Below are 112,393 nucleotides of genomic sequence, written 5' to 3'. Positions count from 1 at the left end.
CTTGAACTCAAGATTTCTTGAAGGTGATCGGTTAACCAAATAGGCAGCGTGGTTAACCGTTTCTGCCCAAAAAGATTCGGGCAACCCTGCATGAATTCTCATACATCTCTCACGCTCCATGAGAGTTCGGTTCATCCTTTCCGCAGCTCCATTTTGTTGGGGTGTCTTCTTCACGGTAAAGTGCCTCTTAATGCCTTCACTTTTGCAAAACTCAAGGAACTTGCTGTCCTTATATTCACCATCATTGTCACTCTTTAGGATCTTGATCTTTCTTCCGGTTAGGTTCTCTACTTCCGCCTTCCACTCTTTGAATTTGGTGAAGACCTCAGATTTCTCCTTCATGAAGTAGACCCAAACCTTCCTGGAAAAATCATCCAAGAAAGTCACAAAATAGCGAGCTCCACCCTTCGATTTAACCAGTGATGGCCCCCATACATCCGTGTGAATATAATCTAGCACACCCGTGCTTTCTTCCTCTTTGTTTCGCTGCTTGAAAGCTATTTTTGATTGCTTTCCCATGGTACAAAATCTGCAGAACTCAAGCTTGCAACTTTGAACACCTTTCAACAATTTTCTGTTGTGTAGTTCCTGCATGCCCCTCTCACTCATGTGCCCTAGCCTCAAATGCCAAAGCTGAGTTTCATCTTCCGAGTCCTTGCTTGTAGATACAGCTGCTCCACCTATGATTGTTGTACCACACAACCTATATAGACAATTAGGTTGAATCTCTCCCTTCATAATCACAAGTGAACCTTTTGAGACTATGAGTTTCCCTCCATTTGCTTTGAATGAATAACCATTCTTATCAAGAGTTCCAAGGGAAATGAGATTCTTACGCAACTTTGGAATGTGCCTTACCATTCCAAGCGTCCTAACAACCCCATCATGCATCTTTACCTTGATTGTACCGGTTCCTTTGACTCTACACATTGAGCCATCCCCCATCATCACTTCACTGCTATCTTCTTTCTCATACGTGTCAAACCACTCCTTGTTTGAGCACATATGATATGAGCATCCGGAATCCAAAATCCAATCGGAAGAGGAACACCTTGAAGAATTAGCCAATGCATTTGTTTTAACATTGCTATTAACACACAAAAGCTCACCATCACTTTCCGTGACATCCTCCGCTGTGTTTGCTGCATTCTTCCCTTTGTTCTTCTTCTCCTTCCATATGGGGCAATTCTTTTTCCAATGCTCCTTTGACCCACACTCGAAACAACCATCTTTCGCCTTGGATTTGGACCTTCCTCTATTGCCTTTCTTGCCTTCACGCCTCTTTGAACGACCTCTCTCTCCGGTCTTTGCAACTAGACCTTCGCCTTGAGAGTTTTCTCCCGAACGTTGAGTCATCCTATGGTGTGTCATGATGTCTTGCACCACAGGCTCAAAATCAAGAGTAACCTTTCCGAACATAAGAGTGGTTCGAAAGTGTTTATAGGACGAAGGTAAGGATGTCAACAACATGAGAGCCTTATCCTCCGGACTATAATTCACATCCATTCTCTGCAAGTCAGCAACACATCTATTGAAACTACTTAGATGTTCCATTAGATTTCCTCCCTCCTCCATCCGAAGATTTAGGAGTTCTTCCTTGAGGAAGAGTTTGTTGGACAACGATTTCCCTGCAAACATCTCTTCGAGCTTCTCCCATGTTTGCTTCGCTGTATCCTTTATCACGTTGATGAGCACCTCATCGGAGAGATAGTTTTCGATAGCTCCTCTGGCTAACTCGTCAAGAACTCCCCACTCATCATCCGTCATGCTTGCTGGCTTCTTCTCCTTGCCAACCAACACAACATGGAGCTGTTGTTGTGTAAGAGCTGACTTCATCCTTCGTTGCCAAAGAGTGAAGTTCTCCTTCCCTGTGAAAGGCTTTAACTCCACCTTCATGCTTGCTGCCTGTGGTGGCTTCAGATGCTGTGAACTGCTACCACTCTCAGCTTCCATGTCACTTGCCATCTTCAACACACTAGCACTCCAAGAGAAGAACTAGCTCCAGCTGCCAAACACAGCTCTGATACCACTTGTTGTGAATTAGAATGACTAACTCACTGCCCTTTTAAGATCTTGTTGTTGATGAACTTTGGACAAAGAACTCAATGATGGATGAGTCTTACACACACACACATAAATTAACCAAGCACAAATGACACAAGTGTTTATAGAGGTTCAGCAAATTGCCTACATCCTCTTTGGTGATCACCTTGAGAAATTTCACTAATGAAGATAGGTTACAACTTTGGTTTACAAAGGAAACCCCCTTAGAACACTACCCTCACAATCTGTTTCTCTCTCACCCTTGCTCAACACCTTGATACACTTAGAGAACTCTCTTGCTCTCCCCTTGGTTTTTCTGAACAAAGCTCTCCCTAGAAACTCTAACTTGTTTCCAGCTTTTGCCACTACATATGTTCAACATGCTTTCTCCCTTGTGTTATCTTACTTCATCCCATTACCTACACAGGCCAATGGACAAGAGATAGGATATCTGATTGTCCTCCACGTTTTTTCCTTTTAGTCACCACTTAGACTAAGGGTCAGATCAGGTAGGTAATACAATCCCACTTAGCCACCTCCATTAAACCAGAAAATGGAGAGGAGATTAATCAAAATAGGATAACCAATTAGCTATGAGTGCTCTCCCAACTATCCAGCAGGTAGTCAACCCTCTTTTACCTCAGAAGTGATCCATTAAGCACCTGCAAACTTGTGGAAAGCGATAGCCATTGAAAAGACAGTTGAAAATACGTAAGCAAAACATCACAGCACGACTGGAGCGACCGGTCGTCAGGAATGGGCGACCGGTCGCCAGAAGTTTTCCCTCCAGACTTTGAATCTGCTTCTAAGCGACCGGTCGCAAATGTCAGGCGACCGGTCGCTCGTGCTTCATGCGACCGGTCGCAAAGAACTGGCGACCGGTCGCTCCTTGTTTTAGCTCCAGACCTCGAATCTGCTTCAAAACGACCGGTCGCAAATGCCCAGCGACCGGTCGCTTTTATGCAGTTTCAAATTCTACCTTTGAGCGCCAAAACCTTTGTATCCTTTAGGTGAGCCATTTTTTCCAACAATTATATGTTGTTTTAGATTATGATGTTCTGTAAGGTAATGTATGCTACGTACTATCAGTAATAATCTGAGAAGTAAAGATTCAGTGAATGAGCATTCTAAGAGTTTATAATGACTCAAGACCCTATTGCTTTATGTCTAATGACATACAATAATCCTTCAACGGTCAATTGTTATTGTCCATTCGGCTTTGAAGGAAGTCCCTATATCTTCTCCAAGCTTGTCAATTGTTATTGTCCATTCGACTTTTTCTTAATTAATATTAAATGGAAGAGAATGAAGCCGTCAAACATTGCTTGTCCTTTCCTCAGTTTCTTGAGGCATTTCATCGAACAACTTGTCCTCGTTATTAAGAAAAATATCAGATCCACAATTGAGCTACTATGTACACAAAATGCTTGATCTGAACTAATTTTATTTTTCGTTTGATAATTGCACTTTATTTATAAATAGTAATGAATACATAAAGGAAAATACTTATCTCTTACTTTGAAAGTAGAAACTCCTACATTTTTGTCAATGGCGGTATGACATGTGTGTAGAAGTTTTTCTTTTTGTATTTTTGATGAATTATTTTTGCAAATGCGTCAAACTAAGATATGCACCAAGTAGGAGAATCTCCTTCCAGGAAAGGAGGCAAGTAATATCCATATAGAAATATAATTCTTATGTTTTTCGTTTTCCTTTGGCGTTGGCTAATATATTCCATTTCAGATATTGATGAATGCAATTCCTTAAGGACCTTGCAAGGTCCTTAAGGAGTGTTATAATGCTGACTTTCCAAAATACGGTTTTTTTTTCTGGCCATGGTGTTGTGAATTAATGACTAACTCACTGCCCTTTTAAGATCTTGTTGTTGATGGACTTTAGACAAAGAACTCAATGATGGATGAGTCTTACACACACACACACATAAATTAACCAAGCACAAATGACACAAGTGTTTATAGAGGTTCAGCAAATTGCCTACATCCTCTTTGGTGATCACCTTGAGAAATTTCACTAATGAAGATAGGTTACAACTTTGGTTTACAAAGGAAACCCCCTTAGAACACTACCCTCACAATCTGTTTCTCTCACACCCTTGATCAACACCTTGATACACTTAGAGAACTCTCTTGCTCTCTCCCTTGGCTTTTCTGAAACTCTCACAAGAAACTTCTTTTGTTTCCAGCTTTTGCCACTACATATGTTCAACATGCTTTCTCCCTTGTGTTATCTTACTTCATCCCATTACCTACACAAGCCAATGGACAAGAGATAGGATATCTGATTGTCCTCCACGTTCTTTCCTTTTAGTCACCACTTAGACTAAGGGTCAGATCAGGTAGGTAATACAATCTCACTCAGCCATCTCCATTAAACCAGAAAATGGAGAGGAGATTATTCAAAATAAGATAACCAATTAGCCATGAGTGCTCTCCCAACTATCCAGCAAGTAGTCAACCCTCATTTACCTCAGAAGTGACCCATTAAGCACCTGCAAACTTGTGGAAAGCGATAGCCCTTGAAAAGACAGTTGAAAATACGTAAGCAAAACATCACAGCACGACTGGAGCGACCGGTCGTCAGGAATGGGCGACCGGTCGCCAGAAGTTTTCCCTCCAGACTTTGAATCTGCTTCTAAGCGACCGGTCGCAAATGTCAGGCGACCGGTCGCTCGTGCTTCATGCGACCGGTCGCAAAAAACTGGCGACCGGTCGCTCCTTGGTTTAGCTCCAGACCTCGAATCTGCCATAAACGACCGGTCGCAACTTCCCAGCGACCGGTCGCTTTTAGGCAGTTTCAAATTCTCTCTTTGAGCGCCAAAACCTTTGTATCCTTTAGGTGAGCCATTTTTTCCAACACATGGAACATTAGTAACGCTTTATGTGAGAATATTGTTGGGGGTAACAAATGCTCCACTCAAATATAACTGGCGCTACCAGTGAGTTTTATGCTAGGGGTGAGTATTCATGCTACTTCAGAAACAGGCCTCCAACCTCTCGATCAATCAAACTTAGGCCTATTCTTTTAGGTAAATATATGCTTTCCTATATATACTTACTCTCCTTCATTTGGTTGATTATGGAATTCATTTCACAGGTATACAAATGTGTTTGCATAATTATGTAGGTCTTGGGACTAGCATTGGACTATTGTTATTACTACTTATTTGTGCATGGTGGGGCATACAAAGTCATAAGGAAACAGAGAGACATCAGGCGCAAGAAAATGTTTTTCAAACGAAATGGTGGCTTGTTGTTAGAAAAACAATTATCATCGGGTGAAGTTAATGAGAAGTCCACCGACGATTTTAGCATGAATAGGATTCTTGGCCTGAGAGGTCAAGGTACTGTTCACAAAGGTATGCTGGCTGATGGAAGAATTGTTGCTGTGAAAAAGTCTAAAATAGTGGACAAAGGCAAACTTTCAGATGTCATCAATAAGGTTGTAATTCTTTCACGAATCAACACAGAAATGTGGTTCAACTGTTGGGTTGTTGTTTGGAGACTGAAGTTCCACTTTTGGTTTACGAATTCATATCAAACGGAACCCTTTCCCATTATATCCACCAGCAGTTTCGTACTTGCACTCTGCAGCTTCCGTTCCAATTTATCACCGCGACATCAAGTCGACCAACATACTCTTAGATGAAAAATAAGTTGGAAGTTTGAATGAAATTCAAGGACTCTTGTCCCGCATTGGTAGAAAGAAGAAAAAGTGAAGTCTTCATAACTGTGGTAGTCCCACACTTAAGTAATTGAAACTTGGGCCAAATAGAAGCCAATTGGGCTTCAAATTCAATTTGGGCATTGAATATTATAGATAATATTTAATTATAAAAAAGATGGACCTTGGACCCTGGGGCACTTCAGATTTAAATTAATTTTTTAGTTTCGAATTAATAATTTTTAATTAATTCAAAATAGTTTAATTAACTGTTTTTTAACAGTCGTTACTCTTCTGATAAGGTTTCAGAAGTCTATTGTCTGAGAGAAAAATGATCAAAGTTCGCCAGATTCTAAGTCCTAGTGCTAGGGCTTAGAATATAAATAGTTGAATATTGGGAGGCAGTCACCTGTAGAACTTCAAGCACCAAGAAGTGGTTTAGTTTCGAATTAATAATTTTTAATTAATTCAAATTAGTTTAATTAACTGTTTTTTAACAGTTGTTACTCTTCTGATAAGGTTTCAGAAGTCTATTGTCTGAGAGAAAAATAATCAAAGTTCGCCAGATTCTAAGTCCTAGTGCTAGGGCCTAGAATATAAATAGTTGAATCTTGGGAGGCAGTCACCTGTAGAACTTCAAGCACCGAGAAGTGGTGAAATTACTGTCGTTAGGACATTGCATCAAATCTTCAAGCCTCTATCTCAAATCCAAGTCAGTTTCATTTATTTATTGTTTACTGTATTTCAAATTACAATTTGTTATAAATATTCAATTTCGTTGGTATTTATATACTGTTAATATATAATCATTTTTATTAGTCACTAATTATTGTTTTTCCAACAAAATATAGAGCAAAAGTTGCTGATTTTGGAACTTCAAGATCAGTTGCGATTGACCAAACTCACCTCAACACACATGTGCATGGGACATTTGTTTACTTGGACCCTGAATATTTCCAATCTAGCCAATGCACGGAAAAAAGTGATGTCTATAGCTTTGGTGTTGTCCTTGTTGAGCTTTTGACGGGACAAAAACCAATTTATGCAATAACAAGGTCGACAGAAGTAGAAGATCAAGAATATAGAAGTCTTGCCACATATTTTAATATTTCAATGCAGGAAGATCATCTATTTGACATACTTGATGCTCGAGTTTTGATGGAGGGTTCTGAAATAGAGATCAAGTTAATTGCTAACCTTGCCAGAAGATGCTTGACTTCGAATGGAAGGAACCACCCTACAATGAGAGAAGTCACAGCGGAGTTGGAGGCCCTTGAAATTTCAGAAAAGACTGAATATTCTCCACAAAAGTATGAGCGGAGTGAATTTTCGAAAAAAGATTCCATCGAGCATTGGATGTTATCATAGGTCCCACAAGAACATGGTCAGCTTCGAATGATGGTCCAATATATATATATAGTGAGCTTCAGGTGAGGATCCCTCAAATAAGTTATTTGAGGGACACTCTTCTAGAGCCCACTCCGTATTGTATTTCATTAACAGTCGTAGAATGTATATTAACACTCATGAGAAGTGCATTAACAGTCATGTTGGGTTGTGTGATTTGTATGTGTATTAACAGTCATGACGACTCCTTGGGTTGCGTGACTCGTCTTTTTCCCCATTATTAATTTTTTTTGTTTTTGTTTTGATTTTTTTATAAAAATGTGGGCTAGGCTTATTTTGAATGTTTGAGATTTTTTTGTGAAGTTTTGGGATTGGGTTTGTTTTAAGAAAATTGATGGCAATTTTGTAATTTATAGGAAGTTCAAAGCCTCTTTGTTATGTTGTAAATGAGTTTTTGGTGTGTTTCTAAAGTCCATTTCATGTATGTTTTTTTATTTTATAATTTAGGCCTCTATATTGTGTATAATAGTGAAACTTGAATTAATGAGTTCAAATTTAATGGGCTGCAATCCCCTGTTCTAGCCCTGGATTTTCTCGGTGATCACCAGCCATATACCTCAAAAACTGCAACTCAATCATTAATGTCAATATCCAATATTTTTATAACATCTGTATTGATTTATTTATTTATTATATGAAACCAATTGTGCAGAGTTGTGAAATTAATTAATTATAATCGGCAATTTTCATCAGTCTTAACTACACACTGGGACCTCTTTCCATCGAGAAAAGACACAAATACGGCTCAGGGTTCGGAAAGAGGAGATATCCCCCAACAAAAGACAAATGAACAAGAAGGATCTTAAAAACAAACACATACAAAACAACCCAATGACCAGAACAACAAGAAGCTGAAGAACAAACACACACATCAGGAGGTAATTAGGAACCTCAACATCAGAGGTTAAAGACAACTTTATTTGTCAGAAAAGAGATCCATATATACTTTTCATACTTAGTAAATAACTAAGTGAAAGAGGAAGGAAGAAGGTAGAAGACCAATTCATTAGTGCAGTATGCAATTGCTCCTTCATATGACCATCTTGTTGTTATGGCGCATAAGCACACCAGCAGCAGAACCAGATCAATTAGGGCCAATAGCAAAGCCTAGTTGCGAAACGCATTGCGGAGATGTTAGCATCCCGTACCCTTTCGGGATTGGAACCTAGCAGCAGCTGTTACTTGTACGATTGGTTTGAAATACACTGCGACAACTCTACCAGCCCTCACAAGCCTTTCTTGAGGGTTGCCAAGCTTGAGGTGCTGAACATCTCTATCCAAGGCACGCTTCTGGTTAAAAACCCTGTTACTTTCTTTTCCAACAGAAGGATGACCCCCCAAGCACCGAATTTGACGGGAAGTCCTTTCGTATACTCTCAGAAATACAACCGGTTCACAGCAGTGAGTTGTGGCTTCTTTGCCTTGGTAAGGTCATACCGTGACGAGCGTGTTGTTGGCGGCTGCATGTCAACTTGTGATAAGAGTGCTGAAACTGGACACAACCATGGATGCAATGGCATTAACTGTTGCCAGACTACTCTTCCCCAATATCTCAGTGTGATTGAGACTCAGATAAAATCTGAATCTGAAGAAAGTTCTACTAGTGGAAATGACCGAATGTTTGCTGCTTACAACTATGCATTCCTTGTGGAGCAAGATTGGTTTCGGAAAAATTTATCGAATTTTAGAGACGTCAAGGACATGGAAAGCGTTCCGGTTGTGCTTGAATGGAGTTTGAGCTTGGAGAACTTGAATAGTTCGTTAATCGAATTATTTAAAAGGTTCATTAAAAACATATCAGAGCCATCCAATATCAGTCGTCTCATGGTATTTTCCCCAAAGGTTGACTCTGTTGTAAAATGGCTCACATTTAGGATGCAAGTGTCGCAGGAAGCGACCGGTCGCAAGGGAATAGCGACCGGTCGTTTAGAAGCAGATTCGAAGTCTGGAGAAAAATCGACGAGCGACCGGTCGCAAGGATTTGGCGACCGATCGCAGGAGACAAAACTCGTACGCTGAAGACTCTGTGTAAAAGCGACCGGTCGCCCAGTGCTTGCGACCGGTCGCCCAGAGATGCTGTTTCAGTTTTCCTCGAGTTTCCAACTCTATTTTCAATGGCTATCGCCTCCCACCGATTTCCAAGGACCCTAGGGGTCACTTCTGAGTTAAATGAAGGTTGGCAATCAGTTGGGAGGTTTGAGGGAGCATTGAAGGATGTTTGTTGACTTGCTTCAAGGAGTACCTATCCTATAGCTCTAGATAGGGTGGCTGAAGTTGCAGCTATCAATGCCTAGCCTTTGGTCTGCCCAAGTTATGGTCCATGTTAGGTAACCAAGGGCAGAACGTGGGAGGAAAGAAGGAGTCTCTTCTGAAGTCCAAAGGCTTGTGTATTAAAGGGAAGAGGAAGCAAGACAACAAGTGTGGTTAATCTCAAAGTTGTCAAGTAGCTGGGAGCTATTGTGTGCAAAGGGAGGTTATCTCACCAAGGGAGGAAGAAAGAGAGGGCAATCAGTTCAAGTTAGAGCTGAGTTGTAGTCTTGAGAGTCTAGACACCAAAAGGGGGAAACACCAAGGGTTGTGAGAGTGTTCACAAGTGTATCAAAGTGTTGAGCAAAGGGGTGTGAGAGAAAAGAGAGCTTGGGGAGAGAATAGAGTTCTAAGGGGGTTTTTCTGTGTAAAACCAAATTTGTAACTTATTCTTTCATGAAGTAAATTTCTCAAGGGGATCACCAAGAGGATGTAGGCATTTGCTGAACCTCTAAATACTTGTGTCATTTTGTGCTTGGTTGGTTTCTCAAGTGTGTGTGTGTGATTCATCCAACTTGTGTGTGTCACAAAGTCCATCAACAACAAGATCATTCTGTTGGAAAATGGCTCACATTTAGTATGCAAGTGAAGGAGTGAGCGACCGGTCGCAAGGTTTGGGCGACCGGTCGTTTTTACACAGATTCGAAGTCTGGAGCAAATGCATGGGGCGACCGGTCGCTAGTTCTTTGCGACCGGTCGCAGGAAACATGAGCGACCGGTCGCGTGCCATTTGCGACCGGTCGTAAAGAAGCAGAATCGAAACTGAAGCCTCAGACCAAAAGCGACCGGTCGCCAGGAACTGGCGACCGGTCGTCCGAGTTGTGCTGTGACGATTTCTTACGTGTTTTCAACTGTGTTTTCGATGGCTATCACTTTCCACAAGATTTCAGAGGCTTAGTGGGTCACTTCTGAGGTAAAGGAAGGTGGACTACCTGCTGGATAGTTGGGAGAGCACTCATTGCCAATTGGTTGTCTTGGTTTGGAGAATCCATTCTCCATTTTTCTGGTTTTGTGGAAGGTGGCTGAAGTGGGATTTGTTTACTTGCATGATCTGATCTTTAGTCTAAGTGGGAGACTAAAGGAAGGAACGTGGAAGACAAGATGGTGCCTTATCTTGTGTCCATTGGTTTGTGTAGGTAATGGAGATAAAGCAAGACATTATAAGATAAGAAAGCAAGTTGAAGTTAGGTGTGGTTAATCTCAAGGTGGTCAAGTAGCTGGGTGCTATTGTGTTCAAAGGAGGTTAACTCACCAAGGGAGAACGTGAGGGAGAGCAATCAGTTCAAGTTAGGAGCTGAGTTGGGGTCTTGAGAGTCTAGACACCAAGGAGGGAAACACCAAGGGTTGTGAGAGTGTTCACAAGTGCATCAAAGTGTTGAGCAAGGGGTGTGAGAGAAAAGAGAGCTTGGGGAGAGAATAGAGTTCTAAGGGGGTTTTTTTCTGTGTAAAACCAAAGTTGTAACTTATTCTTTCATGAAGTGAATTTCTCAAGGGGATCACCAAGAGGATGTAGGCAATTGCTGAACCTCTATAAATTCTTGTGTCACTTTGTGCTTGGTTGTTGTCTCAAGTGTGTGTGTGTGATTCATCCATCATTGTGTGTGTCACAAAAGTCCATCAACAACAAGATCATTAGGGGAGTGAGTGAAAGTGTTTGTCCATTTTCACAACACATTCGGGAGGGTGAGTTGAGTTTTGTTTCTCAATTTGCACAACAAGTGGTATCAGAGCTGTGTTGGAGCAGCAAGTTGCTAGTGTGTTGAAGATGGCAAGTGACAAGGAAGGTGAAGATGGAGGTAGGTCTGTGCAGCAGAGGCAACCACAATCTGTCACCATGAAGATGGAGTTGAAGCCTTTCACAGGGAAGGAGAACTTCACTCTATGGCAAAGGAGGATGAAGTCAGCCCTTACACAACAAAATCTCAGCATTGTCTTGGGAGGCAAGGAGAAGAAGCCAGCAACCATGATAGACTCGGAGTGGGGTGTTCTAGACGAGTTGGCTAGAGGAGACATCGAGAACTACGTCACTGATGAGGTGCTCATCAACGTGATGCAAGACACAGCGAAGCAAACATGGGAGAAGCTCGAAGAGATGTTTGCAGGGAGGTCGCTGTCCAACTAGAGGTGTCAAACGGGACGGGCCGGCCCAGTACGTTACGAGCCCAGCTTGTTTAAATGAGGCACGGCACGGCACGAGCACGAATATTAATGGGCCGTGCTCGGCACGGCACGAAAACTTGGGCCGGGCCGGGATCAAGAAATAGGTCCAATGGAGCGGGCCGGGCCATGGCCCGACATGGGCCGGGCTTGGCCCGAGCCAGCTTCAAGCACGGCATGAGCCCAGGCACGAGCCCAAGCACGGCCCATTTAGCATTTTTTCTTCTTCTCAAAAAGTCAAAATGCAATAATTTGACATCTAATGTCATTATTTATATGTTAAATATATATATATATATATATATATATATATATATATATATATATATATATATATATATATCAATACATATCAACTACAAATTACAACTACAAATTACATCTAATTAAACATATCAACTACAAATTAATTAAACAACATTGGACTTGATATCTAATAAATACATATGACATATACGCTTATCCTATAATCAAAGCAAAATATTTCTTCACATATAAAATAATAAGTTGTTTACAGATGAAAAGTTCAAGTGGACTTTGTGGAGTTGGACACTTTTTGCCCTCCGCCCCTTCATATTGTTTGGATGTTTGATTGATTAATGTTTTCAAATAGTTCATAATTTCTTACCTCTAATTATATTTTTAATGTTTATAATTTGAATTATCTAGTGGAAAAAAAAATTCAAGTGAAAAAAATTCAAATTAAATGGGTTGGTTCTTGGGCCCAAGTATGGCACGAGCACGAGCACGGGCACGGCACGAGCCCGGCCCGGCCCTTTTGAATATGGACATGGGCTTTGGGCCGGGCCGGGATCAATGATTTCATTAAATGGGCCGGCACGGCACGGCCCGATAAATTAAATGGGCCGGCCCGGCACGGCACGAAAATATTAAAAGCACGAGTTTAAATGGGACGGGCCAGCCCGGCACGGCCCGTTTGACACCTCTATGTCCAACAAGCTCTTCCTCAAGGAAGAACTCCTAAATCTTCGGATGGAGGAGGAAGGTAATCTAATGGAGCATTTGAGCAGCTTCAATAGATGTGTTGCTGACTTGCAAAGAATGAATGTGAAGTATGATACGGAGGATAAGGCACTTATGTTTCTAACATCCTTGCCTCCGTCTTATAAGCACTTCCGAACGACGCTTATGTTCGGGAAGAGTACCTTGAACTTTGAGGAGGTGGTGCAAGATGTGATGACGCATCACCGGATGTCCCAACGTTCGGAGGAGAACTCTCAAGATACGGGTCTATTCGTAGGGAACCGTTCAAGCAAGCGTGATGGCAAGAGAAGCAACGGGAGGAATGCTAAGTTCAAGGACAATGAAGGATGCTTCGAGTGTGGGTCTAAGGATCATTGGAAGCGGAATTGTCCAATCTGGAAGGAGAAGATGAAGAAAGCTGGAAGTTCAGCCAACGTGTGTGATGAACACATGTGGCCCACTAATTGAGAATTTGTGTTTGAGAGATTTGAATTTAATCTCATTGAAATTTGCATGGGTAGATGACCCATGGGAAAAATTGGAAATGAATGGGTAAGTGTGGCCCATTAACTTATTGTCAATATCCAAGAAAAATAATGAGTAATTTTAATTATCCCATTGATTTTTCATGAAACTGACATTTGCACTTGGAAAAGTGTTTCGGCGAACTTGGTTAAGATGAACCAAGGATTCGAATTTGGTTGCGGTTGCGTCTAGTGGGATGCTAGACTGCCTACGTACCCTTGATGGGATCAAACCGGCGTAGTTCCAAGATGATTTCAATTATCGTATTTCCAGCAGGCAACTCAAAATATGTTTCCAAATGCAGGGGATGTCTCAAATCGTGGAGAGTTGAGGAAATCATGGAGGTAGAGATGAACCCACCATGGAATCAAAATCAAAGAACGAAAGCTTGTAATCACAAGTCTCTGCGTAAAACTGGTTTGAAGCATCTAAAACCAAAAGGGCTGCATGGCAATTGAATTGCCTCCTCATGAGTGTTTGCTGCCAGCAAGTCAACAAAGAGAAAATAAAAAGAAGAAGAAGAAGATAGCCAGCAGAGGAAGAATGGAGCAAAAAAAAAGTAGTGGTTCTGTTTGTTGTGTTTGTTTGCAAAAGACAAAACAAGGGACAGCAAAAAAAAAGTAATGAAAAAAAAAAAAAACAGAGGGCCTCCCTCTCTTGAATGGTTCTTTGGTTTTATTCTGACTGAAAATTGAGTAAAAGAAAAGGAAACGAGCAATGGTAAAAGTACAGCAATAGCAAACAAAAAAAGGAGTTGGCAAAGCAAGTACCACAAGTTTTCTCTTTGGTTTCTAAAGCAAAAGGACAGATGGTTTTCTCCACCAAATAAAGAAATCTCCAAAGCCTTCAATCTAGCAGCACAGTCTCTACATACAAAAGAGAAGAAAGAAGTCAGCCACATGGAAACAAACAAAAGAAAAAAAGAGAAAGGGAAGTTTGTGGGCATAGGTTACCACGTGAAATCCCAGAGCTTGTCTTTTCTTTTGATGATGCAACAGGTGGCTGTACGAGCTGGTCTGGAAAGGAAAACAAAGGAAGAATATCAAGTGTTCGTTTGCTGATGATTTAAAGTTATGGTGCACATGTTTTCTTTTATAAATAAAAGAAATACATATAGCCCAATCCTATATGGACAAGGGGTTAACTTTCCTGGATGATCCAGGGGTTCCAAATCAACAAGGAGGTTAATTCTGACTCTATTTGGACAAGGAATTTTATCCTTGGGTGTCTTGATAAAATTAAAAGACATTTGTTAAAGGCACCAAGCTGTGGGGGACTAGCTGGAACAAAGCAAGGCCATAACTTTTCCTTCACGGTTTCATCATCCAAAGTCTTTTAGAGCATCCACAGTGGGGGGGTGTATGTTAAATATACACCCCGAGTCACCGGAATTGTCTCCAATGGTGAGATGTAAATGGATGTAAATATACATCACCACCATGGGGATGTAAAATAAAATGTATATTTATAACCATTTTTACATCCCTTGCAGGCGGGACCCACCCGAGAAAAGAGAAGAAAAATGAAGAAAAGTCAACATAAAAGGCTGGGACCCACGGCTACACCCCCGAATTTACACCCCCCCACTGGAGCAAAAAACATATTTACACCCCCCGGATGTGTAAAGGGGATGTAAAAGTGGCTTTACACCCCCGAATTTACACCCCCCACTGTGGATGCTCTTAGGTCTCTTCACTGTGCCCTCAAGAATCCCAAACAGCAAGCAAGGCAGCTGGGTTTCAAGGTCTCTCTAATGTAGGCACTTGCTCATGATCCAACTGATGAAAAATGTCAAGGCCTAGAAACAGATTACTGGGTTATCAAAATTGCCCATTAATTCTCAAAAGCCCAAAGTATTTAATGAGTGGTCAAATAAACACTCATTAAGTATACAGAGGCCCAAATGGCCTATTATGTGGTTAATGGATCAATTTTAAAATCCTCAGAGCCATGTTCAGGCCCAAATGCAAATGTCAATTTCATGAAAAATTAGTGGGTTAATCAAAACGGCTCATTATTTTTCTTGGACATTGACAAAAAGAAAGATGGTACAAAACCATCCAATTTTCCTCATGGGTCATCTACCCATGAAAATTCCAATGAGATTAAATTCAAATCTCTCAAACAGAAGTTCTAAATTATTGGGCCACACTTACCCATTAATTTCCAATTTTTCCCATAGGTCATCTACCTATGAAAATCTCCAAATTGTCCCAAAGACACAAATTCTCAATTAGTGAGCCACACTTACCCATTAATTTCCAAATCATTTTCCGAACTACGTTGGTTTGATCCCTTCGAAAGGGTACGTAGGCAATCTAGAGACTCAATCTGGATGCAATCGCCCAAATCTCAAAGCCAAACAGAATCCGTGGTTATTCTTAACCAAATTCGCCCCAAAACACACATCAAAATCAAATCTCTGGTTTATTCAGCTAAATTCACTCAAACCCTTTCTTAATCAAATTCACACAAATCTTTCCTTTTGCAATGAGTCATTCATTCATTTCAATTCCTTGAACTACGAGTGGCTTGATTCTTGCAAGGGATACGTAGGCACCCTGATGTTCGACTTAGGGGCAACCGCAAAACCAAACACACACGTTCTGTTTCTTTATGATGGAATCAAAGGGTTTTCCCTTGAAGCAAGGGATTGTAATTAAGAGACTTGCGTCTCGAATGGGTCGAACCTAAAATAATAAAACCCCATTATTTAATTAGTGGTGGTGAAATTGTGTTGGGAGGTTCACATTTATCTTCAACATAATTTTTGTGCCACTTATCCACAGGGGAAAGGAGATGGCTGCCAGTGACCTCTCGAATCAAAACCATCCTTCTAGGTATGGTCATATATTTCCCTTCATTTCTCAGCAATTTTTAAAATAGATGTCAAAACATTGTATCTGTTTCAAGGGCTCGTTCAAGAGGTGGAAACCATTTGTTTTTCAACTCTGTTATATGTTGAATAGTTTTATCCATTTATAATTTCAAGTATATTTGTATATGCAAGTCTTGGCATGGGTCTTGGATTGTTGTTACTATTTCTTGGTGCATGGTATGGTGCATGGCATCACTACAAGAAAAACAGGTATTAGTGGCCACCCACTTGGTCACAGAAACTACCCTTTTTGGTCACTGAATGCAATCAGTGTCCAAGTAGTGGTGGTCACTGGGTGGTCACTAGGAGCTCGTCACAAATTCTACTTAGTGGCCAATGTCAACTATTGGTCACTACAACACAAAGAATCAGTGGCTATCCCTGTCTGGTCACACGCTATTAGGGACCACAACTTTGGTCACTAAAGGGCTTATAATTTGGTCACCAAAACATGCCTTTTGGTCACTGAAACTTGGTCACGTGCCCACATTAGTGACCTACTTTGCTTGGTCACTAATGTATTTCAAAAAATTGGTAACTAATTAGGTTTACCTCTCCATGTTCTTTATTTATTGTATTACAATATGAAATCACAATTAATTTCTTTTAAACAGTGCTGTAGATAAAATTTATGGCATCAAATAATTCACAAAAAAAAAAGAAGCAATCCATACATCTAACATTCTTCCAACAAATTCACAAAATGTTTCAAAAACAAAATGCTACATATTTAAGTTCAACCTAAAGGTCAAGCGATTCCCAAAAACAAATAACATAAGATTCATCACTAGTAAATTGTCTTCTGCCCTTTATCCATCAGACCTGCATCAAACAAAGAATAATGTCAGTTCTTACTTGGGATGCACTAAACCGGGAATTAACTAAATGCAAGAATAATTAAACTCAAGAGCTAGCTAGCGCATCTCTAATTAATTAGTAGCTTAAAGTTTATTTGTCACTTGTCTGAAGTAACTGGAAATTAGGAACTCATTGATGATGAAGTCGAGGATAACTGGAAATTAGGAAATTTCTCTATTTCATGTAGTCATAGACCACCATCATGTTATTTACACATTTCATAAATTATAACTTCAAAAATTTCAATGTAAGTAGATTGCAAGGGTCAAATGAAGCTTACATTTTCATATCTAATACGACTAAAGGCCTTTGTCCCAGCACAATGTGTGATCTTCAATTTCTTTCTATTTTCCTTATTTTTTGCACTACTTTTCTGCAAAAATAAGTATTAAAAGTAATGAGCATTAGATGTATAACTGAACTGAAGTACTAAAAGTAATGAACACCATTAGGAATGTATAACTAAGCTGAAGTATAACCAAGCTGAGGTGAGGATTAGTATATTTTAAGTAGCCTATCTAAATATGCTCAGTCAGGTTTATATAATGCCTTGGACAAAACTGTCTAACCAGGGAAGAGAGCACTGAGACATAAAAATATCAATTACCAGAACTTTTCTCAAAATGGAATCACTAAATGAATGAAGGCATGAGCATAATGTCAAGAAGAGGAACTAGATAGTGTCTCACCTTCCACTCATCGTTTTGCCATAATTGAACCAGATAGTTCCAATCATCCTCTCCCACTGTTTGAGGTCGATGCTCAAGTGCCTCCTCCTCGGACCCGTATGCTAGAAATTTCTGATGCAAATTGTAATGCAGTTTCTTCTCTTCATGTGATCCTCAATAGACATATTCACATGAGGAATCAAACAGAGTCCCCAATAGCATATGTTAATCAGTAACCACTAATAGAGTCCCCAATAGCATTTCAGATTACAATCAAGTAGAACACAACGCAATAGGAATAAGAGTAAAGAAAAAGCAAGAATGAAGATGAAAACCAATTAGGAATCAAACAGCCAGAGATCGAAGATTTCTTATACCAGATAAGCAGAGCGTGTTTTGAATGCTTTGTATCTCTGGTTTTGTATTTTGGATCATTGATTGTTATATTTTGTGTTATGAAAACAGTCAAGTTGTGGGATGGCCACCTATTAGTGCTGCAAGGTTGAATAGCTTGGTTAACCAAGCTATTCAAAACCAAAAATATTTGTATATACATTGTTATTGTTGTGACTTTTTCTCAAAGTGTTGTGACTTTTTCTCAAAGCCTATTTGGTAAAGAGTGCCCCACAAACGTGCAGCTTGGGCCCACATTGAAGTGGGCCATACAATTAGATGGGGACAGACCAACATAGAAGTCAGGGCTTCCCAAAGTAAGTGAGGAAAATTCCCAAATGCCCATGATTTTGCCAAATTTAATCATCTAGATGAGTTCTCTAATGGTGATTCACCAAAAATTATTAATTTAAGGATTAGGTGGTGCATACAGCAGCAGCTGTGGACCAAAGACAATCAATGCAGATAGACAGACAGATATTTGTTGAGACACTTCTATGCTTCCGGATGGATCCTCTAAGTTTGTACTCACTTATGAAGATAAAGAAGGAGACTGGATGCTTGTAGGAGATGTTCCTTGGGTGTATGCTTCTACCTCTAATTATGAGTTTTGTTAAAAAGAAAATGGGATGGTGAACCTAAAAAAATAAAGAGAGCAATGTGCTTAGTAACATCTAATTTGACATTCCCGGAGTTTCCTTTTTCTGTTACTTTCTAGTAAATAATGCTGACAGTATGTTTACTATTTCTATGGTATATAGGATGTTCATCAGCTCAGTGAAAAGGCTTCGTATCAGGAGGACCTCTGAGGCTAATGGACTTGGTATGCATTTAAAATCTACAAACCCCAATAGCATTTCAGATTACAATCAAGTAGAACACAACGCAATAGGAATAAGAGTAAAGAAAAAGCAAGAATGAAGATGAAAACCAATTAGGAATCAAACAGCCAGAGATCGAAGATTTCTTACCAGAGAAGCTAATGGTCTCAAAAGTTGATTTCAAAATAGGATCTTACTAGCCTCAAGGTTGTTTCTCAAAATTGAAACTTCTGCAACACAAATTAGGAAGTTAGGGCATCAAGCTTTTTGGAATCACACCTCAGAATCGAAATTCAAAGAGAAATCAAAACTAAAATCGGTGAAAAATATCAGAACTATATAGTAGCCCTTGAAATTGGTTTAGACATACACTGAAAGTCCATAGCACATTGTTCATCAAAGTTAAGGCTAATAAAAGCCAACTACAGGCTACCAAATGCATCTTTTTTTTTCCCCTCTAAGACAAGGCCCTACTAACGGTAATGTATAATATTCCAAGACCCAAAATCCTTCTTTGATACTTAATCTCAGAATCCTCAGAAACAAACATGAACACACCAAGAAGAAACTAACAGAACCCACTTTGACTTATATCTCCATTTTGATTGATGCCAAAAGAATGTTTCAATGAACTAGATCTAATTCCCTACATAAACAATGAAAACAAAATCCCGAGCCATATAGTCGTCAAAGCAACTAGAACCCTTTTTTTTTATCTTCTATTCAAATCTAAAAACAGCCTATAATAAGCATAAAGTTTTCTTACCCGACAAAAACATTACTGAATTTCTGAAAGCATACAAGAGTAATGCAATAATATTTTCATCAAGTAAACCCAAAACACAAAATATACCCAAAACAAAATCATAGTTAGGAAAATTGATATCACAGTGGAACTCAAAATCACAGTGAATAGAGAATTAGGGAATTAGGGAATAGAGAATAGAGAATCAGAATCAGAGTCACAATCGTACTCAAATCAAACTCAAATGAAATCAAAACTTACATTGAAACCAAAGAGAAATAGAAAGCTCACATGATATTGGGAGAAAACCTAGAAATCGAAACCACAGAGACAACAAGGACGACAAAGAGGATGCTCGCTCGATGAAGAAGATGGTCTCGCTCGCTCTGGTCTCTCGCTCTTGTCTTGCTGGCTCTGAGCTCGCGCTGGTCTCGTTCGGATATCGCTCGTCTCGCTCTGAGCCAGTGCGTTCTGAAAAATATAAATAAAGAAGTTTAAAAAAGGTTAATTGGTCACTGATGTATTAAATGAGAGAAGTAAGGCTACTTGGCATATGTGTTCGTCACTAACTATATAATTTAAGTTATTTTCAATGACTAATTTAAATAATGATCAGAAAATTTGGTCATTAAAAATTAAAAAATAGGGGTAAATTATTTTAGTGACCACGTAGTATTATTAGTCATTAAATTCCCTGTATTTGTGACCATTATTCATGTGGTCACAAGGAAATTGGTCACTACTGATCTTTTTTCTTGTAGTGGATGTATATAAAATCATAAAGAAAAGGAAAGACATCAAACGCAAGGAAATATTTTTCAAACGAAATGGTGGTTTGCTGCTAGAAAAACAATTATCGTCAGGTGAACACAACGTTGAGAAAGTCAAGTTGTTCAAATCGAAGGAGATGGAGAAGTCCACTGACAATTTTAACATTAATAGAATTCTTGGCCAGGGAGCCCAAGGAACTGTTTTCAAAGGCATGTTGACAGATGGAAGAATTGTTGCTGTGAAAAAGTCTAAAATAGTGGATGAAGGCAAACTTTCGAAATTTATCAATGAGGTTGTGATTCTTTCACAAATTTACCAAATTATAAATACGTCAAGTAGCTAGTAAACTGCATTATCTTTTCATGAAATTATATTTTGCGGTACCTAGAAAAGTGTAGGAAACACTTGAATTCTCTATTACCAGAGACAGACAATCATAACAGCTCTACACATACAATTCCACACACGTTACCAAAAGAAAAGTACCCTTCAATTTGTTTCCATTGTGAAGACTAAGTTGCAAAGAAATTTTTTGTTTGAGAATCTTTTACTTTTCAATTTCATCATTTTCTTTCATCACATATGTTGAGTTGGACATCTTGGCAAACAACAACTTGGAAACAGAGCAGAAAAAGAGGAATGCATAATAATATGATTCTGCAAAAGCATTTTTAATCCACACAAGATAACAGAATCCCCATGCCCTACACAAACGATTAGTAGAATTGATTACGGTCAAGTTTGGCTGCTTAGGTTTACTTTTTCCACACAGCTCAATCATAACATAAGTCCTAGCCAACAATTGATACCCTTCACTTCATGGCCTATCGATAGGGCCTTGTAATTTGGACAGTTGGAAGAGCTTATGCATCTTTAGCTTTTAACACTATCACTACTACAAAAAGTGAAAAAGACGACTAGAAAACAACGACGGTGGAACCAAAAACCGTCGTTGTGTTTAGAAAGACCACGCTACAAAATGTGAGTGCAGTTTCAACTTCCAATCCAAAAGGTCATAGGTGAGGTCTGGCTTTAGGGTTTAGGGTAGACTTGAATTTTATTTTATTTTTGGACAGTGTATGTTTTGTAATTCATAATATTTACGTCCACAATAATTAACTGAGCATATATGAGGACATTACTATGAACTCAACTGCATTTCCTTTTGTGATCTCTTAAGTCGAGTAGCTAGTAAACTGCATTATCTTTTCATGAATTTATATTTTGTGGTACCTAGAAAAGAGTAGGAAACACTCGAATTCTCTATTACCAGACATATCAGACAGAAAATCATGACAGCTCTACACATACAATTTCCACACACGTTACCAGAAGAAAAGTACCCTTCAATTTGTTTCCATCGTGAAGACTAAGTTGCAAAGAAATTTTTTGTTTGAGAATCTTTTACTTTTCAATTTCATCATTTTCTTTTCATCACATATGTTGAGTTGGACATCTTGGCAAACAACAACTTGGAAACAGAGAAGAAAGAGAGGAGTGCATGATAATGTGATTCTGCAAAAGCATTTTTAATCCACACAAGATAACATAAATCACCATGCCCTACACAACAACTACGTCGTAAAATTTATATATAACTTCGTTCTTCATATATTTACTACGTTAATTTTTTGTTTACCATGTCATGTTTTATAAAACAATGGAAGTTGAAAGAGTAATAATAACGACGATTCTGTATACACATGTGTCGTAGTATATATTAATAACGTTGTTTTGACTAGTAAACGGAGCCGTCTAGGGTAATTGAAACGTCTCTTATTTGTTCATATGTCATGGAACAATCTTTAAAAACGTCGATTTATTTTAAATTACTGTCGTAGTATATATATATTTTTTTTTACATCAATAGTTTATCAAACTACGTCATATTTGGGGCTTTTAAACGGCGTTGATCCTTGAAAAGGATCGTGTATTCTTAATTCAGTCGATTCTTTTGGCTCATTTCTTTAGTTAGACGTCGGTTTTTGTTTTTGCATGACGTTGATCTTCATATTTACCTCGTTAATAATGGTTTACCACGTCATGTTTTATTAAACAAAGGAAGTGGGAAGATGACTAATAACGACGGTTCTGTAAGCAAATGTGTCGTAGTATATATTTATAACGTCATCCGTTGTTTGGTAGTCGACGTGAAAAGAAAACTGAGCCGTTCTAGGGTCATTGAAAACGTCGAGTTCTTTTAAATTACTGTCGTGGTATGTCATTTTTACAGCAGTATTTTATCAAACTACGTCATATTTGTACTTTTTAAACGGCGTTGATCTTTGAAAAGGGTCGTGTATTCTTATTCCAGTCGATTTTTTCCGCTCATTTTCCTTATTAAGACGTCGGTTGTTTTTTGTGCATGACGTTGTATAATTTCACAACGTCGGGGATTTATCGTCATGGTTTTGTTTTTGAAAAGATGTCAGTTGATTTCTCGACGCTTTGAAAACCAGCTACTCGACGGTAAATTCCCGTCGTCTATTGCCTTTTTTGTAGTAGTGTTGTGTTATTGATCGGAAATAGCAAAAAGTGTTATCCCTGTTATATGAAAGTTTCTCCCTATTAATAGATTCTAGTAACTAGGATTTGGGGTTGACCCACATTTAAACGAATTAACGTGACTTTCTGATTGATTTGAAAGACATGTAACATCATAATTCGCATTGGGACTAATTGCAAGGTAATATCAAGTTGATATGTTGTTCCTAGTCCATATATGGAAAATTCTACGGTGCGCCCTGCGCATGAATGCGCCACTATTATAGACCATTGGATAAGCTATTGTGGGATGTGGGGTAATCTACACCGTTGATAGTAAGTGACTGGTTAAATGGGTTGCTCCAGGTAAAAGAAAACCAAAACAAAAACAATAGAAAATAAAGAAATCTGAAACAATAACAAAACGAAAGCAAGAATGCTCAGAGACTCCTGCGACTCCCCTCTCTCTTCTTCTTCTTGGCGTTGTCAGTCTTTGTTCCATTGTTGCTCTCTCTTCTTCAGTTGGGCTTCTTGGTTCGAACAACGGCAACTATTGGATATCAATTTGTCGATCTTGAAGTCACTCTCTCGCTCTCGCTCTCACTCTCCGTCTCTATCTATTCGCTTCATCATTCTCTGTGCTCTGGAAATCGATCTGTCATCAGGTGAGTCTTTTCCTTCCTCTTTCTCTCTAGTTATGCTTCTATGGGTCAATTTAGGGATCTTCAGTTTTGGAGCTAACTTTTAATCAATTGATTTGGGGTTAGGGTTAGTGAGCTTATGATCAACCTCACTTTAAAATCCTCAAATTAGGATTGAGTACTTGAATGAAAGCAAGAGAACCCCATATGAGTTTAGCAAGACAACCCCATTTCAGTGAAGAATGTATTAACTGTGTTGAGCAAGACAGCCCAGAGCTCATCACACTCATTCCATTCGTAAATTTTTGCCTTGGTAAACAATGGATTGGCAGAAATTAAGTCCTAGATAGGGAAATCCCTCCTTGGCATCAGAAAATCTCCTTCGTCAAGCTTCAAACCTGCACAAAAATCATGAGCTCCATCCCCAACATAAATTAACTGTTTATGTTTCTTCCCATCTGTTGCAACAGAAGCTTGAATCTTTTCCATTATTAGACCCTGTAACAAAAGAAACCCCACAAACATACTAAACCAGTGTAATTAAATTTGTGATTTTGATTTTGGGGTACTTAAATATATGCAATTAGTTTAGTTTAATCAACTTGCACATGCTGGGAGGGCAAATGGTACAGCCATGAGAAGATGAGTGGAAATCATGGTAGGGTAAGATTCTAAGCCTGCCTTGTTCATCAATAATGCATGGGTTGGTGTTGATTTATGAGAAACAATCCATTAGCCCATGATGCTTCAATATTGTGTTGAAAAATTCATTTGCAGCACTTAACACCCTCAGATCACACCTGCATGTGTTACAATTAGAATTTTTCATAACAATTATAGCATAATTTGCTATGTTTTGTCAATTCCTGGTATGTTTATAAGGAAAGGAAATTACCCAAAAGCATGGGCTGATTTGATTGCAAAGGCAAAGTTGAGCTGAGCTGCGCATAATAGTGTCATCTGACCCTTTCTCATTATTCTAATCATGGATTATTGTTGGAAAAGGTAGGTTGTGAGTATTTTCACTACTACAAAAATTGAAATAGACGACGGTAATCCACCGTCGTGTATTTGGTTTTTCAACCGTCGTGAAATCGACCGACATCTTTTGATGTATAAAACCACGATGGTAAATCCCCGTCGTCTATTATATGTAAAGACGACGCTTTTACTCAAAATCGTCGTCTATTCTATGCAAATAGACGACGCTTTTACTCAAAACCGTCGTCTATTATATGTAAAGACGACGGTTCTTTAATAAAAACCGTCGTCTATTATATCCAAAGACATCGGTTTGTTTAAAAACCGACGTCTATTAAATCTAAAGATGACGCTTTGTTCCAAAAACCGTCATTTATTAATTGTAAAAATGACGTCGTGATTTTACATTTTAGGTTTTTTATTTATTTTTTATTTTTTATAATTTAAGTTTTCAATAGCTCTACAACGATTTTAACTAGAAAAACAACCATAATGCATTATGAACAATAAATTCAGGTCCAAATCTTCTATTTAGTATTTAAAAAAAATTATTTCATAAAACTTGAAGATCCAAAAGTAATTACATTGTTAACCAATCTTGATTCCTACTATATTCATACAAAATACCATCTCCATAGCATTAACCTATAATTACAAAATACCATATCCAAATCATTAACCTATAGTTGTTGTATCTTCCACAATTTGTACTTGGTCTGCACATTCAGCTGTCATCTTGGTGTTCACTGGTGATGGAACAGTTCCTTAATATCCTATAGAAACCATGAGAAGAGGTGAGTGAGTGGATAAATCATGAACATGAGATGTTTACATCTAGTGATGCTGACTGCATAAGAAATTATGCAACTTAAAGAAATGTTGGGGTTTGTCCCAGCACAAAGACTCTTGCAGAGCATAATAAAACTTGTTAAAAGTTTAACTCTGGCCAGTGAACATGAATTAATTCAACTGTTTGCTCTGTACATGTTTTTGTATTAAATCTCTTAAAAAATGAATAGATGTGTGCGACATGCAATAAAAACATTTACAGAGTGTATATATTGCTCAGGTTTGCAAATCGTGGGAATTGGAAACTAGAGTTTGCTACGTCACTGATCATTCTGCAAAATAGACACAAAAAATTCATCACAAAAACAGAGCTGCTGATTTTTCTTTTTTCTTTTTCCTTTTTTTCTGAAAAAGTGGGTTAATGAAACAGAAGGGGACGGTGTACTTACAAATACTCAAGACGGGAGTAATTAAAAAGTTCTGCAGGTAGACTCCCTTCAAAATTGTTTCCCAAAATTGACCTGTGAGCAGTGCAGAGTAATATTAAATTCAGATGTACATATCAACTTTGACAATTCATTTTGTTTTAACCTTATCACAAAAAAAGTTTAACTGTCAATGTCTCTATGAGATAACAATCTACAGACATTAGCTAACAGCAACCTGCTGTAGTATGTCTGAACCAAACATTAGCTTACAGCAAGATCTAATTTAGCAAAATATACATGAACCTGGGCAAAATATTCAATGCATCTCATAATGCAAAATATACAGAAATTGCTTCCAACATGCATATCCAATTTAATTGCCATTAGCTGTAATATTCACTGGCACACAAGAATGCATACCCTCTGCGTTCCCCAGTAGATAAGTCAACATTATTCATGACATCCCAAAGAATTTTCAGGGACACCCAATGAGGAGGATACTTAAAACGTGCAACATCCAAAAATAAGCGCCATGTCATTTCCAGAATGATAGCCACCAATAGGTGAAAAATGACCAGTACCCATCTGCAATAAAAATTTGATTCTTACTAGTCAATACCTGATCAATTTTCAAAGAATTAGAGAGTGTGATAGAGGGAAATTTAAGCAAAATCCTTAAATGAGATAAACATCAGTATAGCAGTATAGTAATTCATAAGGCTGAGAATACCAAGCATATCTACAGCTAACTTAAAATAATGGTTCCACCGAAGAAAATGTAGAGTAGTATGGCAATTAATAATACCTGTTTGAGAGCTGCTCTATCATATGATGAGATCACATGACAATCATCAGAAGTAGAACATCTCGAGACACCTACTATGATGGAAAATCATGGATTAGAAAAGTTTACTACATTCAAGACATTTGCAAACCATTATGGAGTCAATAATGAGAGACAACACCTACTATAATGTGACAATGTGTTTATACTCTGTAAAGAATACCAATATTGTATCAGAATTTCAGGAGCAACAAAAGCTCAAATGCTGATGATTAGTAGCATATCGATTGAATATTAAGCATAAAACCCTCAACTAATTAGGTAATGACTAGTTAACACAGTTTGAGTATCAACAGTTCAAATCATATCAACATGGACAATTTCAAAATCCATGTAAGCCTATCAACAGTTCAAATCAGAGAAACACAGATGTACCAGTCACATATGGGTACCTTGAAAAAATTATGAAAAAAAAAATTGAAATGTCATACAGAAAGCTAAATCCCCAAATTAAAATAAGAAAATCGAAAGTGTGAGAACAGAATACAGGGTTCTCCAAGAGGCTTCACGAGTAGCCTAGGTTTAGCCTTCGATTCCATCAACTGCTCAAAAAATCACACATTCAAAATCAAAGTAACCAAAAAATAATATAGATGGTGGAAATCAGATAGAAAATTGAAACTTACACTCGTTCTTGTCTTCTAAGATTTGTCAATTTCCTTTGCCTCAAAATAAAAAATTAAATTAGAAGAAGGAGGAGGAGGAACTTACAGAGGCTGGAGAGTGGAGCAGCAGATCTGCGAGATAGAGAGAGAGAGAGTCATGACAGAGAACACAGACCAAGCCAAGAGAGATCGATTAGCACAGCCTCTTCAGATTCCTTAACAGATCTCTCCAAATCCGTGTCTTCAATTCTCAAAACGAATTTCCCTCCATTGGACCTGAGCCAACACAGATAATCATACTCATATTCCTTTGAAAACACAAATACCTTGTTGGATTCGTCACTCGCTGCTCGTCAAATCTCTGTACGAAGTAGTCGCCAAATTTACCTATGACAGAACGGTTGTTGTAGTATTTGAGCCAAGAGAGGCGGATCGTGAGTGGGAAGGTGGCGAAGCCAATATTGAAGGAGAGGTTCAACGAGATCCACAAGACGAAGAGCACGAAGGGCCGCGAATTTCAAAAGGAAGGAGGCTAGGGTTGGAGCTTCACAATTATCAGGAGCTTTATGACAGACTGAAAAGACGCGAACTCGAGAGGTTCGCGAATGGCCGCGAATTCACTTACGCGAAATTTTTATTAGCGCGTCTTGGAAAGACGACGGTGACTTCTTTCCGAATTTGAAAGACGACGGTACCCTTATTTCAACCGTCGTGTTATTAAAATCAACTAAGGTTTTAGGACTGCACAACGACGGTTGTTATAACACCAGTCGTTGTTTGTAATATTTTTTAAACCACGACAGTTTTTTCATTTTGCGTCGTGTATTTAATGTCGTTGTTTTACATTATTGTAGTAGTGTTTCTTTTCCCCTTTTTTTGTGTTTTAAGCTCTTCTAAACTATATTTGACCGCACATTCAGCCACAATTCCTCATGCCACATCATAAGCGTGTATCTCTCTCCCTCACCATTGCAACCCCAAAGAGTTTGTTCCATTGGACCATTTGGGAGGTCAATTTTATGTCTTTCTCTTCCATCAAGATTACTTTCTTTAATTAGCCCTTAATATGAATTAGTATAATTGATTTTGTATTTAACAAGTTGGTGGGTGCTGGTGTTGCAGAGCCTCTATTGGTGCTTGAACCCAAAGGACTACGAGAATAATTAACAACTTAGTAAAATTGCTTATGTAATGACAAAAAAGTAAGATTTCTTATGTATTTTTCAATTATGAAATATTTGGTTTACACCAAAAGAAGAAAAGAAAATTATTTCTTAATGTTTTGCTAAGGTTTTTTTAGCTTGTTGTTTGTATACATGGTTTTGAAAAGAAAAAAAGGTGTTGACTTTCTACTAGTCTGATATTTTTGTTATCGAAAAAGAAAAATCTTTGTTATTGGGTGAGAATTTTGTAGGATTTGCTTCATATATGCCCAGAGAAATTAGATTTCATATATTCAATTACCTGCTTTCTGTCTGCCAATTGGATTTTGTAAATTCAATTGCATTTCAATTACCGCATGTTCATCAATGTTTGTTATTTACTTGTGACTAAGATATTAACACTTGCAATGAAAGTAAAAGTTAATTGATATGTTAATATTTATATATATTTTTAATAATATTTTCCTTAGGTTTTGTGTGATTAGAATGGTTAAAAGCACTACATTTTATTGTTTTAACATATTTGTTTCTTTATAAATAAATAAATAAAAAAGGATTAACAATTACATAGTGCATGTTTGTCAATTGGCAACATAAGGCGGCTATGTTGTCGCAAAATAAAGGAAGTATGAGCTTGACTTAAGGCATGGGGCAGAATTGAAGACAAGAGTGACGAGGGAAAGTCCTAGTCTTTTTCTTTCTGTAGTGAATTGCAGTTCAATTTTCTTTTCTTTCTATTTCTATTGTTGTTATTCTTCAGCCATGTCAAGTTGCGAAAACAGACTGCCTGAGTGGCAATTGTACATGGCCTTGGAGATAATGGTTGAAGCTGGTCTCAACTTTTGGTTGCTTTCTTTGCACTTTTTGTTGGATATTCAAAGCCTATAAGATTGATGATCGTTATACAATCCAAAAAAGAAAAAAAAGAAAAAAGAAAATAACAAATCTCTACCCCAAATTGGCATATTACTTTATGTTATTCAAGTTAATTATGTTGCAGGTTTGTTCTTTTTTTGTTTACAATGATGACTTTGTAATTGTTTTCATATTAACACATTGCTTTATGTTTCCCATTCATTTTATTTATAGCTTTGTGATTGTTTTTCAAGTTGGGGTAAAGAATTAGGCCAAGTACAAGACTAATATATACTATTTTGGAGTCTATTTATTTGGCTACTTGAATTTGTAATATTTTCATTGTATCTGGAGATTGTATTTTTTTTATTATATACATAATGACTTGAGATTTTAGATTTATAATTATTGGTTATGTAAAGTGAATGTATTGAACAATACTTTCAATTACATGAATGAAGTTTATGTTGGCTTTGATGAGGATATAGTACCATTGAGAATAAGCTTTTAAAGTAAATTTGACTGTTATATCATAGTTTATGTGCCAATTGAAACAATCGTCCCATTAACATTGTGTATGCATAGAAAAATATAATTTTGACACTTCAAAAAAAAAAAATCAAACAAAAGCTCTTGTTTGTTTCTAAACAAACCAAAGCATTAGTTAGTGTTCTATGAACTAACACTTTTGTTTCTTTGAGGTAAGGATGGATATTGGAGAAGTAAATGTGGTCCTTATTCTTGTAAACACAACGGTTTACAATATCAAAGACCCTTTTTACAATTACTTGGACGTCAAAGTTCCATAAACTTATAAAGTGCATTCATAAACTACAAATTTTTGGATATAAGCGTTCCATAAACATGTAAAATGGATCATTAATCTCGTGGATTACAAGATTTGAGTTCCAATTTACGCATTTTTGCACCAAGATTACAACCCTAAATGACCCATTTTATACAACCAAGTACAAAGGCTTTGGAGAAATTTGAACATATTTCACATACTGTATATACAATTGTCAAATAGGCAATGGTAATTGCATACCGTAATGTAATTGCCAAACAGGCGACGGTAATTGCATACCGTAATGCAATTGCCAAACAGGCTAAGGTAATTGCATACCATAAAGCAGTTGTCAAAAAAGTAATGGTAAGTGCATACTGAATAAATAAATAAATTACAACTTTGAGGTTCATTATAATCCATAATCTTGAAATACTATAATTTACATTAGAAATGATCTCTCTTATAATGTTAATGTAAGGGGGGACCTTAGAGAAGTAAATGTTTTGGACCTCCATGTTCCATAAACTTGTAAAGTGTATCCATAAACTTGTAATGTCATAAATTACAATAGAATGGATCTCTATTACATGGTTAAGGTAATTGTGGACCTTGGAGATGTAAAATTGGTACTTATTCTTGTAAATACAATGGTTTATAACATTAAGGACTCGTATTACAGTGCTTTGGACGTAAGTTTTCCAAAAACTCGTAACGGAGATCCTTAATCTCGTACATTACAAGATTTGGGTTCTCATTTATGATTTTTTGCACCATGATTATAGGTTTGAGGTTCTTCCTTATCCATAGCGTTATAATATCCTAATTTATAATTGAAATGATCCCTCTTACAATGATAAGGTAAAGGTAGACTTTGGAGAAGGACCCCAATTTTACTAGAATAAGGACCCCAATTTACATCCTCATGGTCCGGACTTACTTATTCTTTGTAATTTGGATCTATATCCTTGTAAAATAAGGATTTACAACGCTAAGGATTATGAGAACCCTAACATTGTAATCGTGGTACAAAAACTTGTAAATCACTACCTAAATCGTGTAACTTACATGTTTATGGATCCATTTTACAACGTTAACAACCAATCTTTGTGGGCAAGATCCTTTACTTGCACCCTTTACTATTTTTCAATATGTGCGCTATTGTTTACAATGTGCACTTGCGAGGATGGTGTTGCATTCCTAAAAGGACACAAATTAATGTGCAAACAACCAATTAAAAATACCCGCAAGTGCACGAATCTATCGAAGTATAGATTATGTAAGTACGGGGTCGATCCCACGAAGAACTTGTTGGCTTCCTATAAGTTCTAATTTGAGTACGTAAAGAACACTTATCTAACACACCACAAATGCACAAATGAAAAAGGGAAACTAGAAATGAGTAAAGAAGTGTAAAAGAAATGAAACAACACAAGAAAACTAAAGAAAAACACAACCGGTCGTTTTTGGGCAAATTCATGTGCGACCGGTCGCCTGAACAGTAACAACCGGTCGTTTTTGGGCAGATTCGTTTCTCTGTTTTTCCAGTTTCGACCTCTGTCTAGTGTTTTGCCTATAACTTTCCAACCTTTTATCCAAATTTCACGTTCTTTATACGGTTGGATTCAGCACACAAAAACAAAGACCACAACGCGGACCAAAAGTCCAAAACAGTTACGAAAATAAACAGAATATAGTAAACAAGACACACAACGTATCAAACACACAACTCACACACACATTTGGGGGGGGGGGGGGGGGGGTTTGGTTTGGTTCAAGTGACCTATTTCTATTGCATGAAAGTAAATGGACTTTGAATTTAAATGAGAATAGCAGAGATGAATTATCACAATGTGAAATAAAAATGTAACAAACACTAGGGTTTCGGAATCCACCCTAAACAATTCTACCCAAGTTCATGAATACTCAAGTGATGAACTCTAAACGTGTTGTTGAAGATGTTTGCAATCAAGACCAGTACGAGTGGCTCAAGACGCATTGATAAGGAAAGTGCAGTACAAGTGCTACAATACTTGTGCCTTCCCTATAATCGAATCTAGGTGTGCTTAGTACTTTGATTCAATTACAAGGAAAACCCATTAAGTTCAAAGAGAATATGAACATCACAAGAATCCTAATAGCATGGTGTTTACATTAGGTATTCAAGAAACCAATTCACATGGATGGTTCTTACTCCATCCATTTATTGCTTAGGAAAACATGAAGATACACATAATCCCAACAACCTCAAGAAGCATGCTTTCAAAGGTAATCAATCAAGGAAAACACACATCAAGGATAGATTAATTTAGTGAATTGGAATTCATCAATTGTTGTCAAGAAACCAATTCACATGATGCTCACTTAAACAAGTTCAATCATTTGTTGCTAATTAGAAATTATGTTCTTGGTTATCTTACACAACTTCTCAACTTTAGCTACATGCATACAACCTAAGGTGATTAAGCAAAGGAAGCAAACACATATCATAAGATTCAATTAGTGAATGGGGTTCATCAACAACATCTAGAAATTCATACACTCAAAGCATCAAAACAATAAGGTATTCATGTTTAGGGCTTCAACCTAAGCCCTAGCTATGGAGTTTAGTTCCTCATACTTATTTCAAATACAAACTCAAAACAAAACTAGAAAGAAGTTACAGATTTTGTGAACATGGGAGCTCAAGGTCTTCAATGGTGGAAATCTCTTCCACTTCTTGCTTTGTTGCCCTTGTCTTCCTCCTTGAGCTCCCTAGCTCCAAGCTTCATCTCCAGCTCCAAAAATCTCTGCAAATTGTGGAATTCATTCTGATTGCAATGGCTGATGCTCTTTGCACTCCTCTCTCCTCCTTTCCAGCTTTTCCAAAATATCTTTTAATATAAAACAATTACTTTTGTTAAAGCCTTAAGCCTTGTCCCCTTTGTCATGATGAAGCCTTGACTTCACAAAGATGCCAAATGCTTCAGAAAATATCTCTTTTACAAAGGTAATTCCTTGTTACCAAGAGTTATGGTAACAAGAAATTAAGATGACACAAAGGAGGTGAAAGCTGGCCAAAATCGGAATTCCAGAGCTGCTGTAACATATAGGATCAGTTGGATAGGAAATACTTGTCCAATGGAGCTCAAATTTGGATATGTTGTAGTTAACATCCATTGGAACATGTTTCATGAAGATCTTCACCCCATCCGAGCACCAGAGCATGCTGATCCAAGGCCAAGAAGTTGACCTACGAAAATGAACAAAATCAGAATTTATAACCAATAATGCACTTTTAGCTCATTTTCATTCTAACCAAGGTAAAATCTAAGAAAACACAAAAAGGAAGTAAAAAGCTATAAAATGTCAAGAACTAACTCAAAATAGTGGGTGAATAACATGAAAAATCATGTGTAAAAATGAACCGAACAGATGGTGAGGAGGATGAGGAGGATGAGGAGGTCGAGGAAAATGGGGACGAGGACGAAAATGACCCGGAAAATGACCAGGAGGACGAGGAAGATGAGGTATTAGTGGAGGAGACCACAACCAAGTCACCACCCCCTAACACAAAGGGAAAAGGAGCTGTGGTGAAAACAAAATTTAAAGGAGGGGCGGTGCATTCCAAAGAAAAAGCAGCTGCAATTAAAGGGAACACTACTACAAAAAGGGCAAAAGACGACCAGAAAAAGACGACGGTAGAACAAAAAACCGTCGTTGTTTTTAAAAAGACGACGGTAACAAAAAACCGTCGTGGATAAGTGACTTAAACAACTAAAAAATGGAGATACTGTTGAGAATTGTTTTATAACGACGCACACAAATAAAAAAGCGTCGTCTTATTAAAAAGCTTTTCTTTAGAGTTAAAATCTGACCAAAAAACAACGACAGCAGGTATGACAAGCGTCGTCTTTTAAAAATCAAGTGTCCTTTTTTTGGTAAAGACATGGTTGTTTTGAAAGAACTGTCGTCTATTATATGTAAAGATGACGGTTTTTTTATAAAAAGGGTCGTCTATTATTAAGTAAAGACGACGGTTTTTTATAAAAAGGGTCGTCTTTTATGAAGTAAAGACGACCCTTTTTATATGAAAATGGTCGTCTATTATGAAGTAAAGACGACGGTTTTCATATAAAAAGGGTCGTCTATTATATGTAAAGACGACGGTTTTCATATAAAAAGGGTCGTCTATTATGAAGTAAAGACGACGGTTTTTTTTATAAAAAGGGTCGTCTATTATATGTAAAGACGACGGTTTTTTATAAAAAGGGTCGTCTATTATAAGTAAAGACGACGGTTTTTTAATAAAAAGGGTCGTCTATTATATGTAAAGACGACGGTTTTTTTATAAAAAAGGGTCATCTATTATATGTAAAGACGACGGTGTTTTATAAAAAGGGTCGTCTATTATGAAGTAAAGACGACGGTTTTTTATAAAAAGGGTCGTCTATTATGAAGTAAAGACGACGACGGTTTTTATATAAAAAGGGTCGTCTATTATAAGTAAAGATGACGGTTTGAAAAATAGCGTCGTTTGAAAAACTTTTTACGTCGCTTTTTAAAAAACTATGACGTTGTTATGTGTGTACAACGTCATTTTAAAGAAATCATGGTTTAGAAATGCGCTCTTCGATAATCATCGACGGAAAACAAAAAAACCGTCGTTAACAATATAAATAAACATGACGCTTATTACATCTATACCCTAAACCCTAAACCCTAAACCCTAAACCCTAAACCATAAAACATAAACCCTAAATTATATATATATGTTTAAATAATTTTAGAAAAGGGATTATGGTTTTACGGCCTAATATATATTAACCATAAACCCTAAACCCCAAAAATAAACCTTTATCCCCCTAAACCCTAAACCCTAAACCATTAAAGTATAAGTGATGTTGTGACTCATGAAAACATTTTTCTTTTTGGTGGTAATTTTAAATTTGTATAACTCAAACTTAATTTTTTAAAGCTTAAGGGGGAAGAAAATATCTCAATGACTTCATAGGAGTTGACGTTGCATTTTTTGGATTTATTTTAAATTTATTATGAATATTTCGAATTAAATAGAATAAAATATTATTAATAAAACCCACAAACCACGTCGGCATTAAGAAATTAAAGACGTTGTAAATCATAATTAACGACTTAATTTTAAAACAAACGAATGACGGATTATGTAAAGACGACGGTTTTTTATGAAAAGGGTCGTCTATTATATGTAAAGATGACGGTTTTTTTTAAAAAAGGGTCGTCTATTATATGTAAAGATGACGATTTTTTTATAAAAAGCGTCGTCTTTTAAAACACGCTAAAAAAAGGCCGCTTAAGTGAATTCGCGCTCGACAAATTTTCAAAATTTCCCCCGTCTTTGAAAACCTTATCTCTCATTAACAAGCATCGTCTTTTAAAACACGCTAAAAAAAGGCCACTTAAGTGAATTCGCGCTCGACAAATTTTCAGATTTTCCCCCGTCTCTGAAAACTTTATCTCTCCCTCCTTGAAACCTCCTGAGCTCCTCTCTTCTTGAAACCCTCCTAAGCTATCTAAAACACTCCATCTCTCACCTTTCTACTCCTCATACGTACCTACCAGCCATCGACGCCATCGAAGCAACGACGCCGTCAACGCCATCGACGCAGCGACGCCATCAACGCCATCGTTCTTCGCATCAGTCATCACTAGCCGCCATCGACGCCATATTCACAGTCAACGACGACAATGTCCTTGAAAACATATCTAGAGACCTTGCGAGATGGGAAAATCCTAGAACATCAGATCTGGTCTTCGATGTCGCCTGAGGTTCGATGACAGATCTCCATCACGCCTTCTTGGTGAGCTCTCGCCATCCACGTCACAGAAGCAACTCTAAGTTAGTCAAAATGTTCTTCTGTATTGTGTTACAAATGAACTTTTCCTGCATAAGCTTATGCTTGTATAGATTATGCATATTTTTTGTTAGTTAAGATGACCTTGAAAACAGATCTAGAGACCTTGCGAGATGGGAAAATCCTAGAACATCAGATTTGGTCTTCGATGTCGCTTGAGGTTCGATGACAGATCTCCATCGCGCCTTCTTGGTGAGCTCGCCATCCACGTCACAAAAGAAACTCTAAGTTAGTCAAAATGTTCTTCTATATTGTGTTACAAATGAACTTTTCCTGCATAAGCTTATGCATATTTTTTGTTAGTTAAAATGACAGCAAGATAATGTAATCTTATTGTGGTTTTTGATTGCTCAGGTAAGATGACATGGCAAATAGGTGCTGCAGCTTATATCAAGTGCAGCTCAAAGGCCAAGATGACAACTTAGAAGAATATAAGATCCATTTGACCAAGATGACTTAGAACACTACTCCAAGATGACAGCTGAATGTGGAGAACAAGTACAAATTGTGGAAGATACAACAACCATAGGTTAATGCTTTGGATATGGTATTTTGTAATTATAGGTTATAATGTTATAAATATGGTATTTTGTATGGATATAGTAGGAATCAAGATTGGTAAACAATGTAATTACAATTGAATCTTCAAGTTTTATGAAAGAAATAATTTTTTAGGATATCTAAAATGAAATTAGTACATCATTTTTACAGATAATAAACGGCGATTTTTTGGAACAAAACCGTCTTTTTTAGATTTAATAGACGTCTTTGGATATAATAAACGACGATTTTTTCAGAAAAGTGTCATCTTTACATTTAAATAGACGACGGTTTTTTCAGAAAAAGTGTCGTCTTTACATTTAAATAGACGACGTTTTTTCAGAAAAAGTGTCGTCTTTACATTAAATAGACGACGGTTTTTTCAGAAAAAGTGTCGTCTTTATATTTAATAGACGACGGTTCTATAAAAAAAAGTGTCGTCTTTACATTCAATAACGACGATTTTTTCAGAAAAAGTGTCGTCTTTACATGTAATAGACGACGGTTCTTTTAAAAACCGTCGTTTTTACATATAATAGACGACGGTGAATTACCGTCGTAGTTTGACTTTCAAAAAGACGACTGTCGATTTAACGACGGTTTGAAAAAGTAAAAGACGACGGCGTTTCCCCGTCGTCTATTTCAATTTTTGTAGTAGTGGAAAGGCAAAGCATCACCACAAAAACGCAAGACCTCTTTGCCGGAACCAGAACCACGCCCTATTAGTAAGAGGCTAAGGCTAAGGAAGAAAACATAAATTGTATTATGAGTATTTTGTCTTTGTGGTATACGTTCATAAGTGAGATTATATATTTTGTGGTAGATTTGAACTTATGTAACTTGTTTGATGCTACAAACTTATTCTATAATGATGTCAAATATGATAGTCTATTGTTGTATGTGAATGGATTGAATGAGTTAATTTGAAAGGAAGTGACCATAAGATGGAAAGGGCACTGATAGATTGGCTCACCTAGGAGGAAAAGGAAATAACTCAATTGACAAACAGTGAGTTGGAAATTGAACAAGCATAATGCATTTGACAAACAATGTATAGGAAATTGGACAAGTATAATGCAATTGACAAACCGTATGTTTAAAATTGCAAACATGCATGCATGCCTATTTTCTTAATGTTTGGCTTCGTTTTCCATAGGATTTCACTTCCCATTCGAAATAGTTTTGTAACCCCAAATTTAATAATTTTTTTTTGGTGAAAAACATGCAATTTTTGTCATGTGTTAATAGTTTGTAAACATCTATTTAATTTATAATTAAATAACACAATAAACGTATAAAGAGAAGGATGTCTAGTACAACTCATCTTTAATCTTATAATATCGTAATTTACAAAGAGAAGGACGTCTAGTACAATATTAAGGTAACTAGGGACATTAGGAAAGTAAATTGAGTCCTTATACGTGTAAACACAAACGTTTACTATATTAAGGTCTTGTTTTACTTGGTTTTGGACAGTTATGTTCCATATGATTGTAAAATGCATCCTTAATCTTGTAATACCGTAATTTACAAAGATAAAGACATGTAGTACAATATTAGGGTAAATGGGAACATTCGAAAGGTAAATTGGGTCCTTAGTATTGTAAACATGAATTTTTATAATATTAAGGTCTCGTATTACTCTATTTTGGAAAGTTATGTTCCAGGAGATTGTAAAACTCATCTTTAATCTTGTAATTTCGTAATTTACAAAGAGAAGGACGTCTAGTACAATATTAAAGTAACTAGGGACATTAGGAAAGTAAATTGAGTCCTTATACGTGTAAACACAAACGTTTACTATATTAAGGTCTTGTTTTACTTGGTTTTGGACAGTTATGTTCCATATGATTGTAAAATGCATCCTTAATATTGTAATATCGTAATTTACAAAGATAAAGACATGTAGTACAATATTAGGGTAAATGGGAACATTCGGAAGGTAAATTGGGTCCTTAGTATTGTAAACATGGATGTTTACAATATTAAGGTCTCGTATTACTCTATTTTGGATAGTTATGTTCCATGAGATTTTAAAACTCATCCTTAATCTTGTAATATCGTAATTTACAAAGAGAAGGATGTCTAGTACAATATTAAGGTTACTAGGGACATTAGGAAAGTAAATTGAGTCCTTATACGTGTAAACACAAACGTTTACTATATTAAGGTCTTGTTTTACTTGGTTTTGGACAGTTATGTTCCATATGATTGTAAAATGCATCCTTAATATTGTAATATCGTAATTTACAAAGATAAAGACATGTAATACAATATTAGGGTCAAGGGGAACATTCGGAAGGTAAATTGGGTCCTTAGTATTGTAAACATGGATGTTTACAATATTAAGGTCTCGTATTACTCTATTTTGGATAGTTATGTTCCAGGAGATTGTAAAACCCATCCTTAATCTTGTAACATCGTAATTTACAAAGAGAAGGACGTCTAATACAATATTAAGGTAACTATGGACATTAGGAAAGTAAATTGAGTCCTTATATGTGTAAACACAAACGTTTACTATATTAAGGTCTTGTTTTACTTGGTTTTGGACAGTTATGTTCCATATGATTGTAAAATGCATCCTTAATATTGTAATATCGTAATTTACAAAGATAAAGACATGTAGTACAATATTAGGGTAAATGGGAACATTCGGAAGGTAAATTGGGTCCTTATACTTGTAAACTCGGATGTTTACAATACTAAGGTCTTGTATTACTCTTTTATGGATAGTTATGTTCCTGAAGATTGTAAAATCCATCCTTAACCATTGTTTACTAGAATAAGGACCCAATTTACATCCCTAATGTCCACTATTACCAATCATTTGTAATATGGATCTATATTTTTGTAAATATATGATTTACAACATTATGAATTTGGTGAACCCTAACGTTGTAATCCATGAGCAAAACCTTGTAAATTGTTACCAAAAACTTATAAGTTACAAGTTTAGGGATTCTTTTTACAATGTTTTGGTACCCTCGTATCCCAAAATTGTAAAATCAGCCCTTAATCTTGTAAACCCTTATTTTACTAGAATAAGGACCCAATTTACATCCTCATGGTTCGGAGTTACCAATTCCTTGTAATGTGGATCCATATCCTTGTAAATGAGTATTTACAACATTATGGATTAGGTGAACCCTAATGTTGTAATCATGGTTCAAAAATTTGTAAACCGCTACCCAAATCTTATAACTTATATAAGTTTTAGGATCCTCTTACAATGTTATGGTATTCTCATATCCAAACTACTGTAAATCACTATCCAATCATATGTCAATTGCCAAACAGGAAGAGCATAATTGCATGACCCTTATGCAATTGCATTTTCAAAAAGTGGAAACTTGATAACTTGTATAACCGGTAACCAATTTTTTTTAAAATCTGGGAGCATCATAAAGGACAAATGGTGCATGGGTTCACCTGGTGCACTGTAGAAGGTGCCGTCCATATATATGTTATCAGTCAAATATGGCAGCTACAATATTAATTAATATTGTGACTATTTAGGGTGACGATGGTGACGCTGCGGACCTAGTCCTAGGAGCGGCAGTGACGTCCCTGTCATATTTCAACATTGAAAACAAAAACAAAATTATAAAATCTATTTGAAATTGTTTTCACTTTGTTTTCACTTCCTAAATCTATTTGAGAGAGAATGAGAGATTGAAATGGTGTTATCTTCATTCTCTCTCTCAATCTCATCCCAACTCCCATTCTCACTCTTATTTTCCTCTATACTCTAGCACAAAAAATGAAAACAAAAAATTAAAATTGAAATAGTTATCAAATGGGCTCTCAGTAAAATAATTAGGAAGTCCAAGCTAGAGGGTTACTAAATTATTTTGAGGAATGAAGGAGCAATTTCAAGCAATAAGGATATTGGCAACGTCCCGGTCAAACTAATCAAAAAGTCTAAGCTAGGAGATTACTAAATGAATTCTGAGAAATGAACGAGAAATTTCAAAGCAATGTCCTGTCAGTCCCCCATTTATTCAAAATTTGATTTGTAACCCTTTTACTTTTGCGCTATTAAATTTCTACCATAAGTTGTTATTGCCTAATTATTTTTTTCTTCGGAAACTCCCGACCCCTATATAAAAGGTACCTTCTCTACAGAAACGCTCCATGCAACCAACTAAGGTCAGATATCATATATAGAGAGAAAGAGGACGTAGAGGAATTAATAATGTCAATGCAATTGCTAGTTCATCATCATGTGATCATGTTCGTTTTGTTGTTTTGGTGCAGCGTAGTTACCGAAACCAAACCAGCGTCATCATCAGAATTAGCTCCGCCTATAGCAAAGCTTAATTGCACGACGCACTGCGGAATTAATGTCAGCATCCCTTACCCTTTCGGCGTTGGACCAAACAAAGATTGTTACTTTAATGAATGGTTTCAGATAGACTGCAACGAGTCTACCGGGCACAAGCCTTTCTTGAGGCGCGCTCAAATGGAGGTGCTCAACATTTCTATTGATGGCACCCTTCAGGTTAAAAGTGTTATGTTTTCCTAATTAGATCGGTGCACTAGATACTAAGTCACATCAGGTTTGATAAGGGTTTAAATTAAGTTATACCTTGAGGCCCAAAACCTTGTGAAATAAGGAAAGGTTTTAGGGCCTATTAAGGAGTCCTATTTTTGTTTCCTTTTTGCGTGAACCGATTAAGTGGGCTTGGAAGATTAGTCAAGTCGGCCCTCGGTGATGAGTAGAGACGACTTGACCTAGCCCTATATAAGCTTAAGGCCCTGCTCTCATCAGACACATTCTCAAAACCTATTCTCATCATAAAGAGAGAGCTGAAACAGATTCTGAGAGAGAGCAGAAGTTCTGGAGCCGTCCCTGATAAATTGCTAGGATTGCTGCGCAACAGATAGGATGAGTTCAAAAGCTGTGTACTTAAGGAAGATGGCTCCAGGTATGTCTTCCGTGTCTTTATACGTATTACATGTTTGTGTGAAAGATCTAGATTATTTACTAAAGAAATCTTACAGTTGGTATCAGAGCTTTAGGTTGTTCACACATATCTGTAATCGTTGTTTAAGCATGCCTAATCTGTTTACATATCTGTTTACATATTTGGTTATGCTATATTATTTTTGGTTATGTTTAATTTTTGAAAATTGATTGAACATGTTTTCTGAAATATTGAGAATATTAAAGAATCTGGAAAAAGCATGTTTTGATTCGGTTTTCATATTTTCAAAACTTTAAACACGTTTCTGACCTAGCAGATCACCTTAAAACCCTAAAAATGCCCATATATCACAGCTTAGCTGTGGGTTGTGTTAATTATGTTATTCCCTATTCAGAAAGGTGTTTTGGGTCAAAAACGGACACTAAGAACCCCTAAAGTACTGTTCACGGCAGAAACACTATTCACTGCAATTTTAGGGTTTTTCCTTGTTGAACTATGTTTTGTTTGGTTATTTTTCTGAGCCAGATATATGTTTGCTTTTGTTCTGAGAATCAACAAACTTTTCATAACAAAACCAAACCTAAAAACTCAAACCCTAAAGAAAATAACCAAAAATTGCATCATACCTAAATTGCTTGATAAGTTTCTTTAACAAATAGAATCTATCATGTAATTTATTTGTGATGGCACAAGATAACATGTAATTTGTGTAAGCTATAAGTAATCTCTTGCCACAAAGGTGTGATACTTAACTAAAGACGCTTGCATGTATTATTTGTTAGTTTTGTGAATGAAGTTAAACTGTTTTCTCTTAACAAATTGAGAATCGGTTTCTAGGAAAGTAATATGTAATATGCTTTCGTTTGCAAATCCTTACAGTTATGAACACTCCCTCGATCAATTTCTCGCGAAATTGAAACACTCACTAGTCAAACCTTCAAAAGATGGAAGTTTGATTTTAAGGATATTCTCGGAATGAATGAGATCAATTATGATTTCACTCATGTTTTGTTCGTTTATATATCTTGTAGAACAACTCCAAAAGTTTGGGAAAAAGGAGAAACATTTGGCTTTTGATAGGTGTCACTCGTGTCAACTTGTCACGAATGGTATTCTAGTAAAGAATATAGTATAGCTAATTAAGAAGCAGCACGAAGATGAGCTGGAGCGGAAAAGGGTTAAGGCGCAGTGAAATCGTCGACCATATGGAGGACCCATAAGGATATACATGGCTACAAAGGACAGTCTCAGAAGTCTTAGGATCGCTATGAAGCTTGGTGTATTGTTGTTAATATTATGTTAACTCGCAATTGTACGGGGCAATTAGTAGTATAGCAAGACAAGTACGAGGTCGTACCCACGAAGACTGAGAAGTTAAAACTAGTTATGTACTTAGATTACCAAATTCAAGAAAGTAGGAGGTTATGTCTAAAACAGAATTTAAAACAAGAGTGGTTGTGATTGTTGAACAAAAGAAGCAAAATGAAATTGCAAACAAAAACAAGTAAACAAATGTAACAAAGAGTGGTTTTAAGAGTTGGAAAACAGATTTTGAGACTAGGGCATTCGAATCACCATAACAATTCAATTCTGGGTTATAAAGATTCAAGTAACAAGTCTAATTCAGATTCAAAGATTGATTCTAGCTAAAGTATGATTAGGCCATGGTGTTTGGTCCTAACCTTGTGTTCCTAATTCCCTAATTTGATCATTTGTTGTCTAACCTAAAATTAAGCATTAGGAACCCATTAAGCATAGAAGAACATTTTAAACAACCAAGTATGTATCTAATCCCTGTTGTCGAATGTCCATACATACTCTTCCTATTCATAGTTCAATTCGAATTAAAGCATGGTGTATACTCTTAATTCAAACCAAGATAGTTAACAAACAAGTTCTAATGGTGATCAATCATTCAAACAAGCATGTTAACTTATAAGCATAATGAATAAGAACATGAATCATGAATCAAACTTGAAACTCCAAACTTATAAACCCAGAATATTCATGTTAGGTTACATCGAAGCCCTAGTTATGGATTTAGCTACTCATAATGGAAAAGAGACTTGAACAGAAATGAGAAAACATAATGAATGCAATAAGAGTAGAAGAACCCTTTTTCTGAAGTTCCTGTGGTGTCCAAGGCTTCTCCAAGTGCTTCTCCACTTCTAATGTTTCTCCAAGAGCTTCCCCACTTCTAGAAAGATGTATGAAGGATATGGAGGTGATTTGGGATGAGTTTGAGTGAGTGGTGATGGCTAAGGAAGATGAAATTCGTAGGGAAATGGAAGAGAAGAAAGCTGGAGTTGTTTTGGTGATTGTTGGAGTGTTTGGGATTGTGAGAGTGTTTGAGGATGGTTGGAGTGAATTGTGGGGTTGTGAATCCCAGGATTTGTTGTGTCTTGAATGTGGAATGGATGTGGTATTTATAGGGAGAGGGGAGTGATAAATCTGAATTCAATATGGCTAATGCATACAACACTTGCATTATAAAAGATGAATTGGTTGATGCACTTCACTAATGCATACAACACTTGCATTATAAAATCTGAATTGGTTGATGCACTTCACCAATAAATCCCACCAGCAGCCCTAGCTCATCTTCATGTCACAATGACCAAGCTTCCAACTAGCTACAATAGCTCATGCCTAGCTCACCATGACCAAGCTTCCAACCAGCTCATCCTCATGTCAGCATGACCAGCAACTTCAAGGGCTTACAACTTGGGCTTCTCTTAAGCAAATGATGACTTTAAGATGTCCATTGTGAAGTTCAGAATGTGTATGATCCAACCACACAAGTATTGGCCCAATCCAAGCTCGGAGGAGGAAGTTAAGGCCGAAACAAATTGCTAACTCGTTTTGCTCGCTGACAAAAATCCATCCTGAGCATGGTTCAGTGTTTGCTAGGTTACGGCCTCCAGAGTTATTCAATGGGGCTGAAATTTGGATATGTTATAGTACACACCCATTGGAACAACTTTCATGAAGAATGCGGCCTCATCCGAGCTGTGTAGATTGCTGAAACAGATCTTGCAATGTGACCCACGAAACTGGACTGTAGGAAAAATGAGTTTGTCTTTAAGCTCTTCTTCCATTCATCCAAATTAGGCCTTAACATGCTTGAATTGCATGAATTATGCTCTCTTGCTCTATTGGCCTACAAAACACACAAATAGAGGCAAATAACTCAGAATTATATGAAACTAAGCAAAAGAAGTAAGTAAATTGGGCATGTATATGTATGAAATTATGAGCTTAACATGTATGCGCTTATGGGAGAGGAAGAAATATCAATAAGCTACTTCGATACAAGAATCTTCTAGTGCATTCAGTGAAACCTACGCCCAACCTGAATCATATGTTGAGTTTTTTGATGCCACCACTAATAGGGAGATAGCGATACTTGACCCATTCCCTGCTAAGGAGAACAACACTTTCATGGCGGCGGCGGCACGTTGTGACAAGGAGGATTAGACAGCTGCCTGTTGTTTTAATTGAATAGTTGATTAGGTGTAGTAGATTTATTTTAGAGTTGAATGATGCAGTTTATATACCCTAAATAAAGAGAAATTTATTTTCTATTTCAAGATTATTAAGACTTGGTTTTATTTTGGATTCAATTAAAAATGGTTTCATCTCAGAATTCAAGGACAATAAAGGAGGATTATATTGTCGTAATTACAATAAAGAGGTTGAAGTTTTAATAGCTAAATCGAGTGAGAAAAGAATAGAAGTGAAGGAATATCCACTAAGTTATGGCATAGACGTTTAGGGCACATTTCAAAAGAAAGAATGAAAATTCTAGTTAAGGAACAAATCTTGCCATCACTGACTTTTGGTGATGACGAAATTTGTATTGAATGTGTTAAAGGAAAGCTCACTAAGACTAAGAAGAAATGTGCAACTCGTAGTAATGATCTCTTAGAAATCATTCACACAGATTTTTTGTGGACCGTTCCTTCATCAAACAATTGATGGAAATCGTTTTTTTCATCACCTTTATAGATGATCACTCTCGTTTTGGTTATCTGTATCTCATAGCAGAAAAGTCTCAAGCTTTTGAAATGTTTAAGGTTTTCCAAACTGAAGTAGAAAGGCAGCTTGAGAAAAAGATTAAGATTGTGAGGTCGGACAGAGGGGGTGAATATTATGGACGTTTTGATGAAGGAGGACGACGTGCTGGACTTTTTGCAAGGTATTTACAAGAAAAATGGAATAGTTGCTCAGTACACAACGCCAAGGATTCCGCAACAGAATGGCGTGGCTAAGAGAAGAAATCGAACTTTGAAGGACATGGTTCTTAGCGAGATTTCTAAATCTGAGTTGCCAACGTTTTTTGAGAGAGGCGATCAAAACAACAAACTATAGAGTGCATAGTAACTCCGTACCTAAGACACTTTTTCGAAATTTGGACTACCAGAAAGCCTAGCCTAAGACATCTTCATGTATAGGGTTGCAAGACTGAAACTAGAATCTATATCCCTCAGGAGAAGAAGCTTGATCCTAAAACGATTAGCTGTCTTTTTATAGGTTATCCCGCAAGGTCAAAGGGTTTTAGATTTTATTATCCAAATTATGGTACCCGAATTGTTGAGACTGATTGTACAAGTTTTAAAAGGCAATAGAGAGTCAGAATGCAGACAAATGGAGGGAAGCGATGTTGAATGAAGTTGAAAGCATGAAGAATAATCAAGTATGGGAATTAGTTGAACCTCATAAGAGCCAGAAATTGGTAGGCTCGAAATGGGTATTAAGATAAAGAAGGATAAAGATGGAAGAATCGAAAGATTTAAGGCTAGATTGGTAGCCAAAGGATTTACCCAAAGGGAGGGAATTGACTACACTGAGACGTTTTCTACAGTTTCCACCAAAGATTCTTCCCGCATCATTATGGTTTTGGTGGCGCATTATGACCTACTTTTGCATCAAATGGATGTCAAAACTGCCTTCCTGAATGGTGAACTCGAAGAAGAAAATTATATGAGGCAACCTGAAGGGTTTGCAAAGGAGGGAAAAGAGCATATGGTTTGCAAACTTGGTAAGGCAATTTATGGACTGAAGCAAGCAAGCAGGAGGTGGTATTTCAAATTTCACCAAACTATTTCATCTTATGGTTTTGAAGAGAACATAGCTGACCAGTGCATTTATTTGAAGAAGTGTGGGAGTCGATTTATTTTTCTAGTGCTGTATGTCGACGACATACTCTTGGCTACAAATGATCATAATTTACTAAAGGATACTAAGGAACTACTTTCAAATAATTTTGAGATGAAGGATTTGGGAGAAGCTGTTTTTGTTTTGGGCATTGAGATTCAGAGAGACCGAGCTCGAGGCCTTCTGGGACTATCACAGAAAACATACATTGAAAGGGTACTCAAGCTTTTTGACATGAGTATGTGTTCTGGACAGAAAGTTCCATTGGCTAAAGGAGATTTAAAGAAAGAGCATTGCCCTAAGAATAAAGAAGAAGAAAATGAGATGAGGAACAAGCCATACGCTTCTCTAGTTGGAAGCATTATGTATGCACAAGTGTGTACAAGGCCAGACCTAGCCTTGTGCATTAGCAAGATGGGGAGATTTCAGTCAAATCCGGGAATGCAACATTGGATAGCTGGAAAGAAGGTTCTAAGGTACCTACAGAGAACAAAGGCTTATATGTTGATTTACAGACGCATAGAAAATTTAGAGCTTGTTGGTTATGCTGATACAAATCTTGGAAAAGAGAGGATGATTACATCTCTACTTCAGGTTTTCTTTTCAAGATGGCAGGAGCAGCTGTTGCTTGGAAGAGTGCTAAACAAGTTGGTGTTTCGAGTTTAACCATGTTTTCAGAATACATAGCTTGCTATGAAGCCACTTCTCATGCAGTATGGCTAAGGAATTTTATTAAAGACATTAAGGTGGTGGACTTGATCTCTAGACCAATATAGATATTTAATGACAACACAGCGGCTGTTTTCCACTGCATGAAAACAACAAGATGTCGTCTGGACTTCAGCATATTGACAAGAAATATTTAATAGTGAGGGAGAAGGTAGCGGACAAACTAGTCAGGTTTGATCATATCAGAACTCAAGACATGATTGCAGATCCGTTCACAAAGTTTTTGCCTTCAGAAGCTTTTCTGAGACATGTTGAGAGTATGGGAATTTTTCCTAGCTTTGATGCTGCAATCTAGTGGGAGTCTTGTTCCCATTATGATATTTTACTAGTTTGTTTGTTGTTGTTCATTTTGCTGTTTTCTGGATTGAGGGATTTGCATTTATGGTTGTTAATTTGGTTGACAGTTTTATTAAATTCTACCATTTTGACTATTTAGCTGTTTAAACTTATTATGCAATTTTGTTTATGCATGTGAGTTTAAGGTCTCTTTTGAGATACTGTTGTTTTAATTAACATTGCGGATTGACTCTTGCTAAGTCGTAAAGTGGTACTTGTACTGAAATTGCATAAAGATTCACATTAAAGATCAGTACATATTAAGGTTCACGTTGTAGGTGCTTCATGTGTTTTGAGATTGCATTATGTGATTATAGATGGGCTGTTTTTAATAAAGAGAGCAGTGTTTGTCTATAGTTCGTTTTGTCTAATCACTCTTCACGGTAGCTTGAGGGGAACTTAACTGTTTTAAACTCATGGCCAATAAAGATTATCAAACCTTTCGGAATACAGAAGCTTAGTATTCTAGTGCTTGATCTAGTGGGAGAATGTTATGTTTTCCTAATTAGATCGGTGCACTAGATACTAAGTCACATCAGGTTTGATAAGGGTTTAAATTAAGTTATACCTTGAGGCCCAAAACCTTGTGAAATAAGGAAAGGTTTTAGGGCCTATTAAGGAGTCCTATTTTTGTTTCCTTTTTGCGTGAACCGATTAAGTGGGCTTGGAAGATTAGTCAAGTCGGCCCTCGGTGATGAGTAGAGACGACTTGACCTAGCCCTATATAAGCTTAAGGCCCTGCTCTCATCAGACACATTCTCAAAACCTATTCTCATCATAAAGAGAGAGCTGAAACAGATTCTGAGAGAGAGCAGAAGTTCTGGAGCCGTCCCTGATAAATTGCTAGGATTGCTGCGCAACGGATAGGATGAGTTCAAAAGCTGTGTACTCAAGGAAGATGGCTCCAGGTATGTCTTCCATGTCTTTATACGTATTACATGTTTGTGTGAAAGATCTAGATTATTTACTAAAGAAATCTTACAAAAAGCCCTGTTACTTTCTTCGGCGCTTGCAAGGGAAAGGAAACTCGCCAAGCCCCAAATTTGACGGGAAGCCCTTTTGTGTACTTGGACAGAAAAAACATGTTCACTGCAGTCAGCTGCGGCCGGCTTGCTAACATAACATCAGATGAGAATGTTGTTCGTGGATGCAGTTCAACTTGTGACGATCAGAGTACAGATAGTGCTACTTATCGCTGCGGTACCTTTGGAACTAACTGTTGCCAAAGTACCATTCCTCCAAATATGAACGTTTTCACTACTGAGATACAGCAAAGAGATCAAATTGATGGTTGCAACTATGCATTTCTTGTTGACCAAGATTGGTTTTTGAACAATTTATCAAGCTACAGAGCTATCCAAGGAATGGACAGAGTTCCCGTGGTGCTGGAATGGAACATCAGCTTAGACAACACTTCACACAAAGCATTTGAAGGATTTATTGGAAGACAAGTAGATCAGTTTCAGTATGATGGAAATTTCTTTAATAACGACTCAACACCCTATTGCGAAATATATAATGCCACCACTTCTTCAACATACAATCAGTCAAGCGTTCATTGCTTCTGTCCTGGGGGCTTTGAAGGAAATCCTTATCTTCTCCATCCTTGTCAAGGTACGTATGTAATTAATTAAAACCCTTCCATTCCGTGAGCCAACTTCACCATTCATCATCATGTTCATTTGTCCTTCTGTTATTATATTTCAGATATTGATGAATGCAAGCTTATGTGCTAGAGTCATTGAATTTCAGTGGCAGTCCTATATGTAAGAATGTCGCCGGTGGTTATACATGCTACTCAAATGTAACCAGAGCTACATGTGACCATGATGGTGGTGGTGGTTCGAGTTGCTACTACAAGCCAAATCCGCCTCTGCCCTCTCGGGCCTACCGAATCAGAACTGTTCTTTTAGGTATGCTCTTATACTGTTTAGAGTTCATTGTTATTAATATAGACCAATTCCATGCTAAAAATGTTGGGAAAAACCCTTGTAGTATATATTGAATCTAGGCTCAATTATTATTTATGCTCTATGCCTATTTTGGCCTTGAAGATAAATAATGAAAACAAATTAAAAGTACGTACTTTTAAACACTTATGGCTAGAATAAAACAAATTATAGTTGAGATTATTGACCTTTTTTTCAATTTATATTTATATTTCAGATTAGAGTTCATTATTATTAATAAAGACCCTTGTAGTATATATTTATCGAATCTAGGCTCAATTTGCATTTATTATTTCTATTCTATGGCTATTTTGGCCTTGAAGATAAATAATGAAAACAAATTAAAAGTACGTACTTTTAATCACTTAAGGCTAGAATAAAAAATCATTAATATTGTTACTCTTAAATTTTGAATTTGACTTTTAAACACTTATGGCTAGAATAAAAAATCATACGAACCTCATACACATCAAATATATATATATATATATATTTGTTTTTTGGGAACAAAAAGGGGGATATAATTGGGGGTAAAATAGGCATTCAGAAAAGTCAACCTATCTAGCTCAAAAAATCATCTAACACATTCATCATGGCCATTAATTCAAAATAGATATAAAACCAAAAAAGGGTTAATATCTAATTGAGTTTTTCATGGCCATTATACTTAAATTATTAAGCTCTTAAGTTTTTTATAATTGTGTAAAAAGACAAAAAAGGTCATCCAACTTAATGCTTAACCTAGTACATCTATACACACACCCCACCACTCTTCATGTTTGATGATGGTAACTTACATATCAATTTAGCTTTGTCAACATTTCTCTCTCAAAACCAACTAGTTTATTCTCAATTTTAAATAATAATTATAATAATAAAATAATACGGCTACACATTTGACAACACTGTTTTTATCTCTTTTAAGTAATGTGAAATTGAGATGAACTTTAAGTGAGAGTGGTGAGCAGTAAGACAGTGGGGTGTGGGGTGTGAGGTTGATGAGTTTTATTTATTTTTATTTTTTTGCTGAGTGTGTATTTAGGGGTAGTTTGAGAAGATAGTGGGGTTTTCTTAGAAATTGTGAAAATTTGAATTAGAAGTTGGGGTGAACTTAGAATATGGGGTGAACAAAGAGAAGTGGCGGTTTAAACAGAAAATCTCTATCTAATTTTCTATTTCTTTTAATTATGAAAGCAAGCTTTCCTCAAAATAATGACATTCGGATTTCACTTTGTTGGAGAATGCTGTAACTTTTTTTTTAATTTTTTAATTTTTTATCCCACATCTTAAATAAAAAAGTAATTCGGAAGAAAAAGTAATTCCAAGTATATTTATATATGCAGGTGTTTTCATGGGTCCCGGACTATTGTTGCTACTCGTGGGTGCATGGTATGCATACAAAGTCATAAAAAAAAGGCTTATTATCACAAAAGGTCCCTAAGGTTTACGAAACTATCAGATTTCATCCTTAATGTTTTTTTGTGTCATTAGTGGTCCTCAAGGTTAGTATGTATGATCACAAATGGTCCCTGCCGTTAGATTCCGTCAAAAACTCCGTTAGTTTGCTGATGTGGCATATATATATATCACAAAACATCCTTGAGGTTTACACACCTATCACAAATGGTCCCTGCAAATTTTTTAAATTTCAAATTCATAAAATTTTGGTTTTATTTTTTAAATTTTATGAATTTTAAATTATTTTAAAATATATATTGTATTTTAAATACACATGACACTATATTATTTTAGATGTGGGCTCCACATAGATGCCACATCAACAAACTAATGGAGTTTTTAAAAAATAATTTAAAATTTATAAAATTTAAAAATGAAAAAAACCAAGGGTTTAGGGATTATAAATGGTCCTTAAGGTTAAAATCCTTATATAAATGGTTTTTTCATTTTTAAATTTTATGAATTTTAAATTATTTTTAAAAAACTTCATTAGTTTGTTGGTGTGGCATATATGTGGAGCCCACATCTTCAAAAATATAGTGTCATATGTATTTAAAATACAATATATATTTTTAAATAATATAAAAAAGAAAACCAAAATTTTATGAATTTTAAATTAAAAAATTAAAAAATTTCGCAAGGACCATTTGTGATAGATGTGTAAACCTTAGGGATGTTTTGTGATATGTATATATGCCACGTCAGCAAACTAACGGAGTTTTTAACGGAACCTAACGGCAAGGACCATTTGTGATTATACATACTAACCTTGAGGACCACGAGTGACACAAAAAAACATTAAGGATGCAATCTGATAGTTTCGTAAACCTTAGGGACCTTTTGTGATAATAAGCCTAAAAAAAAGGAAAAACATTAAACGCAAGGAAAAGTTTTTCAAACGAAACGGTGGTTTATTGTTACAACAACAATTATCATCAGGTGAAATCAATGTTGAGAAAATCAAGTTGTTCAAATCAGAGGAGTTGGAGAAGTCCACTGACAAATTCAACATTGATAGAATTCTTGGCCAAGGAGGCCAAGGTACCGTATACAAAGGAATGTTTGCAGATGGAAGAATCATTGCGGTAAAGAAGTCTAAGATAATAGATGAATGTCAACTTTCAGAATTCATCAATGAGGTTGTGATTCTTTCACAAATAAATCACAGAAATGTGGTTCAACTTTTGGGTTGTTGTTTAGAGACGGAAGTTCCACTCTTAGTTTACGAATTCATACCGAATGGAACCCTTTCCCACTATATTCATGAGCAGAATGAAGACTTTCCACTTACATGGAAAATGCGGTTACGAATTGCAACAGAAATTGCTGGAGCTCTGTCGTACTTACATGGTGCAGCTTCGTTTCCTATATATCACAGAGACATCAAATCTACCAACATACTCTTAGATGAGAAATACACAGGAAAAGTTGCTGACTTTGGAACTTCAAGATCAATTGTGATTGGCCAGACACACTTGACCACCGTTGTACACGGCACATTTGGTTACCTGGACCCTGAATACTTCCAATCAAGCCAATTTACGGAGAAAAGTGATGTCTATAGTTTCGGAGTTGTTCTAGTTGAGCTCTTGACCGGACTACAACCAGTTTTTGCAGTAACCGGGTCACAAGAAAAAGAACACAGAAGTCTTGCCACTTGTTTCATTATTTCGATGGAGGAAGACCGACTATTTGACATTCTTGATGCTAGGGTTGTGATGGAGGGCTCCAAAACAGATATCACAACTGTTGCTAACCTTGCAAAGAGGTGCTTGGATTTGAATGGAAGGAACCGCCCCACTATGAGAGAGGTCACGGCGGAGTTGGAGGCCATTCAAATGTTGGTTGAAAAATCTTCTAATGCTCAACATAATTACAATGGGGTTCAATCTGCTGGAGGCCATTCAAATGTTGGTTGAAAAATCTTCTAATGCTCAACATAATTACAATGGGGTTCAATCTGCTATAAACGACACAAATGAGTATTTGGATGTTGTTTCATGTTCAACAGAGTCAGCCACGGATGCGGGCCCAAATTCAACATCTGATGAATTTTGGCGATCATCTTCTATATGTTGTTATTGCCTAATTTTTTTTTCTTTTGGAAACTCCCGAGCCCTATATAAAAGGTACCTTCTCTATAGAAACGCTCCATGTAACCAACTAAGGTCAGATATCATATATAGAGAGAAAGAGGAGGCAAAGGAATTAATAATGTCAATGCAATTGCTAGTTCATCATCATGTGATCATGTTCGTTTTGTTGTTTTGGTGCAGCATAGTTACCGAAACCAAACCAGCGTCATCATCAGAATTAGTTCCGCCTATAGCAAAGCTTAATTGCACGACGCACTGCGGAATTAATGTCAGCATCCCTTACCCTTTCGGCATTGGACCAAACAAAGATTGTTACTTTAATGAATGGTTTCAGATAGACTGCAACGAGTCTACTGGGCACAAGCCTTTCTTGAGGCGCGCCCAAATGGAGGTGCTCAACATTTCTATTGACGGCACCCTTCAGGTTAAAAGCCCTGTTACTTTCTTCGGCGCTTGCAAGGGAAAGGAAACTCGCCAAGCCCCAAATTTGACGGGAAGCCCTTTTGTGTACTTGGACAGAAAAAACATGTTCACTGCAGTCAGCTGCAGCCGTCTTGCTACCATGAGATCAGATGTGAATGTTGTTCGTGGATGCAATTCAACTTGTGACGATCAGAATACAGATAGTGCTACTTTTCGCTACGGTACCTTTGGAACTAACTGTTGCCAGACTACCATTCCTCCAAATATCAGCGTTTTCACTACTGAGATACAGCAAAGAGATCAAATTGATGGCTGCAACTATGCATTTCTTGTTGACCAAGATTGGTTTTTGAACAATTTATCAAGCTACAGAGCTATCCAAGGAATGGACAGAGTTCCCGTGGTGCTGGAATGGAACATCAGCTTAGATAACACTTCACACAAAGAATTTGAAGGATTTATCGGAAGAAAAGTACGTCCGTATTATGGAAATAACTTTAAAAACGACTCAACACCCTATTGCAAAATATATAATGCCACTACTTCTTCGACATACAATCGGTCAAGCGTTCATTGCTTCTGTCCGAGGGGCTTTGAAGGAAATCCTTATCTTCTCCAACCTTGTCAAGGTACGTACGTAATTAATTAAAACCCTTCCATTCCGTTATCCAAAGCTTCGTTCTGGAATGAGCCAACTTCACCATTCATCATCATGTTCATTTGTCTTTCTGTTATTATATTTCAGATATTGATGAATGCAAGCTTAATCGGTGTATGGATCATGATGTGATAGCTTCATGGAATTTCAGAGGCAGTCCTATATGTGAGAATGTCGCCGGTGGTTATACATGCTACTCAAATGTAACTAGAGCTACATGTGACTTTGTTGGTGGAGGTGGTGGTGGGCGTTGCTACAACAAGCCAGAGCAGCCTCTGCCCTCTCGGGCCTATCGAATCAGAATTGTTCTTTTAGGTATGCTCTTATACTGTTTAGAGTTCATTATTATTAATATAGACCAATTCCATGCTAAAAATGTTGGGAAAGACCCTTGTACTATATACTTATTGAATCTAGGCTCAATTATTATTTATGCTCTATGCCTATTTTGGCCTTGAAGATAAATAATATTACTGAAAGGCTTATTATCACAAAAGGTCCCTACGGTTTACGAAATTATCAGATTGCATCCTTAATGTTTTTTTGTGTCATTGATAGTCCTCAAGGTTAGTATGTGTGATCACAAATGGTCCCTGCCGTTATGTTCTATCAAAAACTCCGTTGGTTTGTTAATGTGGCATATATATATATATATATATATCACAAAACATCCATGAGGTTTACACACCTATCACAAATGGTCCTCGCAAATTTTTTAAATTTTTTAAATTTAAAATTCATACAATTTTGGTTTTCTTTTTTAAATCTCATGAATTTTAAATTATTTTAAAATATATATTGTATTTTAAATACACATGACACTATATTATTTTAGATGTGGGCTCCACATATATGCCACATCAACAAACTAAATTATTTTAAAAAAAATTCATTAGTTTGTTGGTGTGGCATATATGTGGAGCCCACATTTTAAAAAATATAGTGTCATATGTATTTAAAATACAATATATATTTTTAAATAATATAAAAAAGAAAACCAAAATTTTATGAATTTTAAATTTAAAAAATTAAAAAATTTCACAAGGACCATTTGTGATAGATGTGTGAACATCAGAGATGTATATATGCCACGCCAGCAAACTAACGGAGTTTTTGACGGAACCTAACGGCAAGGACCATTTGTGACCACACATACTAACTTTGAGGACCACAAGTGACAAAAAAACATTAAGAGCAATCTGATAATTTCGTAAACCTTAGGGACCTTTTGTGATAATAAGCCTTAATGAAAACAAATTAAAAGTACGTACTTTTAAATACTTATGGCTAGAATAAAACCATATATATTCTTCCAAGGAAAATTAATCATATAGTTGAGATTATTGACCTTTTTTTCAAATGCAATCTTAGCCATTAAAACTGATTTAATCTAAAGGTTGAAAATGTGTGTATAAATTTGTGGCTTTTTGTGTGTCTCTGGATCCTCACCCTATATATATATATATATATACACACAAAAGTTCTCCTATGCAGACTTCTATATACACACAAAAGTTCTCCCAAGAGGTTTATGTTTGCTGTTTCGATCTCATAATAGTTAGAGTTCTTTTAGCAATCCATTGTTGTTAGTAAGGATTTGCTGAAATAGACATACGAGGGCTGGAGGAATGTGATGACATTGCAGTTGTTCCGCTTTTCCGGCAAAGAAAAAATGATGAAGCAATTTCAGGAAGAGATGGAAGACATCTATTAATAGGAAGACATAATTAGTATACGTACATATGCAGAAAACTCACAAATCATATTCTCCTTTGATAGGTAGGCTACCTCAACACCCAAACCTATTTGGTAGCTACGTAGTTACATAAACCCCAGCTACCTAGAAAAAGAAGGAGAATTACCATCTCAAGGCCTTGATGGTGAAGGAGAAGAAATTTGAATTTAGGTGGTGTAGAATTTATTTATTTATTTATTTATTTTTTTTCCGGTGGAAGGGTGAGAGACTTTGGGAAAAAAAATGGTGTAGGTTTGTATTATAAATGGTTATTGTGCAATTAATTTCACAATGAATGGAAAAAGTTTATTTTTGTTGGGAAAAAAAGGGGGATATAATTGTAAAGTGGAACCTATTTGTAAGTGAGTCTCTAACTCATAGTGGTACAAATGCGGTATGCATAGTTTTATCCAACTATAATTCCATGTATATTTACATATGCAGGTGTTTTCACGGTTCCCGGACTATTGTTGCTACTCGTGGGTGCATGGTATGCATACAAAGTCAAAAAAAAACGGAAAAACATTAAACGCAAGGAAAAGTTTTTCAAACGAAACGGTGGTTTATTGTTACAACAACAATTATCATCAGGTGAAGTCAATGTTGAGAAAATCAAGTTGTTCAAATCAGAGGAGTTGGAGAAGTCCACTGACAACTTCAACATTGATAGAATTCTTGGCCAAGGAGGCCAAGGTACCGTCTACAAAGGAATGTTCGCAGATGGAAGAATCATTGCGGTAAAGAAGTCTAAGATATTGAATGAAGGCCAACTTTCAGAATTCATCAATGAGGTTGTGATTCTTTCACAAATAAATCACAGAAATGTGGTTCAATTATTAGGTTGTTGTTTAGAGACTGAAGTTCCACTCTTAGTTTACAAATTCATACCGAATGGAACCCTTTCCCACTATATTCATGAGCAGAATGAAGACTTCCCACTTACATGGAAAATGCGGTTACGAATTGCCACAGAAATTGCAGGAGCTCTATCTTACTTGCATGGTGCAGCTTCCTTTCCTATTTATCATAGAGACATCAAGTCTACCAACATACTCTTAGATGAGAAATATGTTGGAAAGAAAATGGCTCACCTAAAGGATACAAAGGTTTTGGCGCTCAAAGGGAGTATTTGAAACTGCCTAAAAGCGACCGGTCTCTGGGAAGTTGCGACCGGTCGTTTTCTGGCAGATTCAAGGTCTGGAGCTAAACCAAGGAGCGACCGGTCGCCAGTTCTTTGCGACCGGTCGCATGAAGCACGAGCGACCGGTCGCCAGACATTTGCGACCAGTCGCTTAGAAGCAGATTCAAAGTCTGGAGGAAAAATTTCTGGCGACCGGTCGCCCATTCCTGACGATCGGTCGCTCCAGTCGTGCTGTGACGTTTCTTTACGTGTTTTCAACTGTGTTTTCGATGGCTATCGCTTTCCACATGATTTCAGAAGCATTGTGGGTCACTTCTGAGTTAAATGAATGTTGACTACGTGCTGGATAAGTTGGGAGAGCACTCATGGCTAATTGGTTATCTTGTTTTGAATAATCTCCTCTCCATTTTCTGGTTTAATGGAGGTGGCTGAGTGAGATTATTTTACCTACCTGATCTGACCCTTAGTCTAAGTGGTGACTAAAAGGAAAGAACGTGGAGGACAATCAGATATCCTATCTCTTGTCTATTGGCTTGTGTAGGTAATGGGATGAAGTAAGATAACATAAGAGGAGAAAACAAGTTGGATAATTAGGAAGTGGCTGGAGTAGAAGTTGTAGTTTTCTGTGAGAGTTTCAGAAAAGCCAAGGGAGAGAGCAAGAGAGTTCTCTAAGTGTATCAAGGTGTTGAGCAAGGGTGTGTGAGAAACAGATTGTGAGGGTAGTGTTCTAAGGGGGTTTCCTTTGTAAACCAAAGTTGTAACCTATCTTCATTAGTGAAATTTCTCAAGGTGATCACCAAAGAGGATGTAGGCAATTTGCTGAACCTCTATAAACACTTGTGTCATTTGTGCTTGGTTAATTTCAGTGTGTGTGTGTAAGACTCATCCATCATTGAGTTCTTTGTCTAAAGTCCATCAACAACAAGATCTTAAAAGGGCAGTGAGTTAGACATTAATTCACAACAAGTGGTATCAGAGCTGTGTTTGGCAGCTGGTGCTAGTTCTTCTCTTGGAGTGCTAGTGTGTTGAAGATGGCAAGTGACATGGAAGCTGAGAGTGGTAGCAGTTCACAGCATATGAAGCAACCACAAGTAGCAAGCATGAAGGTGGAGTTAAAGCCTTTCACAGGGAAGGAGAACTTCACTCTTTGGCAACGAAGGATGAAGTCAGCTCTTACACAACAACAACTCCATGTTGTGTTGGTTGGCAAGGAGAAGAAGCCAGCAAGCATGACGGATGATGAGTGGGGAGTTCTTGACGAGTTAGCCAGAGGAGCTATCGAAAACTATCTCTCCGATGAGGTGCTCATCAACGTGATAAAGGACACAGCGAAGCAAACATGGGAGAAGCTCGAAGAGATGTTTGCAGGGAAATCGTTGTCCAACAAACTTTTCCTCAAGGAAGAGCTCCTGAATCTTAAGATGGAGGAGGGAGGAAATCTAATGGAACATCTAAGTAGTTTCAATAGATGTGTTGCTGACTTGCAGAGAATGGATGTGAATTATAGTCCGGAGGATAAGGCTCTCATGTTGTTGACATCCTTACCTTCGTCCTATAAACACTTCCGAACCACTCTTATGTTCGGAAAGGTTACTCTTGATTTTGAGCCTGTGGTGCAAGACATCATGACACACCACAGGATGACTCAACGTTCGGGAGAAAACTCTCAAGGTGAAGGTCTAGTTGCAAAGACCGGAGAGAGAGGTCGTTCAAAGAGGCGTGAAGGCAAGAAAGGCAATAGAGGAAGGTCCAAATCCAAGGCGAAAGATGGTTGTTTCGAGTGTGGGTCAAAGGAGCATTGGAAAAAGAATTGCCCCATATGGAAGGAGAAGAAGAACAAAGGGAAGAATGCAGCAAACACAGCAGAGGATGTCACGGAAAGTGATGGTGAGCTTTTGTGTGTTAATAGCAATGTTAAAACAAATGCATTGGCTAATTCTTCAAGGTGTTCCTCTTCCGATTGGATTTTGGATTCCAGATGCTCATATCATATGTGCTCAAACAAGGAGTGGTTTGACACGTATGAGAAAGAAGATAGCAGTGAAGTGATGATTGGGGATGGCTCAATGTGTAGAGTCAAAGGAACCGGTACAATCAAGGTAAAGATGCATGATGGGGCTGCTAGGACGCTTGGAATGGTAAGGCACATTCCAAAGTTGCGTAAGAATCTCATTTCCCTTGGAACTGTTGATAAGAATGGTTATTCATTCAAAGCAAATGGAGGGAAACTCATAGTCTCAAAAGGTTCAATTGTGATTATGAAGGGAGAGATACAACCTAACTGTCTATATAGGATGAACCGAACTCTCATGGAGCGTGAGAGATGTATGAGAATTCATGCAGGGTTGCCCGAATCTTTTTGGGCAGAAACGGTTAACCACGCTGCCTATTTGGTTAACCGATCGCCTTCAAGAAATCTTGAGTTCAAGTGTGCAGAGGAGGTATGGTCTAAAAGGTCAATCGATTATTCGAATCTTAAGGTGTTTGGGTGCAGTGCATATGCACTTATTCCTAGTGATGAAAGATCCAAGTTGAAGCCAAAGTCTCTTGAATGTATTTTCATCGGATTTGAGAGTGGTGTGAAGGGCTACAAGCTGTGGGATCCAGTGAACCACAAGAAGATACTCAGCAGAAATGTTGTGTTTGATGAGAAGACCATACCTATGAACAAAGTCAAGAATTCAGAGGCAAAGGAGGATGTTGTTGAGAAAGAAACAACCATTGAAGTTCCACTCAAGAAGGTGTCAAGAAAGACTTCACGGAAACAGCCAACTGAAGACGTTCAGGAGGAGGTGGAGTCTGACATTGAAGAGGAAGAAGCTGGGCAGCATCAACAACACACTCAAGAAGAAGAAGAGGCTCAAGAACAGGTGAAGCCATCATCTATAGCTCGGTCCAGGCCCAAGAGAACCATCAAACCACCTCAAAGGTTTGGATGGGAGACGGATGCAGTTCACTATGCCCTAAATGCTAGTGAAGAAGAACCAACCACGTTCCAAGAAGCTGTTGAGAACAAGGAACGGGAAAGTTGGATGGAAGCTATGATGCAAGAGATGGAATCTCTACACCAAAACTCAGTTTGGGAGTTAGTTCCTAAACCCAAAGGTCGCAAGGTTATTGGCTGCAAATGGGTGTTTAGGAAGAAAGAAGAAATGCATGAGAAGGGTGCCACCTTATTCAAAGCTCGGTTGGTGGCAAAAGGATTCTTACAAAAGGAGGGAGTTGATTATGATGAAATCTTCTCTCCGGTGGTGAAACATACTTCTATACGACTACTACTCTCCATAGTAGCACAAGAGGACATGGAGGTGGAGCAAATGGATGTGAAGACTGCTTTCCTTCATGGTGAATTGGAGGAAGACATCTACATGAGCCAACCTCAAGGGTTCATTGAAGCAGGGAAGGAAAATCTGGTTTGCAGGTTGAAGAAGTCTTTGTATGGGCTGAAGCAATCTCCAAGGCAGTGGAACAAGTGCTTCGATTCTTATATGATGAAGATTGGGTATAGAAGATGTGAATCTGATTGTTGTGTTTACTCTCATGCATTCAAGGATGGTAACTTCATCCTTTTGCTTCTTTATGTTGATGACATGCTAATTGCATGTAAGGACATGTCAAAAATCCAGAATTTGAAGACATTGCTTGGAAGGGAGTTTGACATGAAGGATCTTGGTGCTGCACAGAAGATCCTAGGAATGGAGATAAGGAGAGACAGAAAGGAAGGCAAGTTGTGGCTGTCACAAAGCAAGTACATTTCCAAGGTACTTGAAAGGTTTAATATGATGGATTGCAAACCGGTGTCTACTCCTTTGGCGGAGCATTTTAAGTTAAGTGCAAAAGAATGTCCTTCTACGAATGTGGAGAAGGAAGAAATGAGTAAAGTTCCATATGCAAGCTTGGTAGGGTGTCTCATGTATGCAATGGTGTGCACACGCCCCGACTTAGCCCAAGCCGTTAGTGCGGTGTCAAGGTATATGGCGAATCCTGGAAGGCAACATTGGACAGCAGCAAAATGGATTCTCAGGTACTTGAAGGGCACCAAAAGGCTTGGGATATTGTTTGAAAGACAACAAGGAAATGCATGTGTGTCGGGGTTTGTAGATTCTGATTATGCTGGAGATCTAGACAAGAGGAGATCCACCACAGGATATGTCTTCACTTGTGGTGGAGGACCGATTAGTTGGAGAGCAGTGTTACAATCGGTTAGTGCCTTGTCTACTACGGAAGCGGAGTATATGGCGTTAACGGAAGCTTCAAAAGAAGCGGTATGGCTGAAGAGATTGGCAAAGGAATTCGGGATAGCTCAAGACTTGGTGGTGATTCTATGTGACAGTCTGATCGGTGCATATTTACATATCATTTTGTACCCTTCTAGCTTATGATTTGGTTATGTTTTTGAGTTAAACTTGTGCTTTTAATCCTTTTTGTGTTTATCTTTCAGTTCATTGAGCTTTAGGTAATAATGAGGGCTTTGGATAGTAAATGATGCAATCCATGCATGTTAGGGCCTAATTTGGATGAATGGATGAAGAGCTTAAAGACAAACTCAATTTTGGCTACAGTCCCCTGCCAGCCCAGTTTCGTAGGTCATATTGCAAGCTTTGTTTCAGCAACCTACATAGCTCGGATGAGGCCACATTCTTCATGAAAGTTGTTCCAATGGGTGTGTAATATAACATATCCAAAATTCAGCCCCATTGGATAAATATGGAGTCTGTTACCTAGCAAACACAGAGCCATGCTTAGGATGGATTTTATCAGCGCGCAAAATGAGTTAGCAATTTGTTTTGCCTTAACTTCCTCCTCCGACCTTGGATTAGCCCAAATGATATATGGCTGGAAAGAAGACATTCTGAACTTCAGGTTTGAGTGCTTAAAGTCTTAATTTGCTTAAGGGAAGCCCAATTCGTAAGCCCTTGAAGTTTCTGGTCATGCTGACCTCAGGATGAGCTATTATTTCTGGTTGGAAGCTTGGTCATGGTGACATGAAGATGAGCTAGGGCTGCTGGTGGGATTTATTAGTGAAGTGCATCAACCATTTCAGATTTTATAATGGAAGTGTTGTATGCATTAGTGAAGTGCATCAACCATTTCAGATTTTATAAAACAAGTGTTGTATGCATTAGCCATACTTAATTCAGATTTTCAGCTTCCTTAGGCCTATATATAGTGAGGTTTCCCAAGCTTGTAAACACACCCCAAGGGGGGGGGCTCTCAAACACTTCTCTAGAGCTCCCTTCCCTTCTCTCCCTCAAATTCTCTTAGTTTCATTTTCTAGTTTTCAATTGTAGTAATGAAATATTTGTGCTGAAATTCTCCTTAAGTTTTCCAAGTTCTACTTAATTTTCATTGTTATGTAAATTCTTTTCTTTAGTTTCAAGTTTGATTAGTTTCCAAGTTTCAATTATGATTTTTGTTCTTATTCATTATGCTTATAAGTTAATATGCTAGTTTGAATGATTGATCACCATTTAGGCTTGCATGTTAGCTATCTTGGTTTGAATTAAGAGTAGACACCATACTTTAATTCGAATTGAACTATGAATAGGAAGAGTATGTATGGACATTCGACAACAGGGATTAGATACATGCTTGGTTGTTTAAATTGTTCTTCTATGCTTAATGGGTTCCTAATGCTTAATTTTAGGTTAGACAACAAATGATCAAATTAGGGAATTAGGAACACAAGGTTATGACCACACACCATGGCTTAATCATACATTAGCTAGAATCAATCCGTTAATCTAATTGAACTTGGGAACTTATCTGCTTGAGTTAGTTATTTTCTTTCTTCCTTGTTTTATTTATTTCCCTTCTTTTTCATTTCTGTTTTGTGTAGGGAAAATGAATTGAATCATTCAATCACCAATCCTCGTGGGATCGACCTCGCACTTACATACGCTATACTACCGAACGGCTCGTGCACTTGCGAGTATCACAAGTTGAGGATGCAACTGAATCCATTTTGGTGCAGCTGTATCTACACAACAAGTTTTTGGCGCCGTTGCCGGGGATTGGCAACATAGTTTGGTTCTATTTCTTTTCCCTACTTGTTTTATTTTTATTTTTCATTTTCATGTTTTTCTAGACAATTTCAAGTTTTAAAGTTAATGACGTTAATGGACAAGTTGTGTTTGTAGTCCAACAGAAAAGGACAATTGCCCAACAAGCAAGAGAACTGGGTTTAAGTCCCAGCTTACACAACCCATTGATGCTTGTTGCTTTGAAGCATGGAATTGGACTTGTGTTGATTTTTCCCTTTCATTTTTAGTTTTTTTTTTTATATATTTCGTAATCCTTTAATTCCGTTTCAAGTTTTTGTGTGTGTTTGTTTTAGCAATGTAAATAGCTCAATAAAAATGGAGAGAGATGGCAACTTCAAAGATAGGAAGTGTGGAGTAGTGGGAGAAGTCGCGACCTTCAAATGCATCACGCTCGACCTAATTGCTTCAAGGGGGAGCATTTCAATCCTTTCTCTTTACTTGTTATTATTTTAAATTTCTGTTTCTTTTTTTTAAAAAAAATTTAAAAAAATTTAAAAATTTAAAAATTTAAAAAGATTTTTCATATGAGCTGACTTATGGTAACTCCAGTGAGCACTTCCGTCAATACAGTGTCTAGGAGTTCTATAGGCGACACCTTCGGTGTCTAAGAAGTTTGGGTTTTAAGCGGGACCATTGTGACCCCTCCAACCTTCCCGGATCCCCTGGCTGTGTTTTCTGAGGCCCTTAACTGGTCATCCGTGAGTTGCTTGTATATTTGTGTGTTTTAAAAACAATAATAATAAATATAAAAAAAAAATTTGAAATTTGAAATTTGGGTTTTTATTTTTCCTTGTAAATTGCAATTTGGAACTTCTTTGTTGTTTTTTTTCTTTGTGTGGTCAGTTAGTTGTAAATAATAATAAATAAATAAAAACAAAAATTAAAAAAAATTCAATTTGGAACTTCTTGGTTTTCTTTTATGTTTTTTTTTGTTTTATTAGGTTAGTTTATTTATTTACGTGGTGTGGTTAGTTAGTTTATTTCTGAGTGTTAAAAACACATTTTTATTCAAACATTGCATTCAAAAAGATAAAAAGTTTAAAACAAAAAAAAAACAAAACAAAAAAAAACATTCAAGTAAATTAAAAATAAAAACAACTTCTTCATCTTCATCTTCATCTTCATGGCATGCCTCTGTTTTCTCTTACTTGCAGAATCTGCAGCAGCTCCACATGGTCCTCATTTTTTCTCTGCAGTGCTTCCACGTGCTGATTGGCACAATAGAGCCGCTTCTGCAAGTCCGCCACCATAGCCTTCAAGGAAGCTATTTCCTCGCTCATCGCGGCACACTCCCGTGTTCTCGCCAGCAATCGCATGCCCAAATTGGTAGCCGAGATCGCGTGGAGTACAGTTAAATTGTGGGACTCCTCCACCGCTGCCTTGTCAGACCTCTGTGCCACATGCAGATGATCTGTCGGTGTGAGCTTGTTACCAATCATGCCTCCCAGCAGCGCTGCTTTGTTCGGCATTGCCTCAGAAAAGTTCGGTATTATCTCAGCAAAGTTTGAGGCCGTACCGTGATGATATGTGGAGTTTGGGAAGACATGGTTTGGAGGACCCCTTATCTGCGCATTCGGTGGCGCAAGGGACAATTCAAGGTTAAGATCATCAAGGTGAGTGCATGAGGATGCCATTGTTTTGTTTTTGGATTTTTTGATGTTTTTCTCTGAATTTGCAGGAAGAAATGCGGGGTGCTCTTCTACTTCACCGAGATGAGTTTAAATAGACTTATACAGACGAGGGAGCCGAAAGCACTTCGGATCTCGAGGGTGCTATCCTGTGCTCTTTTCTCTCGGATCCCTTCATTTCCGGCGCAAATTGCGAGCACGTTTTTTTTTTTAAAAGGGAGCATGCTTACACTTTCACTTACTTTTGCCTCCCTGTTTTCTGATGTTTGTGTTTTTGCTTTTTTCAGTTGTTATTTTATTTTATTTTTTTTCAATTGTTTTCTTCTTGTTTGTCAGGTTTCTCAAGAATTTAGTTGGAAGAAGAGACAAAATTAAAGATGCGTCTTGGACACCTGGTGCAAGAATCCCATCTCTTCTTTTAAATTCTTGTTTGAATTGCGTGTTTATTTCAGTTTTTATTTATTTATTTATTTATTTTGTTTTTATTAGGTTTTATAATTTAAAACTCATAGGATATTCTTTGAAGGAGCTAAATTTTTGGTAACTCCAGTGAGCAACCGCAGTCTATACAGTGTCTAGGAGTTCTTTGGGCGGCACCTTCGGTGTCTAAAAAGTTCGGGTTTTAAGCGGGACCATTGTGACCCCTCCAACCTTCCCGGAACCCCTGGCTGTGTTTTCTGAGGCCCTTAACTGGTCATCCTTAAGTTTTTCTCTTAAAAGAAGAAGCAGCTATTTGTGTGTTTACTTAACTAATAAAAATTTCATGTTTGGGTTTTCGTGTTTTTGTTTGATTGTCATTCTTTAAATTTAGGGTCAATCGTCTCTTTGAGATAGCATAACATTTTTCCTATAAAAAAAAAATAATAAATATAAATAATAAAAAAACTTTAAAAATAAATAAATAAATAAAAACTGAAATCATTTCTTCTTGGCGCTCGGTGTCTCGACCATAGTAGCTTTTAGTTTGGCCGTCTGGATGTCCACTTCTGGGTCTTCACGCACAGCCTCTTGGGGCTCATCACTTGAGCTCCCAAAGATCGCAATCTTAGCTTGAGCGTAACTACTCTCGTGATCTGCTTTCTTGCGTTTACCCGGTCGGTCTAGGTCCTCCAGCTGCTTTCGCATGTCGCGAGAATACAACTCTACCATCTTTGATAGGTTTTTATTCTCGTCCCGCAATACTTCTAGCTGGTGTCGATTCACCTCCACTATCCTTGACCTTTCCCTTTTCAAGCTTTTTATAGCACTCTGACAATCTTCAACCATACTTCGCTCCGCCGCCAACTGAGCTTTGAGCACCTCCACCTCATGGGACTTCGCAAGTAGGCGATGACCCAAACTTGCGACACATGCTGTACTCTGCACGCTTCAGTGCCAGGGCATCACTCGTGACCCGGTTGTCATCCCTTGTCCCGAACACACGTATATCTTTGGGAGTCACTAAATTTCTGCCAACTCCAATAGCAACATCGTTGTCTAGGAGTAGTGAGTCATTGACAGACACAGGCCCCCGGGAGGAGCCAAAGTAGGGCATCCATACTGGTGCCGCTGCTTGGCCCAATGTCTGAGTCGGTGGAGCTAGGTTGAGATCCAACGAAAATGGGTAGGATGGGGCCATTTGATTTCTGATTTTTTTTTCTTCTTTTCTCTTTTGTGTTTCTGAGTTTGTGGTTTTGTTTTTATCCCCATCTTTTTCCTTCTTATATACATAGTCTTTGACAAACCCTAGCCATTGCAGCGTCTAAGCATTTCTGAATCTCCAGCATTCCTCGAGTCCCACAACCTTCTCGCTTTCCAACCATACCCAACTCATTTATCACGACATGTCTTTTCTGAACGGACGCGTTCAGTAAAGCCTTCGCGCCTTTCCATGAGCCCGTAATTTCTGCTTGTGAAATCTGCGGCGCTTCTATCTGTCAACACGTGTCTCGCTCAGTCTGCCCATGACTATCCATGAGACGACATCAGGGACCACATTCCCTCTTTTTAGAAATCCCGCTTTGCGCTCATAATTCACGTTTTATCTTTTTAAGAAAAAATTAAAATTAAAACGTGTGGGCTTTGGATTTCATTGTGGGTCGGGTTTTCACCATTGTTTTGGTTTCAAAGTGAGTTAACTTTCTTTGGGGTTGGGCTTTCAAACGTTTGGGTTTTAGTTTGCGTAAGACTGTCTGTTTAGGGCTTACTGTTTTGAGTGTTTTACTGTTTCGTTATTTATTTATTTGTTTGTTTGTTTGTTTTGTAATTTTCATTTTTATTTATTTTATTTTATTTTATTTGTGTATTTTAATTCAAGTGTGTTTTGTGATTTATATTTACTTTAGTACCTTTCATTTCTTGTTATGACATTGTTTGTGGCTAATTTTTAAACATTGAGGACAATGCTCATTTCTAGGTTTGGGGGTATTGGAGTTTAGCAAGTAAACTTGGTTTTTCTTAAAATTTAAAAAAAAAATTAAATTAAATTTCTTTCTTGTTTTGAATCTTGTTTTGTTTAGTCACTTTCCGAACACATTTGATGAGATTGTGATAAATGTTTGCATGACTTAAATGAAAATTGGATTTCATATAAATAAATAATAAAAAAAAAAATTGGCATTGTTCTAGCATGATATGCTTGAAACCTTCTTTACACTTGCCATTTGTTTCATAATTTTCCAATTAAAGGATTTGCATGATCTAAAGAATTGTATGAAGTATAAATTAGACTTATATAACCAACCATATAAAGTGAGCTTTTGAGCCTTGTACTTCAATTCATGAGTGTTATACACATATTCTTAATTTCTTGTCATCTAAGTTGTTGTTTGATCTCATTATTCATTGATTTGGTTGAACACTTAAAAGTCATTTATTCTTATGCAATTTGACTTCACGACATTTAAGAAGTGATATTAAGGCCCTCTTTGGATCGTTTGTGCCTTTCAAGCTAACCTTATGCATGCTTAAGCATGATTTTCCATTGTTAACCATATTGAGCCTACATGTAAACCTTTTCTTTCATTTACCAATTATATTTCCTCGCCTTAGCCCGAAAAACAAATATTTACCTTTCTAAGGAACTCATAGGGAATGGGTGTTACATTTCGAAAGAAAAAAAATATATATATATATCACACAATTGGTGAAAGAAAAGAGAAAAGTTGTGATTAAGTGGTGGTTGAATGAAATTTCATTTTTGGGTTTCATTTTTGGGCCTTCAAAATAAATTGGTGGTTGTTCAGGAAAGGAGTGAATCAATGTAAATGAAGGTATAAGGAGTTTTGATCATGTAAAAGAAAAATAAATTCTCATTGTGATGATTCGAATGCTTGTAAACAATTGTTTTATGCTCTTATATTTTGAGTTCCTTGGACTTTGTTTTATCCATACCTTTCATTTCTTACTCACCTTACACCCTTGGCCCCATTACAACCTATGTTAAAGACCTAAATTGATTTTAAATGTCATGTGGTTGAATTGCATTCATTTTTCTACTTTTAAGTGTTTGGCATCCTTCTTGAGATCATATTAATGCAAGTTCTTCATCTTTCTATTTCGAGTTAAGTCTTTATGGTTTAACTCTAATCTCATGTTTATAACTGAGTGTTGCATTATAGGCCTCTTCCGAGTGATTCATTTGTGAGAGGACAACTTTGGTGAGATTTGAAGTTGAACTTGTGCTTTGTATGATTTTTGAAATTGTGTGAAAACTAAGATTGGGGAATTTGTTGCATTTGGCTATCACACTACCACACTTTGAGCATATTATGTTTTGAACTTTGCCGCTTTGTGAATAATGTTTAAAATTGAGCTTTTATTGTTAAAACTTTTGAGTCATGTGCATGAGTCATTTCTCTTCAGAAAATGTTCGGAAAGATTGTTTTGAGTTCTTTTTATTTTTGTAATTTTTTTTGTTTTGTTTTGTTTTGTTTTTGTTAATGTAATTATTATTATTTGTTTTTGTTTTTGTTTTTTATTTTGCTTAAGGACTAAAAATCTTTTAAGTTTTCTAATTACCTTGTTTTACAGAGTCAGTAAAACGTTTGTGGGTATCGTATCTGTTAAACCCTCAGGAGACACAACTCCTCCTACTAGGGATGCCTAGAGGTTTAAAGGCTTGTTGCATATGCTCAATGCAATCGAGTTACCTACGAAAGTGGTCTAGTTAACTTCTTGTTTGTTTTTATCTTTGTTTTCCTTTTGTTTTGCTCGAGGACTAGCAAAATCTAGGTTTGGGGGTATTTGATCGGTGCATATTTACATATCATTTTGTACCCTTCTAGCTTATGATTTGGTTATGTTTTTGAGTTAAACTTGTGCTTTTAATCCTTTTTGTGTTTATCTTTCAGTTCATTGAGCTTTAGGTAATAATGAGGGCTTTGGATAGTAAATGATGCAATCCATGCATGTTAGGGCCTAATTTGGATGAATGGATGAAGAGCTTAAAGACAAACTCAATTTTGGCTACAGTCCCCTGCCAGCCCAGTTTCGTAGGTCATATTGCAAGCTTTGTTTCAGCAACCTACATAGCTCGGATGAGGCCACATTCTTCATGAAAGTTGTTCCAATGGGTGTGTAATATAACATATCCAAAATTCAGCCCCATTGGATAAATATGGAGTCTGTTACCTAGCAAACACAGAGCCATGCTCAGGATGGATTTTATCAGCGCGCAAAATGAGTTAGCAATTTGTTTTGGCCTTAACTTCCTCCTCCGACCTTGGATTGGCCCAAATGATATATGGCTGGAAAGAAGACATTCTGAAATTCAGGTTTGAGTGCTTAAAGTCTTAATTTGCTTAAGGGAAGCCCAATTAGTAAGCCCTTGAAGTTGCTGGTCATGCTGACCTCAGGATGAGCTATTATTTCTGGTTGGAAGCTTGGTCATGGTGACATGAAGATGAGCTAGGGCTGCTGGTGGGATTTATTAGTGAAGTGCATCAACCATTTCAGATTTTATAATGGAAGTGTTGTATGCATTAGTGAAGTGCATCAACCATTTCAAATTTTATAAAACAAGTGTTGTATGCATTAGCCATACTTAATTCAGATTTTCAGCTTCCTTAGGCCTATATATAGTGAGGTTTCCCAAGCTTGTAAACACACCCCAAGGGGGGGGAGCTCTCAAACACTTCTCTAGAGCTCCCTTCCCTTCTCTCCCTCAAATTCTCTTAGTTTCATTTTCTAGTTTTCAATTGTAGTAATGAAATATTTGTGCTGAAATTCTCCTTAAGTTTTCCAAGTTCTACTTAATTTTCATTGTTATGTAAATTCTTTTCTTTAGTTTCAAGTTTGATTAGTTTCCAAGTTTCAATTATGATTTTTGTTCTTATTCATTATGCTTATAAGTTAATATGCTAGTTTGAATGATTGATCACCATTTAGGCTTGCATGTTAGCTATCTTGGTTTGAATTAAGAGTAGACACCATACTTTAATTCGAATTGAACTATGAATAGGAAGAGTATGTATGGACATTCGACAACAGGGATTAGATACATGCTTGGTTGTTTAAATTGTTCTTCTATGCTTAATGGGTTCCTAATGCTTAATTTTAGGTTAGACAACAAATGATCAAATTAGGGAATTAGGAACACAAGGTTATGACCACACACCATAGCTTAATCATACATTAGCTAGAATCAATCCGTTAATCTAATTGAACTTGGGAACTTATCTGCTTGAGTTAGTTATTTTCTTTCTTCCTTGTTTTATTTATTTCCCTTCTTTTTCATTTCTGTTTTGTGTAGGGAAAATGAATTGAATCATTCAATCACCAATCCTCGTGGGATCGACCTCGCACTTACATACGCTATACTACCGAACGGCTCGTGCACTTGCGAGTATCACAAGTTGAGGATGCAACTGAATCCATTTTGGTGCAGCTGTATCTACACAACACAGTCAAAGTGCTATTTGCTTAGTGAAGAATCAAGTGTTCCATGGGAGGTCCAAACACATTGATGTGAGATACCACCGGATAAGGGATTGGGTGAATGATGGAGACATCACAATAATGAAGGTTCATACAAATGAGAACGCTTCAGATTGCCTAACAAAGCCAGTCACAGCAGCAAAGTTCAAGCATTGTTTGAGCTTGCTCAATCTTGTTACATGCTAAAGATTGAGGTGGAGTTCTTGAGAGTTATCAGGGCGATTCTCAAGACATTACAGATGTCCTGGAAGGCAATGATGTCCACAAGGAGTATTAGGCTCGCCATGGTGGAGATTGTTGGAAAAAAAATGGCTCACCTAAAGGATACAAAGGTTTTGGCGCTCAAAGGGAGTATTTGAAACTGCCTAAAAGCGACCGGTCTCTGGGAAGTTGCGACCGGTCGTTTTCTGGCAGATTCGAGGTCTGGAGCTAAACCAAGGAGCGACCGGTCGCCAGTTCTTTGCGACCGGTCGCATGAAGCACGAGCGACCGGTCGCCAGACATTTGCGACCGGTCGCTTAGAAGCAGATTCAAAGTCTGGAGGAAAAATTTCTGGCGACCGGTCGCCCATTCCTGACGACCGGTCGCTCCAGTCGTGCTGTGACGTTTCTTTACGTGTTTTCAACTGTGTTTTCGATGGCTATCGCTTTCCACATGATTTCAGAAGCATTGTGGGTCACTTCTGAGTTAAATGAATGTTGACTACGTGCTGGATAAGTTGGGAGAGCACTCATGGCTAATTGGTTATCTTGTTTTGAATAATTTCCTCTCCATTTTCTGGTTTAATGGAGGTGGCTGAGTGAGATTATTTTACCTACCTGATCTGACCCTTAGTCTAAGTGGTGACTAAAAGGAAAGAACGTGGAGGACAATCAGATATCCTATCTCTTGTCCATTGGCTTGTGTAGGTAATGGGATGAAGTAAGATAACATAAGAGGAGAAAACAAGTTGGATAATTAGGAAGTGGCTGGAGTAGAAGTTGTAGTTTTCTGTGAGAGTTTCAGAAAAGCCAAGGGAGAGAGCAAGAGAGTTCTCTAAGTGTATCAAGGTGTTGAGCAAGGGTGTGTGAGAAACAGATTGTGAGGGTAGTGTTCTAAGGGGGTTTCCTTTGTAAACCAAAGTTGTAACCTATCTTCATTAGTGAAATTTCTCAAGGTGATCACCAAAGAGGATGTAGGCAATTTGCTGAACCTCTATAAACACTTGTGTCATTTGTGCTTGGTTAATTTCTGTGTGTGTGTGTAAGACTCATCCATCATTGAGTTCTTTGTCTAAAGTCCATCAACAACAAGATCTTAAAAGGGCAGTGAGTTAGACATTAATTCACAACAAAATACAGAGCAAAAGTTGCTGACTTTGGCACTTCAAGATCAATTGTGATCGGCCAGACTCACTTGACCACAGCTGTACATGGTACATTTGGTTACTTGGACCCGGAATACTTTCAATCAAGCCAATTTACAGAGAAAAGTGACGTCTATAGTTTCGGAGTTGTCCTTGTTGAGCTCTTGACTGGTCTACAACCAGTTTCTGCAGTAACAGGGTCAGAAGGAAATGAATACAAAACTCTTGCCACTTATTTCATTACTTCGATGCAAGAAGATCGTCTATTTGGCATTCTTGATGCTGGGGTTGTGATGGAGGGCTCCCAAACAGATATCATAACTTTTGCTAACCTTGCAATGAGATGCTTGAATATGAATGGAAGGAATCGCCCCACAATGAGAGAGGTCGCAACGGAGTTGGAGGCCATTCATGTTGAGAATTAGAATGACTAACTCACTGTCCTTTTAAGATCTTGTTGTTGATGGACTTTAGACAAAGAACTCAATGATGGATGAGTCTTACACACACACACATAAATTAACCAAGCACAAATGACACAAGTGTTTATAGAGGTTCAGCAAATTGCCTACATCCTCTTTGGTGATCACCTTGAGAAATTTCACTAATGAAGATAGGTTACAACTTTGGTTTACAAAGGAAACCCCCTTAGAACACTACCCTCACAATCTGTTTCTCTCACACCCTTGCTCAACACCTTGATACACTTAGAGAACTCTCTTGCTCTCCCCTTGGTTTTTCTGAACAAAGCTCTCCCCTTAGAAACTCTAACTTGTTTCCAGCTTTTGCCACTACATATGTTCAACATGCTTTCTCCCTTGTGTTGTCTTACTTCATCCCATTACCTACACAGGCCAATGGACAAGAGATAGGATATCTGATTGTCCTCCACGTTCTTTCCTTTTAGTCACCACTTAGACTAAGGGTCAGATCAGGTAGGTAATACAATCCCACTCAGCCACCTCCATTAAACCAGAAAATGGAGAGGAGATTAATCAAAATAGGATAACCAATTAGCCATGAGTGCTCTCCCAACTATCCAGCAGGTAGTCAACCCTCTTTTACCTCAGAAGTGATCCATTAAGCACCTGCAAACTTGTGGAAAGCGATAGCCATTGAAAAGACAGTTGAAAATACGTAAGCAAAACATCACAGCACGACTGGAGCGACCGGTCGCCAGAAGTTTTCCCTCCAGACTTTGAATCTGCTTCTAAGCGACCGGTCGCAAATGTCAGACGACCGGTCGCTCGTGCTTCATGCGACCGGTCGCAAAGAACTGGCGACCGGTCGCTCCTTGGTTTAGCTCCAGACCTTGAATCTGCTTCAAAACGACCGGTCGCAAATGCCCAGCGACCGGTCGCTTTTAGGCAGTTTCAAATTCTTCCTTTGAGCGCCAAAACCTTTGTATCCTTTAGGTGAGCCATTTTTTCCAACAATCTCCACCATGGCGAGCCTAATACTCCTTGTGGATATCATTGCCTTCCAGGACATCTGTAATGTCTTGAGAATCGTCCTGATAACTCTCAAGAACTCCACCTCAATCTTTAGCATGTAACAAGATTGAGCAAGCTCAAACAATGCTTGAACTTTGCTGCTGTGACTGGCTTTGTTAGGCAATCTGAAGCGTTCTCATTTGTATGAACCTTCATAATTGTGATGTCTCCATCATTCACCCAATCCCTTATTCGGTGGTATCTCACATCAATGTGTTTGGACCTCCCATGGAACACTTGATTCTTCACTAAGCAAATAGCACTTTGACTGTCACTTAGAATCACCACCAAGTCTTGAGCTATCCCGAATTCCTTTGCCAATCTCTTCAGCCATACCGCTTCTTTTGAAGCTTCCGTTAACGCCATATACTCCGCTTCCGTAGTAGACAAGGCACTAACCGATTGTAACACTGCTCTCCAACTAATCGGTCCTCCACCACAAGTGAAGACATATCCTGTGGTGGATCTCCTCTTATCTAAATCTCCTGCATAATCAGAATCTACATACCCCGACACACATGCCTTTCCTTGTTGTCTTTCAAACAATATCCCAAGCCTTTTGGTGCCCTTCAAGTACCTGAGAATCCATTTTGCTGCTGTCCAATGTTGCCTTCCAGGATTCGTCATATACCTTGACACCACACTAACGGCTTGGGCTAAGTCGGGGCGTGTGCACACCATTGCATACATGAGACACCCTACCAAGCTTGCATATGGAACTTTACTCATTTCCTCCTTCTCCACATTCGTAGAAGGACATTCTTTTGCACTTAATTTAAAATGCTCCGCCAAAGGAGTAGACACCGGTTTGCAATCCATCATATTAAACCTTTCAAGTACCTTGGAAATGTACTTGCTTTGTGACAGCCACAACTTGCCTTCCTTTCTGTCTCTCCTTATCTCCATTCCTAGGATCTTTTGTGCAGCACCAAGATCCTTCATGTCAAACTCCTTTCCAAGCAATGTCTTCAAATTCTGGATTCTTGACATGTCCTTACATGCAATTAGCATGTCATCAACATAAAGAAGCAAAAGGATGAAGTTACCATCCTTGAATGCATGAGAGTAAACACAACAATCAGATTCACATCTTCTATACCCAATCTTCATCATGTAGGAATCAAAGCACTTGTTCCACTGCCTTGGAGATTGCTTCAGCCCATACAAAGACTTCTTCAACCTGCAAACCAGATTTTCCTTCCCTGCTTCAATGAACCCTTGAGGTTGGCTCATGTAGATGTCTTCCTCCAATTCACCATGAAGGAAAGCAGTCTTCACATCCATTTGCTCCACCTCCATGTCCTCTTGTGCTACTATGGAGAGTAGTAGTCGTATAGAAGTATGTTTCACCACCGGAGAGAAGATTTCATCATAATCAACTCCCTCCTTTTGTAAGAATCCTTTTGCCACCAACCGAGCTTTGAATAAGGTGGCACCTTTCTCATGCATTTCTTCTTTCTTCCTAAACACCCATTTGCAGCCAATAACCTTGCGACCTTTGGGTTTAGGAACCAACTCCCAAACTGAGTTTTGGTGTAGAGATTCCATCTCTTGCATCATAGCTTCCATCCAACTTTCCCGTTCCTTGTTCTCAACAGCTTCTTGGAACGTGGTTGGTTCTTCTTCACTAGCATTTAGGGGCATAGTGAACTGCATCCGTCTCCCATCCAAACCTTTGAGGTGGTTTGATTGTTCTCTTGGGCCTGGACCGAGCTATAGATGATGGCTCCACCTGTTCTTGAGCCTCTTCTTCTTCTTGAGTGTGTTGTTGAAGCTGCCCAGCTTCTTCCTCTTCAATGTCAGACTCCACCTCCTCCTGAACGTCTTCAGTTGGCTGTTTCCGTGAAGTCTTTCTTGACACCTTCTTGAGTGGAACTTCAATGGTTGTTTCTTTCTCAACAACATCCTCCTTTGCCTCTGAATTCTTGACTTTGTTCATAGGTATGGTCTTCTCATCAAACACAACATTTCTGCTGAGTATCTTCTTGTGGTTCACAGGATCCCACAGCTTGTAGCCCTTCACACCACTCTCAAATCCAATGAAAATACATTCAAGAGACTTTGGCTTCAACTTGGATCTTTCATCACTAGGAATAAGTGCATATGCACTGCACCCAAACACCTTAAGATTCGAATAATCGATTGACCTTTTAGACCATACCTCCTCTGCACACTTGAACTCAAGATTTCTTGAAGGCGATCGGTTAACCAAATAGGCAGCGTGGTTAACCGTTTCTGCCCAAAAAAATTCGGGCAACCCTGCATGAATTCTCATACATCTCTCACGCTCCATGAGAGTTCGGTTCATCCTCTCCGCAGCTCCATTTTGTTGGGGTGTCTTCTTCACGGTAAAGTGCCTCTTAATGCCTTCACTTTTGCAAAACTCAAGGAACTTGCTGTCCTTATATTCACCACCATTGTCACTCTTTAGGATCTTGATCTTTCTTCCGGTTAGGTTCTCTACTTCCGCCTTCCACTCTTTGAATTTGGTGAAGACCTCAGATTTCTCCTTCATGAAGTAGACCCAAACCTTCCTGGAAAAATCATCCAAGAAAGTCACGAAATAGCGAGCTCCACCCTTCGATTTAACCGGTGATGGCCCCCATACATCCGTGTGAATATAATCTAGCACACCCGTGCTTTCTTCCTCTTTGTTTCGCTGCTTGAAAGCTATTTTTGATTGCTTTCCCATGGTACAAAATCTGCAGAACTCAAGCTTGCAACTTTGAACACCTTTCAACAATTTTCTGTTGTGTAGTTCCTGCATGCCCCTCTCACTCATGTGCCCTAGCCTCAAATGCCAAAGCTGAGTTTCATCTTCCGAGTCCTTACTTGTAGATACAGCTGCTCCACCTATGATTGTTGTACCACACAACCTATATAGACAATTAGGTTGAATCTCTCCCTTCATAATCACAAGTGAACCTTTTGAGACTATGAGTTTCCCTCCATTTGCTTTGAATGAATAACCATTCTTATCAAGAGTTCCAAGGGAAATGAGATTCTTACGCAACTTTGGAATATGCCTTACCATTCCAAGCGTCCTAACAGCCCCATCATGCATCTTCACCTTGATTGTACCGGTTCCTTTGACTCTACACATTGAGCCATCCCCCATCATCACTTCACTGCTATCTTCTTTCTCATACGTGTCAAACCACTCCTTGTTTGAGCACATATGATATGAGCATCCGGAATCCAAAATCCAATCGGAAGAGGAACACCTTGAAGAATTAGCCAATGCATTTGTTTTAACATTGCTATTAACACACAAAAGCTCACCATCACTTTCCGTGACATCCTCCGCTGTGTTTGTTGCATTCTTCCCTTTGTTCTTCTTCTCCTTCCATATGGGGCAATTCTTTTTCCAATGCTCCTTTGACCCACACTCGAAACAACCATCTTTCGCCTTGGATTTGGACCTTCCTCTATTGCCTTTCTTGCCTTCACGCCTCTTTGAACGACCTCTCTCTCCGGTCTTTGCAACTAGACCTTCACCTTGAGAGTTTTCTCCCGAACGTTGAGTCATCCTATGGTGTGTCATGATGTCTTGCACCACAGGCTCAAAATCAAGAGTAACCTTTCCGAACATAAGAGTGGTTCGGAAGTGTTTATAGGACGAAGGTAAGGATGTCAACAACATGAGAGCCTTATCCTCCGGACTATAATTCACATCCATTCTCTGCAAGTCAGCAACACATCTATTGAAACTACTTAGATGTTCCATTAGATTTCCTCCCTCCTCCATCTTAAGATTCAGGAGTTCTTCCTTGAGGAAGAGTTTGTTGGACAACGATTTCCCTGCAAACATCTCTTCGAGCTTCTCCCATGTTTGCTTCGCTGTATCCTTTATCACGTTGATGAGCACCTCATCGGAGAGATAGTTTTCGATAGCTCCTCTGGCTAACTCGTCAAGAACTCCCCACTCATCATCCGTCATGCTTGCTGGCTTCTTCTCCTTGCCAACCAACACAACATGGAGCTGTTGTTGTGTAAGAGCTGACTTCATCCTTCGTTGCCAAAGAGTGAAGTTCTCCTTCCCTGTGAAAGGCTTTAACTCCACCTTCATGCTTGCTGCCTGTGGTGGCTTCAGATGCTGTGAACTGCTACCACTCTCAGCTTCCATGTCACTTACCATCTTCAACACACTAGCACTCCAAGAGAAGAACTAGCTCCAGCTTCCAAACACAGCTCTGATACCACTTGTTGAGAATTAGAATGACTAACTCACTGCCCTTTTAAGATCTTGTTGTTGATGGACTTTAGACAAAGAACTCAATGATGGATGAGTCTTACACACACACACATAAATTAACCAAGCACAAATGACACAAGTGTTTATAGAGGTTCAGCAAATTGCCTACATCCTCTTTGGTGATCACCTTGAGAAATTTCACTAATGAAGATAGGTTACAACTTTGGTTTACAAAGGAAACCCCCTTAGAACACTACCCTCACAATCTGTTTCTCTCACACCCTTGCTCAACACCTTGATACACTTAGAGAACTCTCTTGCTCTCCCCTTGGTTTTTCTGAACAAAGCTCTCCCCTTAGAAACTCTAACTTGTTTCCAGCTTTTGCCACTACATATGTTCAACATGCTTTCTCCCTTGTGTTGTCTTACTTCATCCCATTACCTACACAGGCCAATGGACAAGAGATAGGATATCTGATTGTCCTCCACGTTCTTTCCTTTTAGTCACCACTTAGACTAAGGGTCAGATCAGGTAGGTAATACAATCCCACTCAGCCACCTCCATTAAACCAGAAAATGGAGAGGAGATTAATCAAAATAGGATAACCAATTAGCCATGAGTGCTCTCCCAACTATCCAGCAGGTAGTCAACCCTCTTTTACCTCAGAAGTGATCCATTAAGCACCTGCAAACTTGTGGAAAGCGATAGCCATTGAAAAGACAGTTGAAAATACGTAAGCAAAACATCACAGCACGACTGGAGCGACCGGTCGTTAGGAATGGGCGACCGGTCGCCAGAAGTTTTCCCTCCAGACTTTGAATCTGCTTCTAAGCGACCGGTCGCAAATGTCAGGCGACCGGTCGCTCGTGCTTCATGCGACCGGTCGCAAAGAACTGGCGACGGGTCGCTCCTTGGTTTAGCTCCAGACCTTGAATCTGCTTCAAAACGACCGGTCGCAAATGCCCAGCGACCGGTCGCTTTTAGGCAATTTCAAATTCTTCCTTTGAGCGCCAAAACCTTTGTATCCTTTAGGTGAACCATTTTTTCCAACAATTCAAATGTTGATTGAAAACACTTGTAATGTTCCACAGAATTACAAAGGGTTTGAATCTGCTCTAAGTGACATAAATGAGCACTGGGATGCTGTTTCAAGTTCAACAGAGTCAGCCTCGAATGTTAGGCCCAGTTCACCATTAGACGAGTTTCCACTATCATCTTCTGTGACATGGTAAACAAGTTAATTAAAACACTTGGGTCTTGTAATCCATGTTTAATTTGATGCTGTACAAACATTATATGTTGTTTGGGATTATGATATGTTCTGTAAGGTAGGCATGCTACTATCATTAATAATGAGCAAGCATACTACTATCAATAATCTGAATAATGAGAGTAAATTAGTGGAAAGGACAGAGTATTAGTTGATTACAACCATGTATTCCTTGTTGAGCAAAATGATTTCTGGGTAATTTATGAAACTTCAGTCCTATGCAGGGAGGGAGACACAGGAATTTGTATGAAGAGACCCTCTGTTGTGTTTCTTATGGAGACCAAGTTGAATCACAACAGGGAACTGTGGTTATGTATTGCCACAGAAATTGCAGGAGCTCTTTCCTCTCCTGTTTTTCACAAAGACATTAACTCAACAAACATACTTTTAGATAAAAACTACATAGCGAAAGTTGCGGATTTTGGAACTTCACTATCAATTACCAAACTCAAGACAACACTTGTTAATGGTACATTTGGTTACTTGGACCAGGAATACTTCCAATCAAACCGGCTTACAAATTAAGCTTTGATATATCAATTCGGACTTGAGATCATAATATATTAGAGCCAATTCAAACATTGCAGAATTTTGGTACTAACTAATTATACAAACCTTTGTTCCCTTTTGGCTTGGTTTGTATTTCGATGCGGGCAAGGCATGTGGCATGTTCAAAACCTAGCAAAATTTATTCAACTAGCTACTCATGAGATGAGATCTATTGGTGCATGCCTTGGCGTGGGTGTTGGGGTTATTGCTATTTCTTATTGGCGCATGATGGTGGGTGTACAAAGTCGTAAAGTAAAGGAAAAACATCACACAAGAAAATGGTGGTGCTCAGAATTTCTATTGACGTCAAGCTTGGGGTTGGAAGCCGTGCTACTTTCTTCAGCTGCAAGAGAAAGGAAACTCACCCGAGTCCCGAATTTGACGTTCGGATATACGTACTCTGACTGAAAGAAACTTTATGTTCACTACAGTGAGCCGCCGGCATCTTATTCTGGTGGGTCAGCCCGAGTCCTATTCTTAGTTTTGTTTTTGTGGAAAGTCCTATTCTTAGTTGAGTAAACATCATCGAGGAAGAGTTACGAAGACAAACATTAATTGATGGTTGGGTTTCTGACCTTTAATGTGCCTTCTTCCACTGAAATTTCTAACACCTCCAGATTGGTACGGTTCAAAAAAGGTTTCGGATTTCCAGTAGAGTTGTCACAGATTATTTGGAACCAGCCGTCGTTAATGTAACAACCTGTTCCAATTCCAAAAGGATATGGGATTTCAACGCCCCCCAATTCGATTGACAGTTAGGCTTTGATATGGGTGGTTGTGCTAGTACTGGACTACTCATAGACCACCAGAACAGAGTAAACAGAGTAATATGGGAAAGCAACATAACAACCATTCTGCATCTTCTTCTTCTTCCTCTTCCTCTTCTTTTTATCTATCTCAATTTCTAGTAGGAAGCTTGGAGTTAGCTCGGAAACCCAATGAATCTCAACTCCCAACCTTGTGCAGAACAAATGTAAAGAAGGTGTAGAGATAGTAGTTAGTTCTCTGCACTTTCCTTGTGCTTGGTTTTCTGCATTGCTTGAATACTTTTCCCTTAAGTTTTTCAAAACCTATAATCATCCTTTGATTTGATTACACCCACCAGGTCAATTCTCCATCATACTTGGAAAATATAATCATCCTTAAGTTTTCCTATGTTATCTTCACAACAAGTGAAGGACCGTATAAAAATCATGCTGTTTCTTGTTGCTGCTTGTCTTCTAAGCAGCCATACTTGACAACGAAATGATTAAAAAAAAAAAAAAAAGAAGGGAACTTTGAGAGTGAAAGGCGGACTTTTTTTTCGAGAAGTTCCATTGATAGTCAAAAAAATTATATTTACAAAAACTGCCCCAAAAAAAAAAAAATTATAAGGCGCTGAGCATGCTTTGAATTTATAATCAAGTTTGTATTGGCTGGAAGATGTACCAGTTTGGCTTGATGCTCTGTGTCTTGTGAGTTTTTAATGAAATATTTCAGTCTTTTAACTCAAAAAAGAGAGGATACTACTTGTCTCCTTAGAGCATCCATAATGGGCTCCCTAAACCACCTCCTTAGACAAATAACTTTTATACGCTCTAAGAGCATCCACAATCATGCTCTCTATTTTTTAGTTAAATTTTAGTTAAAAACATATAAAAGTTATTTTAGGAACTCTCTATAAAATTTAAACTCCAATCATGGTCTCTAGTTTAGGGAGTCATGAATGCTAACTTTTTTTTTTATTGGTCCATCTCTATTAAAAAATAAGATAAAAAATAGTTAGCATTAAATAAAGGTTTGAAATACTCATTAAATAAAGCAGCATTAAATTATAGGGAGCCATTATGAGTCCTTTTTCTCTCCTTAGATTTAGGAGCTCCTAGAGGTCTCCGTATTTTAGGAGGTGGATAGGAAGCATGGTTGGAGTTGTATTTTTACAATTCCTCCCTAAAATTTGTCTAAGGAGGTTTTTTTTTTTTTTTTTTGGACGAACTAAGGAGGTGGTTTAGGGAGGCCATTGTGGATGCTTTTATACTCCTCCCTGTAAATCACAGTTTAATACAAATACAAAAACAATTCATTAAAAACACAAAAAGAAAAACTTATGCACACATGTCACACTCCTATTGGTAGAAATGAAGGAAGTACCGTATTTTTCAAAAAGTATATACAAAACAAAGCCTACATTAAAGGCCCATATGAACAAGTAGGCCCAATTGTAAAACATTACCGAGCCCAAAACAAGCAAAGGCTCAAATAAACACAGCAGAACCCAACAAAGTACAAACCCAACACAAGAATGGAGGGGGTGAGAGAACAACCAAGCTCACACTACGTCCACGGTCTTAATAATTTGAACATTTTCATATCTTCAATATTTTCGAAATCAATCATTATCTTCTTCGCCAGAAGATAAATATAGTAGCCCCAAGAATCCACCATCATGCACCACACGCGCCACCAATGAGTAGAAATAATAGCACGCCACCACTGCCAGGATGCCATCACCTGAATATATTGCCCAATACAATAAGAAAGGATTTTCAGTTTTGTTATTTTTTGTTGTTTTAGATTAATTATTCTATATACCGGACATTCGTTCTTTAAAGAACCATATTGAGAAAACCTCATTTGCTGACATGATTGTTTGTCTATGGTATAGAATCACCATTTAGAGCTTAAACTTTATGATGACTTCAATTTTAGGTTATACGTCTCATATTTGATACTTCAAAACTAAAATCGAAGTTGTAATCAACTTTGTTAAAGTTGAATAAAACTGAATATAAGTAAGATTTTCTCTACACGTCGGTTCATTCTTCGTGCAGAGACAATCTCTAATCCATATGTTATGTAAAAATATAAGTTATAAGTAAGGGTCAAAGAAATTTAACAGTATAGGTTTCTTTAATAATGTACATATTGTAAGGGGACAAGGGCATACCTATAAGGAGCACATTGACCCAGGACATGATTCTTGCATACGGTGTCTGCGGGACAAGAGTTCCCAATCTCGCACTCATTTTCGTCTGGAATATGATTTAATTAAAAGATCAAAATTAATCATGTGAAATATAGATCACCTGCTCACTAATTCAAAATTCAACCCCAAAAAAGGAGTACAAAATTGAAAGACAGTGTTTGTTTGTTTACCTTGACATCCCTGTAGAAGATATGGATTTCTCTCATAGCCCGCATTGCAGAACATTCAAGCCTGCTTGAGGATTTATATATTGAAGAGCTGCCACCATAACTTCTGCAATAAAAGGAGGACTCCGAATCTACGACTATGGGATTTACTTCTACAACGGCTCCAAATACATCGATCGTCGAATGGTATAAGCTCCATTCTAGCATCACAGGAACATGTTCCATATGATGGATGGCAGAAAAATTATTTATTGAATTTCTGGCAAACCACTTGAACCAGCCCTGGTCTACCAAAAATGCATAATTGCATGAACTAGTTGTGGAATCATGAACCTGGAAACTAGTATTGAAGGCAGAGAGAAACCAAGGGATGGGGGTCTGGCAGAAATCAACACCCTTCTTTTCTCATTTGTCGAAAAGTTGTCACATTCAGGACTGCAACCGGCTGAAATGGTAGAGCCATTTGAGTCTGAGGTGATTGTGGCCATAACGCCGCAACCCATTGCAGTGAATATGTTCTTCTGGGAGAACACCAAAGGGCTTCCCTCCAAGTTGGCCGCTTGGAGATTTGGCTTGTTAGTATTGCAGTTAGACGAGAAGGTAATTGGGTTCGCTACATTTAGTGTACCTTTAACAGAAATTTCTAGCACCTCTAGATTGATGACGTTCAAGGAAGGTTTGGTTGAGTTGACACATTTTATTTGAAACCAGTCGTCAATGTAGCAACCTTCTCCAATTCCAAAAGGGTATGGGATCTCCACGTCACCATAGCCAAGGGCCACAGTGGGCTATATCCCAGTGTGGTTTTTGAAGAAAAAAATATATAACCTATATATTTAACTTATTTTCAATAGGCTTAATTGCTACAGTGCCCCCTGAAACATTGGTCAATTCTCACTTCACCCCCTTAAAGTTAAAGTGACCCACTTTGCCCCCTTGACCGATGTTTTGTGTCTCACTTTGCCCCTTATCGTCAAGTCTGTTAAAAACTCAGTTAAAAATGCTCACATGGCACCAATACCACTATTTTGCTAAACTAAATGCCATGTGTGAAGAAAAAAAATTTAAAATTTAAAATTGTCTATTAAAAAACATAATTCAACTATTAAAAAAATAATAATAATTTAAAACCAAAAAATCCCCTCCTCCAACCCCATTATCCCTTCCCATTCCTCTCTCTTCCTCTCTTGCAGACCCAAAACCCAATCGAAACCCCAGTCGTAGGCAACTTGGAACCAAAACCAGTTGAATGATTAGCATAATGCACATATAATGATATAAACATTACAAGATTAGCATGCTAATAATCAGTAATTAGACAATGATTCTTTTATCGGCTTCTACAAAGAAGAAACATAAACTTCAGTCCTTATTAAATTAGGTAATATTAGACCCAACAAACAAACAAACAACAACCCAAAAACATAATCTTTAATTAATTTTTTACACGTAAAAAATCTAAAGGCAAAAGGTACTTTTGGTCCCTGTAGTTTGTCATTTTTACCACTTTGGTCCCTGTCGTTTCAATTTTGTCAATTTTGTCCATGTGGTTTCAATTTGAAGCAATTTAAGGACAATCTTCAATTTCTGTCAATTTTTTTTAACTTCTGTTAGTTCTAGAGGGGCAATTCGGTCCACAAATTATTATTCTCTTTAAAAATAATTTTAAAAAATTAAAATAAAATGAATTTTCTGATCTAGAACTGAGGCTTGGAGTATAACACCTTGCTAGTGAGAGAGTTGCGGAATCTGAGTTGGAGAGAGCGGATTGGCTCCTCTCTTTTTGCACAAAATGTATTCTTTATCATCATTCTGTAAGCTTTCATATTTTTCCTTCACCATTTGCGGAACTTTTTGGTCTGTTTTACATAACAATAAAAGCAAGGTGTGCATAACTCTTACGCAATAAGTTTTGTTCCCAGAAGGAAATCTTTGGAACTAGTATATTTTATAGCAATAACGAAGTGAACAACCAACAAAAGTCGTTATTAAGACGAACCATAGCTTCTTTTTAGAGGAAATTCGTAGAACTTGAAGGATCTTAGAGTTGTAACCAAAAAATAAAGAAGGATGTTAGAGCAAACGGAAAACATCAAAACAACCTAGGAATGATTCAATGAAGGAAGAAGAAACCTGGACACCCATTCCCACCCCAACCAAGGATCCTGCCCCAGAAAATATAAAACCCAGCCCCACCCGAACACTAGCCAACCTCCCTCTCTCCAGATCCGACGAGCCCCACACTAGATTCGTCATCTTCGTCTTCGTTGCCAAGGCCACACCACCCTCTTCGTCAAGGCCACGCCATCGTCTTCGTCACCAAGTTCTTCGCCTCCCGCAACCCACAGATCTATCCCCACCAAGTCTAGAGAGAGAGAGAGAGAGAGAGAGAGAGAGAGAGAGAGAAGCTGAGAGAGAAATGTGAATCTATGAGGATTGTCTTCCTAAGCTTTGCTATGTTTGGTTCTTTGATTCTCTAGATCAGAAAATTCATTTTATTTTAATTTTTTAAAATTATTTTTAAAGAGAATAATAATTTGTGGACCAAATTGCCCCTCTAGAACTAACAGAAGTTATAAAAAATTGACAGAAATTGAAGATTGTCCTTAAATTGCTTCAAATTGAAACCACAGGGACAAAATTGACAAAATTGAAACGACATGGACCAAAGTGGTAAAAGTGGTAAACTACAGAGACCAAAAGTGACCTTTTGCCAAATCTAAAACCCACCCACCCAAACGCCGCCTTCCTTCTCCGCCCAAACAACAAAGATTGTTTCATCACTCAGACCGAAACCTCTCTAGCTTCTCGTCCTTCAAATTCAACCCAACCATGGTCTCGCCTAACCTGCAACTCACCTCAGCTAGCACATCTGGGTCCCTGTAATGGGTTACAGCCTGCACAATCGCCCTCCCCAGCTTCAGCGGGTCACCGCTCTTGAACGCGCTGGACCCGACAAACACCCGGTCGCAACCCTGCTGCATCATCTCACCACCCCTCCCGCCGCGAAGTGCACCACAAGCAGCCTCCCCAGTTGCTTCTGAGAGAGAGAGAGAGAGAGGAGTGGGAAGGGATAATGAGGTTGGAGGAGGAGAATTGGGGATTTTTTTTGTTTTACAGTATATTTTTTTTAAAATTTAATAGTTAAATTAAGTTTTTTAAAAGACAATTTTTAATTTTTTTTTTCTTCACACATGGCATTTAGTTTAGCAAAATAGTGGGTCCTATTGGTGTCACATCAGCATTTTTAACAGAGTTTTTAACAGACTTGACAGTGAGGGGCAAAGTGAGACACAAAATATCGGTCACTTTAACTTTAAGGGGGTGAAGTGAGAATTGACTAATGTTTCAAGGGGCACTGTAGTAGTTAAGCCTTTTCAATATTAGCCTAGCCAATGGCGGTGTATAGATGTACAAATTACCTTACTTCCATTTTCAACATTTAAGTAAATGTCTTTGTCATTTTACTTTTATTTATTTTTATATTACTCCATTTACTTAAGTTTACAATGTAAATAAGAAAGTACTCCCTATTTGGATTCAAATAAAAATACTAGAAAATCAAATTCCCACCAAATCAAATTATGAAAAATCGGTTTTAGTGCAAAATACGATTTAGGCTAAAAATAATGGCTCATTAAGTCAATATATACTTCGTACTAAAATTCCATAAAATCAAGTTATCTTATTTGATGTGTGAGGAATAAAAGCCGCCAAAAATTATCTTGAGAAAATGATTATTCTGAAAACCCATTTTTCATACTTAGTCAATATTTTTACATAAAATAATTTTTCATGTATGATATGAATGCATGAAGGAACCTATTTGGTTTATTTTTACCAAACACCTTAAACTGCTTAACTTTAAAGTAAAGCAAGTTTTTGGCCCAAAAAAGCAATCCCAAACGGGGCCTAAGGTCAATCTAGGTAAAAAGCCTTAGATGTTCAATCCACTATGGTGTTAAACCCTATTTGGTTTATGTTAAAACTTATTGAAAATTAGTCTATGGAGCTATGAACTAGCGTGATTTATATAATTTAATGTTTACTTTTATTTCTAGAAAGACTATAGAAATTGTAAGTACCAAAAAAAAAAATCATTAAATTTTAAGCTCATAACTTTAGCTAGCTCACTCGTTGAAAAATTCATGATTCCGCCCTTGACCGCAGCGCGATTGACAATTAGGTTTTGCTAATAAGGGTACTGCTTCTGATGGTGGTGCTAGCATTGCACTATTCATACACCACAAGAACAGAGTGATATGACCTAGAAACAGGACAACATCCATCGTTCTGCTTTACCTTCTTCCTTCTCTCTTTAATTTTCTATATGACTAGTAGGAAGCTAGAAAGCAAATGATTTTCAAATCTCAACCTTTTTCAGAAAAAAATTAAAAGAAAAGATATTTTATATATTGTGTTCAGAGTCAGAGATGGTTATTTCCACCTTCCTTCTCTAAATTAATTTCTAACAACATTCAAGGAAGAATTGTACACACGGCCTTCTTGAAACTCTTCTTAGTACTTGGACCCTAAGTCAAAATGTATATTCAGATTTCTACATGTATATATATTAACTCTAGCAGCCATACTTGACGATTGGAAATAATGAAATGCTGAACTATCCCCACCATTAATTTATAAGGTGAATTTTCTTTCGCTTTTAGAAGTTTTTTCTTATCTTACTTAAGAGACCTGAAGAAAATGGAATGGAAGGAAAAGGTCTGTGATATTTTTTTCCATTGTAAATGCTTAAAATAAAACAATCAGGGCCTCACTTCTCTCAATCTCATAACCAAATATTAAACTACCGCATATACTTCTTTTTCTTAGCATCCAAAGTAAAAATGACATGAAAACTGTTGTGGTGAGAAGCCAAATTTGGTCTTCCTCTTTTATGAATTCTCAATTTATAGCCAATGAAATATGCTCAAGAAATAATGCTCTTTCCACGGCGAAGATCAAGGGTTTTTGTAAGTCTTTGACAAAGCCGGCCCTGGGTGATTGAAGGCCCAGGGCAAAACTATAAGAGTGTGCCCTTTATTCATAAATTAATTTTATTCAAATTATAAGAGTTTATAAAAGGCAATGAAGAACACATTGGGCCTTATTAGAACCTTTTTTAAGGAAAATTCAATTCAACTGATAACAAATAATATTTCATTCTCCAAAAGGAGATATTTATAATATAAGGGTGTAACCGTAGTAGGGTTAAACTAGGAAAAACAAAATAAAATCTTAATTACACAATATCTATACAAAAGGAAAGAAATAGAGTCATAATATATTAGGAAATAAATCTCCTAATTAAACTAGGATCTCGCTAACATTGTTCCCTTTTGGCTTGGTTTGTATTTCAATGTGAGCAAGGCATGTGGCATGTCATGTGCTTTACGGTTCAAAACCTAGCAAAATTTATTGAACTAGCTTACTCATGAGATGAGACCTATTGGTGCATGCCTTGGCGTGGGTGTTGGGGTTATTGCTATTTCTTATTGGCGCATGGTGGTGGGTGTACAAAGTCGTAAAGTAAAGGAAAAACATCACGCAAGAAAATGGTGGTGCTCAGCATTAATATTGACGTCGAGCTTGGGTTTGGAAGCCGTGTTACTTTCTTCAGCTGCAATAGAAAGGAAACTCACCCGAGTCCCGAATTTGACGTTTGGATGTACTCTGACTGAAAGAACATTATGTTCGCTGCAGTGAGCCGCGGGCATCTTATTCTGGTGGGTCAGCCCGAGTCCTATTCTTAGTCGAGTAAACATCATCGAGGAAGAGTTACGAAGACAAACATTAATTGATGGTTTTAGAAGACTTGGTGAAATGAAAGCTTCGCAGCTACACCGACCTACCCACAAAGTAGACGAACCACCAAGCATAATTATTGTGTCATTGACAAACTACCAACATAATAATTATTTTAGATTTCATTTTATTTATTTTGGCCAAGCCAAACGATAGATATATCATTAATAAAAGTCGAAAGGCTCGATTTCATAAATCACATTCATATTCAGACCCAATACATGTTTCCAACAGATAATCACGACTACGGTACTCCTCCACATAAATGAGGTACAAAAAGATAATCACGGCTATGGTACTCCCCAAATCACAGCCCTATCCCCTATGAGCTCGAATCTAGCAATAAACCAATGTTCCCTTAAGCAACTTTTCCACAAAAAGTTAAAAAAATAGCCTAGGATCAAATTTTATGTTTAGTTACAGATTAATCCATCGTTGCCAGATCAAATATTAACTTCAGTATTTCGACTAGAATCAATTTAATTGTAAGATAAGTTCAGTATATATTAATCCATGGCGTGCTGCAAAAATATAACTGGCGATTATTGGGACTATTTAGGGTGACGTTGGTAGTTTATGCCGCGGACCTAGTCCTAGTTGCGTCAGTAACATCCCTGTCATATTTCTTTCATGAATGATATTATATAGTTAGTCTACGTTAACAAAACTGAAAAACAAAAACTAAGATCAGAAATCTATTTGAAATTGTTTTCACATCCTAAATCTATTTGAGAGAGAATGAGAGATTCAAATGGTGTCAGATCTTCATTCTCTCTCTCAATCTCATCCTAACTCCCATTCTCACTCTTATTTTCATCTATATACTCCAGCACAAAAAATAAAAACTAAAAACTAAAATTCAAATGGTTATCAAACAGGCCCTCAGTAAAATAATTAGGAAGTCCAAGCTAGAGGGTTACTAAATTATTTTGAGGAATGAAGGAGCAATTTCAAGCAAAGAGGATATTGGCAACGTCCCGGTCAAACTAATCAAAAAGTCTACGCCAGGAGATTACTAAATGAATTCTGAGAAATGAACGAGAAATTTCAAAGCAATTAATGTCCTGTCAGTCCCCCATTTATTCAAAATTTGATTTGTTACCCTTTTACTTTTGCGCTATATTAAATTTCTACCATAAGTTGTTATTGCCTAATTTTTTTTTTCTTTGGAAACTCCCGAGCCCTATATAAAAGGTACCTTCTCTACAGAAAAGCTCCATAACCAACTGAGGTCAGATATCGTATATAGAGAGAAAGAGGAAGCAGAGGAAGTAATAATGTCAATGCAATTGCTAGGTCATCATCATGTGATCATGTTCGTTTTGTTGTTTTGGTGCAGCATAGTTACCGAAACCAAACCAGCGTCATCATCAGAATTAGCTCCGCCTATAGCAAAGCCTAATTGCACGACGCACTGCGGAATTAATGTCAGCATCCCTTATCCTTTCGGCGTTGGACCAAACAAAGATTGTTACTTTAATGAATGGTTTCAGATAGACTGCAACGAGTCTACTGGGCACAAGCCTTTCTTGAGGCGCGCTCAAATGGAGGTGCTCAACATTTCTATTGATGGCACCCTTCAGGTTAAAAGCCCTGTTACTTTCTTCGGCGCTTGCAAGGGAAAGGAAACTCGCCAAGCCCCAAATTTGACGGGAAGCCCTTTTGTGTACTTGGACAGAAAAAACATGTTCACTGCAGTCAGCTGCGGCCGTCTTGCTACCATGAGATCAGATGAGAATGTTGTTCATGGATGCAATTCAACTTGTGACGATCAGAGTACAGATGCTACTTACCGCTGCGGTACCTTTGGAACTAACTGTTGCCAAAGTACCATTCCTCCAAATATCAGCGTTTTCACTACTGAGATACAGCAAAGAGATCAAATTGATGGTTGCAACTATGCATTTCTTGTTGACCAAGATTGGTTTTTGAATAATTTATCAAGTTATAGAGCTATCCAGGGAATGGACAGTGTACCTGTGGTGCTAGATTGGAATATCAGCTTAGACAATACTTCACTCAGATCCTTTGATGGATTTATTGGAACAGAGCCAGATTATTTTGATTTTGAAGGGAACTTTAATAACGACTCAACACCCTATTGTGAAATATATAATTCCACTACTTCTTCGACATACAATCAGTCAAGCGTTCATTGCTTCTGTCCGGGGGGCTTTCAAGGAAATCCTTATCTTCTCCAACCTTGTCAAGGTACGTACGTAATTAATTAAAACCCTTCCATTCCGTTATCCAAAGCTTCGTTCTGGAATGAGCCAACTTCACCATTCATCATCATGTTCATTTGTCTTTCTGCTATTATATTTCAGATATTGATGAATGCAAGCTTAATCGGTGTATGGATTATTTCCTAGCTTCATCGAGTTTCAGTACATGTAAGAATTTCGTTGGTGGTTTTACATGCTACTCAAATGTAACTACATGTGACGTTTTTGGTGAAACTAGTTGGCATTGCTACGACAAGCCAAAGCCGCCTCGGGCCTATCGAATCAGAAATGTTCTTTTAGGTATGCTCTTATACTGTTTAGAGTTCATTACTATTAATAAAGACCCTTGTAGTATTATTTATATTCTATGGCTATTTTGGCTAGAATAAAAAATCATTAATATTGTTACTCTTAAATTTTGAATTTGACTTTTAAACACTTATGGCTAGAATAAAAAATCATACGAACCTCATATATATATGGGAAAAAAAGGGGGATATAATTGGGGGTAAAATAGGCATTCAGAAAAGTCAACCTATCTAGCTCAAAAAATCATCTAACACATTCATCATGGCCATTAATTCAAAATAGATATAAACTCAAAAAAGGGTTAACATCTATAGATATTTATAAATAAACCCAATCCTAGACATGTATTTATAAAAAAAAACCCAAACACTATTTAAACATAGAAACACACCCAAAATCAACCCCACAATCAACAATTGTATATTTTTTGGGTGTGTTCATAAATGGGTTTTGAGTGTGTGTAATGATGGGTTTTGGGTGTGTTTATAAAGTGTTTTAGGTGTTGGGTTTTTTTTATAATTTCAGCCCCCATTTTGGGTGTTTTAGTGAAACTCCCATATATCTAATTGAGTTTTTCTATTTAAACCCCACACTTTTCTTTCTTCACCCTAATACTTAAATTATTAAGCTCTTAAGTTTTTTATAATTGTGTAAAAAGAAAAAAAAGGTCATCCAACTTTATGCTTAACCTAGTACATCTATACACACACCCCACCACTCTTCATGTTTGATGATGGTAACTTACATATCAATTTAGCTTTGTCAACATTTCTCTCTCAAAACAAACTAGTTTATTCTCAATTTAAAATAATAATAATAATAATAATAAAATAATATGGCTACACATTTGACAACAATGTTTTTATCTCTTTTAAGTAATGTGAAATTGAGATGAACTTTAAGTGAGAGTGGTGAGTAGTAAGACAGCGGGGTGTGGGGTGTGAGGTTGATGAGTTTTATTTATTTTTATTTTTTTGCTGAGTGTGTATTTAGGGGTAGTTTGAGAAGATAGTGGGGTTTTCTTAGAAATTGTGAAAATTTGAATTAAAAGTTGGGGTGAACTTAGAATATGGGGTGAACAAAGAGAAGTGGGGGTTTAAACAGAAAATCTCTATCTAATTTTCTATTTCTTTTAATTATGAAAGCAAGCTTTCCTCAAAATAATGACATTCGGATTTCACTTTGTTGGAGAATGCTGTAACTTTTTTTCATTTTTTATATTTTTTATCCCACATCTTAAATAAAAAATTAATTCGGAAGAAAAAGTAATTCCAAGTATATTTATATATGCAGGTGTTTTCATGGGAAAAAAAATGGTGTAGGTTTGTATTATAAATGGTTATTGTACAATTAATTTCACAATGAATGGAAAAAGTTTATTTTTGTTGGGAAAAAAGGGGGATATAATTGTAAAGTGGAACCTATTTGTAAGTGAGTCTCAAACTCATAGTGGTACAAATGCGGTATGCATAGTTTTATCCAACTATAATTCCATGTATATTTACATATGCAGGTGTTTTCACGGTTCCCGGACTATTGTTGCTACTCGTGGGTGCATGGTATGCATACAAAGTCATAAAAAAAAGGAAAAACATTAAACGCAAGGAAAAGTTTTTCAAACGAAACGGTGGTTTATTGTTACAACAACAATTATCATCAGGTGAAATCAATGTTGAGAAAATCAAGTTGTTCAAATCAGAGGAGTTGGAGAAGTCCACTGACAACTTCAACATTGATAGAATTCTTGGCCAAGGAGGCCAAGGTACCGTCTACAAAGGAATGTTTGCAGATGGAAGAATCATTGCGGTAAAGAAGTCTAAGATAATAGATGAAGGTCAACTTTCAGAATTCATCAATGAGGTTGTGATTCTTTCACAAATAAATCACAGAAATGTGGTTCAACTTTTGGGTTGTTGTTTAGAGACGGAAGTTCCACTCTTAGTTTACGAATTCATACCGAATGGAACCCTTTCCCACTATATTCATGAGCAGAATGAAGACTTTCCACTTACATGGAAAATGCGGTTACGAATTGCAACAGAAATTGCAGGAGCTCTGTCGTACTTACATGGTGCAGCTTCGTTTCCTATATATCACAGAGACATCAAATCTACCAACATACTCTTAGATGAGAAATACACAGGAAAAGTTGCTGACTTTGGAACTTCAAGATCAATTGTGATTGGCCAGACACACTTGACCACCGTTGTACACGGCACATTTGGTTACCTGGACCCTGAATACTTCCAATCAAGCCAATTTACGGAGAAAAGTGATGTCTATAGTTTCGGAGTTGTTCTAGTTGAGCTCTTGACCGGACTACAACCAGTTTTTGCAGTAACCGGGTCACAAGAAAAAGAACACAGAAGTCTTGCCACTTGTTTCATTATTTCGATGGAGGAAGGCCGACTATTTGACATTCTTGATGCTAGGGTTGTGATGGAGGGCTCCAAAACAGATATCACAACTTTTGCTAACCTTGCAAAGAGGTGCTTGGATTTGAATGGAAGGAACCGCCCCACTATGAGAGAGGTCACGGCGGAGTTGGAGGCCATTCAAATGTTGGTTGCAAAATCTTCTAATGCTCAACATAATTACAATGGGGTTTAATCTGCTATAAACGACACAAATGAGTGTTTGGATGTTGTTTCATGGTAAACAAGTTAATTAAAACACTTGGGTCTTGTAAAATATGTTTAATTTGATGCTGTACACTATTATATATGTTGTTTTAGATTATGATGTTCTGTAAGGTAATGTATGCTACGTACTATCAGTAATAATCAGTGAATGAGCATTGGTTTGTTTATAATGACTCAAGACCCTATTGCTTTATGTCTAATGACATACAATAATCCTTCAACGGTCAATTGTTATTGTCCATTCGGCTTTGAAGGAAGTCCCTATATCTTCTCCAAGCTTGTCAATTGTTATTGTCCATTCGACTTTTTCTTAATTAATATTAAATGGAAGAGAATGAAGCCGTCAAACATTGCTTGTCCTTTCCTCAGTTTCTTGAGGCATTTCATCGAACAACTTGTCCTCGTTATTAAGAAAAATATCAGATCCACAATTGAGCTACTATGTACACAAAATGCTTGATCTGAACTAATTTTATTTTTCGTTTGATAATTGCACTTTATTTATAAATAGTAATGAATACATAAAGGAAAATACTTATCTCTTACTTTGAAAGTAGAAACTTCTACATTTTTGTCAATGGCGGTATGACATGTGTGTAGAAGTTTTTCTTTTTGTATTTTTGATGAATTATTTTTGCAAATGCGTCAAACTAAGATATGCACCAAGTAGGAGAATCTCCTTCCAGGAAAGGAGGCAAGTAATATCCATATAGAAATATAATTCTTATGTTTTTCGTTTTCCTTTGGCGTTGGCTAATATATTCCATTTCAGATATTGATGAATGCAATTCCTTAAGGACCTTGCAAGGTCCTTAAGGAGTGTTATAATGCTGACTTTCCAAAATACGGTTTTTTTTTTCTGGCCATGGAACATTAGTAACGCTTTATGTGAGAATATTGTTGGGGGTAACAAATGCTCCACTCAAATATAACTGGCGCTACCAGTGAGTTTTATGCTAGGGGTGAGTATTCATGCTACTTCAGAAACAGGCCTCCAACCTCTCGGTCAATCAAACTTAGGCCTATTCTTTTAGGTAAATATATGCTTTCCTATATATACTTACTCTCCTTCATTTGGTTGATTATGGAAATTCATTTCACAGGTATACAAATGTGTTTGCATAATTATGTAGGTCTTGGGACTAGCATTGGACTATTGTTATTACTACTTATTTGTGCATGGTGGTGGGCATACAAAGTCATAAGGAAACAGAGAGACATCAGGCGCAAGAAAATGTTTTTCAAACGAAATGGTGGCTTGTTGTTAGAAAAACAGTTATCATCGTGTGAAGTTAGTGAGAAGTCCACCGACGATTTTAGCATGAATAGGATTCTTGGCCTGAGAGGTCAAGGTACTGTTCACAAAGGTATGCTGGCTGATGGAAGAATTGTTGCTGTGAAAAAGTCTAAAATAGTGGACAAAGGCAAACTTTCAGATGCCATCAATAAGGTTGTAATTCTTTCACGAATCAACACAGAAATGTGGTTCAACTGTTGGGTTGTTGTTTGGAGACTGAAGTTCCACTTTTGGTTTACGAATTCATATCAAACGGAACCCTTTCCCATTATATCCACCAGCAGTTTCGTACTTGCACTCTGCAGCTTCCGTTCCAATTTATCACCGCGACATCAAGTCGACCAACATACTCTTAGATGAAAAATAAGTTGGAAGTTTGAATGAAATTCAAGGACTCTTGTCCTGCATTGGTAGAAAGAAGAAAAAGTGAAGTCTTCATAACTGTGGTAGTCCCACACTTAAGTAATTGAAACTTGGGCCAAATAGAAGCCAATTGGGCTTCAAATTCAATTTGGGCATTGAATATTATAGATAATATTTAATTATAAAAAAGATGGACCTTGGACCTTGGGGCACTTCAGATTTAAATTAATTTTTTAGTTTCGAATTAATAATTTTTAATTAATTCAAATTAGTTTAATTAACTATTTTTTAACAGTCGTTACTCTTCTGATAAGGTTTCAGAAGTCTATTGTCTGAGAGAAAAATGATCAAAGTTCGCCAGATTCTAAGTCCTAGTGCTAGGGCTTAGAATATAAATAGTTGAATATTGGGAGGCAGTCACCTGTAGAACTTCAAGCACCGAGAAGTGGTTTAGTTTCGAATTAATAATTTTTAATTAATTCAAATTAGTTTAATTAACTGTTTTTTAACAGTTGTTACTCTTCTGATAAGGTTTCAGAAGTCTATTGTCTGAGAGGAAAATAATCAAAGTTCGCCAGATTCTAAGTCCTAGTGCTAGGGCTTAGAATATAAATAGTTGAATCTTGGGAGGCAGTCACCTGTAGAACTTCAAGCACCGAGAAGTGGTGAAATTACTTTCGTTAGGACATTGCATCAAATCTTCAAGCCTCTATCTCAAATCCAAGTCAGTTTCATTTATTTATTGTTTACTGTATTTCAAATTACAATTTGTTATAAATGTTCAATTTCGTTGGTATTTATATACTGTTAATATATAATCATTTTTATTAGTCACTAATTATTGTTTTTCCAACAAAATATAGAGCAAAAGTTGCTGATTTTGGAACTTCAAGATCAGTTGCGATTGACCAAACTCACCTCAACACACATGTGCATGGGACATTTGTTTACTTGGACCCTGAATATTTCCAATCTAGCCAATGCACGGAAAAAAGTGATGTCTATAGCTTTGGTGTTGTACTTGTTAAGCTTTTGACGGGACAAAAACCAATTTATGCAATAACAAGGTCGACAGAAGTAGAAGATCAAGAATATAGAAGTCTTGCCACATATTTTAATATTTCAATGCAGGAAGATCATCTATTTGACATACTTGATGCTCGAGTTTTGATGGAGGGTTCTGAAATAGAGATCAAGTTAATTGCTAACCTTGCCAGAAGATGCTTGACTTCGAATGGAAGGAACCACCCTACAATGAGAGAAGTCACAGCGGAGTTGGAGGCCCTTGAAATTTCAGAAAAGACTGAATATTCTCCACAAAAGTATGAACGGAGTGAATTTTCGAAAAAAGATTCCATCGAGCATTGGATGTTATTATAGGTCCCACAAGAACATGGTCAGCTTCGAATGATGGTCCAATATATATATATATATATATATATAGTGAGCTTCAGTTGAGGATCCCTCAAATAAGTTATTTGAGGGACACTCTTCTAGAGCCCACTCCGTATTGTATTTCATTAACAGTCGTAGAATGTATATTAACACTCATGAGAAGTGCATTAACAGTCATGTTGGGTTGTGTGATTTGTATGTGTATTAACAGTCATGACGACTCCTTGGGTTGCGTGACTCATCTTTTTCCCCATTATTAATTTTTTTGTTTTCGTTTTGATTTTTTTATAAAAATGTGGGCTAGGCTTATTTTGAATGTTTGAGATTTTTTTGTGAAGTTTTGGGATTGGGTTTGTTTTAAGAAAATTGATGGCAATTTTGTAATTTATATGAAGTTCAAAGCCTCTTTGTTATGTTGTAAATGAGTTTTTGGTGTGTTTCTAAAGTCCATTTCATGTATGTTTTTTTATTTTATAATTTAGGCCTCTATATTGTGTATAATAGTGAAACTTGAATTAATGAGTTCAAATTTAATGGGCTGCAATCCCCTGTTCTAGCCCTGGATTTTCTCGGTGATCACCAGCCATATACCTCAAAAACTGCAACTCAATCATTAATGTCAATATCCAATATTTTTATAACATCTGTATTTATTTATTTATTTATTATATGAAACCAATTGTGCAGAGTTGTGAAATTAATTAATTATAATCGGCAATTTTCATCAGTCTTAACTACACACTGGGACCTCTTTCCATCGAGAAAAGACACAAATACGGCTCAGGGTTCGGAAAGAGGAGAGATCCCCCAACAAAAGACAAATGAACAAGAAGGATCTTAAAAACAAACACATACAAAACAACCCAATGACCAGAACAACAAGAAGCTGAAGAACAAACACACACATCAGGAGGTAATTAAGAACCTCAACATCAGAGGTTAAAGACAACTTTATTTGTCAGAAAAGAGATCCATATATACTTTTCATACTTAGTAAATAACTAAGTGAAAGAGGAAGGAAGAAGGTAGAAGACCAATTCATTAGTGCAGTATGCAATTGCTCCTTCATATGACCATCTTGTTGTTATGGCGCATAAGCACACCAGCAGCAGAACCAGATCAATTAGGGCCAATAGCAAAGCCTAGTTGCGAAACGCATTGCGGAGATGTTAGCATCCCGTGCCCTTTCGGGATTGGACCTAGCAGCAGCTGTTACTTGTACGATTGGTTTGAAATACACTGCGACAACTCTACCAGCCCTCACAAGCCTTTCTTGAGGGTTGCCAAGCTTGAGGTGCTGAACATCTCTATCCAAGGCACGCTTCTGGTTAAAAACCCTGTTACTTTCTTTTCCAACAGAAGGATGACCCCCCAAGCACCGAATTTGACGGGAAGTCCTTTCGTATACTCTCAGAAATACAACCGGTTCACAGCAGTGAGTTGTGGCTTCTTTGCCTTGGTAAGGTCATACCGTGACGAGCGTGTTGTTGGCGGCTGCATGTCAACTTGTGATAAGAGTGCTGAAACTGGACACAACCATGGATGCAATGGCATTAACTGTTGCCAGACTACTCTTCCCCAATATCTCAGTGTGATTGAGACTCAGATAAAATCTGAATCTGAAGAAAGTTCTACTAGTGGAAATGACCGAATGTTTGCTGCTTACAACTATGCATTCCTTGTGGAGCAAGATTGGTTTCGGAAAAATTTATCGAATTTTAGAGACGTCAAGGACATGGAAAGCGTTCTGGTTGTGCTTGAATGGAGTTTGAGCTTGGAGAACATGAATAGTTCGTTAATCGAATTATTTAAAAGGTTCATTACAAACATATCAGAGCCATCCAATATCAGTCGTCTCATGGTATTTTCCCCAAAGGTTGACTCTGTTGTAAAATGGCTCACATTTAGGATGCAAGTGTCACAGGAAGCGACCGGTCGCAAGGGAATAGCGACCAGTCGTTTAGAAGCAGATTCGAAGTCTGGAGAAAAATCGACGAGCGACCGGTCGCAAGGATCTGGCGACCGGTCGCAGGAGACAAAACTCGTACGCTGAAGACTCTGTGTAAAAGCGACCGGTCGCCCAGTGCTTGCGACCGGTCGCCCAGAGATGCTGTTTCAGTTTTCCTCGAGTTTCCAACTCTATTTTCAATGGCTATCGCCTCCCACCGATTTCCAAGGACCCTAGGGGTCACTTCTGAGTTAAATGAAGGTTGGCAATCAGTTGGGAGGTTTGAGGGAGCATTGAAGGATGTTTGTTGACTTGCTTCAAGGAGTACCTATCCTATAGCTCTAGATAGGGTGGCTGAAGTTGCAGCTATCAATGCCTAGCCTTTGGTCTGCCCAAGTTATGGTCCATGTTAGGTAACCAAGGGCAGAACGTGGGAGGAAAGAAGAAGTCTCTTCTGAAGTCCAAAGGCTTGTGTATTAAAGGGAAGAGGAAGCAAGACAACAAGTGTGGTTAATCTCAAAGTTGTCAAGTAGCTGGGAGCTATTGTGTGCAAAGGGAGGTTATCTCACCAAGGGAGGAAGAAAGAGAGGGCAATCAGTTCAAGTTAGAGCTGAGTTGTAGTCTTGAGAGTCTAGACACCAAAAGGGGGAAACACCAAGGGTTGTGAGAGTGTTCACAAGTGTATCAAAGTGTTGAGCAAAGGGGTGTGAGAGAAAAGAGAGCTTGGGGAGAGAATAGAGTTCTAAGGGGGTTTTTCTGTGTAAAACCAAATTTGTAACTTATTCTTTCATGAAGTAAATTTCTCAAGGGGATCACCAAGAGGATGTAGGCATTTGCTGAACCTCTAAATACTTGTGTCATTTTGTGCTTGGTTGGTTTCTCAAGTGTGTGTGTGTGATTCATCCAACTTGTGTGTGTCACAAAGTCCACCAACAACAAGATCATTAGGGAGGGTGAGTTGAGTTTTGTTTCTCAATTTGCACAACAAGTGGTATCAGAGCTGTGTTGGAGCAGCAAGTTGCTAGTGTGTTGAAGATGGCAAGTGACAAGGAAGGTGAAGATGGAGGTAGCTCTGTGCAGCAGAGGCAACCACAATCTGTCACCATGAAGATGGAGTTGAAGCCTTTCACAGGGAAGGAGAACTTCACTCTATGGCAAAGGAGGATGAAGTCAGCTCTTACACAACAAAATCTCAGCATTGTCTTGGGAGGCAAGGAGAAGAAGCCAGCAACCATGACAGACTCGGAGTGGGGTGTTCTAGACGAGTTGGCTAGAGGAGCCATCGAGAACTACGTCACTGATGAGGTGCTCATCAACGTGTGTTTGTGCCTGATAGATCACGACCATGAGCTGGCCGAAGGAGCCCTTTCTCTCGGCCCTGGCACTTGTTCGCAGAGGCTGAAACGCAGCGTTTCGCCAGGGCATTTCGCCTTCCTTAAAAATAAAAGAGGAAATGCTAAGGCATGATCATCTCGGCCTCAAGCATAGGCCGAGGCCGAGGCCGAACAAATTTGAGGCCGAGGCCGAGGCCGAACAAATTTGCGGCCAAGGCATTAAAGGCAAATCATCACGTGACAGTAGGGTCCCAGACTTCATTTAATGAAGTAGTGCCTGTTTAATGCAGCGAACCCATTGGCTACAAAGTAGCATTTAATGCATGAGGGAAGGTGGGAAGTGACTAAAGTCAGGATTTGGTGATGAAGATCAGAGTGATTAGACGTGGACATTCTCACAAGGATTCTGACAGCTTGAAATGTTTGTTCACCAGCTATCCAGGCCATAAATGCGTCTCCACGGCCAGAGGTTCAGAACCCACGATCGAGAGCGGCGGCCGAGATTCACCGGGATTTCTGGAGTCTCACCACCATACTTCACGATCCCAAATGTCGATTGGACTGCCCACTTGCGCTAATCAGACTCCACTATGCGTAAATTCAGCCTCGATTACTCATCCAGGGACTCTTCCTATAAATACAAGACTCGAGCTACATTCAAAGGGTTCAACACCAAAACAAGCCTCCCACGGAGCAACTTATTTTTTCCTGTAATGCACTTTCAATATCTTTACTTGCTTTCTTAGGAGTAGTATTAGATTGTAAGCAGAATCCATTCATCAATATATCATACGACCCTTGATTTTCAAGGCGCCGGAGCACCATCCTTATTGTTCGTTCACTCACCCCATATATCACACGACCGTCGCTCCCTGAGCAGCGCGCCGGAGCACCGCCCAAAATCCACCACCAACACCATCACTCGACGGCCTTATAGTTCAGGCCGTGAACCTAACAGCCGAGACCAGTTCCTCTCTCGGCTACAATCGTTTGACTAGGAAGACAGATCAAACAGGAGCACCATTCATCCATCCAAAACTCATCGAAACATCAACGCACGGTAAACCGTGCTGGCACGCCCGTGCACAACCGCACCGCACCCAAAACCAGGAAATCCCGTGTTAACGCACATCCCCTCGGCCCGGAACTCTAGGCCGTGAGATTTGCGCGGCAGACAACGTGATGCAAGACACAGCGAAGCAAACATGGGAGAAGCTCGAAGAGATGTTTGCAGGGAGGTCGCTGTCCAACTAGAGGTGTCAAACGGGACGGGCCGGCCCAGCACGGCACGAGCCCAGCCCTTTTAAATGAGGCACGGCACGGCACGGGCACGAATATTAATGGGCCGTGTTCGGCACGGCACGAAAACTTGGGCCGACCCAGGATCAAGAAATAGGTCCAATGGAGCGGGCCGGCCCATGGCCCGAGCCCGCTTCAAGCACGGCACGAGCCCAAGCACGGCCCATTTAGCATTTTTTTTTCTTCTCAAAAAGTCAAAATGCAATAATTTGACATCTAATGTCATTGTTTATATGTTATATATATATATATATATATATATATATATATATATATATATATATATATATCAATACATATCAACTACAAATTACAACTACAAATTACATCTAATTAAACATATCAACTACAAATTAATTAAACAACATTGGACTTGATATGTAATAAATACATATGACATATACGCTTGTCCTATAATCAAAGCAAAATATTTCTTCACATATAAAATAATAAGTTGTTTACAGATGAAAAGTTCAAGTGGACTTTGTGGAGTTGGACACTTTTTGCCCTCCGCCCCTTCATATTGTTTGGATGTTTGATTGATTAATGTTTTCAAATAGTTCATAATTTCTTACCTCTAATTATATTTTTAATGTTTATAATTTGAATTATCTAGTGGAAAAAAAAAATCAAGTGAAAAAAATTCAAATTAAATGGGTTGGTTCTTGGGCCCGAGTATGGCACGAGCACGAGCACGGGCACGGCACGAGCCCGGCCCGGCCCGTTTGAATATGGACATGGGCTTTGGGCCGGGCCGGGATCAATGATTTTATTAAATGGGCCGGCACGGCACGGCCCGATAAATTAAATGGGCCGGCCCGGCACGGCACGAAAATGTTAAAAGAACGAGTTTAAATGGGACGGGCCGGCCCGGCACGGCCCGTTTGACACCTCTATGTCCAACAAGCTCTTCCTCAAGGAAGAACTCCTAAATCTTCGGATGGAGGAGGAAGGTAATCTAATGGAGCATTTGAGCAGCTTCAATAGATGTGTTGCTGACTTGCAAAGAATGGATGTGAAGTATGATACGGAGGATAAGGCACTTATGTTTCTAACATCCTTGCCTCCGTTTTATAAGCACTTCCGAACGACGCTTATGTTCGGGAAGAGTACCTTGAACTTTGAGGAGGTGGTGCAAGATGTGATGACGCATCACCGGATGTCCCAACGCTCGGAGGAGAACTCTCAAGATACGAGTCTATTCGTAGGGAACCGTTCAAGCAAGCGTGATGGCAAGAGAAGCAACGGGAGGAATGCTAAGTTCAAGGACAATGAAGGATGCTTCGAGTGTGGGTCTAAGGATCATTGGAAGCGGAATTGTCCAATATGGAAGGAGAAGATGAAGAAAGCTGGAAGTTCAGCCAACGTGTGTGATGAACACATGTGGCCCACTAATTGAGAATTTGTGTTTGAGAGATTTGAATTTAATCTCATTGAAATTTGCATGGGTAGATGACCCATGGGAAAAATTGGAAATGAATGGGTAAGTGTGGCCCATTAACTTATTGTCAATATCCAAGAAAAATAATGAGTAATTTTAATTATCCCATTGATTTTTCATGAAACTGACATTTGCACTTGGAAAAGTGTTTCGGCGAACTTGGTTAAGATGAACCAAGGATTCGAATTTGGTTGCGGTTGCGTCTAGTGGGATGCTAGACTGCCTACGTACCCTTGATGGGATCAAACCGGCGTAGTTCCAAGATGATTTCAATTATCGTATTTCCAGCAGGCAACTCAGAATATGTTTCCAAATGCAGGGGATGTCTCAAATCGTGGAGAGTTGAGGAAATCATGGAGGTAGAGATGAACCCACCATGGAATCAAAATCAAAGAACGAAAGCTTGTAATCACAAGTCTCTGCGTAAAACTGGTTTGAAGCATCTAAAACCAAAAGGGCTGCATGGCAATTGAATTGCCTCCTCATGAGTGTTTGCTGCCAGCAAGTCAACAAAGAGAAAATAAAAAGAAGAAGAAGAAGATAGCCAGCGGAGGAAGAATGGAGCAAAAAAAAAATAGTGGTTCTGTTTGTTGTGTTTGTTTGCAAAAGACAAAACAAGGGACAGCAAAAAAAAAGTAATGAAAAAAAAAAAAAACAGAGGGCCTCCCTCTCTTGAATGGTTCTTTGGTTTTATTCTGACTGAAAATTGAGTAAAAGAAAAGGAAACGAGCAATGGTAAAAGTACAGCAATAGCAAACAAAAAAAGGAGTTGGCAAAGCAAGTACCACAAGTTTTCTCTTTGGTTTCTAAAGCAAAAGGACAGATGGTTTTCTCCACCAAATAAAGAAATCTCCAAAGCCTTCAATCTAGCAGCACAGTCTCTACATACAAAAGAGAAGAAAGAAGTCAGCCACATGGAAACAAACAAAAGAAAAAAAGAGAAAGGGAAGTTTGTGGGCATAGGTTACCACGTGAAATCCCAGAGCTTGTCTTTTCTTTTGATGATGCAACAGGTGGTTGTACGAGCTGGTCTGGAAAGGAAAACAAAGGAAGAATATCAAGTGTTCGTTTGCTGATGATTTAAAGTTGTGGTGCACATGTTTTCTTTTATAAATAAAAGAAATACATATAGCCCAATCCTATATGGACAAGGGGTTAACTTTCCTGGATGATCCAGGGGTTCCAAATCAACAAGGAGGTTAATTCTGACTCTATTTGGACAAGGAATTTTATCCTTGGGTGTCTTGATAAAATTAAAAGACATTTGTTAAAGGCACCAGGCTGTGGGGGACTAGCTGGAACAAAGCAAGGCCATAACTTTTCCTTCACGGTTTCATCATCCAAAGTCTTTTAGAGCATCCACAGTGGGGGGTGTATGTTAAATATACACCCCGAGTCACCGGAATTGTCTCCAATGGTGAGATGTAAATGGATGTAAATATACATCACCACCATGGGGATGTAAAATAAAATGTATATTTACATTCATTTTTACATCCCTTGCAGGCGGGACCCACCCGAGAACAGAGAAGAAAAATGAAGAAAAGTCAACATAAAAGGCTGGGACCCACGGCTACACCCCCGAATTTACACCCCCCCACTGGAGCAAAAAACATATTTACACCCCCCGGAGGTGTAAAGGGGATGTAAAAGTGGCTTTACACCCCCGAATTTACACCCTCCACTGTGGATGCTCTTAGGTCTCTTCACTGTGCCCTCAAGAATCCCAAACAGCAAGCAAGGCAGCTGGGTTTCAAGGTCTCTCTAATGTAGGCACTTGCTCATGATCCAACTGATGAAAAATGTCAAGGCCTGGAAACAGATTATTGGGTTATCAAAATTGCCCATTAATTCTCAAAAGCCCAAAGTATTTAATGAGTGATCAAATAAACACTCATTAAGTATACAGAGGCCCAAATGGCCTATTATGTGGTTAATGGATCAATTTTAAAATCCTCAGAGCCATGTTCAGGCCCAAATGCAAATGTCAATTTCATGAAAAATTAGTGGGTTAATCAAAACGGCTCATTATTTTTCTTGGACATTGACAAAAAGAAAGATGGTACAAAACCATCCAATTTTCCTCATGGGTCATCTACCCATGAAAACTCCAATGAGATTAAATTCAAATCTCTCAAACAGAAGTTCTAAATTATTGGGCCACACTTACCCATTAATTTCCAATTTTTCTCATAGGTCATCTACCTATGAAAATCTCCAAATTGTCCCAAAGACACAAATTCTCAATTAGTGAGCCACACTTACCCATTAATTTCCAAATCATTTTCCGAACTACGTTGGTTTGATCCCTTCGAAAGGGTACGTAGGCAATCTAGAGACTCAATCTGGATGCAATCGCCCAAATCTCAAAGCCAAACAGAATCCGTGGTTATTCTTAACTAGCCCCAAAACACACATCAAAATCAAATCCCTGGTTTATTCAGCTAAATTCACTCAAACCATTTCTTAATCAAATTCACACAAATCTTTCCTTTTGCAATGAGTCATTCATTCATTGCAATTCCTTGAACTACGAGTGGCTTGATTCTCGCAAGGGATACGTAGGCACCCTGATGTTCGACTTAGGGGCAACCGCAAAACCAAACACACACGTTCTGTTTCTTTATGATGGAATCAAAGGGTTTTCCCTTGAAGCAAATTGTCTTCTGCCCTTTATCCATCAGACCTGCATCAAACAAAGAATAATGTCAGTTCTTACTTGGGATGCACTAAACCGGGAATTAACTAAATGCAAGAATAATTAAACTCAAGAGCTAGCTAGCGCATCTCTAATTAATTAGTTGCTTAAAGTTTATTTGTCACTTGTCTGAAGTAACTGGAAATTAGGAACTCATTGATGATGAAGTCGAGGATAACTGGAAATTAGGAAATTTCTCTATTTCATGTAGTCATAGACCACCATCATGTTATTTACACATTTCATAAATTATAACTTCAAAAATTTCAATGTAAGTAGATTGCAAGGGTCAAATGAAGCTTACATTTTCATATCTAATACGACTAAAGGCCTTTGTCCCAGCACAATGTGTGATCTTCAATTTCTTTCTATTTTCCTTATTTTTTGCACTACTTTTCTGCAAAAATAAGTATTAAAAGTAATGAGCATTAGATGTATAACTGAACTGAAGTACTAAAAGTAATGAACACCATTAGGAATGTATAACTAAGCTGAAGTATAACCAAGCTGAGGTGAGGATTAGTATATTTTAAGTAGCCTATCTAAATATGCTCAGTCAGGTTTATATAATGCCTTGGACAAAACTGTCTAACCAGGGAAGAGAGCACTGAGACATAAAAATATCAATTACCAGAACTTTTCTCAAAATGGAATCACTAAATGAATGAAGGCATGAGCATAATGTCAAGAAGAGGAACTAGATAGTGTCTCACCTTCCACTCATCGTTTTGCCATAATTGAACCAGATAGTTCCAATCATCCTCTCCCACTGTTTGAGGTCGATGCTCAAGTGCCTCCTCCTCGGACCCGTATGCTAGAAATTTCTGATGCAAATTGTGATGCAGTTTCTTCTCTTCATGTGATCCTCAATAGCCATATTCACATGAGGAATCAAACAGAGTCCCCAATAGCATATGTTAATCAGTAACCACTAATAGAGTCCCCAATAGCATTTCAGATTACAATCAAGTAGAACACAACGCAATAGGAATAAGAGTAAAGAAAAAGCAAGAATGAAGATGAAAACCAATTAGGAATCAAACAGCCAGAGATCGAAGATTTCTTATACCAGATAAGCAGAGCGTGTTTTGAATGCTTTGTATCTCTGGTTTTGTATTTTGGATCATTGATTGTTATATTTTGTGTTATGAAAACAGTCAAGTTGTGGGATGGCCACCTATTAGTGCTGCAAGGTTGAATAGCTTGGTTAACCAAGCTATTCAAAATCAAAAATATTTGTATATACATTGTTATTGTTGTGACTTTTTCTCAAAGTGTTGTGACTTTTTCTCAAAGCCTATTTGGTAAAGAGTGCCCCACAAACGTGCAGCTTGGGCCCACATTGAAGTGGGCCATACAATTAGATGGGGACAGACCAACATAGAAGTCAGGGCTTCCCAAAGTAAGTGAGGAAAATTCCCAAATGCCCATGATTTTGCCAAATTTAATCATCTAGATGAGTTCTCTAATGGTGATTCACCAAAAATTATTAATTTAAGGATTAGGTGGTGCATACAGCAGCAGCTGTGGACCAAAGACAATCAATGCAGATAGACAGACAGATATTTGTTGAGACACTTCTATGCTTCCGGTTGGATCCTCTAAGTTTGTACTCACTTATGAAGATAAAGAAGGAGACTGGATGCTTGTAGGAGATGTTCCTTGGGTGTATGCTTCTACCTCTAATTATGAGTTTTGTTAAAAAGAAAATGGGATGGTGAACCTAAAAAAATAAAGAGAGCAATGTGCTTAGTAACATCTAATTTGACATTCCCGGAGTTTCCTTTTTCTGTTACTTTCTAGTAAATAATGCTGACAGTATGTTTACTATTTCTATGGTATATAGGATGTTCATCAGCTCAGTGAAAAGGCTTCGTATCAGGAGGACCTCTGAGGCTAATGGACTTGGTATGCATTTAAAATCTACAAACCCCAATAGCATTTCAGATTACAATCAAGTAGAACACAACGCAATAGGAATAAGAGTAAAGAAAAAGCAAGAATGAAGATGAAAACCAATTAGGAATCAAACAGCCAGAGATCGAAGATTTCTTACCAGAGAAGCTAATGGTCTCAAAAGTTGATTTCAAAATAGGATCTTACTAGCCTCAAGGTTGTTTCTCAAAATTGAAACTTCTGCAACACAAATTAGGAAGTTAGGGCATCAAGCTTTTTGGAATCACACCTCAGAATCGAAATTCAAAGAGAAATCAAAACTAAAATCGGTGAAAAATATCAGAACTATATAGTAGCCCTTGAAATTGGTTTAGACATACACTGAAAGTCCATAGCACATTGTTCATCAAAGTTAAGGCTAATAAAAGCCAACTACAGGCTACCAAATGCATCTTTTTTTTTCCCCCTCTAAGACAAGGCCCTACTAACGGTAATGTATAATATTCCAAGACCCAAAATCCTTCTTTGATACTTAATCTCAGAATCCTCAGAAACAAACATGAACACACCAAGAAGAAACTAACAGAACCCACTTTGACTTATATCTCCATTTTGATTGATGCCAAAAGAATGTTTCAATGAACTAGATCTAATTCCCTACATAAACAATGAAAACAAAATCCCGAGCCATATAGTCGTCAAAGCAACCAGAACCCTTTTTTTTATCTTCTATTCAAATCTAAAAACAGCCTATAATAAGCATAAAGTTTTCTTACCCGACAAAAACATTACTGAATTTCTGAAAGCATACAAGAGTAATGCAATAATATTTTCATCAAGTAAACCCAAAACACAAAATATACCCAAAACAAAATCATAGTTAGGAAAATTGATATCACAGTGGAACTCAAAATCACAGTGAATAGAGAATTAGGGAATTAGGGAATTAGGGAATAGAGAATAGAGAATCAGAATCAGAGTCACAATCGTACTCAAATCAAACTCAAATGAAATCAAAACTTACATTGAAACCAAAGAGAAATAGAAAGCTCACATGATATTGGGAGAAAACCTAGAAATCGAAACCACAGAGACAACAAGGACGACAAAGAGGACGCTCGCTCGATGAAGAAGATGGTCTCGCTCGCTCTGGTCTCTCGCTCTTGTCTTGCTGGCTCTGAGCTCGCGCTGGTCTCGTTCGGATTTCGCTCGTCTCGCTTTGAGCCAGTGCATTTTGAAAAATATAAATAAAGAAGTTTAAAAAAGGTTAATTGGTCACTGATGTATTAAATGAGAGAAGTAAGGCTACCTTGGCATATGTGTTCGTCACTAACTATATAATTTAAGTTATTTTCAGTGACTAATTTAAATAATGGTCAGAAAATTTGGTCATTAAAAATTAAAAAATAGGGGTAAATTATTTTAGTGACCACGTAGTATTATTAGTCATTAAATTCACTGTATTTGTGACCATTATTCATGTGGTCACAAGGAAATTGGTCACTACTGACCTTTTTCTTGTAGTGCATGTATATTGTTTGTACCATATCTGACCCTCCACTCGTACAACGACACGTGGATCTCATAAACTCGCCCAAGTACCCAAGGCCTCGAACAATCGGCATCGGCCACCGATGGCATTGTCTCAAAGCTGCGAACAGCCATTACGAGCCCAACTCGTCTACAATCGGCATCCCTTACCGATTGTAGAGAATCAACCTCGAAGTACCCGCCCAAAATATCTAAGGACTCGTGTCGACCTCAGAAGGCCCTCCCACGAGTCCCACATCGAAAATGAGCACTAAGAGCATACTAAATGCCCTCTATAAATAGGCCCCTCCACTACAATACAGGGGTAAGACTTTTCAGCTTGACTTTTATACTTCTATATGGTCAACAGCAAGAGCTCTTAAAACAACAAACTTACTTCGGCATCGGAGGGTCTTAGGCTGGTTCCACACCGGTTCCATAGACCTTACGAGTCTCGACTTCTTTCTATTCAGGATCGGCATCCAAGGACAGGAAGAATCGGCATCCAACATCCAATCGATCTCTCGATCGTCCATCTCGCTTGTAAGTTGCACTCATCTCCATCTGTTCAGTTTTTAGTGCCAACATATATAAAATCATAAAGAAAAGGAAAGACATCAAACGCAAGGAAATATTTTTCAAACGAAATGGTGGTTTGCTGCTAGAAAAGCAATTATCGTCAGGTGAACACAACGTTGAGAAAGTCAAGTTGTTCAAATCGAAGGAGATGGAGAAGTCCACTGACAATTTTAACATTAATAGAATTCTTGGCCAGGGAGCCCAAGGAACTGTTTTCGAAGGCATGTTGACAGATGGAAGAATTGTTGCTGTGAAAAAGTCTAAAATAGTGGATGAAGGCAAACTTTTGAAATTTATCAATGAGGTTGTGATTCTTTCACAAATTTACCAAATTATAAATACGTCAAGTAGCTAGTAAACTGCATTATCTTTTCATGAAATTATATTTTGTGGTACCTAGAAAAGAGTAGGAAACACTTGAATTCTCTATTACCAGAGACAGACAATCATAACAGCTCTACACATACAATTCCACACACGTTACCAAAAGAAAAGTACCCTTCAATTTGTTTCCATTGTGAAGACTAAGTTGCAAAGAAATTTTTTGTTTGAGAATCTTTTACTTTTCAATTTCATCATTTTCTTTCATCACATATGTTGAGTTGGACATCTTGGCAAACAACAACTTGGAAACAGAGCAGAAAGAGAGGAATGCATAATAATATGATTCTGCAAAAGCATTTTTAATCCACACAAGATAACAGAATCCCCATGCCCTACACAAACGATTAGTAGAATTGATTACGGTCAAGTCTGGCTGCTTAGGTTTACTTTTTCCACACAGCTCAATCATAACATAAGTCCTAGCCAACAATTGATACCCTTCACTTCATGGCCTATCGATAGGGCCTTGTAATTTGGACAGTTGGAAGAGATTATGCATCTTTAGCTTTTAACACTATCACTACTACAAAAAGTGAAAAAGACGACTAGAAAACAATGACGGTGGAACCAAAAACCGTCGTTGTGTTTAGAAAGACGACGCTACAAAATGTGAGTGTAGTTTCAACTTCCAATCCAAAAGGTCATAGGTGAGGTCTGGCTTTAGGGTTTAGGGAAGACTTGAATTTTATTTTATTTTTGGACAGTGTATGTTTTGTAATTCATAATATTTACGTCCACAATAATTAACTGAGCATATGAGGACATTACTATGAACTCAACTGCATTTCCTTTTGTGATCTCTTAAGTCGAGTAGCTAGTAAACTGCATTATCTTTTCATGAATTTATATTTTGTGGTACCTAGAAAAGAGTAGGAAACACTCGAATTCTCTATTACCAGACATATCAGACAGAAAATCATGACAGTACACATACAATTTCCACACACGTTACCAGAAGAAAAGTACCCTTCAATTTGTTTCCATCGTGAAGACTAAGTTGCAAAGAAATTTTTTGTTTGAGAATCTTTTACTTTTCAATTTCATCATTTTCTTTTCATCACATATGTTGAGTTGGACATCTTGGCAAACAACAACTTGGAAACAGAGAAGAAAGAGAGGAGTGCATGATAATGTGATTCTGCAAAAGCATTTTTAATCCACACAAGATAACAGAAATCACCATGCCCTACACAACAACTACGTCGTAAAATTTATATATAACTTCGTTCTTCATATATTTACTACGTTAATTTTTGGTTTACCATGTCATGTTTTATAAAACAATGGAAGTTGAAAGAGTAATAATAACGACGATTCTGTATACACATGTGTCGTAGTATATATTAATAACGTTGTTTGACTAGTAAACGGAGCCGTCTAGGGTAATTGAAACGTCTCTTATTTGTTCATATGTCATGGAACAATCTTTAAAAACGTCGATTTATTTTAAATTACTGTCGTAGTATATATATATATATATATATTTTGTTTTTTTTTTTTTACATCAATAGTTTATCAAACTACGTCATATTTGGGGCTTTTAAACGGCGTTGATCCTTGAAAAGGATCGTGTATTCTTAATTCAGTCGATTCTTTTGGCTCATTTCTTTAGTTAGACGTCGGTTTTTGTTTTTGCATGACGTTCATATTTACCTCGTTAATAATGGTTTACCACGTCATGTTTTATTAAACAAAGGAAGTGGGAAGATGACTAATAACGACGGTTCTGTAAGCATATGTGTCGTAGTATATATTTATAACGTCATCCGTTGTTTGGTAGTCGACGTGAAAAGAAAACTGAGCCGTTCTAGGGTCATTGAAAACGTCGAGTTCTTTTAAATTACTGTCGTGGTATGTCATTTTTACAGCAGTATTTTATCAAACTACGTCATATTTGTACTTTTTAAACGGCGTTGATATTTGAAAAGGGTCGTGTATTCTTATTCCAGTCGATTTTTTCCGCTCATTTTCCTTATTAAGACGTCGGTTGTTTTTTGTGCATGACGTTGTATAATTTCACAACGTCGGGGATTTATCGTCATGGTTTTGTTTTTGAAAAGATGTCAGTTGATTTCTCGACGCTTTGAAAACCGGCTACTCGACGGTAAATTCCCGTCGTCTATTGCCTTTTTTGTAGTAGTGTTGTGTTATTAATCGGAAATAGCAAAAAGTGTTATCCCTGTTATATGAAAGTTTCTCCCTATTAATAGATTCTAGTAACTAGGATTTGGGGTTGACCCACATTTAAACGAATTAACGTGACTTTCTGATTGATTTGAAAGACATGTAACATCATAATTCGCATTGGGACTAATTGCAAGGTAATATCAAGTTGATATGTTGTTCCTAGTCCATATATATGTTATCAGTCAAATATGGCAGCTACAATATTAATTAATATTGTGACTATTTAGGGTGACGATGGTGACGCTGCAGACCTAGTCCTAGGAGCGGCAGTGACGTCCCTGTCATATTTCAACATTGAAAACAAAAAACAAAATTATGAAATCTATTTGAAATTGTTTTCACTTTGTTTTCACTTCCTAAATCTATTTGAGAGAGAATGAGAGATTGAAATGGTGTTATCTTCATTCTCTCTCTCAATCTCATCCTAACTCCCATTCTCACTCTTATTTTCCTCTATACTCTAGCACAAAAAATGAAAACAAAAAATTAAAATTGAAATAGTTATCAAACGGGCTCTCAGTAAAATAATTAGGAAGTCCAAGCTAGAGGGTTACTAAATTATTTTGAGGAATGAAGGAGCAATTTCAAGCAATAAGGATATTGGCAACGTCCCGGTCAAACTAATCAAAAAGTCTAAGCTAGGAGAT

The 112,393-nt window shown here is 37.8% G+C and overlaps 4 protein-coding genes, 2 long non-coding RNA genes and 2 pseudogenes across 7 annotated transcripts; 5 read left to right on the top strand and 3 right to left on the bottom strand.

Annotated features, from left to right (window-relative positions):
- Positions 1-8,147: 8,147 nt before the first annotated feature.
- LOC148295932 (wall-associated receptor kinase-like 2) lies at positions 8,148-9,356 on the top strand (annotated as a pseudogene).
- Positions 9,357-16,601: 7,245 nt separating this feature from the next.
- On the bottom strand, positions 16,602-19,972 carry LOC110772823 (uncharacterized). Its single transcript, XR_015834372.1, has 5 exons — positions 19,759-19,972; positions 18,873-18,952; positions 17,530-17,681; positions 17,121-17,213; positions 16,602-16,804 (listed from the first exon to the last, which is right to left on the bottom strand). It is a non-coding gene; the product is annotated as an uncharacterized LOC110772823 (long non-coding RNA).
- Positions 19,973-40,426: 20,454 nt separating this feature from the next.
- LOC148295931 (wall-associated receptor kinase-like 6) lies at positions 40,427-52,707 on the top strand. Its single transcript, XM_088250648.1, has 5 exons — positions 40,427-40,746; positions 48,370-48,995; positions 49,118-49,294; positions 50,674-50,746; positions 51,654-52,707. The coding sequence occupies exons 1-5, from the start codon at positions 40,427-40,429 to the stop codon at positions 52,705-52,707; spliced, it is 2,250 nt and encodes a 749-aa protein (XP_088106774.1).
- A 295-nt stretch (positions 52,708-53,002) lies between these two features.
- Positions 53,003-79,258, top strand: LOC148295930 (wall-associated receptor kinase-like 6). The gene is made up of 5 exons (XM_088250647.1): positions 53,003-53,936; positions 54,053-54,280; positions 56,145-56,770; positions 78,555-78,691; positions 78,958-79,258. Exons 1-5 carry the CDS (start codon positions 53,003-53,005, stop codon positions 79,256-79,258), a joined length of 2,226 nt encoding a protein of 741 aa, XP_088106773.1.
- A 2,392-nt stretch (positions 79,259-81,650) lies between these two features.
- Positions 81,651-86,703, bottom strand: LOC148295929 (wall-associated receptor kinase 4-like; annotated as a pseudogene).
- Positions 86,704-89,418: 2,715 nt separating this feature from the next.
- Positions 89,419-93,512, top strand: LOC110747062 (wall-associated receptor kinase-like 6). The gene is made up of 3 exons (XM_088249900.1): positions 89,419-90,430; positions 90,547-90,744; positions 92,267-93,512. Exons 1-3 carry the CDS (start codon positions 89,497-89,499, stop codon positions 93,361-93,363), a joined length of 2,229 nt encoding a protein of 742 aa, XP_088106026.1. The 5' UTR covers positions 89,419-89,496; the 3' UTR covers positions 93,364-93,512.
- Positions 93,513-97,501: 3,989 nt separating this feature from the next.
- On the top strand, positions 97,502-98,399 carry LOC148295928 (wall-associated receptor kinase-like 1). Its single transcript, XM_088250646.1, has 2 exons — positions 97,502-98,240; positions 98,359-98,399. The coding sequence occupies exons 1-2, from the start codon at positions 97,502-97,504 to the stop codon at positions 98,397-98,399; spliced, it is 780 nt and encodes a 259-aa protein (XP_088106772.1).
- Positions 98,400-104,846: 6,447 nt separating this feature from the next.
- Positions 104,847-108,293, bottom strand: LOC110772824 (uncharacterized). Of its 2 annotated transcripts, none has more exons than XR_015834605.1 (5): positions 108,121-108,293; positions 107,227-107,306; positions 105,884-106,035; positions 105,475-105,567; positions 104,847-105,158 (listed from the first exon to the last, which is right to left on the bottom strand). It is a non-coding gene; the product is annotated as an uncharacterized LOC110772824 (long non-coding RNA). The 2 variants fall into 2 exon arrangements; XR_015834606.1 differs by having other exon boundaries at positions 105,884-105,994.
- Between the last annotated feature and the right edge of the window lie 4,100 nt (positions 108,294-112,393).

This window comes from Prunus avium, chromosome 3 (genome assembly GCF_965620075.1).
Source record: "Prunus avium chromosome 3, drPruAviu1.hap1.1, whole genome shotgun sequence".
Lineage (NCBI taxonomy): Eukaryota > Viridiplantae > Streptophyta > Magnoliopsida > Rosales > Rosaceae > Prunus > Prunus avium.
The sequence above is the reverse complement of the archived record's forward strand: the minus strand, read 5'-3'. Positions and strand labels throughout refer to the sequence as shown.

Coding starts and splice junctions, on each gene's coding strand:
- LOC148295930 (XM_088250647.1), top strand. CDS start 53,003: ATGTCAATGCAATTGCTAGTTCATCATCATGTGATCATGTTCGTTTTG. Junction 53,937..54,052: donor TCTTCTCCAACCTTGTCAAG/GTACGTACGTAA, acceptor ATTATATTTCAG/ATATTGATGAATGCAAGCTT. Junction 78,692..78,957: donor CTATCATCTTCTGTGACATG/GTAAACAAGTTA, acceptor AGTCCTATGCAG/GGAGGGAGACACAGGAATTT.
- LOC110747062 (XM_088249900.1), top strand. CDS start 89,497: ATGTCAATGCAATTGCTAGGTCATCATCATGTGATCATGTTCGTTTTG. Junction 90,431..90,546: donor TCTTCTCCAACCTTGTCAAG/GTACGTACGTAA, acceptor ATTATATTTCAG/ATATTGATGAATGCAAGCTT. Junction 90,745..92,266: donor AATCAGAAATGTTCTTTTAG/GTATGCTCTTAT, acceptor TTACATATGCAG/GTGTTTTCACGGTTCCCGGA.
- LOC148295928 (XM_088250646.1), top strand. CDS start 97,502: ATGCAATTGCTCCTTCATATGACCATCTTGTTGTTATGGCGCATAAGC. Junction 98,241..98,358: donor GAGCTTGGAGAACATGAATA/GTTCGTTAATCG, acceptor GCTCACATTTAG/GATGCAAGTGTCACAGGAAG.
- LOC148295931 (XM_088250648.1), top strand. CDS start 40,427: ATGTCAATGCAATTGCTAGTTCATCATCATGTGATCATGTTCGTTTTG. Junction 48,996..49,117: donor TCTTCTCCATCCTTGTCAAG/GTACGTATGTAA, acceptor CTTATGTGCTAG/AGTCATTGAATTTCAGTGGC. Junction 49,295..50,673: donor AATCAGAACTGTTCTTTTAG/GTATGCTCTTAT, acceptor TTATATATGCAG/GTGTTTTCATGGGTCCCGGA.